Source organism: Metopolophium dirhodum, chromosome 5, assembly GCF_019925205.1.
Source record: "Metopolophium dirhodum isolate CAU chromosome 5, ASM1992520v1, whole genome shotgun sequence".
In the NCBI taxonomy this organism is placed as follows: domain Eukaryota; kingdom Metazoa; phylum Arthropoda; class Insecta; order Hemiptera; family Aphididae; genus Metopolophium; species Metopolophium dirhodum.
In genome coordinates, this window is record NC_083564.1 from 26537762 (window position 1) to 26681940 (window position 144179).

Below are 144179 nucleotides of genomic sequence, written 5' to 3' on the forward strand. Positions count from 1 at the left end.
GGCAGAATTTTTAAATATTATTAATAGATTACTGGTAATGATTTTTTGGGTAAATTAATTTCATAAATCGTTATAGGATATTCTAATTTGTAGATAAATCGTTTTCTAAAATTAGTTTCTATGAAAACTATTAATATAAAGTGTTATAAATAAATTTCTGAGAAAATTAATTCAACTAGGTACAAAAACTCAAAAATCAATTTAAATTAATTTTGGAAACGATTTCCAAAATTAGTTCAAGCATTGGTTTCTTAAAAAAAATTATATGGATCACTGATATTGATTGCATTATCCCCAAACATTTTCTTTGCGATAATCCAATCAATGACAGCTTTAAAAATTATATAAACTTATTAATATAAACACGAACGGTTTAAAATGAAATAAATTCGCATCGCAAGCACCGATATTAAAAAAAAAACCTTTTATTTATCTAATCCAATAGCCAATAGGTAGCGGAAATGACCGTTATTACTTATTATTATTTACTATCTAGGTAATTCGATTGTAGTCTAAGTAACGTTAAGGCAGATAATTAATTATAAATATATAAAAAGAAAAAAATTAACATTAAGAGTATATTATATATAAATGTTTTTTTCTAACGTTATATTAAAAATCCGACCAAAGTAGGTAGTTCGAAGGAAACTTTCTCAGTGTTACGAATACTATAAAAAAAAAAATGAAAAAAAATATACAATATACATCAGCACTATGTATATGGCGATCGCAGAACATAATATACAAGTAGACACTTACACACACACACATACACATAGTACAATAGAATACAATAGAATACAATAGAATACAATCGACAGTGGCTTGTCGTTTTGTTTTAATAATATTGTATGGTCAAACAATATAATATAGTTCGCGGTGCACAATTTTTGTATTCTAGTAGATAGGATAGAAAAGCCCGACTCCAGTTCATTTCTTCTTTCTCTTAATCGTGCCCGTGTCACCTTCGGTTCCGGCTGCCGTCGTTTTGTTGTTCCGGTCGCTGTTTTGCGGGTGTACTACTCGTGGTATGTTCATCCTTTTGGGTTGCTTCTGCTGGAGCTGTTGCTGTAGGTGCTGTGGATGCTGGTGCTGCGAGTTCTGCTGCACCGAACTGGCTTTGATGACAATCCTAGGCTCGACGGGTTTTTTGACGGTTAACGTCATGGCCGTTGCCGCCTGTACCGCAGGACAAACCTTGTTTGGTACGCAGGGCACCACCAAGGATTTGTGTTCCTCGGGTATGGTGTCCTGTTGCGGTTGCCTGTTGAACGGCCCAGCGACGGTCATGGCGTCCGCCTTATCCTTCTTCCTGCCCAGCGTCGACGACACCCTGGGGGGAGGCGGTGGAGGTATTTTTCCTGACCCCTCGGGTATTCCCGCCAACGGTGGAGGCAATGACAGTCTACGCTCGTTAACGGGACCGCATTGCGCCGGAAAGTCCGGCAATACTTTCGGGTATTTGATCCGGCGGACACCACCACCGCCATCCGAACAGCAGTCTACACCGCCGTTGCCACCATTCATCGCATACTCCTTGGATGTAACATTTATATCTTCGTAATGCGAGCTCGATTCGAAGCTGGCGTTTTTTGACGAAGCCACAGCCAACGTCTTTGGCTTACACACCTGTGAAACGAAATCGGTCAGGAAAAGAAAAGATTGACATTTCAACTTAATTTTAAATTAAGTTAATAAATTTAATTATAATTAAACAGTCAATTATACACACAGTTTGCAGTGTGATACTAACTTGGGTGTAAAAAGGTTCTTTTGGGATGTCTCGCGCTGGTTCCGATTTTGAGTATCCATGAGTGACCTTAATGCCGGGTCTCTTCTCTTTCACAGCGGGTTTCAATTGAATGCTAGTGGAACTCTTGTGTAACGTGTCTTGCGAAGACATCAATAAGTCATCACAATCGTTGAGTGCGTCGCTTCTGGTTAAAGTTTTTTTGTTAATCGAACCCAACGATAGCGATGGTTTTATTTCTACTCTTTCTAAGTGACCCATCGCGTCCATCGATTTCGTCAGCTCTATGGGCGTTTGCTTTAACACACTTATCGTCCGGGCGGCCGGCGTTGCGTCAATACCGACAGAAACCTAAGAAGACAAATACATTTATTAAATTGTTATATAGAAGAAAAAAAAATGAAATACTATGTGATACATTACTTTATTTCTAGTCTTTTCAGCTGCTTTATGAGCGTCGGGTACTTCAGATTTTTCGGCCATCACCGACGGGTCTTCAGCACACACTAACTGCCTTTTTTTATCTTCCCTCCGCTGTCTCCGCAAAATCCTAGGGGAATACCGTTGTATGATCTCCGTGTTAATCCACTCCTTGACCCGGGTGTGTGGGTCCATAGTTATCGTGCTACTACTTCTTTGTCTCGATATTTCCGCCCACTTCCCTAACCGTTTACCACCGATGGCTTCGGGTTTTACGCTGGCCAACGCGACTGAATCGTACGCTTGGTTCTTGTTAAACTTATGCACGTTTGCTATTTCTGGTTCCTCTGCAGTCGTTTTCATGTACACGTCGTTCTGCTCGTCGTCATCGTCGTCAAACGTCCGGCTCGTGTTCGCACCGTTGCATCTAAACCGGTTGTTGAACAAACGTTCGCGAACTCTCAACTTATCCCTCTGATAGTAAATTCCGCCGAATGCGCAGATGTTGACCAACAGAAAAAGTATCCCGATGATAATTATCAGAGACACGACAAAAGAGGACGACGCTTCTACGGTTTCCTGGACCGTCTTATCGGATGGTTCAGCCGAAGGCTCTTCGCCAGGGTTGGGTTCTTCTGGGAACTCATCGGGCTTTGGCATTGGGTCTTCTGGCATCAATGTGGGTAAGCTGAATATTGGTTCACGATCAATCCACGGTGGTTGGGACTCTTTCGGTATCACAGGCAACGAAGAGTACGACGGCTTAGACTGTTCTGCGTCTTTTTGCCGTTCGTCTTCAATCCTTTGTGGAAGATCTACGTTCCAAAATTTACACTTACTTGTTCTATAATTCACTCTTTGCCTGTTCGTCAAATCTGAAATCGTTGAAATATAACAATCATATTATTAGAATCGATTAATTGAATCATCTTAATATTATATAACGTATTGACTGACTTAGTTCCAAGTAAGCACGATTTGCAGTATTGTATTTCGGCCATCGTACATTATTCATTTTCCATTCATTTTGGTATGATTTTTTTGAAAAATTTGGGTCTCTAAGTACATATTAATTTGTAATTTATTTTTTTTTCGATTTTGTCTCTTTTTAATTAAGGAATTATAATAAAAATATAGAGATCAATTATTTTTACCCTGTTTTAGCAAAATTACTCCAATGAGTCATTATCATTTCTGATAATCTTTTTTCCTTTGGGTCATATTGAGTTTTAAGATGAATTGTATTACCACCCAATGGTACACCCAAAGCATACGGTAAATCTTCGCCGTTTATACTTTTTTTTACCTATAATATAATAAATAGATAATATTGTAAATAATATAACAACATAATCGTTAAATAGTCTGTCGTATATCGTTTTAAATGGATTTTACCACGTCGTATTCGCTAAAAGTACTTCTATGAGTAAAAACGTAGAAGTACGTGTTTTCGTTGACCTCTGACTGGATTTCGGCAAGTTGTGTTAAAGGTGCTAAAACCATGGCATCACTTAGAATATCCAACAAGACATCACGATTTTCCAGAGCTCCCGATGAAGACCACGTTCGATTACGGTCGGTGTATTGTGCTAAAGTGGCCGTAAGAGTGAAATCTGGAAAAAGCTTTGGAAAACAATTACCATTATACATATATAACATAAATATATTTAAATACATGGAGAATAAAATAATTTAATTACTTACCTCGAACTTAGCTTTCATGTAATCCAACAATACTTTGTTTTGTTCGTTTTCTAACATACCATGCGCTAGTGACACGCTATCCAGCAAGTGGTAACTTTCGTATTCCGTGACGCCGGCTAGGATTTTATAACTGAAAATTACATTTGTTAAAAAATCATGTTTGTGTATGTTTTTTATTATTATTATGATTTGGTCGTTCGTTGTAGTAAAATATATACTTTTTCATTAAGTTCTTGTGTTCTTTCAATAACGGCAGTGGTTCGTTGGTAATCATCACGCCATCGACCATCGGACCGAACACGGTGACGAACGGCGGTAAGTACATCTTGGTTGACACCAGATCCGTAAATCGTTTCCTTCGCAAGCATTCGAAAAATTTCTCGTTGCCACCTGGCTCGCAGTTCAACGACTGGCCAACTTGTATAGTGTTCATGATCGGATTTTTCACCCACGCCCAATCAGACAAAGCTGAACCACTCATCAGTATAGCTCTTTGGAATAAATCTGGCAGGATTCACACAAAAATGGAACTCGTTTATAACAATTAAATATATATATAATATATTTTATTACTGTAATACTGTTTTCAAACATATTTAGATTACAACGCGATAGCATTATAGCAATATAGCATTAATTTTATTATGAGATCAATGGTGTTTTTTTAGTATGTGTAAACTAGCATCATGTTTAAATAACTCTATTACTATTACATACAGCGAACACGCGTTGTTTTTAAAAAATATATTCGTTATTTCGTTCAGTGTATAAGTGAGTGTTACTCACTATTGTTATTGACCGGTGGCGCCATCATTAGAAAATTCGCGCAAGCTGCTCCGGTACCGTGTCCCATCACCGTAACCGCATTTGGGTTACCGCCAAACGCTTGTATGTTATTCTTGATCCACTCTAAGGCAGCCATTTGATCTAACAGGCCGAAATTACTAGCAGGAATGTCTCCACCGTTGGACTTTAAAAAACCTACACGAATATATTCGACAAAAATACTATAATATTTACAGTTACAATATTATTATATAATACCTACACGTTAGTACGTTATATGAGTAATATCGATCTGGTCCTATTCAACACCGACAATAGCGAACAAGCAAATCTACTTCAGGGACCAGATATAATATGCCATACAGGTGTGTAGATACAAATACTATATATACCTATTACCTTTACTCTTTAGTAGGTATATAATACAACATAACATAATATTATATTTAAATTTCTTATTTTCGTTAGAATCTATTTATGTTGACTTCACTTTTGGATACTTTGCAAAGCATTTTTACTAATTATTTTCTGTTCAAAGATAATTCATATGTTTCTATAGTATTTTATCTACTTCAAGACAAGTAAAAAATACTTAACATTAAAATGAATTATCCTTTATTTCTCTAATCATGGTTTACATTTTAAACCAACAAAAGTTACTGTCGATTTAAGGATTTCAAGAAGGAATTAAGCATAGGTACATGGGCTGACATAGAAATTGTAGGATATAGATTTTCCCGTTGTACAATCACGGTGGTGAAAAATTTGGGCTGTAGTCTTAAGTAAAGAATATAAAGGTAAGACTTCTGAAATACCTAGGTAAATGGCTAGGAAACATACTTTGGAATTCCATTTTTAAATCCAGAAGAAGTAGGTAACTGCGTTGCAATGGATTTTATAAGTGAGATGCCACAGAAATTTTCCGATTTTGGTACTTATATTTGTGACGATATTATTTTCCCTCCACGTATTTTTATGTATTAGAAAAAAATAATAATTAGTTAATAAGCGTTATATATAATAATATATTCGTATATTTTTATGCTACTCATTTATGGCCCAATCTCCGGGTACACTTTAAAAATATAGATTTCATTTGTGGCCCAATGTCCGGGTAGTCAAATGTAAGCAAATATTTTATACAAAACAGGTAGATAAAATGTGGCCCAATTACCGACCGTCCATGTTATCGTGTGATTATTTTACTCGGAAGAATCAAGAATGCGTGCCTAAACGTAATCGTAAACATTTCATCGCCTTACTTTGGCAATGGGTAAGGATCTTTAGCATAATACCTGCTGCTATCGGCCGCACAAACGTACGCGATGTCAGGTATATTATATTATACACATGAGAGAGCAGGACTCACCTAAAACGCCCACGCGGTAGTTAATTGTAATAAAAATAACTTTTCCGTAGCTAGCTAGCACGGAACCGTCGTACGGGTTGCCAGAGTTCCACTCAAACGATTCACCATGAATGAACATTATCACAGCGTACTTGCTCTTCTTGGTGTTGGCTTTGTAACCGTTTCCCGCTTCATCGTTCATTTCGTTTTTTGGATCTATAAAAAAAAATATTATGTACATTTTATATTTAATATATTACATGTATAATATTTTTGTTCAGCTGGCTGCAGGTTATTAATTGATCGTTCTGTATATATAATATATAGGTACAGATTATATATGTATATATTATTGTCTATATAGTATGATGATTGATGACCCTCGTTTACCTCAGTAAACGGTCATAGGTAATATTGCAATAATAATAGAGTAGTGAGTACAGACTATCTTCACACTCTTAACATTGGAATAGATCGAGTAATCAATCAGAAACACCAATCACGCATGCAAAATATCATCGGGAGAAAATGTATATAAAATTATGTTTAGGTATACTTAAAATGAAAATAAATAATATTGTGTAAGTACTGCAATATTTGTAATTTAGGTATATACATAATTGTTATTATTTTGAAATTTCACTTATCCCAGCAGGTACATATGGATTTTTCAATAATTATAATTCAAAAGATTCACGGATCGCCGGTATAATTACACTTAATTATTGCGTAAATGGATATTATAACTCGCTAACGATAGTATATCGTATACTATATATACCTGATAATCACAATCGACTTATAGTTACGTAATTTGTGTTATGTTTTTAATCATGTACCGCTATTAACTCGAATCGCGAGAATATTATTTTTATAGGTTACTCGAATGCATGATTGACGCTGTCTCAGTGTTATTTTGTTTACCGACGTGGTAGAGTAAACATTAGCTTTTCGTTCCGATTGAGCTTTAAATAATTTGTTATATGCGTGGGGAATACACCACTACCACCACTAACCAACGAGTGTAATGGCAAACTTACAGATGTGTAGTTTTTCCTTACTCTATTTATCTCACTAGATTTAAAAAAAAAAAAATGTTTACTTGTTATTGTTACCTGTAGATTATGACAAGTGTATAAATCCATACAATTTGTGAGATCATGATCAGATTCATCATTCATGGACCCATCACGTTAATAAGCTTATAACCCGTAACAATATAAATAATAATTCAAGAGTTCGCAACAATAGTGCATGACTGTAAGTGATTAAAAACTTGGCTGGAGTTTGAAGAAGGATAAATTAATATAATGGCGGCTTTATACTTTATGATTATTGATCATCTAACTAAGGAAAAATAAATAACATAATATATGAATTAGGTACGGGTCACTGTAAATTACTTCAGGTTTTTAATTTTTTATGTAAATTGCTGTCTAAATATATTTTATACATACGTAAATGGTTAATTACGTCGAGGGATATTATTGAAAAAACAAAATTTTTCTTTCATTTTTTAGATTTAAGATTGGCAATATTAGTGTATTAATATTTAAATGTTTAAAAATATAGGTTAACAGCTCTGAAAAGGTGTAGTATATGATAGTATTTTTATATTTAAAAAGTTACGAATAAAATAATTTATGCATTGATCTGTAAAACGATAGATATGTGGGTAGCAAGTGGATTGTAAGACACAACTTTTGACTGATTATAATAATAAAATTAACGACAATTTCCAGTAAGGGACGTACAGGAAACGGAACTATACGTAGACACGTAGGTACCGATTTACGAGTAATATTTTGATACTATTTATTATTATTATTAATTTTTTTTTCGCCGAACGACAAAACACGTCATATATGTGATGTCGGTTTACGTTTGACAACGCAGCAGCTGTTTCGGTCCACGATTACCATCTGGGACAGTCTAAAAAGTTATAAAAAATACTTGCATACGATATTCGGTACCTATATAGTATATACCAACATATTACATACATTTATACGATTACACCGGTATAATAATATATATTAATATATTATCTGTAATTGTATTATAATAAAATATGTATAATAACTTATACGTATGAACAATAGTCTTATTGTGTCCGCCTATAGTTCGAAATCCTGAACACACTCGTCACATAAATGCACAATATTTCAGATTAACCTGTTTCACTGTAATATTAAACAACTGAGTAAAATGGATTCTTATCCTATCATTTGTTATGTTATTCGTAAGGAGTGGTGGCGTGATCATTTTTTATCTGCAGTTACGCCAGGGGCATTCAATCTTTTTCATCCCGCTGCTCCTTTGTGAGTTCACAATATTTTTACGGCTCCCAAATTATTATGAAAAAATGAAACAATACGAATTCAATATTGTAGCCAATATGGGTGATTTTAACAGTGACTTTAGTACTAGAAATACAACTTCAAATAGTCGGGTAATGTGTTTCATTATCGTTTTCATAATCACTTTAATGAATATAAATAATAATTATATTAATTATACTTGACCTACATTAATTTTGGTTTCCGGTACTTTGACGCAGCTCTCTTCAACAACTCTCTCAACACCCCTGGGAGCCGTGACGTACAGTTTGAATACCTCTGAGTTACGCAATTTAATTCTTATGATTATTGACTACCCTCCCACTTACCCAGTACCGATTAATAGAAAATCATACAATATTAGTTAGCTGTTATAATTTCAAAGTCAATTGTTTTATATCAGACACTGACCTGCCAAGTACCAACCACTACCCATCCTTTTTTTAATTTATATAACTGCGTAAATGTAACCCCGTTCACGCCACTGCTATTCGTTAGTAATGCGGTGACAGCGCATGCGTGAACTACGTACAACATCTCTCATAGGTGTCTTATTAGATTTTAATTGGAAATCGAGTTATGAGTATTCCAAGATGTAGGTATAAACAACTAACAAATTTAAAATACTCATAACTCACTTTAAAATTAAAATATAATAAAAAGCCTATGAGATGCCCTAGATAATATTCTTGCCTTTAAACTTTATACGAGGTCATTTCTCTCTAATTTTAGAATTATTATGATTATAATCATTATTGTGAACGTACAATTTGCGATGTTGCGCCAGGGTCAGAGAGAGAAAACAAATAGTGTGCCGACATCCTCTTAATGCGAAGAGACTAAAAGGAAAACACCACGTTAACCACTTTAAAAAGATATACTAAAAATATGCAATAACTGCAATACGATAATTTTTGATCAATTAGTATACTGCTGTTATTGTAAGGTAAATATTACAATACATGCCACACTTTCACTGCATTCGAGGATAAGAACTTGTCCAAATTGTCAGTTGTTCTTGTATTCTCCGGATCATTCACCACAACACCCCCTCTCCACACCGTAAGTGCAATATATATTTAAATCTTCACTCACCCTTACCTTTACAGTCGCAATGGCCGCGTTAAGTTATGTATTAAAAATAATTATATACAATATTGAAAATATATACCGAAATAGTAATAGGGTGTTTGCGGACGTGTATTCATTCTCGCTTTGGACCCGGGCCAACACGTCCACGCCAGGCAATTACCGGGTTCTTTTTATTACATTTTTACACATAAGACATAGGATTTATATGTGTGTGCTGTGACGCCGTGTTAACACACACACACACATATATATATATTACTGGACTAGCATCAGTATAGCCGCCTGTACATAATTTTCTTTCTCTGTCTATACTCTATAGACGGTGTATACACCGTCGCGTGTCTATCTCTGTCACCTATGCGCCGATGTGAAGACGACACGACGTACGGAAAGGAGGACCGGAACGACACGAAGAGAAGAACTTTTTTTTATGCGATTATTCGGATTTATATTTAAGATACCACGTGCGCTTTGGTGAGGTCGTTTACCGGTGTCGTTATGAGCTAAGTACGCACGTGACGACTACGACGACGGCATTCAATTCCGTGCAGTGCCAAAGGGTATCGCTCTTTTCTTTACACACCGAGAAACGAACACGCGTCTTTCCATTTCAAACTACATTATAATGCCCGTATTCGTTTAGAAGACGACATCATTTAAATATTATTATTGTGTCTATTGTAAACGTATTGTATTATAGGTGTATAGAATTTACGACGTGGCCTATTATTACTGCTTTTCAGAATCCCTTGTCCGTGAACTATACTCGGCCGATACGCCATCTCGTTAAACCAATATTTACATAATCTCAGACCTCACTATATACGACATTAATACGAACTGTAGTAGGTCATATTATATGTTGGCGATAAAAATATTTTAAAACGAAAGTGAATACTAAAACTATAATTTACATTTCGCAATTACATGCCAAAAATCTTATAATATGGTTTGACAGTAAACACTCGAAAAAAAATATATATTTGAAAACAACATTTTTTCACTACATGAAAAATGTATACAAATTCTAAACCAAATTCCGATTCTTGGCATATTTTACGATTACTCTCTCGCATTAAACGAATTATATATTATTATTTACTACCTACACGGATATTAAATGATGAGTTACACATAATTATTTGTTAACGGCTTTGTTTATTATCGTTCTTGTCTGTTGTAATCCAATTGTAGGGAAATTAATTACGTACAATAAACTTAAAATTGAACCCCCTCCAAGTATAATATTATTTTCAGAATCAAAATCCGTTTGAGGATATAATATTATATACATAAGATTATATAGAGATATATACAGCTGGATATTTTTTTCGTGGAAGGAGGTCCCAAATATGTGTATTATACTTTTAGACAATACTGAATTTACGTTATGACATCTAGTTAAATGTATGACGAAAACAAAATGTATTACAGCCATTTATGATTAATAAATATAGTGTTAAACATTATTTTTAAATATTGAAAATATGTTTGGATAGAGGCGGAGGCCTTGAATAGGCCATACACATTATTATTTATTAATTATTACAAATTAAAGTTATTAAATACCGTTGCTATCTTAACTATCTTACCCGACTCTTTGAAAACCGAAAATGTTAAAATAGAATTTCGACAATTGGTACAGTGTACGACAAATATTCAATTAACTTGTTCAAGACATTTGAATGACATCCAAACATTATGTCTTGCATTGCGCCACGTAGTTTTAGAAGAACACGCTGTTTATTTTACGTCAAAAACATATTTAACAAAAATATGCTACAAAGATTTTTTTCACCGGAAGCAAAGACCCAGGATGACATACTGCTATTCTATATTTCTATCTGGTATAAATCATGTACGACTAAAAATACGCTGACCGATCCACGGTCGTTATGTGTACAATAGCGATGATATGTTTTCATCTTATACCAAATGACCTCATTTTATAATTATTATATACTTAACATATTATATACACATATCTTGGATTTTTAGAATAAATTGATTAACCGTTTAAGGCAGTACACATAAATAATATAACTGTACCTACACTATGGTATAACACCTATCACCTAAGTATAAATTATTCTTATTTATATATTTCCTAAAACTGTAATACTTTTTGGGATAATGAGAGTTTGCTGTAATAAAAAAGTCATCCTGTATACTTGAGAGTCTCAAACAGAAACGTATTATGAGTTTTGACACTCTTGGTATAAAGCTTAGATGGCAATCCTATAATTCAAATTCTTAACTATGATCAATAAACCACATTACCACAACAAAACTGAAAATAAGATTTAAGAATAACTCTTAGGTATATAGGTAGGAACACAGATATTTGAATTTAATTTAAGAACAAAAGTTAAATTTTTAAAATGATTAAAACGTAAAATAAGTACTTAATAACTAGTAATAAATTACGTTCATAAATTTAAATATATAACTTTGATTTTAGAGCACTACATCAGTAGTAGCTACTGTACACTATAACTAACACGAGTAAGCCATAATTAATTATCATAGGTTATATAAAATGATTTTATATTTTTCGGCATTCATGATGACGAATGAGTAATGACAAAGGTAGATGCTCGTAAGTTATGGAGTATAGGGACAGTAATGACGATGTCGCTTATATTGCTAAATCCTTTGAAAAATTGCAACCTCACCTTCCTCCATCCCTCTAAGACCTAAGTACAACTATGCTCTCGAGGTATTTAAGATTTTAATACTTAATATTATTACTATATTATGATAGTCGAAACTTTAGATAACGATTTTCAATAAATTAACTTTTGTCGGATTTGTTTCGAGTGTAAAGTGATATCACTACCGTTAAAGTAGTACATAATATTAAAATGTTTGATATTTTTAACGTATAAGTGAAATATTTGTATTCGACGTGTATAATGTATAGCTATAGTTATTTTTAACGCGTCGTTACTTCGCGTTTAAGCGTTTCGGTATTGAAAATGTCACTTACGAGGCATACACTGCACTTGCGCCTTGTTACCATATTCTCCTCAAAAGTAATCAGAAACCGGAAGCAAACATCGTGTGGTGAGATTCCATCAGCCCCAAAAACAACGCAACTTGTCAGTGTTATTTTATCATGGTTTTATAAATATACATACGCGTATAGCGTGTGCAATAGTGTGCTTACACACGTTATGCTCGACGTTTTCATGTTTCACTCCAAAATAATTAAAAATTGAGTTGGAGTTAACGAGATCAAAATTTATTTAAAGTGTATTTTAAGATATTAACCGATTTACCGATTAATGATTTTTAACCCAAATCTACTCAATTTCAACATGCCAAGCTTGAAACATAAATTAAAAATTAGGCAAAGCTAATCGAACCGTAAAAAATATAATTAGCGTGAAGAGTCCTTTGAAGCATGGTAATTTTGAACTTTATGTATACAAAATAAATATTCTCATTTATAAGCAAATGATTATTTTTTGAACAAATCTAATTATTAAAATGTTTATTGGATTTGAAACAAATATTTTACGTATACAAATATTGTCCTAATCATATACATCCTAATCTGCTCAGTGCTCAGCGAATAAATAGGTATACGGCGTTACTCATAATGTTATTATTAAAGATTATTTTACTATTAAGACGAAAAATCAAATGAAAAATACTATATTCTTCTAGAAAACACGTACACTATATATTGTTATCATTGCTGCTGTTCATAAAAATCGAATATTACGCCAATTGCCAATGTTATACATTTATACTTCATGTTAAAATTTATTGAAACTATAAACTATAAAAGTAAAAAAAATATGTTTAATTTCAAAATTAGAGAATATTAGCTTATACATAAATTATAAAAAGTAAGAACCGACAATAGCCAATAGGTTTGCTCGTGTATCATAAAACATATTATAAGCATTGATGTTACGCATGTGATTTATCACATTTACGGTTGACTTCTGAAAAGAAAGATACGATAGAATGATTAAATCAAAATTGACCTTTAATGCTGAATATTTATTAATTTTCTTGAAGATGATCATATTATGATATAATATTTTAACAAAAGAATGAAATGCCATTATTTTGTTTCAAAATTATTGATGAATTGCATTAAACAATACCCGCATAAAAAATTAATTTAAAACATTTAAATTTTTAGATATACATTGATAGTATTCTGATGATAGTGTGGCGTGTATATTAGTATAGAACACTAGATTTTAGCGAATCTAATGTTTTCGTTATTATTCTATTTAATTTATTTTATATTTATATTGCCCACCTAGTCGTTTCATGTAACAAATTCTACTTGTATAGTTGAACGTGTTTTAATATATTATTTAATTTTATAATATTATACAGTTGAATTTTGTAATGTAACCCATCTATTGTTATATAGTATCTGTGATACAGTATATCTGTATACAATTATTAAAATATTCAATGGTTAAATGAAAAATGAACTCATCACTTTAATCCTATATTATAGAAATGAAAACAATTTAAAATCACGTTCGCGAATCACGGCTATGCTTTTACGTTTAAGTCGTAAACACCCCAACTGAACGCCGGACAGGCTGAAACCGATTATCTAAACTGTTGACGACTTACCGTGCGGGGCGTATATGTTCAGGTACAGACAGTCCTCGCTCTGGTTGCCCAGGTAAGACGTCAGCCGCTTCAGGTAGTTCTGCCGGACGGCCGACAGCCGCTTGTTGGCCACCAGAAGATCGGGCGGCCGCTGCGGGCACACCGGTTTCAGATACTCGGCCCGTAGCGGCCGGCAGTGGCTCCTGTCGAACGACCCGTCGTCCGCCTTCGGGCACCACGTAGGTGACTCGCCAGGTGGCATGAACCTCTCTTGGGACGCGGCGTACGGCACGCCCAAGTACACTTCGACCCTGTCCAGCCGCTGCTCGGCCCCTCCGCCGACAGTGGTGATGAGGCCTTTGAGCGGTCCCTGCCGGTCCAGCCACACCGTCTCGGTGTAGCCGAGCACTTCAGGACGGACGCCGCCGGCGACCATCACCACGGCCGCGGCCGCGGTCACCACGACCAGGGCCAGCGTCGCCGTTCCGCCGCCGCCCATGACGGCCGCCGCCGCATCGAACCCGATGGCTGCGCGATGAACCGCGACCGCCGTTCTGTATACCGGCACCGATTTGTATTACGCTGTCGCGCGGGTCTTTCGCACACGCACACGCATTACGATGATATATAATAATATTACACACAGTCGCGAACGCAGCACACGCACACGGACACTATAGCGCACGTGCTTACGCGTAGTCACACACTGACACGCGCGCGGCCGCGGCGTACACACGGCCGCCGAGCTATTTAAAATATGTTCCACCCGCCGGCTGCGGCCGCCGCGTTCGGGCGCTCGCGGGCCTGCCAACGTAAATACTCGGGATGTGTTTCTTATAATAATATAAATAAATAGACCGACGGTTTTCGTGTGTGGCGATCAACAACGGTATAATATAGTTATCGTGTCACAGCGGATCATCGGTCCGGCGCCGATCGTGTCACCGGTGGAAAATTCTGAGTGGAAATTCGATCAGCCAGTATTGTATACTTTAGGTACGCCATCGATTTTCTTCATATTGTGTCCGGCCGACGCGCGACCGTCGTTCTTGATAAATAATATTTTATTATTAGCAAAAACGCCCAGTTGTCGTGCACATTTTAATTGATATGATTTCCGAGTATAAATACCCGTTCATATACTATCGGGAACGGCGTGTTACAATAATATAAAAAAAAATTTACGTTGGGCACTTTTACGGTGCGTTGGAAATTTTAATTAAACCCCATCCCGAGACTATTCACCATTCACGTTGTTATAATATTTGTGCGACTTAAATATTATCAATGCCAATAATATTCACACGATATTGGCTTTGGGCAGATTCCTACATTATCACAAATACTTACTAAGGTCGATGTGTAAATCGTTTACTTTTCCGGTATGGATTTGCTTACACTGTTGCTCCGTGCTTTGGTGCATTATCAAGTATGCTACCAAATACCAATATAATATATTATATCTACTACTTACTCGAGTATAATCCACCCAGGCTTGAATAAATTATAGGTTTTCATAAATACATTAAACGCCATTCAACTGTTACGTCCACGAATTATTACTATCAAAAAGTTGCCTACTTCCTAGGTTTCATCTTATTTTTAATTCTAATCATTATATTATATAGAGAATAAATGATAAATCTCTATAATATAATATTATGATCATTATTTATGATATATTATTATAATATTATATAATATCATATAGATCAGGGCTATATAGTAGGATTTATAGTCGAAGTATATTAAAGGTTACGATATCGTAACCATATGGTTATACAGAACGTAGATGGTAGATGTAATCACTTATTATAAATAATGTAAACGAGATTTATCTAGTTCATCGCAGTCACAGTAATACATCACTCGCGCCATACCTGCATTATTTCCCGTATAACAGGTACGCATAATAATATAATATTACATCGATTCGTTTGTTGCGATTATTTTTTCGAAAAGTCTATGGTCCACGTTTTGAAGACTCTCCCCCCCCCCAAAAAAAAAAAAGTAGGTACCCCGTACCCGCACATATACAAACATTGACAGGAAACGCGCACGTTTTTAATTATAAGTCTGTGCGCGCATTCCGGCGGAAGGAATATAATGGTCACACACACACGTGGTGCGTCTGAAATTCGCAAAGTCGTCCGGTATTAGGCCCATTAAGAGCATTCGTTACCAGCTTCCGAGTGTATACGTTCGTTCGCCACGACGACGACGTTGCCGCCGCCGCTACCAAGGCCTACACACGTTCTAAATTTAAACCACCACACAACAACCGGAGGCGGCGACTACAACTGCAACCGTACGGTTACGACGACGGGCCAATGCCAAATGTCAAACCCGACGGAATCGACGACCACCTAACCCTTTTCGGCAAACCTAAGTGGGTCTTTCGGGGGGAGGGGGGGAGGGGTGGCATTCGTCGAGATCATATTATAATTGTATACCTACCTAATGATATTATATTATTTTCTTGCCGTAAATGAATAAATAAATAAATATATTATTATATACTATCGTACGCGTAACTGCGTAAGTAAACTATGATATTATTATGTGTAAAGACGTAGCAATAATAATCCGCTGAGCTCAGTGACGGACGACGGGGGATGGGTGGTAGTAAATGGGTGGACCCACCCCTTCTTGGCCTCTTTAAATACGTAAATATATGTAACTCTAATAGTCGTCATCATTGCCATCAAAACATAAAACATTAATAATAAATGAAAACCATTATAAAGTGTATAAAACATTAAACGAATTGTCATGTGCCCATCAATGGACGAAGAAAAAATCGAGATGAGTATGTATTGCAGTATGAAAGTATGTGTAAAATATTTTCACCCATCACTCTTGGGACTTGTCGAGAACTGCCCCTGGTTGGCTAGGCTGCATCGATATCAACAATTTGTATTAATAAAAACACCACGCTAAACATAATGTTTCGTAACTATTGTATTATAGCTGTATTGTACATTAAATGTTTGTACACCGTTTATAAACTATACATTTTTTAGTGGGATTTTCAATGATGGAACGGGCAAAATCACGCTTACGATAGAAGTTCACTACTGGCGATTAAGCGATAAATAAAAACTATACAGATACGTTCTGTGCAGAAAATCAATGGGTCTTAGTATAAATATAGTCTTAGTAATATTACTATATTAATAAGTAAATTATATATTATATTGTTGTATGCAGTATTGACCACCATAGTTCTCATTATAGTAAGATATTAATTTATGAGATGTATACCTATTTATATAGTTTTATTATTGTTACTATTTTTTTTAGTTCTTAATTATGTAATCCAAACTGTATTCATTATTTTCATTTTTCTATTCATATGGCATAGTATTATTAGTAAATAAATATTATAATTATTCGTAAAATTCGTACCTTATACTCACACAATATACCTTACTATAAGTTAGTTTATCAATTATCTGCAGTCGATAAACGAGCTATTTTCATTTAATATACGTAATATATTGCATGTGTGTGTTTACAATAATTATGAATTGATGTTATTTATATAAACTAATTAATTTATACATGGAGTGGATCCAAAAATAAAAAAAGGGGTAACAGTTAGACAAAAAATGTGCACCTGTATAGACTAAATAAGTCATATAAAATATATAAAATAAATAATAAATACTCATATAGTTTTAAAAATTATAATAAAATATAAATCATAAATTATAATATGCCTAGCTATATAGGTACATCATAATTTATATTATAATATAAACTTATTATAAAATATTGTAGGTATGGTACACAGTTAAAGACTTAACTACATCTTATTATAATAAACAAAAGAAGTATATCCTAAAATATAGCTAAGGGGTTGATTAATCAATATATTTTAATGTATGTTTAAAAAATATGTTCTCGTACAATCGCCAAAGTTTTGACCGAAATTTGAAGTTTGTTTCCGTGGTAATAAATATTATAGTAAGTAAACAAGTATATTAATTTAAGCCCAGTGTATTTGATGAATCCTAAGTTAGATTTATCTTAAGGCTGGCAGTGACATGTTCGAAATGTCATTATCTTCTATATTTTATGACTATTATGGCGTTTTACATTTTTTTTTTTTAGCGAATATTAAACTGCCTTATATGAAAATGTGGCTGTATGCACAATACGTACTTATTGTTTTCAATAAAAATATATTATTTTTTTTTTTTTTTATTTATTTAAGTAATTTACAATCTATACAACGTTATGTACAATGAGCAAATAGGATATTTAATATAGTATAAGTAGCAGAATTTGACATTTTTGGGCAGGCACTCAGCAGCCCCACCCGACCGAGTACATTTTAGATGTCGTGGTTTTTTTTTTTTAATTTTTTTTTTTAGTAGGTGTCTAGGCCATTGTCTTTTGAGTCTTCTAATTACATTGCCAGGAAGTGAGGTGGAAGAAAGTTTCTTTATTAATGGATTACTGTGAGAGTTTAAGTTGGAGTGAAATTTAGAGTAATGGGCTTTTGCTAATTGATTGAGTGTAGGAATTGTTAGGTCTTTGTGAAGATTATTGTTTGTGAAATACCAAGGAGAAGATGTTATTAATCGTAGGCAGATAGATTGATAAGCTTGAAGCGTGTTGGTGTTAGAGGGCTTTGCAGAGCCCCATAACTGGATACCATATGTCCAAGCTGGTTGAATTATTGATTTGTATATAGTAAGTTTATTGGAAAGGGAAAGTTTAGATTTTAAGAGTGGTCTGAGGATATGAAGTCTAGAGTTAACAGTTTTACGTTTAAATTTTATGTGTGGGCTCCAGGTTAAGCGTTTGTCGAGAGTTAGCCCAAGGTATTTAACTTCGTTTGCTTTAGGAATATATTATTATACTTAAATATAACTGTATTGAATTCTAGTTTTATACATTTCAAAATCTGTATTAATTATGCAATATCACTGTTTTGATAATATTAGCTGTACAAATCTAAATATGTTATACTGATACATATTTTTGGTGGAAAATGAAAAATTATATTTAATAGGGCATTCTTGCATTAGGTACCTATATAGAGTTAATTATAAACTACCCATGCACAGTTATATTTCAAAATTAATAAATGTCTATGTGTTTGAATTACCAGAACATAATTCATATATGCTAGAGTTTTCGGATGTGCCCGTGGCAATAGAACTGTTATAGTTAAAATTATACAATAAACATTTGGTAAACTGTATATTCAATTGATTAGCAAACGAATTGTTGAAACGCCAAATACTTTTTTACGTAGCCATTATTGATATAATCATTGTCTACATACATATAGTGAGTTGCAGATAATTAACAGTTTAGACAGTTTAGTTGAAACATATTATATATACTTACAAGAAATTCAAAATGTTACATGGTTAAGTTGTCTACTGTTTAGTAGACTTCCTATTGGTACCTATTGTATAAACTATAAACGTATTAAACGATTACTATTCTGTAGATGTCCAAGAGAGTGTAGAGTATATACCTTAATCAAAACATTATATCTATATAAGTACGATACGCCCCGCAATGATGTGCAGTAGCCCAATAACATAAATAATAATAATTACGAAATGCACTCGTCGGATACGCGATAGGCCTAGATGATATTATGTTAAATTACGCGTGTGGATTCTATATTTACTCGTCGTAGACAGAGTATTTTTTATACATAAGTACGTATTTATATACTTAAAACAGACGAGATTACACACTCAGTCACTCAGACACACACACACACACACACACAAATTACAGTCAAGGTCTAGACGCATTCCTATATGGATCGGTAAGTCGGCACACGCGCAAACGCCTATTATATATTATGTTTATATATAATATTATAGAATGCGTCTGAGTTGTACGACCCGATATATAACTATACATAATTACATATTTTATTGTTCGTTGCCGATGGAGAGCATCTATAAAGCTTGCTCTATAGTATATATGACCGACGCCAGCGATTGTAGTAGCAGTGAGTTCTAAATAAACCCTCAACCCCTACGTCAAACGCAAGACTTGCAATTCGGTTGTGAACAAAAAAAAAAAAAAGTAAAACGATAATTCACTATGCCTATACATTTTATTGACCACGAACTCTCAGTAGTCTCACTTCTGCTGCAGATAGACGACTAACGGAATATTGTAAGTATCAATTTTTATTTTGAATATAAAAATGTATATACACTATATTATTATTAGTTATCGATATTAATTTAAAACTATAAAATGTGATAATAACATAATAATATAATATAGGTACTTTTCTCAAATAAGTTAACAACAAAACCAGTGATTAAATTAAATTAAAATAATACACTAAGAAGACAGTCACCCCTCCGTATAATATAATGTCCTATACAAAATAGATCTAGCAATTGTCTACTCGACAAAACTTTCATTAGCATATTGCGACTACCATCTGCAAGCATCAATACTCTTATAACACTAACAGGTTTTTTAAAATACGAGTCGAGCGGGTTCAAACTTGTTCACCCACTTTTCCTTTACCATAGAGTACCTATTAATCTATGTAAATGTAACATGAAAAATTGTAAATTAATCCCATTACAATCAGTATTTATTGAATATATCTTGTCGTACTCACAGCACCTACTATGGTTTGGGCCTTGTGACCTGTAGACTGTAGAATAATATAAATAATGAAACAAAAAAATATATTATAGTATAATACTATTGTGTCCTAATATTAATTAGTCCAAAACGTCCACGGCAGACGACGTCTGTACACGTAATGTTCTACATCATATTATAATTTTTACATATTACACGAGTTTACCGTAACATTTTTTTATTATGTCCGATCCCTTTTCGGCGATCATTATGGTCGCGGCGTTCGTGTTTACCGAAACGACTTTGGGCATTATCGAGCTGTCAATCACCCGGAGACCGCGCACGCCCTTCACGTTTAGCGTGGTGTCAACTACCGACCGGTGATCGCTGGCAGGGCCCATCCGGCACGTGCCGACCGGGTGATAGAGGGATGTGCCGACGTTGAGGATTGCGCACACCCAATAGTCCCTGGTTCCCCAGGCGTGAGCCACGCAGTCTGGAAACGCGACCGGTTCCAGAACTAGTCCCGCGTCCACCATCGGTTTGGTTTTTGACAGTTCCACAACGAAATCGATTCCACGCAGCAGCGTCTCGATCTCGTCATCGTGTGACAAGTAATTGGTGTAGATTTTCGGGCGTGCCATCGGGTCACCCGACCGCAGAACCACACGCCCGGTGCTCCGGCCGTCGACGTTGATCGGTATCGCTAACACAGAGTCACTTAGAATGTTCAGATCATCGTACAGCCTTGCTACTCGATCTGAGTACCCAAACATATTCGAAATCCTGCTCCGTTTGTTCGGCGTGTTTCTGGTGCTGTTGTACGCGAATCTGAGGTAGACGACCTGTATGTCAGCGCGTCCCTTTGCCGCGGTGTCGACGAAGCTCACAAGGTTTGTCAGGCCCATCGTTCCTACACCTGCAGACACCAAGTCCAACGTGGCCCGGACCAGGTCGGTGCTCTCGCGAGATATGTCAGCCCGGGATCGGTTCTTCCGGTCGCTGAACACAAGTCCAGCGAACGAAACGTGGTCCTGGTAGTTGTAGCCTACCGGCAAGTCACTGATTACGTGGATTCCATGTTGGCGCAAGTGTTCCGCGGGCCCCACGCCCGACACCATGAGGATCTGAGGGCTCATAATCACGCCCGCGGAAAGTATCACTTCCCGAGATGCGTACACGCGCTTCGCTCGCCCCGACGGTGTGACGTACTCCACGCCCACCGCCCTGGTGCAGTTTCTACCACCGGGTGCCGAGATTCGCTGCATCATAACCTGGGTCACCCTAACATTTTTCGCCACGAACAGATTTTGCCGTCCACTGGCTGGTAACAGGAACGCCTTCAGCGTGCTGCACCGAAGACCGTCGCGTACCGTGAAGTCCATCGGGCCGTACCCAACTGCCGGGGGTGCGAACCGGTTTATGTCGTCCAACTCTGCCAACCGGAGCAGCCGGTTGCCGTTGGTGACTGCCGAGTACGCTGGGTCGATGGAAACCAGTGGACTGACCGTGAGCGGGCCGCCACGGCCGTGTGGCACCGCGTCCCGCCGACCACCACTTCCCGTGAAATTCTCCGACTTGATGAAGTACGGCAGCACGTCGCCGAAACCCCAGCCCGTATTGCCCAGCCGCTCCCATTCATCAAAGTCATGCTTGGTGCCCCGCAAGTACATCATGGCGTTCATGGACGATGACCCACCCAGCATCAGGCCCCTGGACACCTGGCACCGGCCGCGTTCCAAGCCCCCGAACAGGTGCGGTTCGGGTTCGGTGATGAACGTCCAGTCGACGTCGCTCGTCAACAAATCGCTGAACCTGAGCGGCGTTTCCGTGTTGGCTGGTGGGTCACCACCCGCCTCAAGCAGCAGCACATTCCATTCGGGTATCTCGCTGAGGCGGGCCGCGACCGTTGCGCCTGCACTACCGCCGCCCACCACTATGAAGTCGAACGTCACGTTACCGGCATCCCTGAACAACGTCGGACCGTAGTCGTGCGGATACATCAACGACGAAACTCCGTTCCAACGCCGCTGCTGCAGCGGACTCTAAAAACAATAACGCTATTACGATACGTCTCAAATCTATAGTCCAGGAAAAAACCAGAGCAGGAAATCTGAATTTTATAGACACTTTCAGTGAAAGTTATGAAAGTCACCTATGGTTGGAAGACTGCCCAGTTCCACGCTTCCACCCTAGACCGCTTTATGTCAATAAAATATTAAAATCTGCTTTTTCCAAATAACTAGGTTTTTTGATTAGATGAGAAATATACTTACGGCTATTGGATACCAGAAAAGCCATAAATTGCCTACCTTTAACTCCTTAATTACGGCTGGTACTCAACGCCTTAATATATTCTATATTAAAGATAAGAAGTAATTTCTTATAAAAAAAAAGGTCTAAATATTTATTTTAGTGTGGGAAAAATATGTGATTTACTTCAATAATTACACCTGAAATATCAAAGTATTGGTGACTTGGTGACTTATGTTTAACGACGTCCGCTATTGTACAAACACAGTTTATGTAATTTGTATGTGTCGCTGTAATAGTTTTATTAACCTTACTGCATAAAGATATTTATATTGCTCACTAGTTAGGTCATGTCTAAACTATAACTCGACCCCTTTGGTCTCCGTACCAAATAGGTCATATAAAAATCCTAGAGGCTATTCAAAATAGATATTTTGGATTTGTTTTTTATAATTGTATATGTTATCTATAAAGAACCACATTTATCATATTATACACCACATTTATACCATTTATATTTAGGCTCGTTAGAAATGCACAGAGGGAAAAAAATCCGGCTTATCAGATTAACTCAATTATTTTTAAACTGGTGTACAATTTGACATAGGCTGTGGATCTTACCTACTAACACAATACAATTATATCCTAATAAACTTGAAGTAGGTATATGGATAATAGATAATATGTAATAAATAATAATAATGATTGTTGAACTATTGATTGCTTTATAGGTGCTTGAAATAAAAACAATTTACCGACATTAATACATTATGTGAACGTAAATAAATGAAGTCTTTAAAATTATTGAGGCGTGTGGTATAATGGTATTAATGTATAATATAATAAACTTAGGTACCTGTCAGTTACAACTTACAAACGTACAATAATTGTACCTACAATACTGCAATAATACAACAGATGGGGGGACGGAGTGGCCGAGCGGACTAAGGCGTCGGTTGTGACGCACGCCGACGCAGGTTCAAACCTCGGTTCACGGGCGGCATTTTTTTTCGGGCAAGTCACGGTGTCCGGAGATAAGTGCCGCCATCCCCCACTCGGGCATGGCAGATACCCACGGGAGCCCACTAAAAAATCTGCCAGAACTACACACACGTGTTACACCTACAGTTCCCTCCCCTACAAACAAAAACAAACAGCTAATGGCCATAGTTGCCGGGCTTCACGATCAATAATCGATCTTTTTTTGTTATTAATTATAAAATAAAATGTTTAATACCAATATGCGTAAATGCAATGTAATAGAGTAAAATATATAATACATTAGTACATAAATATTATTAAAGCTAAATATCTGAGTCAAAAATTTATAATTTTAAATTCTGAGCGAAGCGATTTTACAATGATGCATGTTTTAGATTCTTAGCGGAGCGATGAACGTATTGATTTTACAATGTGTGTTTTTTTATTATTTTTATTATATGTGTCTATGTAGACGATAAGTAGTTGAAATAATGCTTCGATTTTCAACTTCAGTATCTTGTTCGACGGGAAAGTGAATCTAGTTGGTGCCTTAGGACGGTCAAAATTTCCCAGTAGTTTCCAAAAGCGCCAGGAAAAACAAAAAAAAATAAGGAAAGACGGGAATTTTTACGCAAAATCGATTTTGGTTTTTGGTGTAATTCTAAAACAAATGACACATACAATTTTCACTAAATGTTTATATTAGTATTTGCTATATAGTATACACCATATAATTTTCAAAATATTTTTACTTGTTTTGAGCTGTTTACGGACATTTGCAGTTTCGAATTTCTTAGTTTTTTTTCAATTGATGTCAATAACATTTTATTTGTTTGGTTAAAAAGCTTGACAATTTCACACAAGACTCTTAATATATTGTAACTATAGCAGTTAAAAAATATTAAAAATACATAGTCACAATTTTTTTATGAGCATTTAAAGTTCAAATTTTGACTGTAGTTATAAACATATAAAATGTTAAACGTTTATAGCTAAGGATTAAAAATGAAAATAAGGTTCCGCGTAAATAGGTAAATAAATATAAGTCAAAGTAATATATTATTAATACCTTTCAAAATATCGGGAATGACAAAAAAAAAACACGAATATTGGTTAAAATTATTGTAATATTATATTAATAAAATAATTGTTTGGTAACATTAGTTATATTAAGATATAACAGTATCGAAAAATATTTTACCTAAAAAAAGAAAATAATATTGAAACTGCTATAATTTCATATAATAATAATAGGCATAATAACGGACATTTATTATTTATTTAATATTTGTACTCACCAAACACAGCATAGTGATAACTGTCCAATAAACAAACATTGTTCCTCGATGTCTTTCAGTTTACCTATGTGATGTGTTCGTGTATAATGAACAAATATATAGTCGACTGAATACGATTGAACCGAGAACACGTAAATAATACGACTAATACCTACCTATTTTATATAATACGAGTAATACGACTGCAGGACGGTGTAACTCCAGTGTAAGTATAAATTAGAGCTAAACACAGGTGAACCGAAATAATAAACAACATTAAAACGTGTGGAAGGTACAGAAGTATGTATTATACTGTTTACAAAATATTATAAGAGAGGTACACCACCGCGGAAGTTTAAAATTTTCGATGCATCATTTCGATTGGTGAATTGCCGGTGATACGAGTATTATAGATTATGATATAATATAATACTATATTAGAATGTTTTATTATTACATCAGAAATATAATATGCTATTGTCTGGGTGCTGCAAATTTGACGTTATTATAATATACTTATTACATATACATATATACATTATTTAAACAATTATTTTACTGTGGTATCCGCCATTATCTAATACCATTGATTAAATATTACTAAATATATAATATATTTTTACAACATACCAAACCACTATTTGTTTATCAGTGAATTAGGTTTGTTAAAAAAACGTATTTCATCAACATATTTCTATTAATATCCTTTAACATTTTTTTGAAAAAACAACAAAAATAATATTATCATCATTTAGTTTAATTTAATACTCAACACATGTTCTCAAAAGTATACTTTGACAAAACATAAATAAGGTTTTAGTGTTTTACAATAATAATATACATACTTAAAATTATGTGTATAATATATATATTATAGACACATTAATACATTATAACTTTATATATTATATGTATATATATATATTACTATATTAGGTACTTTAAAAGTTTAACCATTCAATGAGTCATAAAGTTAATAAAATGCGGAAACAGGTCGATTCAGCAACATAATAATTGACGAGAACAGGATTAATATCACGTGAAGCCATAAATTATCTTTACTACAGAGTGGAGACTAAAGTATAATAATTTTTTATAGACAGGTTTTGGCCCCCTGAGATCGACTCCTTTTAAACCCAAACTCGGAAAGATATAAGCAGTTTGGTACATACCTAACATATTTTGACGCTTTGAAAGTTTGAAAAACTTATATGTACTTATATGTACTATTGTATTATACATGTATTCTATAAGTTGGTAAATTATTTTGTACCTTTATGTAATATGTATAAATGTATAATAGTACATAACTATATAAGTATTAACTATTAATCCAAATTATATATAATCTAATTCGGCAATAACCATTTTAAATTACCAAGTGAGTTTCAGTATATAATAGTTTATTTTTGGACTTTAATCACTTTTTTTGTTTGGTAGAATTTTATGTCCTGTTCTATATATATTTTACTATGCAATTAACGATTGTTTGTCTTTTATTTAACTTTCTTTTTATCGCCATTGCTTAATCTATAGGTACTTGAAAATCTTACCGGTAGTGTCAATGCGTAGTGCGTACCCTAATTTTCAAAAATAAAATAATAAATACAATTTAATTATTTAAAAAGCGTGTTATTCCTAATCTATACCACAAATCCTATGTTTATATAAATATATAATTAAGTAAGTATAGTACGTTTTAGTTTGTTTTGGTATCAAACTTAACACCGTATAATAATTAGTATGATAATCTATCCAGTGCCTCAACTATGTTTCGTGTAACCCGGTGCGAACAATATTATTAGGGGGAATCCACACAAACTTTATCTTAACAAATAGGTAGTTATTTTTATAATTAGTAGGTATAATTTTTTTGATAATATTTTGCATTTTTGCAATGTTTGTTTTGGTGTACAAATACAAATCTTAACATGGAAATATATACTTGCCTCTTATTCTTTAGTTCCTTATCTATTATCATCAATTCGCATTATATTAGATATACTTATAAACTGTATAGAAATACATGAATTACTAAAAAAAGTTCATTAATAAAGTTCTTCATTTTTAACAAAGTAAATGTAATAATATTAGGAACATAATTATTAAAATATACCATGTTCATTGTTCATATTATTATCTTCACGTATATATTTACAATGATTTGTGATTTTTTAAAAAAAATGTTTGTATTACTTTTCTTGTAGAAGAACTACTCTAATCATAAACGTTGAGGATTTTTTTGGTAAAAAATTATATCTAGTTTGTAGTGTAATAAATTTTCAAGTACTTTTTAAAATAATCGGGAAAAATAAAAAAAGTGAATTTTTAATATTATTATTTATTATTGAAATAATTCTTTGCTAACCATGGCTTCGACCATGTTATGGTCTATGCTGAGAATCGTTTTTTTTTTATCGTACACAATGATTTATCATTGAATTTAATTTTAACAAATCCATTACAGTTTGACCTACTCAAATACGAGGTACACTCGACACCTGCAACAGTATAGTGGAGCGATTACTTGACGGCTTCAAACAAAATTGTATTATTTAAAGTATGTGGTGACTGGCAATTCACGGCTCAATTCTGAAGTTCACGTGACTCAATTTTGGTTCGCTATCCACGGATTGAAGACGACTAATATAGTTGTATTGTATTAATTGCACTGTACTTATATTGAATTATTTAAAAATGTGTTAATCGGCAAATATTATTACACTACTATTGTTATCGTTATTCTATATTGGAAATTGGAAATTCGTATAAATATTAATAAATAAATAAATAGGGAACAGGGTACCCGATATACCGGCAGCAAAAAAATAAATTCAATTTAATGTACTACTCTCCATCTCTCGGGTAATCGGGTATACCACTTTCGGAGATTGATAAAAATAATAGTGTAAGATTCTTGAACAATAATGTTTAAAATAATATATTTTATGTAGGCACTATAACATACCTATCAACTTTATTTTTATTTTTTTAGGATTGTTGTATTCAAAACAACCTGCACTACTGCTGACTTATTCATGCGAAACAGACGTGTAATCGTAGTTCGGTGGACCGAAGTAAAAATTATCTTTGTCTAATGTGTTATACAGTACTGGCACATAACATATATAAGTTATATTATATGGATCATCATCATCATCATTATTATTACCTGTACTATATACAAATTATTATGTCAGAACGATTTGATCGGCTCTTCGAAATTGATGTTATTATTATAATATATATTACATCATTTCTGTGATATTATAACAGTTACTATACAATTTTTATATATAATTCCTACCTCATTCCAAACGAAAGCGTAAAAAATGGCATACACTATACAAACATAATATAAGTAATACATAAACCTATCAAATAAAATATAATATAAAATTAGCTCATGTAACTATTATTGACTTATAAAACCATTATTAATACATTGACATCTTGATAAATTATAATTTATGTAAAGCTATGTATATTATTATTTCAATAGTATGTCGTGGACGCACGGATTCTACCAAACTTACTATTAGAGACTTGCTTTTGTTATAAGAATTGCAATAATAATCACAATTTAAATTATACACATCTCAAACGATATTTTAAAATTATACACATTGATATCTAAAAGTCAAGGATTTATTGTAGGAATTGTTTACTTTGACAGACATTTTGGAAGATTTTTGCGTTTCTACAATGAACAACATTAAAATTATTGTCGGTATCATTAAAATAATGACTGGCTTGGATATTCATATACACAAAAACAAATATGAATAAGCCATTGTTATGGCCTTCAGTCCAGGAAAAGGAGTATAGGGGATACCGTATATAAGAGAACCCAAAACACACAATTTCAGATGTTCCATAGCCACTGATCTCCAAGGTCCAAGCACATTCGTGCCTATTAAACCGTATATTTTTGTTCTTGGACATTTTTACATAATTTACCTAATATTGAACTTATGTTTAATAAAATATATTATGATTCAACTCTACTATTTATAGATAGTCCAGTGTTATACCTCCACTTTCTGTCAACATTGTACCACAGAACAATGATTGTGCCTATGTACGACAATTGCGATCGATCGGAACGTAACAATAATTATCGGTATAAATATTATATTAGAAGGTAGATACTAAGTTATGTACCCCCTTAGCTGTATTTTGATAAATATTTTGTATCAATATATAACATATTTTTTTAAATTGTGCATGTATTTCAGAAAACACTAACGATTTAAAATTTTTTCAGAAGTGAAAACTTCTTTAACGGCGCTGTGCACTAAATCAGTTTTTTTTTGTGATGGGTAAAAAATGTTAAACTCGCGTCAGACGAATGCGTGTATTTAGACCATTATGCGAAAGAATAATAAACATACTTCTAGAAGTCTGATTTCAATTTAGAAAACTAATTTGAATTCAATAACTTCTTTTCTATGTTGTGTAGGAAAAACTTTTTCATTTTTTTAACTCGTTGAACCTTTAAAGTACAAGTTCATTTTGAGAAATTAAGTAAATTAATTTGCAACTGTACTACAAAAACTTTACAAAATATCGAAAATCTATTTCCTACAAAACATAGAAAAGAAGTTATTGAATTCAAATTAGTTTTCAAAATTGAAATCGGACTTCTAGAAGTATGTTAATTTTTCTTTCGCTTTTGGCATTTTTCGCTCTCATGTAAGTAGAAAAATAGAAATACGGGTTTTATTTTATTTTCATATGTTGGACTTGTTGATATTCATTACCATAGTAGAAGTTTTATCTAGTAGTGACTTGTTATTGTTAGTGTTTAGTGTTCGTTTTGTTTAATTACCTTCAATTTTACTAACTAAAATAAATGATTGGCGTAAAGTTGATTTAAAAAAAAAATATAAAATAATTAATTATAGCGCAATAAATGAATATTGTATTTTACTAAAAAAATGATAGTACTTTTATAATGATAATTAAGGCAATTCGTGCAAAATTATTACCTAACCATTCCAAAATATCAAAAATGCACGGCGTTAATATTCAAGTTTTCACTTCTGCCGGCACCCCCGGAGTGCAACCCGTCGTTTTTTTTTATTGCTATAATGTATTAAGTTTTTACGTTTTTGAGAGATAACAAACATTTTAATTTCATTAATTATATTTTCATTCCATTTCCGAAGCAGAATATTATTCGGAGTATTTAAAAAAAATATAAAAATAAAATAAAATAAAATTTCAGATAAGTAGTTTATTACTTTATTAGTTATAACTCGACCAAAATTCGATTTGTATAAGTACATCGATATACTCAAAAATATATATTCTGCTTTGGAAAAAGGAATTAAAATTACATGTTGTCAATAAAGTTTAAACAAAGTAAAAATAAATAAAAATAATAGTGATAAAGTAGTAAAAATATATGTTTATTATATATAAAAGTATATCTTTTTAGAAAAATGTTGTTTTTTAACTACTTACTATTAAGTATTAGGTAAATTAATATTTTCAAAAACGTTTAAATTTTTTTTAAATAATGAGTGTTAAATATGGATCACCCGGTATCTAGCATAATGTAACTATATTAAGAGGTATAATAACACTTACCTATAACCTGCATTCTTAAAATTATTGTAACCTTGTAGATATTCCATAAAAATAAAAAAAACACAACGAATGAAAGTGCTTATTATAATATTATACTATTATGTTCTAGAATCTAGATGAATCGGCCAAGATTTGTATGGTGTTTTTGTAATTGTATACAATTTGTTATCTACGCCGTTGTTCCATATTTGTTTGTGGTAGGTAGCAAAAGCCGGCAGCTGTATGACATTATAATTTATAACACGAGTATCATATTATATAATATTATTTTTATTTATTACTATACAATAGTATTTTATTATTTTCATCATTTTGCATATTATATTATTTTATTTTTAATTGTATTGTTTAAATTTATACCTTGTTATTATATACCTAGTTATGTAGGTATTTAAAACTGTTATTGGCCATAAAATATTTTGGAAATTGTATCATGTTCAGACATTTTTTTATTTAATTTTTGGTGGACATTAAGGTGCCTTTACGGTTATTCATTTTTTAAGAACAAGATAGTGTTGAATTAGTGTTGAATAAATATTCCTGTTCTACCGTATTTTTTGTTGTTATTGTTTTTCTGATTATTAAGAAAAATACGGGTTAATATATAGATTAATATGTAGATATTATCTACATCGCGGTCTAATCGATCTCTGTACCAAATTTCGTCGCAATCGAATGAACGGTTTAGGAATGCATAAAGGTCAGACAGAAAACATTCATTTTTATATATATAGATAAATATAATTTTTATTATTACAAATTTTTAGAAAAATTTACTGTACTGTAATATAGAACAATATTATAATTTATAATAGTGATTTATTTAATTCTAATTATATATTTATGTATATTAGATTATAAATGTATTATTGACGTTTGTGTTCATTGTATTCCAATAAAAATAATGTTATGTGCAATTGAATAAAATAAATATTATTAGGCCCAGAAAATGACCGACCGCAATAAATTGGTACCTATATGAAACGGTCATTTTAAGCGCAACTGGTAAACTCCCGTATTTTCATATGCCATACGCCCATACCTATCGCTTAATCATTTTAGGAATTAATTTCATCAGTCATGAAATATATAACAAATATGGAATTCATAAATCGCATCATATTAAATAACCGAATACTCGAATAACATTACACTAAATACATTGCAGGCAACTATGAATTGTACTCAACATCGAAATAATTGAAATCAATTTAATGTTATTTATAAAATATAAGCAAACCACACAGGGTCTTACTAAACAAAAGCTCCGTCCCGTGTTAGTGGCGTTTTCCGAGTAAAACAAAATTATTAAACAAAAAATGATCGTCACTATAACATCGCAAAATATAATATTATTAACAGGTATTTGTTAATATACATATAATACGTTTTACATTTAAGGATCAGGCGTTACGTTGTTCTAAAGGGTGTAATATCCGAAGGGTGAAGGACGTGGAGACGAAATAATAAGGACCGGAAACTACTATAATACACGTAGTAGGTATGTACATTGTACGCGCGGAGGCGGCTACTCAAAGTGGAAATGATGACGTTTCATACCTCCTACCACGCCGACCTTAATCGTTTTTTGACGGGTCGTCAAAGGAACTTTCGGGTCGACTCTGCCGTCGTCATTGTTGTGGTCGTTACTGTCGTCGTATCATTAGTACATTTGATATTATTATATATAATATATGTATAGCGCATTATTCGGACGCACGTGCCAGAACAATGGTTTTGGTTAAAAAGGTTTGTTTCGGACGGTATTACACAACGTATATTATTAAATTATTGTCTGCAAATCCTTTGCGGCACTCGTCTTTAAAATCGCTTCGGGGTGGTGGTGAAATTCACCGAAAAAGGCGTGACAGAGGTGATTTTAACAAACAAACAACCCGACGCCACAATGTATATTTTATACATGCTATTAATCAAAACGATGTCCAGTTAAATATAATATCAATACGAGGTTAGAGCTTCGTTAAATATAATTACCTGACATAATATGTTCGGAATATTTTATACTACTATAGACTATAATAGTTCTATTGATTAATTTGGTGTACCAGCGTATTTATTGAAAGAATCAATAAATATAATATTTTTTACTCTCTATAATTTGTTATATGTTTTGAACATTTATATATACTAAAATATTTAATTATATTTATATTTTTATTGTTTTCATATTTTTTTCTCAAGCCATTATTTTTAACATGTTTACACGTTTTGATCTTCATTTTTTTTATGTATTTTTTTTTATTTATTAATTAACCCGCGGAAATTTAGGCCATTTGGTGTTTTTTTACTGTGTGGGAGGGTACTGTAGGTTTTAAACACGTTTACACAGTTTGACAGATTTTTTAGTGGCGGATGGCGACACTTCTCTCCGGACACCGTGATTTGCCCGAAGAAAAATGCCGCCGCGGCCGAGGTTTTGAACCGGCCACTCCGTCCCCCTTTTATGTATTATATTATATAGCTATTATTTATTGTTGTACTTTTTCAGTACCTACAGCTATATGATAAAATTTTTAAATCGCAGACAAATCTAAAGAATACAAGAATTATATCTTAAGCTATCACATTTCGAAATCATGCCCATTAAAATTATTAATATAATGGTATATAGTAGGTTAAGCAATAATAGTATTATAAATGTATAAATAACAAAAAATATTTAAGCATAATATAATATTAACTACTAAAAAACTTACTTTACTTTACTAAATAAATAAATACCTTGATATTTATTAAAATTTAAACTGCCTTTAAAACTCAACATCTTCTACACCATATACGTCTATGTTATTGTAGTTGTGTAACACGAATCGTACCTACTAAATTTTCTTGTTATGCTTTCTATGGTATAGGTACAAAAATAATTTTTTTTGTCACTACTTACTTCATAGTGTGTGAAACAATTTTCAAATTTACAAAATAAATATTATTTATTCCAAATTCCTTTTATAATAAACGCTGTGCCCAAATAAAGATAATATTTTAAATGTAATTGAATGTACTCCACTAAAAATGTACAGTTTAAAAAGTGTGTGTACTGTAATACTATTATGTATATGGACAAAGCTGGACTTTGAATTTTTGACATATATTATACTTTATAGCAAAGTTATAAAAATTAGTATTTGGTAGCTTTGAACTTTTTTATTTTATCTTTAATCCTGGTGAGCATAAAACAAGTTGAATTTTTTTATTTTATCAGTAGGTATATCATTAGTTTTCAGTTTTATAAGGTTATAATATTTTATGCTTACGTTACCCCAGCACCACCACATACGATTTTCATAATTTGTTTTTGCTAATATTTAGTATGCCGATTTTTCAATTTTGTACGCATTTAGTTTTCACCTCACTAACAAAAGACTGAGGAGGCGCTGGAGAAACGCCCCCCCCTCCCCCACACACACACAGAGCAAGAATCGATGGCATTAGGGGGGTGATTTTTCGGTCTAATCGTGTATGCCCGTTTCCGAAATTCGTACGACTCCCCGTCCAAGTACAAATAGCGTCCAAACATTTGTAAAAATCGTATGTGAGGGTGCTGGGCCGCTGGGGTAACGTACTCAGTTAACGAGAAGAATGATCTATGATTAAAAAATGACTAATAATTAATAGGATTTTTTTGAATCAAAGATAATTCTTCTCGTTAATACCTTTCCCACACTATCGGTAGACTTTGTCACTGCGTCAAATGACCACTAAATACAAATTTTAAAATGTTTTTTGCATTTATTTCCTTTGGAAAAAACGAGATATATTTTAATCAGCTGTATTGTAGTATCCTTTTTCAAATTAATTTTTGGTGCGTAACTATATAGTCACTACAGAAATATAAGATGCAGCGGACTTGCTATATTTTACTATACATACATTTTACAAAAACAAAGTGACTTGCTCAGTTTTTAAAAATATTAGAATAAAAACAACGTATTACTATGATATTATTATATAGTGTATTATATTGTTATCTATTTACACGTTGAGCGTTTACTAATGTTTCGTAAACATTACAATAGCAAATTTTAGTACTTTAATATAATATGTGTTTTGTTTATTTTTTGGTGTGAAACTGTAGAAGCTGACTAGAAAATAAATAAATTATAAAGTGTCTAAGTAATGACCGACACAAGGTGGTTCATCGGTACGTTTCTGACGGATGGTTCGAAAAAAATTATTTTTATGTATCCCGCGATGTCTTCTGTGACGGAAAGTATACAGGCCAATATACCGTAGTATCTGGTCGGTGACTTGAACGCAGCGTGTTTCATCAGAGCGTCCTTGGCGTTTGTTCCGATAGCGGTCAAGTCGTTTCTAAACTCCGCTGTATCGCATAGATCTTATAACAGAACACAAAACCGTACATAAACAAATCCAAACTTCTGCACCAATATTATCAAATTGATCATTTTATAAATGATTACACCACTTACCGGGTCGACACAGGACGAGGGTAAGCACTAAATTATATTCGACCGAATCGAGTCTCATAGCCCGGTGACTGGCGATTAACGTGGCGACTATATGCTCGATGCTTGAGTTAGATCTATATGTGGACCAAACAAAAAATCAAAAACAAATTCTTAAAATTATTGCAACGTCAACGACAATGTTATATCTATTAATATATTAAATATTATGGAGCTCACCCAGATAAAAGTGTTATGAGGTTCGTTGGCCAAAACGCCGCCATTAGCACGAACGATTGATGCCACGTCTTATTGAGTATTTCATTTTGGACAGCGTTTGGTAATATAGCCATAGATTCGTTGAATCTACACTGCCTGAGACTCGTTAAAAATATTTGGGCGCCAATTTCGTATACGTATTCACCTAAACCAAGTGAAACAGAACGGTATTATAGGAACTCGCGCGTGGAATGTAACTTATTGTCAATAGCTTTGCCACACGTGGGTGGATGACCTATTTAACGATTGCAATCGCAGTATATAAGGGGAAATTAAACTGACTCAACTTTAGAGAGATGGGCAAAAAATCTATAACATTTCCACACAGATAAGAATTTTTTAACTCGTTGATCATGGAGTTGGTTTAATAAACGGAATCATTAACTTATAAATCTTACTTCTTGTCTTCCAGTTTCTTGTCTCAACGGTGTTGATTTCAGTTATTTTAGGCAACTTGGACTTTCTCGGACCTCGTTCGTCTTGAACGGCTAAGGAAAAAGAGAACCATGAGATCGGACAGTTAAAAAATAACAAAGCCAATAAAAATAACTAACAAATTAGAAAAGTTCTGCGTCAGTTGAATATAATACCGTCATTATGCGTCAATATAATATATCATCATGTGTATACCTATAGATATTATCTATAAACGAAATATTTACCAGAAACATTCATGTTGACCCTCATACACTTTTGAAGTCTACAAAACGGGCACCAATTTCTTCTCGCCTTGTCCACAATACATTGACCCGTGCCGGCTAAACGCGTGCAAAAGTGATTAATATTATGAATAAAAAAAAATCGTCTAACATGCCTACACCGTGTGCATATTATTATAATATACGCTTTTAGATACCTAACCATTAACGTACCAATACACGTATATACGATCCTCCGCCTGACACTCCGCTTGAAGAAACAAGAGCAACCATCGCAGCAGTAAACGCCGTAGTGTTTTCCAAACGACTTATCACCACACACCCGGCAGTACACCGGGATCGGTAGTGTTCGTCCTACGATAATTTAAAATAAAAAAATTAAAAATATGAACAAATAATAACAATTGCGGTAAAACAGTGTGTATGATATTGTAGACTTATTTTAAAATAACTGTAATTAAATAGTTTTGAAAAAACAAACATTTAAACTGTACCTACATATTTTTTTGGCTTATATCTTAACCAATTATTAAATTGAGTATAGCTTATATAGATGTTCAGTTACTATAACCATTGGCGCAAGCAGAGGGGGGCTTGGGGTGACTTAGTCCCCCAAATTGTTGTCAAGTCCATCCAAATCAAATGTTGATACTTAGTACTAAATATTAGTTTTAATAAAAAAATAAATAAATATATTATCCATATTACATTGGATATTATTACTATGAACGTAAAATGGTTTTTTAGGTTTTTGTATTCTTAAAGTGATAAGAACTCTCTCCCCCGGCACAAGCTATGATTTTTTGGGGGGCTACAATATTGCATTCCATTATTAATTTATGTATAACTTTGTTTTGTTTTGTATTGTTTCAATAAAGTTCTTATTATTATTAGTAGTACTAAATATGAATAATTTTTAGAAAATATCATTGAGGGGGTTAATATCTCAAAAAAAAATTGTACTGTTAGCGCCTATGACTATAACTAAAACCTATACTCTGTCCAGGAAGAGAACACGCCGCGGCCAAACGAAAATCGGTTTTTCTACACATCCTCATGCAACGGCTATAGTGGAACCGGTTTCGATGGAAGAGTGTCACTTAGGGATATCGGAGTGTTCTCTCTCTAGACAGAGCATGGGTATTAGGTACAATTAACATCCGTCAGCAGATATCATAAAAATCTGAGTGTAATATATAAAATCAAATAATTAATAAACCGCTATAACATAAATATTTAAATGTCGTGCTCATAACTCGTATCATAATATAATGTGAATCAATTTTTTTTGTTTTATGAAACTCTAGTTATTACAACTTACAAATTATACTACGGGATGTCTTAGTCTAAAAAATATCGCTGTATGACACTATGACATAAAAATTTACAATTCTTGTTAACGATAGACTTCACTAAGCCACTAAGGTGATCATGGCCAACGCGTTTTAAATTAATCCTATTTAATATAATTTCTTAAAATTCATACAAATATAGTTATATACCTATGCATAATTTAGGATGTAAAAATTAATGAAAAATACACAATAATGAAATCTAGGTATTTATTTCCGTGTATATTTCCATTTCAGGTATATCGTGTATAAATATGACGCATTGTGACATTGTGTACTACCTAAATACCATTGATTATAAACAGTGATGGATCCAGGGGGAAGTAGCAAAGGGGGCATCCCCCCTCCCCAATCACTGTAGTTGACTTATCTTTTACACCGTGTTTGGCCAATTTTGTAGTCTTTTTGTACTTTTGCACAAAAAAAAATTTAAGCACTGGGATCCGCCACCGATTTATACTAGTATTTATAATCAATGATTTTACTATAATCGCACGGTTAAAGTTTAAAAACTTAAGGTTCATAAACTATTAATTAAATATAATATATTAGTGAACAATGCTACAGTACTTTTATACTTTTAGATTTAATGTGCGACGAGTCTTGAAAGAAATGCGCCACGTTAACTTAATAAGTAATAACTGATAGGTGATAGACATCGATAGACAAACACGTACGCGTACCCATTTAATTGATTTCACGGACACGTCAACTAATCCCAATACGCAAACATCGATGTATAAACATTATGGTTTTCAGCATATATTATATATATATATATATATAAATAATATAATATGATTATGTTATGAAATACCTGACAAAAATGTGTTTCTTCGTTATTGTTTGGACACGCATGCGTTATTGTGCAAACAGTGCATATATCACTATAATATTATATTATACAGCGCTCTCGGGACAACGACATCCGCAGATAATCGATTTTCGTTATCTTCTCCCCGTGCGTTTTCATAAAACATATTATTTTTTGTCGTACCCATAACGGCCTTAACGCGTCATACACATATACGAACCGTATAAGTCGCACAACAATATTATACACAATACGCATTATTGCACACGCAGCATTGTCGTTATAAATTATAATGATCTATAATACGCGCACTGCCGCAGTTATGTTATTGCCGTTAAGAACAACAGAAATGAATTATGTCCTCTACTGGCACACTCGGACACTCGTGACACTCTTAAGCCGCGACTGTGGGTTTTAAATAATTGCAATAATAACGTGTACATAATAATGAAATGACGTATAGTATAGTCAGTATAGGCATATTGTGTATATGTATATATGAGACTGCAGTAAAGTACGGGCGAATATGCGCGTTTTTGTCGTGTCTACTATAGGTAATATTATATTATTATATATACGAGTACCCCGCTACAAATACTACGATATTCGGCAACCAATAACCGTATTACGATATGTATAAATACTAACGCAAACCCGTCGTACATGCGGCAGCCGATCAATCGATTATAACATAAATACACTACTATACCTATAGGGGCGATAAATCGAATAATATTATATAACAGCCCAGCCTCTCGCCTCTCGGAAAATCGACCACGTGCTTAAGTAGTTAAATGTAATAATATAGGTATATGACCAAACACCGCAGAGCTCGACGGTATAAGCATATATTATATTATTATCCTACACCTTCGTAACAGATGGTATATATATATATATTATAAATGTATAATTTAAGTGCGTATTATTGAATTCCGAGGGGTCGACGTCGGAGGAAGGACCGACTGCGAACTACCAACGTATATTATAACACATATTGTTATCTGTACTCACCCATGTACGTGTCTTATATAATATTATATTATAGAAAACGCTCTTGTGCGTGTACAGTGGAATTGCGTTTATTATGGTGCGCATGCAGACACTGCAATGATATCGATGTTGGTTTTACACAAATCTGTACGCAGTTAATGATTGGTTATTTTATTTTCCGATTGTGCGATAAAATCATATAATAGTTATATTGTGCTGACAGCCGGTGGTCGTTCTGCGCGGGTTAGAGTATGTCTGCGGCGGACTCGGTACCTACGAGCGGACTGCGACGGAAGAGTTTTGCGTTTTTGTGTGTACCTGCGCCAAAGGGCAAAACGAAAAACATTACAATGGGAAAACATACACACACGTCAAACAGTAAGGTGGCATGATATTATATTATTGTTATCGTGACATATATGCGGGGGAGGGGAGGGGGTTGGCGGGAAGTGAAGAAAATCGCTGCTGTTATTCGAAATCGGTAATGGGCGGATAATTGTGCGAGTGTAAATAATAATGATATACGTACAAACGGCAGCAAACGGGTGAACCGTCGGGTGGGTGCGTTTGGGAGGGGTGCCCTTACACGTTCTCGGTATTATTATTTATTCAAAAGCCATTCAAAAGTCCCTTCGAGGACGTGCGCGCGTGCCCGCCACTGCTAGTGCATGCACTTATGTCCGCCACGACCGTTTTCGCGCACGTATAGATATAATATAACAATAATAATATTCTGCATTTTAGCAGCCAGGTGACGCCGGTTGACCATTGATCCCTCGCCCGCGTCCATTAAAGTAATGTTTGCTTTTGCCACCTGTCAACCAGATATCATAAATCCCGACGTCTGAATGTATCCATTAAAAGGAAAAAAAACTTGAAAACCTAAAGGGTCACGTCATCGGTCATTATTATTTTATTATCATTATTATATTGTTATTATTGAGAATAAACGATTCATTTTTTTTTATTTCTCATATTATAATATGGCAGTTATATTCCTGAAGCAGTAGGTCGGACGTAGGTATGTACAATTATTCGAGTTTTATTTCCCTTTCTTCTAGATTTATTTTTATTATCAATTGTCCTTTTTGAACGTCTAAACAAATAATTAAAATACACAATATCCCGGTAGTCGAATCGTTCGTGGTGTATTGGACGTCCGCAACATTTGCAAAATTTATCATATTCCGTAGTACTCGATGATCCTTACTGTCGTAGATGGTAACACTGACCGTTCAGACCCTTGGGATCTTCTTTTAACTATTTCCACAGATTTCTATGTTTGTATTAGGCCGTAGCTGTGTCCGTATTTAAGAAAGCACTTTGTACAAAACTTACAATCACCGAAATACCCAAAAACAATGCAATAAAATATAAAATACCGAAAAACCCACAACTTCTATAAAATGTGCAGATCATATCACACACTGTGATTAAATGGTCTAGTCCGGTTCACGGACTGTGTAAAGGGTTCTAGGGCACTTTGTACGGCCGAGCACTAAAAGTGCGAAACGCGGACACTTTGTATGACGGCGACGGTGGTGACCAAAGCTCGGACGAAGACTATATTATTATAATATCAGTGCTGCGGAAGCAACGGCGACCGTAGGCGTTCGAACTCGACCGGTGGGATAAGACCACGAAAAAAGGAGAGAATCTGCGGACAGCACCGCAACGCGCCGCTATCCTGATACTGTCCGTGGTATTCACCCTAGCCTGGCATAATGGCATCCCTTTGGCGCCGTGTCTGCCGCATCTGATGGCCTCACCGTGGAGTCGCGCACCACCGAAGAATCCTGAAACGTTTCGTTTCCGTGGATCCAGCGCTGCTGACGTCCGTGTTCCTAGCCACCATAATATAATATTATAGTCGTCCGTCATTCACCCGACGTGTGCTCTGCGGTTTCCGTCGTCACCGCCACGAGTCGTCTTCGTGCGACTCTGCAGCAGTCGTCAGTGGTACCGTCGGGACGGCGTCGTTGTCCACGCTGGTACCGCTGGCCTTCGTCGTCGTGTCGTCGTCGCTCTCGGACCGAAGCAGCCAGGCGCCCGCCACGCCAACAGAGGGTCTCGCGTGTCGGCGACCTCGAACGCGTGACGTCCGCGATCCTGTAGCGCCACCATCGGTGGCCGGAGAACGTGTGTTAGCGACTTACCACCGATCACCCCAAAAGTGCACAATCACGTTCCTACCTCGAACCCACATCGCTTCACCTTGCGTCTGCTGCCCTCGACCTGCGATTGCGTCCGCGGACGCTTTCTCATCGTTAGGGCCTAATCCGCCCGCGTGAAATTACTGCGTGGGTTGCTGGTTTAACTCCCGGATCAAGCTCGCCGTCCAGAACCTCAAACATGATCCTCGCCTCTCCTGAGCCCTCAGTCGGCATTACGTCGTCAACAACGACCTCGAAGTCACCGCTGTTCATTAAGGTCCTCCTCCTCCTCCTCCCCGCACTGCAGCAAAACCTTTCCGTTTACGGATGCGTCTCCGGGCTGTACGTGCGGCACGGAAGATAACGTTATGGACATCAGGTGAACCGACGATGTCGACCATCCGTCTATCTTTGTCCATATCATCGGTGCCGGTGTCTAGTTGAAGATGGTCTCTGTAGCCAAATTCCATGGCTACGATATCCTGAAACACCGACTAGACGGTCGTCTCGATTTGGCTTTCGCTGGAATCCGACACCACTGCAGTGATTAGGTCTTCCAGCACTTCCTCGATGATAGTGTCGATGTTTTGGGAATCATAGAAATTTGACATGATTGTGAGTCTTATAGTACGTACTACGTGTGACGTATAATAATAAATTGTGAGTGAACAACATATATTCAGATTTCGTTTTACGCTGTTGTCGAGCAAATCAATTATCACCCAGACGACGGGTATAACGCGCGTAGCAGCAAGTACTAATCGGCCAGCATGATTATTATGATTTTGGGGCTGTCTATTTTACTAAAGACCAACAACCGATTTTTTTTCTTAAAAGCAGATTTACAAATTGGCTTTTTTAATCTATATAAAGTATAAAAAAAATACCGACACCGCACGTGTGCCGCTCACAATTGCGTGATTCACGCCGCGGTTTACTGAAACAAACTCGACGAAAAAAAAATCATAATAATAATTATGTAATATAAAATAAATGTAAATAATAAATAAAATGTATAATATCGTGTACGATATGAGTAGATAGTTTAATTTATTATTGAGACATCCGAATTACTGTGAGCGCTTGGAAATACGATTTCTTACAATAATTCACCTAAACGGTATTATTTATTTATTAGATATTATGAACACTATCAAAGATGAGTATAAGGTTCGAATTTAAATGCACTAAAAACTATCAAAAAATGCAAAGATAATCACAGGTGCGTGAAGTTAGCCGAAAAATTCGAGCACTGATTTCTACTATAATACCATTATTATTTAGTGCTCAATTAGTGCTATTCAACCATAGCGTTTTCGAAATTAGTGCTATACCTAGTAAAAAGTTACGAAGGGGCTTACCTTTCTCCACAAACTTCACGTAGTGGGTTCAACATCAGCGCCAAAATCCCAAAATAGGAATTCAACTGCGCAACCGATAGGGAACAATGGTTCAACTTTTGACATTTTTAACATCTTTATCTCGACTATAAACTAACAATAATACAAAAACTAAATACCAAACTTACCGAGCACGCACAATAAATAAACAGTATACTGGAAATGAATGCGGTCGTGATTTATCTCCAACTGCAGACCATTATTAGTAAGTTGTTAATTTTTTTGAGTAAAAATACCACATCATAATATAATCGCCGACGATGGGTAAAAACGTTATCGCTTTAATATTATAATATAGAACACGATTGACATTAGGTACGGATGAAAAATCCTTAAAACCATTAGAGGAGAATATATTATGAAAACAATATTTTGCTTAATATAATATTTTTAATTTCCTATTTTACACTAAAAGCTCGTACTTATACAGTATAATATACTATATTGTCTAATTGTCTATATCAGAGGTTCAGAAACTGGTACAGGATTGAAATCATACTATAGTATTTTACCAATTAATCATTTAAATAGTTTTGTTAGCATTTTATTTCGTTAGTGGTACGCGTCTGATCATTGTAATATATAGGTAGGTTTAACATATGTATGGGGTATCAACACAAAAACAAAAGTTTGAGAACCTCTGATCTATATTACCTGTACAAATTAGATGCGTTTGATCGTAGGTCGTGTAAAATTCGTGTAAAACAATTTTTAAATACTCGCTGTCAAAAACTAGCTAATGGTCTAGAGGAAATCTTATCTTCGTGTAAATTACTAACAAGGATTGTTTTGAACGATTTAAAACAATGAAACTATCTATATGGCGTTTGAATGTGCGTAATATTATACAGAATGTGAAACAAACAATTTGACTCATTAAATGTGTAGCTCGTAATTATAGTCTAGCTATTTCACCTAATTTAAAACATAATATATTTTCGTCATTGTAAAAGACTGGAGAATGTTATGCACATGTATTAATAAATAAACGTTTAGGAAATCGAATAAAAAGTCATTGACACCAGAACGAAATATAAATCAACAAATCGTACAAAATCAGTAACTGTTTTGAATATACAATATCAACGAATGAATATAATAGGGAAAACATGAGTGATCCTATACAATACTATTTATGTTTGACTGTAAATTGCTTAGAAAAATAAATTTATATTTTTTGACTATAGCATAGGTACCCACGCATAAAAATGTATTCATTTTTTTTTTGTTTATCAAAATGTTAATTGCAATAAAATGCAATTTATTGCCTAAGATATATTACACGAAGTCCGTAATTTATTCAGTGCATTTAATTTTCATATAGCGAGTAAGGATTTAAATTATTAGTTGAACTTTCAACCGATTAATCTAATAACTATAGGTATAATAAACTATCTACATATCAATGAAATTATTTATGTTTAGGCAAAGTTTAGCGGACTCGTATTGAGAATTGGCCCCGAGATTGCTCTCGTAACTCGTTATACGATACATGTAGGTACAGCTAATAATATATAAATTCATAATATTTAGGTCAAGCGTAGGTACATATATGAATTACTATCGGAATGTGTTATTATTACCTTATACATTTGCAGGAACGGGTGACTCAAGCCTGCCGCGTTTTCGGCCTCTTTAAAACCGTTCGTAATGTTTACACCGAGATTATAATAATATTATTATTATTGTATTTTACAGAGTGCGCGTGGCTATTAGTAATCTGTATAGTTCCATAATACAGTATAATATACCTACCGACTGATCTTAACATTTCAAACATACGCTTATTGCCTCTGCGCATTATTGTAATATAGTACATAACTATATTTTTTTTAATCCAATCGGTACTTTCGTCGAATTACTATTTTTCTCTCTAGCTATTAAAAACTATCGCTATAATAGGTAAATCGTACCTAATCATTTTTCGTTTTTAAGGCTTTCAGGCGTAAATACATATTTTAGTATTACGCATTAGTATTTTACCATTAGATCTGTTTTGGTTATCGTCGCCTCGAAAACAATTAAATGTTTAATAATTATTACAAAATATTTTACGCTGCAAATCCAATAGTTGATAATATTATATTATAGTACCTGAATTAAAAAATAACAAAAATAATAATATTATGTGGTTTGATTGGATTAAGGAACTCGTGTGTTATCGATAATCTGCAGATTTGTTTCTTAAAGAACATTATAGACATAGCCATATTGGCGTAACTAGGCCTTTCAATCCTATGGGAGGGAGGGAGGGGGTGTGTGGTGTTTAAAATTATTTCTCACTGAATCACCTTTTTTTCTCATTTTTGCTTTATTAACAATATATTTTTAAAGACTGCTTAAATAAACTAATCAATTATGCAGTTATTTGTATACAAATTAATGATAAAATCTAAGTAACATATAACTATATAATAGGTATAGGTAATGTACCTACCTATTATAATATGGCTATATATAATGTATAATGAATAGGTATAACAATTTACCTATATGATCAACAGATGTTAGGCTCGAATATATCTCTTGAACTGGTTTAAAACTCTTTACGATTCAACCTCATTGAGGGCATGTCTTTCTTTCAATATGTAAAATAGACATATCTGTGCAGACTAATATACTTGTTTCATACTAGATACCTAAGCCATGTATTTTTCTCGCACAACAGGTAGTACCAATATGTTATTGTAATTAGTACACTATTCAGTCAACAAACAATATGGTAAATATCCCATTTTTAATGTTTGAGGGATTTATCTCCTTAAGTCTTTTGTAGTTATGTCAATGCTTATAGAACCCGCTCATTACTAAAGTGATCATTGATTAAATTAATGAGAAATCGTCCAATTTTAACTCGTTCCGGGGTTGTTTCGCTTGGTTTGTTAGTATAGCAAATAAACGCGCAATATTTTAATAAAAACGTATATTTGTGCATTACGTTGTTATACATCTGAAAAATGTTTTTTTTTTTATTTATGGTTTTGATATAAATGATATAATAGTTCATTATTAAATACAAACATTTTTTCATCGTGTTATTAGAGTAGACTTTATACATCGAGTCTGATAGATAATTACTATATGTTTAGTAAGACATATTATATATAATATACATTATGTTGGGGACTATATTATTTATTATAAACGATAGATACGCTCTAACCGTCATCATGCTCGTTGTATTTGTTGCTACAACAATAACATTAAGATGATAGCCATTTAATTGTATACAATAATTAAGTAGTAAATATAATATATTACCTAGCATATTTATAAAATAATTTTTTTTTTACATTTCATTAAGTATATTATACTATATACAATAAATATACTTACACATAATATAAATTAATAGTAAATCTAAAAAGCTAATATATACATAATGGAAAATCAAAATTTAGCTTAAAAGAATAGGTATTATCTAGGTCTCCCGGTAATAAAATATTATGTACAATTTTCAACAGATAAATAAATAGAATTTTGTGAGTATTAAGCAGTGTCGAGCGAAAACTGTAGGTACAGAAAATATAAACGAATCAGTAAATCGGTGAATTTTAATGCTTCCAACATATATTATATACATATAAAAGACTAGACAAATTAAAAAACAGTTAGTCGTTAAAAAGTTCTTTGCTCGTAAATACCTTTTAAATTGTAAATGGACGTTTTCTCAAAACTATAACGCCCGGCTGTGATCGCGCTAAAATGTAAACACAATAGAAATACACGACGTGATAAGCAATAACTATAGTTTTAAAAAAACTTTTAGGGAGATAGCGATACAATATTGAATTGCGTGTTCCGAAAATGAGCGCGTTTACGATAAATTGACATTATCGTTATATATGCTTTTACATACATACAACTGCCTACGTATATTATAATATTATATCAATTTTGTTAGTACTATTGAAATCGAACTTTGTTAACTATATTATATATTATTATAATATATAATATGATAATATTATGATATATAGGATATATACTATATAATTATGTACAAAATCCAATAACGGCGGCTGTTTCAGACTTCAATCTATATACAAGTCGGATTCTAGGACGCCATCAGTTTGTTGTTGATGTGTCCGTTCAACAGGTGTTGGTAGTTGTGTGCCGGCACCGGAGCCTGAGGGAGCGGAAAACTGAACCCGCCCAGCTGGGGATGATGATGGCCGCCCGCCGTGCCGGGAAAGAGGAAGTGTTCCGCAGCCACCGCAGCCGCAGCCGCAGCAGCCGCTGGATCGTAATTGTGTTCGTGTTTGATTTCCACAGTTGCGTGATGTTTGTTCACTAAAAACAAAAAAACAATTTGTGTTAATTCATCTGTTATTAGATGGTCACGTGACTGATATATTAAACTTTTTCATATGACATAGGTAAGTTAGATATAAACTCTTGAATACTTACAAAAAACATGAAATACACACACACACACACATGACAAAATAGATAGGTATCATCACAGTTGTAATAGTTTTTCATCAGTATGCGCATCTCCTTCACCTCCGGCCCATGTCGTAGTTCTTCACTTCTGATTAGTTGATTTTTTTCTATGTTATATATATATATGTATACGATTGACAGCCAATAAGAGGTGGAGAACTACGATATAGGTGAAGTAAGAGCGGAGGATACGTATCAAAAAACTGTGGTGATACCTATCTATTTTGTCATGGTGTCTGACGCGAGTGCACTCCTCTTGGTGTACAATGCGCACAAGAATTTTTTATCTTACAAAAATTATATCTATATATAAAACTGCAACCTCTCTATCACGAGACTACACCACCCGCCCGAGACTTGTCCGGATAATCCGTCTAGTAGTATAATGTCTATAATAGTCTATGCATTAAAGTTATAAAATGTTTTTCAAACTATGGCTGAAAATGATAAGCGAAATCTGCTTTTTCTAATCAGACACGAGAAATTCGTCATTCGAGTGGTCCGTAATCAATACAACATAAAAAATAGATCACATTATCTATAGGTACTTAAAGTTGATGCGGTAAATTAAATTTATTATTATTATAAATATATTGATATGGCGTATTCACGAGGCCATGATATGAACGAAACGACTTCTATTGAATTTAAATCATAGAGTTGAATCAAAATCTACGAGTAATCCACGTACGGCGGATCCGAATCTGAATTCAATGGTTTCAATGCAAAATATATTTGGTTTTATAACATAATATTATTTATTTCCATGATTCGGACACGGGGTGAACAAAATAATAAATATTTTTATTTCTCCGACTAGGTATTATAGTGTTAGATACTTAGATCTATAAAACCGTTTTCAGATGTATAATAATATGTTATGTATTATAGTTAAGTACAATCGACTATCGAGTATTAACGCCGTTTATAGTGTAGGTATTATAGTTTTATCTCATTTCATTATCATATTATATATTATACAACTTTAAAGTTTTAATTATCTACAACCTCTTATTTTTATCACCGCTGAACATTATTTTAATGACGAGACGTCTCTTGATATATTTTGTAAACTACTATAATTTCCTTCGTTGGTTTTTTTTAGCTTCAGGTCAATCGATCATTATTTTTTTTATCACCCGGTTACTCGCCTCGAATTGACTATAGTGACTACACTCAACTGCTTAATATATTCTCAGCCACAAGTCTCATGACTTTTGTTTTCGTATCTTTACGTTTCCTTTCTGTGTCTTTAAAATTTTAAATGCTCCTAAAAATTCTGGTACCATAATAGTATTGTCGAACTGAACACGTTGTTTACACCAACCTAATAAATCTATGGCCGCGGAAGTGGATTGTCTATGGTTCTCTACATTTGACGAACCGTTAGAAGAAGAGGACGACGACGAAGGCTGCTTCTTAGGTTTCCTCTTCCTTGTCTGGATACCGTCCTTCCTCATCGTCAGCGGCCTGTTGACGCTATGCAGTTTGTAGTACAGACCGCACGCGTTGCACACGGGTTCGCCGTCGTTGTTTCTCCTCCACAAGGTGGTCATTCGGGTGCCGCAATTCGTACATGACAGACCGAGGCGTCTGTTGGATGCCTATGGACAAAATAAATTTACACAAACTATACAATAATTGAATAATGTAATGCGTTATAAATTTAAGCACAACATACGAACGATTGAAACGAATCCAAAAAGTGAAGTATACCTTATTTTTATTTTAAAGTTTAAAACCACTAAAAATGGGGGTAAATTGTTTTCATCCTCCATATCCCCCCCTGCCAAAAAAAAAGTGAGCTACCTGTATTTAGACATCTGACATAGACACCTGACATATGAAATAAGTACTCATATATATTATAGTAAAAAAACATTTAATTAGTTAATCGAGACTCCGAATTACTTCAATACATAAATGATAATTATAAAAATATCATTAGAAATTCTTAAAACTAAAAATTAAACGATTTTATTTATGATTTCATAAAGAAATCATTATAATTATAAAACCTCTCATTATCGCACGCGTGATAATAATTCAATCAGGGATAAAAACCTAGGCAAAACGAAATGCACACATTCTTGAGTAATGATTCAATAAAAACATGTATTTAACGGTGTTGAACGCATGCACACATTCTACGTCTACGAATTTCCTTTTATTAACTGCCACTGCGTATTATTATTACCTTTGTGTGGCTTCAACTCATTTTCGCAACAAAAAATACTGAATTGAGCACTTATATTTTAGCAACCTATGATGAAAAACCTAAAAAGTAAACTCATTTACACAGTAACCTGAGTTTCTACACTATTAACTGACCTACGACTAACGATTCAACACTCTACACAGTCACCAACGTGATGTTCATTGTGAAACTGCAGTGCCTATCAAAAGTACATCAAATCCAAAATGATATAATCTAAACAATAGATTAAACGATTATTTTAATTTATTTTAAAATATACTTATATTTCTATCAAATATTCGATAATTTGTGCTGATATCTGTGACTGATAATTAATTTGCATTAGAAAGGTTAACATTTAAAATTACAACCTATAGTCTCGATACCTCAAATCTCAAAGGGAATAAAAATAAAATCGAGTTATCGAGATTTGAGGTATCAAGACCTATACCCATATTATAATTTATATATGTGTTTTCGTTGTGCGCAAACAAGTTGTCAATTTTCAGGTAAAAAATGTTGAATGTGCGAATATTTTGAATTTGAATGTTATATAATAAGATACCTAAAGAAATGTATACATGCATTTTCGTAATTCGGAACAAAGGATGTTAAATATTATAATTTATAATATATCACGAAATGACGGTCCTCGCATATTATCAAATAGTGCATTGACCAATATATGACTTATTAATATGACAAAAACTTTCAATACCTACACTAGAACTGCTTGGACCTTAATTTATATACCATATGATAAATCATACATGTGGTGCAGCAGTGAAATATTATTTTTATATGGGGGAGGGGGGGGGGGGTTGATAACCTAACGAATCTATCTTTGCTTTATGATTTTAGAATTGTTTTCTCTAGAACAGTGGTTCCCAACTTATGTGCAGTGGATGATGGTCGGAGGGTATGAGCCAATAAGGGACAGCAAATTTTAATTTATGCCAATTGGCATCAATATCGAGATTTTTATAAGATTTATAAACGTCTATATTCCTGATTAGATCGGGTAATTTTTCACCAATAATAACCTCCCTTATATTCGTTACACACAATAAGTGTATGTTTGTATATATACTGTAAACAGTGTATTTCAATGCACTCTACTATAATAGAGGTATCTAAACTCACGGTCTCGAAGGCGACCAATCTCTTGGCCGGCTTGACAAGCGGTCTGTTCATGCCGTTCATTTTGTGGTACAGGCCGCATGCGTTGCACAGATAGTGTCCGGTGCCATCGCGGCGCCACAGTGGCGTGGAGATCGCACCGCAGTTGACACACTCCCGGCCGTCTCCGAACTGCAAATCCATTCCGGCGTCTGAAACATGATAATAGCAGACGTCGTAATCTTTGATTCACCACCACCTGTATCGCATTATATTATTTGTCGTGGGTTTTTAATAACTATTACAGTTCACGTAAGAATTTTGCATTTCGACGAGATACGAACCAGGTAAGCCTATATTATAATATACCTACTCTTCTTCTTCATCTTATTATTATTATTATTATATAGATATAGGTACAGTCTGCGCGAATTCCGTGTAAATACCTTTACAGAAAGTTAATAATTAAAAGCAGACGCGACCGAACGTGTGACGTGAAAACAAATAATAATAATAATAATAGTATAAAAAAAATAATAATGTATAAATGTATTAAATAAAAAAAAAAGAGTATATACAAAAGTGTGCGTGCATGAGTGTGTTTTAAAAACCTTATGGCGCCAAACATAAATTACCATACGAGCGTGAAGGGGGAAGGGGCGAGCAACCGGTTAATGCACTCGGGACTAATTGATCGTGTTTGGTCCCTCGGGTTGAGTAATTTGTCATGTTCCGATCGGATCGGAGGTCGGTGGGGTTTTTTAAAATATTTTTTTTTATTTGTATTCCATAATATTATATTATATACACCTACAATAATAACGCCACCGCCGTCTTCGACGCGCCAACACACGACGACGACGACGACAATGAATATGAAGAAGAAACCGGTCATCGGGTCGTCGTCGTCGTCGCCAGCAAAACGGTAGTCGATCGGTAATCGTGACCAGACCAGTGATCCGACTTGTGTGAACACAGACTCACGCTCAAACATACGCAAATGCATATCCCTTATATACATACAGGCCACCTATTACCTATATAAAACCCACTATACCTACCCGAGTATAATGCGGTGACATATTTTAATTTACCGTCTTATAGATTAGTTTTTTTCATAAATATTTAACGTCCGGTGATCAATAATCATATAATGCGTGATTTTACCTACATATTTGGTATACTTAAGTACCTATAGTACGTTGACGATTCTTAAGACAAACTAAATTATACTATTGTTATATTTACGATGAACATTCTCTACTTTTTAAAAATCACTAAAAATATTTATTGCGTACTTACGAATTGAAATATCGACTTATTTCAGGAAACGTTGTCGTCGTCGTCGATTCCCGATGAACGATAATTCCGACGAATTTTGTTTAAAAATATTAGCAATCGTTAAGGAATTATTAAAAAAAATACAGAGACGAATATCAATTACGAAGAGACGTAAATAACCTATGTCCCTATACAATCGTTAAATGACACTACAGAAACAAACACCATTTACTATATTATATTTTTAAATGTCTAATAGTTTTAGTTTTGAATCGGGACTATTTGTATAATGTTTATTCAAGAGTGCTAGATAATCTGAAAAAATATTAGAGATAAAGAAAAATAACTTATTGTAAATGTGATTATATATCATAAACATGATAATTCGTAAAAAGTTAACGTTATTCAAATACTTTATCATTAAACTCATAATTAAAATGTCGAGAATCCGATTTTAAATAGTCCACTCCACAATACGTGCACTACATACTACACACAATTGTACATAAAATAGATCGTATAGTTAAGTTCTCCAATCGTTCTTATTTGCACTCTAATTTGTTTTTGAGCCAATGTTAAAGTTAATCAAAATTACTCCAGATATTGTCATTATTATTATTAACAATTATTTTGACAAACTTAATAAATTGTTACACTCAAGCATATAGATAATATAAGAATATAAATAATAAAATTATTTTGATTAAAGTTAATTATAAAAATGAAACAAAAATGTGTGTAATATATTAAAACAAAAATAAATATGTATATTAATATATCACGATTTATAATTATGGAATTGTGTAGCTAAACAGATTAATAAATAATACAATTTAATAAAATGCATTATTTACGATACTATTATATTAAGCTAGTAATATTTTACAACGATTAGAAATGTATATGTACCTACTACCTACATATCAAAATAGAAATATACAATGCACTGTGTACAAAATTGTTAATAACAGTAAGTACTAAGAGTCTAAGTATATACTTCAACGAGTATTATCTTACCTTAACAAATACTGATAATATTATATCGATATTAACGTTAATTTACTAATGATAGTTTTAAATAAAATACATACCTAACTTAGGTACATGTAAAACGACAAAAACATGATGCGCAGAGAACGCTGACAAAATGTACAAAATATATCAATTTGACGAACAGATTATGTTAAAATATGAATATGTTACGGTAAATTACATTAAAACGGAAAATAACTTTATTCGCCAGTTCCTACCTATAACGTCATTGGCCAAAAACATAGGTATAGTTATCGTTATAAACCAGACTTTTTTTCCAATTAACATTAATTAAATAAATATCCTGTATCTGATTAATCTCGTTATCACTATCAACGCTTCCAATTTCATTCGGTTACTAACGTGATTCACTAAAAACTTACGATAGTTCCCACATTTATATGCAAATAAGGTTAATGACCGACGAATAACGTTATATTCCGAGTCGACGTCATTAACCGAAACACAATATACCTACTGTTATTACTCATATTTATATAATTTGAATAATAAGAGTCGAATATTATCGGCTTATCGCGAAGGGTATGTACAATAGCAATCACCTGGTAAAAAGAACTCGATAAATACAAATTAGTTGTACAGTATTTTTTACTTATATTACAAGATATTAAACATTGACGCGAATCTACTGAGATATACTTCATTACTCCAAGTTTATAATAATAAGTAGCAACCAATAATCGATTAAAACATGCAAATTTAAATTATTAGTGTGCGCATATTTCCGCTGTATTTGATCGTGCAGTATTAATGGCAATATTATTATTTAAACGAAACGAAAAATAAAAGGCAGTTTATTACTATTGCTATAGAACAGAATACGTTTTTACTAGACATATTGGCATAACTGTCTATAGACGAGTAGTTAACCTACAGTAAGAGTAAAACGACGTTATACAGTTAAGATTATATAATAAATTATGTGTTTATACGTCTTGATGTTGAGTTTCAAGTTTTGTGTGAACGCATTACCTGTCCATATCATTAAAAAATTAAAACGATAAAAAAACCTATTTTATAAAATAAAATAAAACCTCGCGTCTTTACTTTCAACAATTATTATTACTACCATCTACAAGAATATCCGAATACTTCGATTAAAACTAAATCGACATTTGATGAAGCATTATGCATAAATTAAATTTATTTGATTAAAAACACGTTTACATACGTGTATTATAGTAATTACTATACAGTCTAAGACGCTAAGTTTGTTTTGCTATTATGAGTTTGCGTTTCCGAGAGCAATTACAATTTGAATTCTTGTCACGATTGAGAATATGACATTTATGTGTGTTGTACAATTACATTGGATATATTTTTATTTACAATTAGCCTATAATAATTTTCGTACATAATGGGAAGGTATCTACGCTAAAATATTTTTAGTGCATCATTTATATATAATAAATATATATTATAATTATTAACACTATTAATATTATGGTATATTACAGTGACTGCATGGAATATAGTGCATATATATTGTGTATCTACATAATGTTTACTGAAATATATAAACAGGACAGTGCATGGAGTGGTATAATGATACCTACTTATATAACAATAAAACAATTTAAGTTATCTAAGTAAAAATAATGTGTAGGTATATAAAAGCATAATAAACCTACAGGCTACGGTGATCGATGAGAATCATCGAGATGTCCATTTCACTTTTTAAGATTGATTATGAAATCGTTATCTTATAATTATGTCTTACTTTTAATCATAATAATTAATAACCCGGTAATATAATATATGACCAACTGTTTTTCATTTTATCATCAATATTTTATAATAAATTGTTTTATAAACATTAACAGTTACTTGCAAAAGGCAGTTAGATTTTAATCGAAAGTACCTATTTATTATTTCCATATTCACGTACCACGTTTACACCTAAATAGTAAATATAAAATACTATTAACACATATCTATGTAATTTATAAGAAATATAGTGTTATCATTACTCAAACAATGAAGTTTGAATTATATTATTAATGATAAAATTTCTTATTTAGTGTAAGAACAAAAAAAACTATAGACAGTTTAATAGTGTTTTTATTTAATTAATCAACGTATTGAAAATTAATTATATAATAATAATTCTTCGATCGCTAGAAATTTACGAAAGTAAAAAATGCGTTTGAAAATTATTTGATATTTTGACTTTTCCATTAAATCCCAAGTCTTATAAGTTATGAGTCATAAGTCATAACTATCGGGTTTACACATAAAATAATTAATCATATAATACTATCTTAATTTTAAATTGTAGTTAAATAAGTTTGTACGATAAGGTTTTGATAGAAAATTAAATTATTAAAATATAAAAATTAGCAGAACGAAAATTGTATTGTTTGATAAAATTATTATCAAATACAGATATATAATATTTTAATTGATTAAAATAAACTGTGGATGACACATTTTCAAGAAAGTTTCGGTAAAACTGTTTTCATGACCAACAAAATATGTAATAATACGAACAATATTATATTTTGATATTATTATTACCTGCACACATATCGACGTGGTTACTATATGCAAAATTATCTGTATAAAAATATGTGTATTTTATGTTTAGACATTATAGTTGTATCAAAAATAGCAAAGTATGTAACTATGGATAAAATAGAATTTTTGTCATAATATAGGATAAAGAATAGTTTTATGAAAAAAATTAAAATAATGTTTCGTACAATCGTACAGATGAAAAAGCACGAGTTGGTAACAATAAATTAAAAATTCTGTACTATTGTCAATCGTTACCAAGATTGTATGGTAGAGGGTGTTTAAGTGTTAACTGACAACCACGATCCTATAATATATTATTATACATTTATATATATATATATTATGTATTATGATTAAACCATAAGTTCAATATTATTATTGAATTATTGAATGTTATTTTATTCAAACCATCATTTGAAATGTTCGAATTCAAACTAAAATTACTCTCGAACTTCGAGAAAATTCGTGGGTTTGAGAAGAGTACCGCCCGCCCATCTGGCCTTCTCTGATTATAATAATTAGTATATCGACCAACGCTGGCCGAAAAAATTAATAATTATTATGAGCATCAAAATATCAACAATCGAACGTTATCATGTGATGATTTCATATAATATTCCTTTATAATATGTACCGTAGTGATGAGCCTGGAACGCGGCGGCCGTGGGGTTTGGCCACATGATGGCTGCGGCGGCGGCGGCATTCTGATAGAACGGCGGGGTGGCCGACGACGGTGACGACTGCACCGGGACGACGTTCGAGTGGCCACCGTTGTTGGTGGCCGGCGAACCGGCGGCGGCGGAGACGTGGTGACTGCTGCTCTGCACCCGGGCCGGCGTGCTCTGCCACGTGTGCGTGGTGGCGCCCTGTACTGCGGTGCCGACCGTGGACGGAGTCGGCGGTGGCAGCGGCGGCGGCGGTGGTGCGCCGTACTGGTGGTGCGCAAGACCGAACATATTTGGCTTGGACGACGGCACGTACACTATTCGATCGTGATGGTAATGACCACGGTAACCGTTTTCTGTAACCACAAAAGCCAATACACGCGTTCAATAATAAAAGTACATAATATTATAAAGGTAGGTAAATACATTTTGCAATGCGCCAAGCATTATATTATATTATGTTCTTAGAATGACACTTTTTAAGAATGACAAACATTTTAATAAATTTCGCTTTTTGAAAAAAACTTTGATTATAATATATTATAAATAGTATTAGTTAACCATAACGTAATACATTTATAGACTATATATATAGTTGTTATCGACGTGTACAATGAAAAATTATTCATCAAAACAAATTGTTTTCATTTTAAAATTAAGAAAAAAAGAATTTAATTCATTGTGTTCATTGTAAATCACCGAGTAATTATAAATTTTTAAATGAGATTAAGTGAATAATTTATGTTACCAAATAGTTGTTGAGAAAACCAATGAAACTGTGTTGATAAGATCAATTTTTATTAATGAAATAAAAAGCTCGACGCAGCGGCTAAATGTCCAATGCGATATTGATCGAGAAAAAATAACCAATAGGTACTGTCAGTAACCTGCGTACTACTAATGATTTATGGAAAATGAGTAATCGATAAAAAAAATTTACAATCATTGTGAACGTCCGATCGTTGAATAAGAAATATCGGAAACCGGACGTGTTTCGCGGGTTCTTTAGGTTAGGTCATCTAGTTGCGCTGACTCGTCACCTTTTTACACATTTTATGCAATGTAAGAATCTGTTGGTTTGTTTCAAAGGTAGTTCAAGAACTCGGAAACCCAGAAACTCAGAAACCCCAAAACACAGTATGTACTTAAAAACTAAAAAGAATTGTCTGTGTAATAAAAAAAATAATGGATTTCTTCAAAAATACATTGTTTCATATTCTTATGACAAAGAATACGTCATGAATGTCATATAGAGTTTAGAGTTTTATATAATGAGTAAAAGAAATACGATGGTTAACATCATTATTAAAATTTAAAATTATAAAAATTACAATATGTCTGTTAATTGATTGTGAGTGACAATTTGTGACCATAAAAATTAATCTGAATCTAATCATTTTTTTTTCAATATACACATTTTACAGAATAGTTTATTTCACTATTTTAGGTAAAATAACATTCACCAAAATAAAAACTTAATTCAAATTTTAATATTTTATTCCTTCTCCCTTTTGAGTTCAAAACTATTTGATCCGGTCTAAGATTATGGATAGGTAGCATAGAAAAAAAATAACCAGATGATGAGTGATAGAGTTTGTACGGCCATAATATATTATAATATATAACAGATATTATACCTATGGAGCAATTAACAAATTGCATTAAAATATTTATCAGTAAAAATATGCATTATTTATTCACAGTTATTTATAACACTTGCTATTACATATATTAAAATTTCAAAAAATAATAACTTGTTTTATTTCCACCTTTTTTTACCAAAAATTACTTTAAACATGAATTATTAATCATTTTTATTATTTTGTTCAGTTATTTGATAATTATATGTATATATTACGAGACACGAGTCACGAATTGGGATCGAAATATTAATTATCAATTTGGTAAACTGAATTCCTAATTATAATCTATAATTTAATCTTTGTTTTTACAATAAAGTGTAATTTATAGAAACCATTAGAATATTAGATGTTAATCTACGACTTCATTTTTGCTTTTTAAATTTTTAATATTGAAAATTATAATATCAATTATTATAAATGCTAAAGTTTAGCAGCTAAACAGTAAATATAATAATATAATATAGTGTACTATCCTGTTAATCTATTCAATTTTAATTGAATATTTACCATAAATACCGTAAATATGTATATCAAGACAATCTTATTGTAAATATAATATAATACTATAAATACTGGCTGTATACGTATAGTTTGACAAATAATATGTAGGTACCATCGATTAGATAACAGTATAATAATATTATAGTTACTAAATCGTTGTGAGTATTGAAATCGAAAACGAATATAGGAACGACTTAACACGAACAGCTGTTACAGCTAACAGCCTAGGATATCACCATACAATTAATAATAAATGAATAATAAGTTATAATCTACGATATTATATTGGTATTTCAAACACGAGAAAACAAATGGAAAATTTATCTCCAACATAGTCAAGTAAACCAACATTTAAATTCTAAAATAGTTGTATTTCTCTCTTACCTTCTGTGCGCGTAGTTATATTATAATGTAAATAAAAAAACAGCTTTAGTAACGTAGAGCACCAAACTTTTAAAACGTAAATACTTAAACAATTAATTATTATGAAGGAAACTTAAAAAAGTAAAAAGAAACATATGCCATCCGCGTTTATAAATTAGTTAAAAATAAAATTCAATAATTTATGAGCTAGTTTTCTACGTGCAGTCCGAGAGTGCAATAAAAACGTTTTCAAACCGTCGCGACGACAGCTAATCGCGTGCGTAATCGCACACAGCGGACTAATGATAATTGTCGCGTTTCGTCGCGATCTGAGATTGCCTTTAAAAATTAAAAATACAACAATATGTCAATTGTATAATATAATATTATATTGTTTGATAAAAGACGGGGAAACGAGACGGACCAACCAAACGCCGCTGTCTCACGTGATATTTTAATATAAATACATATTACATTTTTATATTATTATTGTGTATGTGTTAAGGTCTCATGTACACACACAGACCATATAATATTATATACATCAATCGAAATTATTTATTATAACGCCCTATAAGTGTGTGTGTGTGTGTGTGTGTGTGTGTGTGTGTGTGTGTGTGTTTTTATTGTTGCGAGAGCGGGGCTCGCGGCGGAACGACGTGTCAAAGGTCAAGGCGTAAAAATCGAATCGATAACGCAACACAACGTTTTCTTAATCGGTCTTATCGGTACTTTTTGATTTTTATAATGTGTGTTTTAATCGTATACAAGAACAGTACATTTCACTTATGGCACATACAAACCGAATGCCAACGAGCATATAAACGCATACAAATAACGATAATATAACAACACAATTTTCCGATGATATCAGGATAGCCGATAAGTATTGACACGGTTCCACCAGGCCCTCCCACCAGTCTCACATCACACGTCCCACCACTACGAGACTTTCGGCGAAAGTCCATTTTTTTTATCATTGTATTTTATCGAGAATTTTCAATTTGAATACCAACCGTTCATTAAACTGTGTGCAGGTGATATATTATTATGTATCTCAGATAGACATTGAAAAAATTTGATAGGCACTTAAATATCAGGAAAATGATAATCACAAAATGTTCTAGGGCCCACAATACAACAATGACGGGGTATCTATTCTAAAAAATATCTAACATTTTTAGTATATTGATTTTGTTGTCGATATATATATTGTTTAGGTGTTACTATAGGGATGAGTTGATGGCTAGCAAAATGTTTGATGAGGTACCTAATAGTGTTTAACATTCAAGCGTGGCGAGGCAATATATTATTATCGCCTTCTTATTTTAAAAGATACCAAACATGTATAGCCCTATATGGGCTTTTAAAAACGTTTGGCCCTGAGCTCAAATGCGTCTTTATCCAGGTATGGTGATGTGAGTGACATTGGAAATACTCATGAAAATAGCATACCCTTAGGGTCTAAATCCTTAGCAAGGTTCTAAGGGCATGGACCAGTTGCGCCTAAAACAAAATTTGTATTTTAGGGTCAGTATACAAATTTCGCTGCTTTGATTTTAGGTCAGTATACATACTAATTGCGCTGCTTAATTTTAGGTCAGTATACCAAATATTAACAGCAAATTGTTGCTAATTCTTTAAAAAGAAAAGCAATAGATCAAATAACAACATGACCACTGAAATTAATTCGAAACGAGTGCTGATTGCAGTTGATTTAACGTTGAATCATGTGAATTCTATAAGACGAAGCGTTTATGGAATAAAGGAATATGGAGTGTTTAAAGTATACTAGGTGTAATATAGAATAATATTATAATAGTAATTTATTAAATTGTTATCATATATGTATGTGTATTATTAGGTATAGATTTATAATGTACTAATTGTATTATTAATATTGACGTTCATTATAATTTTTTATATTGACTGAAAAAATCTATTTATTAATACACATTTTTACAAAGGTATATATGCTGTAATATCAATTATAGTATCATAAACCCTGAAAACAACTGAGTAAAATTTGTCAATCGACCCAGGAAATGTCGAGCGGAATTGGTATATCGACTCAGAAAAGACCGAGCGCAATAATTGGTATAATAAAAGGTCATTTTAAGCGCAATTGGTAAACTCCCGGTTCTAAAGCCGCCTGCCGATAGAGTTGTATAATGTATTCGATTGAGTTATTTCATTACTATTTATCATTTGAATTATTTTTCCACCACGTTCGGATGGCCAATCAAACTGTGACTAAATTATGAACTTAAAAATATCTGCGATAATTTTCATATAAGTAGGGAGTGTCCGAGTGTATATCATTCCAGTTTATATATATATATATTTAACTATTATCTTTTAACAAAATTGATTTAATGCATTATGAGTGATAAAAAAAAGTTAATTAATATTGATACGTTGTAACCTCTCAGATAAAAACAAATACTGGTATTAAATAAAAAATGTCCACCGTTGCAGAGTATGTTTATTATCATGAATAACTGTTCCGACTGTGTAAATAATAAATCGAATCGTCGAGACGATGACGAAAAATATGTTAGCGACGCGAATGCGAGGGTAGACCGGTTGGATGTTTCCGGTGTAGGTACCACAGTATATAATGGTCGGGCGTAGACAAACTGGCAATTAAGGGACGGGGAAATTATGTACGTAAAAAAACAACGTTCGACCCGACGTAACTGATACTATATAATACAAGGTTATTAAAAATTATTCATCTGATGCTTGGCACCTGGCCTGATCACCTGATCTTACCCCATGTGGTTACTTATTTTGGGGACAAGTTAGAGATACAGTACCCCAGATACGTACCAGCGTACAAGTGTACCAGTGTACCACCACTATCATCGACCATAGATTAGCTAAACGATTAGTGGGGTCAATTACAGCGGATATGCTGGAACACATGTGGAATGAATTTGGTTATCGATGAGATGATAATAGTATAATCTTGATAAGTCATATAGAACATATTATAATAGTTCTACCACAAGCGAAATCAAAAATATTATTCCTTTATTAATTAATGTACCTATCATCACTATAAACCTAAAAAAGTAAAATATTTAACCACTCGAGAAACCGGTTGAATCATTTTGAATAACCCTGAGTGTATAATATTATTGCTTCGTGTGTGTCGCATGAATCGGTCGTCTTCCACGCCGACTTAATAGGTGCAGGGCCTGATACAATAACGACTCTTGCGGGGTCGATGCAAGGGGTGGGTGTCAATAGCCAGGGTTCGTCGGTGGTGAAATACCAGGGTGAGGGTATATACACTATACCATTGGTACTTACGCGTGTCACTGGAGACGACACCTGCGTTGGCGCCGATTGTGCTCGTCGACGAACATTGGAACATGACTTCATCGCCCGATCACGGGTTATTGTACCGCGAACCGTGGACCGCGAGTGTCGCGCGGGCCGCCGTGAATTCTTCGCCTGGTTAACACGAACACATAAAAATATATGCTATTATAATAAAGGTTGAATATTGTTGTTGTTTACGAAATATATCTAAGCCGGGCACGACGCATCGTGTGAAAACGCGTTACGTTTAAGTGGTGCGTGTATGCAAAATACCACCTATCTATATGTAATGATATTAGGTAATATTTGTTATTATTGTGATAATGCGTAGCGTTCGGACAGGACTGGCTGGTCGGCTGCGCGTTATTACCTATACCTGCTAAATGTTGTATCAATACACAAGAGACTATACAAGAGTGAGGGTAAAAAAGTCGTTCCGGCACATTGTCGCGGTGCACGTTATATGAGATAACCAACAAATAACAATAAACGATTAGGCATATGCATGTACAATGTTGTGTTGAATGGTCATATGGAACTATAACTACCGGTGGAAAACCGACGACACACCGCCTTCCGGTCCAAAGGCGTACGCGATGTAATAGACACGAGTGATCGACTTTTCCTCCAAAATAAACCTCTCCGTTTACCGCCGGCGCAATAATATATTATATATTTCCGCGGTTACTCTCAATAATTATTAGGTTTATTTTCCATCGTGCTTGAATGCACTCTTATATCACGGACTTCAGTGGGTATTGTAAAATCGGTAGAAGATCAAACCATATGGCAACACTTTATCTTAACTATTGTCAGATGCCGCATGTATTGCGACGCAATCTTTCCTCTCTTTTCTATTAATGTTGAAAAGCCATGATTGTGAACATATTGTTATCTACGTGATCTTTAATATAATATTTAAATTCTTACAATTAAGGGGTTACCAAAACATAAAAACTCAAATTTGTGGTGACGGAAAATGGAAATACATATTATCATACCGGTAATAAACGGAATAGGGTCGATTTTGGCGGAAAACGGTGACGCCTTTTATTGGCTTCAGAGTGTCTTCCGAAAACCCACTATCCGAGGACGGACCTCAGCCAAACGTCGTCGGTGCCGATACCTTACAATTTTAGAATATATATTATAGACTATAATATACTACTATTATATTATAGTTATTCCTTATGCAGTTATGCGTTATCATTGAATTTAAATCCGTGTCATGTAAAACTACTTTTGGAGGGAAAAAAATAATTTGATCGCGACCATGATTACGCAGATTATACACCAATAACCGCAAGGAGATTCTAAATTTGACTATTAACTATACTTACGTGTTGTTTACGCGGACGTAACGATATAATATTATTATAACGTCGTGTAATTGCGTCGTCCGTTGTAATATTTCGGTAGGAATGTACTAACTCGTAAAAACAACACTCATATATTATTATATGTACATAAATAATACTATTATATTACATTATAGTATACCAACATAATATATCATTATTATTATTATTATATATATAATATGGAGGCGCGCGCGTGCGTGTATGTGTGTGTGAGATAAGCTTTTAACGAAGGGTTACGTCATGGCGACAAGGTATATAATCGACAGAGATAAGTGTATAGGCACCTATAGTGCTGTGAAATATGCTGGTGCACACTATTATAGGTTCGGACAATAATTAATGTCAGTGTGATAAGAAGGCTGTTTTCGTGTACATGGATATAGATAAGGTAATTCGGTGTGGGACTGTGGGCATTGTGTTTCAAAGAATAATTAACTTCAGTATACTACGCGGGCTGGTAGGCAGCCAGGCAGACATATACATAGTATATAGGTACATACTTATATGTACAATATATACGTATACATAGGTAAGCGTCGTTATCCGGGTGCCTAGGTTTTTATATTATATATATTATACATACCTACAATAGGTACTCGCAGTGCTGCAGGCGATAACGCTATAGTACAACTATAGTATAACGCTAGCACAACCCATCATCATATTATTATTATGAAAATACCTATACGATATAATATTGTACTATCGTTGCCTATCGTGAACTTGGACAATAATGGTCAGCTCCGTGACCCGATAAAAGAGGATTTCTACTACTGAAATTTATTATACGCCTCACGCTGCACGACAAAAGCTGACCTCGCCCTGTAACTTTGAATCGTGCTCTACGAATCCAAAACTATGGCATGAGTGGTTTGTACCACCCCCGAGTCGGCGGCGGCGACGATCGATACAATATTATATTAAAATATATTCGACCGGGTCGATGAAAAAATACAACGACGACGACGACGACGACGACGAAAATAATAATAATAATATCGCGTATTTACTAGCAGCCTATACCCTACTAAAAGTTGGATACAATCAGCTAACAATACTATTATTAATAACAGCTTTACAGCCTTTTAGTATACCTGTAACGTACATGTTTCGAGTGTATATTTTGGCTCTAATTGTCGTGTTGCGATACTGCGGATGTCCTCGAAGCATCAGCCGGTCGAACGATTGCGAGTTAACGACGTTTTAAGTTTTAACCGATTGCCGATAAAAAAAATTCCAGTAATGTTTATAATTTTATATTTCAAACGAACGGAAAACTAAGAGAAATAAACGAGTATTACAATAATATATTATATTATATTATATCGTACACGTACACGAAACGTTTTGTACAGCCTTCGGAGGTTTTAATCGTTCTTTGACGAACGCATATACGAATGAACCGATGCAGTGCGCGGTGGTTTGGGCACGTTAATCTAATCGCTTAATAGGTTACAGAATAATCAGATAGATGTTTCTAATCTAACAGTTTGCTGATGAATAATAAAAACCTAAGGAAAAAACTCGTTAAACTGTTATTCCTCGTCGTCGGCGTGCACACACGTTGCACAGAAACTGTTTTCGTATATTATTACACGATTGTAATAACTACTAATAACGAAACCATCAAATAATAATGTTATATATTTAATATCCACAATACATAGTAACGACCAATGGGTAATGTGGGTTTGACCTTTGCGTCTGGTCCGTTGCGGATTATTGTGGACCGGCCCAAACGGTCCAAACGGATGACTGATAAAATATATGAACGCAACGGACAAAATTCGTCCGGCACTATATATTATTATGGTGTGTGTGTGTGTGTGTGTGTGTGCATTGTAAAAAATATAATAATATAATATAATACCAATCTTACGGGTATAAAAAATTCGTAATTAAAATACAGGTTTATTAAGATTATTTCAACAATTTGTTTTAAATTCGCTTTTCGTATTTATTGGATCGATCGAATGCGTTTTGGCAAAGTGACAGGTCATTGGTGATTTTTCTGGGAATTGGGTTGTGTTTAACCGTTGTTAATTAACATTTTTTTTTGAAATAATTTAAATTTTTATTCGGTTTTGTAGGATGAGCATAATATTTTTTAACCAAACAACACACATTATGATTTTGTTTATATATAATTATTAATTATACACAGTACCTATGAACCGTGAGGTCCAAAGTAACAATGTTCGACGCGCTACCTATTATAATATTATGATATGTTTAAACTAATGATATTTGATCGTACGATTAACTGAAATCAGTAATCGGCCGGTACAATGGGTAAAATAGATTAATCTATTTGATTAAGTACCTATTACCTATTCGATATCGAGTATTTGTACGAAAATTCTATGCATCATGAACCTACTAACTATGTAAGACCAATGTGGTTTTGTATTATTAGTTTTTATTTCTATCAGTTATTACTAATATTATATTAACGAAAAAAGATATCTTATCAGTAATATAATATTGTCACGTACTCCGTTGATTACAGCGAGCGCCTATCATATTTGAAAATTTAAATTAAAGCACTTTCTTGTGCTCACCCAATTCTCTCCCTACAAATTATAATACTAAGTGTAATACTAATGATTATCATAAGTAATTATAAAGCAACAAGCATAATCTATGAAATGAGAATATGTCACACATATATTATAACTATTCGAAATTGATCATCGTTTATTATTAGGATCACCGATATCTAAAATATGTGAAAATTAAGATTAAGATAATAGAAGATAGAACTGTTTTTCTAAGAAATGATAAATCGAAATTATAATTAGTGTCTTAGTGTCGAGTAATAAACTCCGTATCGGTATAATTCACCGCGATATAATTTAAATAATCTGTAATTATATTTGTATTATCAGCGTAGAGATGAATTAAAATAGGTACCTACTTTTGAGAATTCGTTTGTTTAGGTTCGGTTTTATACCACGGTATGAATCGATTCGCTACGGTTACGATATGCGTTAACCCGAAATACAGGGATTTTTCAGTTCGACCGGACGGTGGGCACATTATTTTTAAGACGACCTTTCATAGATTCTGATCGGGATAAATAAATTGCTCGTATAATCTCGACAACTATGTATAGGATTGGCTTTATTCCCATAACATTATCACCTATAGCTCGTACTATTATATAATGTTATATTATACTATTATGTCTACACAATTAATATGCAACACGACAACAACATTCTGAAATCAATCTAATTGATATTATTATTGTCTAATAAGTAATATTTATAAAACAACCCGTGGACAATTTATTGGACATAATATACATTATTATTATTATTATGACGATTAAATACTCTGAGACATTATGTAATAATAATAATTTATGTTCACAGAATTATACGGCTCAACAATTGGACACGCATTAACCCTGGTTGTTGTGTATTTTATTTATTTACAATTTTTTTTTTCTATCAAATAACGAAACCAACTTGACTCGATACTCTTAAACTGGACACTATTTCAAACGTTACATATTAGGTACCTGTTACCTGTATGAAATCGTTTGTATTGAATTTGCATAATATTATATTTGCCGTCATACGTTATGCTTTTGTTAGATGTCCAAAAAAACATATTACGTACATGCGCTCGGTGCACGTAAAAACGGTTTAAAACTGAAAAATCGTATATAATATATATATATATATTTATACCTAGGTTTATATGTTTATAAACGACAAGGATAATATGTATGTGTAGGAGGTACCCCAATAACATTTTAAAGTATGTAATTGTGTACTCGTGGCCTATTGGTATATGTTCTGGGTACTAAATATGTATGTAGATGTGTGTGCGTGTTTGTATGTAAATATGTATAAGTATGTTTAATAATGTGCATATGATATGGACTATATTATTGTTGTCTTGTAGCGCCGACCCAATAAATAAAAACCCGTCAGTGATTTAAAAAAGGGCGAACGTGTGTCTTGGGCGTAATGATATTTTATGGTTTTGAGACAAACGCAATAAATATCGGAGTCTATTTAGGTTAGTAAATAGTAATAGATTAAAATGTGCAGAGATTTATGTTTTCGTCACAATATGTTATACAAACATACAATGTCTTCGGTTTTTTTTCTTCAAAAAACACATACAAATTGTAATTACGAATTACAATCACAGATTACCATTGTGAAAAAACGTAAGAAGCTCACGTGTTTGATAATTTGTTAATAAATTCAGTATAGTGATGAATTACTTTTAAATTTACAGAAATTAGAAATTAAATAACACGATTTTATCCCGCACAAATGAACGATCGGCGTGCAGCTCACACATATTAAATATTAATATATATTATTATAAAATCTAAACAGTAAACAGGGTTATTAAAAATTACGATAAACTATATCAGGTACTTACTATATTGTAAAATAGTATACTTATATCCATAGACATAATATACATTATATTATATCTATACTTATATCCGTTAGGTGTAATATTGTTAATTTATATTTCCGATTCAAAAGATCAATAAATAAATCATTGAAGAATATTTTATGTGTGTGTAAAATGAATTAATTAAATCCGTATTATTAATTTCATACTGATCTGACTGGGTCTATACACTCTACCGACCGCTTATACAGTAATTAATAAATAGTAAATAGGTAGGTAATACGTATAATATACATTATACATATATAGTTGATTAATAATAACATATGAAATATTACTTGAAAATATTTTCGAGTTATTATACAAAACAAGTAACTATATACTTTAATCTTAATTTAAAAACACAATTTGTGTAATGCGTTCTTAAGGTAACTTTGTTTTTTAACAGTATATTATTACAGTCCTATGCATTTAGTACTTACACCTATTGATCCCAAAATAAATATTAATTATTAAACACGCATAAGTAATGAAAAAAAGATTATTTTGTTATCTATACTTATTATTAAATACTTGATAATTTGAAATCAATTTGAAATTAAATTGAAACATTATTTGTTGATTGATATTTAAATTGAATCTCATATTATATTTTAAATAAATAATATTGTATACATATAGTTCAATGGTAAGTTAATAAGTAGGTATACTTTTACAATTTTCTAACCTTCATTATGACGTTATTACACATTGTAATTTTTCAATAAAAATATGATACTATCGTAGTATTTTATCAGATCAGGACGAGACGACAAGTGTTTTGATAATCGATTAAAAGCCAAATCATTGTACAATTGATACTTATACCTATATTATAAGGCACAGAAAAAAATATGTGATCATTACCACTATGCTTAATATAAGTTATACATTTTTATTATCTATAACCATTGTTTTTATCACGTTATCATGAGTATATAATTTGTAACGTGATCCGGGTATTGATAATGATTGTGTAGATTGAACCGTTTGCTGTCTACGGGATTTGTCGAAATGATTATAAAATGTGACATTATAAACGACTACAACAGTAATGACCTAAAATAACTTACCAAGGCCATAAGAAAGGTGCTGGGTATAAAATAAACGTGTAATATATGTGTCTACGAGATATATGGTTTATACCTATGTATATCAATAATCAATACAAATCATACATAATATTTCAATCTGACAATCAGTTATTTGACGTAGGTATACAAATTTAAAAAAGTACCGAAAATGGATTGAAGTATCTTTAATCCACGTGTATTACACATACCGTACATTCCTATATGTAATATATTATTATTGTATTGTACATTGCAATTTCAAACGAACCGACAATACTTCTGAGTTCTGGCAATAGTGAGGAAAAAAACACGTTTTCAAACAAAAATAACCATTTGCAAATCTATTACAGACAGGTGACGCGTATTTTATTATTTTAATACACATAATATCACCTCGATGCTGTTATTTAAAAGCATACCATAAATCTATAGAAAATTTATACTGTACAGGACAAGTCTTAAGTACCTACATAGACATCATCGACGTATTAATATTCAGCTCGAATCGAAAATTCAAGCACCTATGTCGTGTTTATATACAAAAGGATAAGCTCGTCTTCTGTTTTTAAAACTTAACTATATACTATGCAAGTATGTGTGTGTGTGTGTGTCATTAACAGATTAACCTCATACACACACAATACGGCGTATAAATAATAAACTAACATTGATATTATTAATGCACGGGCCAAGATGATTGTGTTAGGATTTATAAATTACACATATATTTTTTAATCTCATTCGTGTGACCGCGCAAACCGGTCCCATCAGTAGCGTATATAGTGTTATTTAAATCGTTGTGACTGATTTAAAAGTTATTTGAATAACATTTTTTTTTAACAATCCGTCAACAACCAGGAAATCTAACCTAATACGATTTTAACGATATGAATGTATTGGGTATAATTATTAACACATAGTTTCTTGAATGAAACATTAATGATTAGAGTACCTACCAATGCACATACTTACTTGTTTTGTTATTTACTTCATATTAAAATATGATCAGATCGTAAATAAATGTTCAGTAAAAAATGTTTTAAATGTAATAATTGTACAACATCAATGGAATATTATAGTATGTAGACACTAAAAACCAATGATTCAATCAAATATGATATTTCTAGTTCTCAGTTGAATTATCTAAAATCTAAATCACCAGAATGAATATATATATATGATATATATATTTTATAATATGGTAATAAGTAATGACTAATAACCAACAGTTAAATTGTTCTCACAATATCGATGTTGAAGAATCGAATATGTTATAATAGTTCGAAATATTATAACCGTATGGAACTAATTTAATATAATTTTTTCTGTCTAAAACAGTTTCATATAAGTCTCCTGTTTAATTATTTTAATTAAAATAAGTTTTACAATGATAGGTTACTTACTCGGTGTAAGTATGTTTAGTCTTTAACCAACAACTAAACGGTTTTTTTCAAACCAACTTCTTATTATTTAAATTATAAACTAAACAATTATCATGCCCGGATCATAATATATCCAATTTTTAAAAATAAATAATTTTTCTTTAAAAAAAATATATTAGCTTTAAAATAATATAAAATAAATCCATACTTATTAGTTATTAAAGTTTTATATAATATCCACGGAATCAATTTGAAACTGATGGATCTGGACGATTGTCTTTATTAAAATATTTTAATACATCGGTTACGCGGTCAGTTTTTACCACAATTTAAGTTGTTTGTCAAATTAGCTTATCTTATATCATATATCAATGGATAACAAATTAGATAATATTCCTAAAGACAGGAAAACATATAAAATGAAATATTTAAATTTAATTCACCGGAACTAGTTAGTATTTACTATATAGTAAGTATTTATCTTTTCGACCTAAAAGGTTAGACGAACACTATCTTTATCGGTTCATTGTAAAATAGCAAAATAGCACACTATTTTTAGTACCAAATAACAGAATAGATAAAAAAGATACTGTACAATTATTATGCTAACACGTTTAAGTCTTTTATTAGTCGTCCCTCACCATTGTTGGTCTTGTGCATAGTTTTATGATATACCATACAGCCGGCCCCATTTTCGGCCAAAATGTACCCTTTCCTTTTCGGCCAGCACCTACAGTTTTCTTTAAAATTTACAATTATAACAACTGAACTTTACAATTTTTATATTTAATTAAATGCGATTGTATCCAAAAAAGTAATTTTTTTAACATTATTACCTACAACTGTAAAAAAACTGAAAAAATAAAACAATTGGCAATAAACTGTAATAACATATTATTATTACAATTGATTATATTATATATTTATATTAGTATTTATAATCAATGTTAATACTTACATTAATCGAATAGAAATTAATATAGTCATATAATACATATAGGTAATAAGAATAGGTATATAATAATAATTATGATAGTAAAATATAACCAACTATGAACGAAATTAAACTTACATTGAAGAGTAAAGGTAATAAAAATAATAGTAACATTTTTCGAACAAAAATTAATTGTTTGTTTATTTGACTAAGTTAATAATATGTTAAACCATTTTATTGCCAATTGTTTTATTTTATTATTTTTTCACTCAATTGTAGGTAAGAATGTTTATCAAAAAATCACATTTTTGGATTCAATCATATTTAATTAAATATAAAAATTGTTAAGTTCAGTTGTTATAATTGTAAAAGGAACTTTATGTTTTGGCCGAAAAGTGACACTGGCCGAAAAGGGAATGGTAAGTTTTGGCCGAAAAGAGAAGGGTACATTTTGGCCGAAAACGGTGACGCCCACCTATACAATATACATATAGTGGTCAAAACGTACCTATATTATGATTTTTAACGTTTTCATTTAAATATTTTAAATTATAATATATATCAAAATTATTACCTAATAGAACTAAAGGGGGCAAGTGTTTAGTACTTGATAATTTTAAGTACAGAAAATTAAAAGTACATAATAGTAAAAATGTTGTAAAGATTTAAAAAAAAAACTTTGAATCTTTTAGATTTTTAAATTTTTTTTAAATTAATATCTTAAATTTTGGAATTTATGAACTGTAGATAAATTATTTTTTGAATAAATATAAATGGGTAATAAATGATAGATTATATATCATTATAAAGTGTGCAGTTTAACCTATTAAATGTAACCAATATTAATTTACCAAAATGTAGTGGTTTTTGGAGTCAACGGTTATAATTTATGTTTCCAAAAAGCGCTTTTATCAAATTAAATTAATTTTAGTAAAGTAAAATACAAAATTCGTTGGTATGAAAAAATGCAATGTTACCTGCAGCTCTATACTAATGTGGTCCGCGAATACCTAACGCATGATGTATGAAAAAATGTAATTATTTTTAAAATCGACCAAATTAGGTTGGTCGATAATAGTTTTTTAATCTTATATTATGTGTTGTTCAAACGAGTGATTTGCGTACTGTGACGTAACATTGTATGTCTTATGACTTATAGTTATGAATGTGAAGTTTATAAGCGTGTAACATATTATACTATACATTATCTAATATAGGTTGGTACAATAAAATATTATTATTTCAATGTGTATTTATCGTGAGAATATAGAAAACATGATTTTTAGTTAGTACTTACAACATAATTATAATAATTAAGAAAAAAATCAAACAACTTTTATTGGGTCGTTAATTATGATCTTTGTTTTTTCGTCTTTATTTTTTATAGTTGCTAAACACACATACAAGGTAACTTATTCTACCTATCTGTTTTTACTAATATATGCGCTATCTCGTAATACCTCACAGGATCTGGACAATCCAGTGTGCCGTCTTGAGGAATGTTAATTTTTAACGGTCACTCCCGGTAGAAAAGTCAATCTGGGGCCGTGTGACAAAAACATGCTCATTCGTCTGATCTGACACAGGAAACTCGTTTCGGTCAAAAAAAATAAACTCAAAGGCACAATAATTATGTAATATACATGTACGTTATTTGCATAGTTTTATTATCCACAGCTTCCGATCAATAATATTACTAATTCGATATCAGTGAAAATCATCGGCCTTCTGCAGCAGTTAGAATAAGAGATCAGCGGGGCCGCGATAACTATAGACCATGATGCACATAACACATGTTATGACCATAACAGTATGATGGGTATACACTTGAAGAGTTGTGGAGTTTTTCGGTCGTATAGGGTAGGAATTGGATTTTTTTTTAAATGTTAACTGCTACCTGCAGGTATTTGTTACGTATACCGAGATTTATAAGACTTAATGCTTACAATATGGCGATCACCGAAACCGAAGAAAATCGTCTACGTCCGTCAATCTGAGCGCAATTTTTTGTGTGAAAATGAGATTTTTGTTAACTTTTGGTGTGAAAAAAATTTAAGTAGACAGGGCAACTAGACAAGAATAACAACTAGGTAGTATTTTTAATTTACCGCATTCCAGAATTTTTTTTTTACACTACATAGTTTTGCACAAAATATATATAGAAAAAAACATAAATGCGGAAAATAGATAAGTTATAGGTACTTTATCTTCTCGAAGAATAAATAAAAATAAGACTAAAAATAAAATACTAATGCACGTATAGTAATCGTGTCCTAAGTACCTACCGTAACCTTATGAAATGTGTATCGTGTAATCAGAATAAAATTACAGAATTGATAGGATGTTATAAACCGTCATAAGCCATAACAATAATATAGCCGTAAAGCGTGTAGGCACATATTATTAGCGTAAGATGTTAGTTTGATATTAGCACAGGTAAGTCAAAAAATATCATAGGAAGGTATATCACAAAATTATATAAAAGAAACGATATTCTATGATATGTTTTCCACTTTTAAGTGTTAAGTAATATGGGATATAATATATTAGGTAAAATTAATTTTGCTGCAAAATTTTAAATTTGAGGATAATACAAAATCCGGGTAATTCAGATATTCTTATGTAGTATGTACCTACTTAATATAATAGTATATATAAATATTATATAATTGTATTAATAGTCAAATTATTTAATTACTTTAAAGTTGTATTACTTCTAGTTTAGAATCAAAATATTATAATATCAATATTATCATTTAACAGCTAGTCAGAGCACTGAACTGTATACATTTTTATTTGTTTTATATTTCTAATTAAACAATACATTTTATATGAATTATGGACGTATGCAATTTTTGGATTATATAACATTTTGACATAAATTATAACTAATAAAGTCAACAATCCGATAAAAATGTTTATTACTATTGAGTATTGTTACGTTGTATGATAACTATTAAAACGGCGTCTATCTCAGGTACGGTGTATCAGTAAGACAGATTTATACCAAGCTAGGGAATATGAGAGGATTTTGATGTTAATAATTTTTGAAAAGACACTTAGTTATACCGAGTACGATTTATCGTACATTGAAATAAAATAATATTATGTTTATCTACTTTACCGATGACATGGATAACAACACATCGAACAATCGATGGAGTGAGAATAGTTCGGTAGGTTTTTTTTTTAATGACTTCTAAAGAATTTAAAACAATAGGAATTATTATAATAATGTAAAGTACCTATATATACTGTATACAATATACCGAGAAAAAATTGTAATAATTTCAAATTTTAAAGCAATACTATGATTCGCAAAATCGCACAAACGAGAGAGACTTAACTGTAATAATATCATATCGTTTATCTGCACAATCAATAAACTGTTAGACGTCAAAATACATATTTATGTAGAATAATTATTTCGGGCATCATGATCGGAAAATAATTAAAATACTTAAAATAACTGTAGAATAATTGCACTGCACGTTAAAACTATATCAGTAGTATAAAAAGGCTTATATCGTATTGTTATAAACAATTAGTTGTATAAAAGCAACTTATATATACTAATCATAATAATTAATAACATAAGAGTATAATATATTACTTGGTAAACACTGTGGCAGTATGATCAAAATACAACTCGAGGTATATTGTGCGCGTCGTTGCTGAGGGGGAGGCGTCGTCGTCGAGGCAAGTTGGCGCAAAAAGTACGTCGTCATAGCTTTCAAGTTTCGACGTTGATTCGAGAAAAAGGGCGTGTGCATGGTAAAAGTCAATGGGAAAATTACGTTGCCATGGAACCGATGGATTTTCCCGACCAATTATTAGGGTGGACGCGCAGTTCCGCCCTCGTCGCGTGCGCGTCCGCCGTTCGAATTGCCAACCTATACTTCAGTTGTATTATATATAGGGGTAATAATTGTAGAATATATAGTACTGTGGTGTGGCATAAAAAAAGAGTCCCGCGAGGGTTCGAATTTTTTCGATTCCACCCCCCTACCCGCCAATCAACGTCACAGTCCGTCTACCCCTACACAGACCGTCACCCCTTGTGTAAACAACCGCCTACCTGCTATAAGTATGCCTCCGATAATCATAATATTATATAGTAAAAAGGACTTCCGTGTTTTACGTCTCAACACCCGACTGTTTTTTTTTTTTTTTTACTGCTATTATACTTATACCCACCTAAATATATTATATAGCCACCCGCGACGGTCATTGCGCGTTGCACTCGACAGAGATGAATTTATATAGCTGATGCTTATCTCGCCGGGTTGACAGTTTGAACACGGACGGTACGGAATTGTATATTATTATTATTATTGTATATGTACAAATTAATTACGATTACGACACGTCTGTTATAATATTACAAAGTACGAATGCGCACGTATCACCCCGTCCGTTAAAATAAATAATAATATCCAAAATATTAATAATATTAATATTAGAATATGCGGCTTGCGATATTTATTGGTTACCTAGTTGATTAGAAAATTAAAATGAATAAATATCAAATAATCATATTATAATATACTATAATATTTCTATATAGTTTAAAACAATTTTGAAAGAAAACTACTAAACAATAGTATTATTTTCTGTATATTATGTAGACAAAAAAATCATGAGTTTCATGATACTTTTTGGCATCGGAAAAATTTTAATAAAATATAATGTTATGTAGAATGTAGATAAATGAAAATATGCAATCCACTGCTAACGAAAATATTCAATGTTTTTCGTAATCATTTTTCTGCAAGATAAAACTTGATAGTTTTCATAAATTATTTTATTATATATACTCAATCAAGGTTCTTGATATTATGCAAAATAATTATTTTCACAAAGATACTATACGCAATGTAGGTATCCATTCTACATAAGGATAAGATTCGCTTGTGGTTTTTTAACCACTCTGTATAATTGTTAATTATTGTTTTCACTCAATACCTCTACTATTTTATAATATGTAGTGACGTTTTTATACGGAATTCGTATTTACCATTAGAGTTAAACAGTCCAATGTTTGCCTCAACAAAATCATAAACTCTCACATGTCACGTAAAAGTGTAGAACTAAACAATAAGTAGAGAAATCTTAAATCTTATCAACCTGCTGCAAGTCACAAATAATTCTTGATATCTTGGTACGTCAGATTTAAAATTAAATCAACTCTTACTGATTATAATAAAAACAAATTTAGTAAGGATTTCTGACCAGTCAAATCATAACGGGAACAATGAAAATCTCGACTACTATCTTACACAATACCTAAAGACTTACTCACACATCAATATAATATAATAAATACTACCTAACTGTGTACCTATTGTCAGTTATTGCAATGACGTTAAAACTATTTAATTCTTTGGTGGACAATTATTGTGTAAGACTCTAAAACGAACTAATATACCCTTCTTAAGTATTGAAAAACAGGTATTTTATCATCGGGTTAAAAGTACAGACTACAGATTATAATATTATCATTATTATTTATTATTACCAACGGACTACAAGTATACCAGAACTATTGGAAATAATATCGATAGTAATACGCACCACATGGAATATTTCGTAACCGTATCAAAAACTACTGTCGAATTCCAAAATAATTTGACAAGGCTTATTAAAGTAGGTGAAAATAACGATGATAACATATTCAAACATCAAAGGTTAAATATTACCTATCACTATTTTCTCTTTTTGTATATTTTTCACCTGTACAATATTTTAACTGGCAATAAATTATTGTTATTACTTATCAAAACAAATTAATAAAAAAAACTTATTATAATATAATTTCTGAGAAATAAATAACAAATTTATTAACTAAGAACTAATACAGTTTATATAAATTATATACTTTAATTTATAAGTAACCACTAATCATCATGTTAAACAAACCACGTGTTCTATAATATTGTTCTAAAGTTTTTAAAAAATTTGTTAGTAAAATATAAATTTGTTAATATCGATGAACTTCTGAACTGGTGGTTTACCAGCTATGGACGCCTAGGTATATTGAATTATAGCTGGCACTGCAATAGTTTTTAGATAATTATTTGTTACCTATTAAATTAGTTGCTTTAAGTAACAATATTGTATTGACGAGATTTAAGAAATAGTGTAAAATATAAATTATCGAATAGAAAAGCATATAATAACGTATATTTTATGGATAGGGTCCTGCCGTATATAGGTACGCTAAAAGACAAAATTAAAGCGCTAGCTTATAATAACCGTATTATAAATATCAAACTGGAGTAAAATATTCCTCATAAAAAAATAAACGTATAACAACGTGGACAAAAATTAGCCAGCCATAATATAAAAATATATTTTTATAAAATCTTAGAGTACTCGAACTGAAATACTTACAAATTTTGGCGATTCGGTTTATATTCTCTCTCGTGCGTTGTGTGTACGTGAGTATTTACGACCAACAAACAACAGTACGACACGGACGGCAAGACCACTAAATCGATACACGAGCGTTAAAATTCGGATTGTAATTTGTGTGCATATAATATAAAAAACGAAACCAGCGATAATAATATTAGACTCGCGTACGTAAAATGAATAGTCGAGCGCGCTGCGGATCAACTGATGTCTGATGGTGGTGAAACCGTTCGCTGGCTATCGGTTTGAAGAAGTCTTAAGAGGCGGAGTCTATGCCGTCCGGCTGTCGCCATGTACGATGGATTTTACATTAATTTTCTTTTCGTTGTCTCTTTTCTCTCACCCCTTCTCCCCTCTCCGTCGCCGCGCACGCGACCTACACCGAATCGTACGTCCAGATATTTTTCAATATTTTATTATTATTATTAATATCATCGTAAACCGGGTCCATTAACCGGCCGATCTCGAGCTGTGCCCAAGAGCGAGGAGGATTAGTGTAGAATTTTGGCTGGACGAGAACAAAAAAAACGTATTGCACGAAATCACAATCCATCAGTGTTCATATTCAGCGGACAGACAGTGCGCATATTATTTACTTTTTAAATATGGTATACACATAATTGAAATACCAGTTTTCATTTTTATGTTGCGTTAGTTATATTTTATTATTTTGTATTTTATCCGGGTACATTCGTGGAAATTAGAAATATATAATATTATATAGGAGAACATCATACGAAGGTACTGTATGCGGTCAAACAATATTATTTAAATTGGGGTTTATGAAACCAAGACGCTAAGAAGTCAAAACATGTTAATTGTACCTCTATTGAGAAACTTTCGAGATTAAAACCGGAATTAACTGAATTCGTATAAATTGACATTTTCCATAAATAATCCATAAATTGACAACTGCTCGTCGGATGCACAATTGAAACTACTCAAATGTGATCAATAAAAAGTTTAAATAAATAAATCTTTGACGATTATCATAAGCTGTTACAACACATTGTAATACTAATAGTAATTTAAATATTGTTTAGGACTTTAAGACCATTATCCACGCTGTTACTTGTATAACATGGTTTTAATTAAATGTCAATATAAATACCAACCTTTTAACATGACATTATTACTAGTATACAGACATAAAGTTCACTACACAGTACACGGTATGTTTAATCTTGATAAATCTAAGATAATAAATTTTAAATTTCAATTTATTATTATGAGCCTATGTTAAACGATTCTTTTAAATTAATATTAAAATCACCCAATCACAATACAATTATAATTCGGCTACGAGTCTATTGTAAAAAATATTGTAAAATACAGTTCATAATTTCATAAATAATCTTCAATGAAACCCCATTAAGAGTCTCTAGAGTTTTTTTTAATTTTTAAATAATTCGACTTAATTCTATGTTGAATATGATTGTATGCGTATTTCGCTTACATTGAAACCAAGCTTTATAATATACTATAATTGTATGATTATCAATATTTTCGGAGTTTGTCGTTTGCGCATCATTAGTACCACAGGTAAGAAATTTGGTAGGTCGTTTGCGCATCGCAAATTTTAACAATAGAAAGGTTTTACACAAAAAAGTTGGTAAAATATATGCCCACTATATGTAATGTATTGGATTTCGTTTCTAATATAGTTTTGACTAGAACATAAAAAAGATATGATGAATTTCAAGTAAATGAAAAAATAAGTATATAACAATCACATATCCTGATATTAATTTCCAAATTATTACAACTTAAAATCACGAAATCAATATGATATCTATAAAATAGTTGAATGTATACTTAAAAGTATACTTTATAAATATTAAATTAAATGATTGTTAAGTAGTAGGTATCTGAGCCACATTTGTATTCTTTACTTATTTAATGTAAAAATATAATAATAATATTTCATTTTTTTTTATATAAATTATACTTTTTATTGTATAAAATATAAACATTCACCCTCTAAATAACTCTCCAAAAAGTAAACAATGGATTCACTCTTGTGATTATTTGAATTTTTCGTTTCTCTGCAGGTCATTCACTTATCATGCCGGTATTACTTTCAGTATGGGCACTGTGTTACAATATATTTTAAAACACTTAATATTAAAACTAGCTGGGTGTTATCAATGGATAACTTCCCATTCCTATTATTCGCCGTTAATTTTATATTCTTTCCTTTATCAAATCTAATTATTGTACAAATAACTGTATAGATTGTAGATGTAGGTATTTTAAATAATAAATAAATAAAAAAAAAATATTAAAACTTATTAATTATTATTGTTTTATTTCTAATTTATATAAGTTACGTTTATTTATTCCCCTAAAAGTTTCTACAAATAATATACCTAATTGGAATCGTAAAGTTACCTAACTTAAAATACTTTTAATTCTATTGTTCTGATAGTAATAACGTTACATTGTTCGTTATAAAATGTTACAACATTATTTTTTATTTAAACATGTAACGTTAAAAATATGTTATTCGACGTCTTTAGGAAACATACATTTTTTAAACAATATTTACTGATTAAGTTAGATTATAAATATTTATCGATACCATTTGATGTAAGTATATAGTGAATTCCATCATGCATATTTTTTTGTTTAGAGACCCTGAAATGTAATCTATTATCTTTCTTTTTGTGTGCTTATGTGTGTTAAGCATTTTATGAATTCAGTTAGTTGAATAACTATTTGCATTAAATTGTTTTTCTATATTTTGTGGTTCTAAATTATCTATCTATGCTAGTTGAACATGATTCATATATTTTAGCTTATCCAAACATTACATTATGCTAGGTACGTATGCTGTTTATGTTTTATTGAATATAGGTACATATCATCCATCTACGTTTTATATTGTATACAATTTCGTATGCGTGATGACAATTTGATAATTTAATTGTAATCGTTAATACATTCTGAAATTATGCCAATAGAGGCGTGTACAAGGGGTGTGTGGACCTTGGGGTCAGATCCATCATCGACTCTATGGTCTTTTATTTGTTTTTAGAGACGTTTTATGGAATGTTGTTTTTTTTTTAAAATAAAAGTTTGAAAATATAATATCGTGGTTTATGAAAATAAAAATAAAACAATATTTATTTTACTATAATACATATTTCATACATTATAATATAGCTATAGACAGTGATAATATACAAATTTTATATAGGTAGTACAACTTTTCTCTATACATAGTATTGTAATGATATGCTCACACACCCTTATAATAAACTTAAAATTTTACAGAATAATAAACAGTATTATAAACAGTATTAGTCAGTATTATATAGCTATTATACACTGGAATACAAGATATTATAGACAATGGGTTTAATTGCCGATCTTTCTATCACTTATTATGAGGACGTTATACCTATGATTTTTGATGGTATAAACTATAAAAATGTTATCGCAAAACAGCATTAAACAGTGGTTTTAGAATGAAAAACTTATTATAAAATTGTATACACCTCATCGGCGATTTTGAATTATTATTTATTAAAAAAGTTATTTTAAAATGTATAAAAAAAGGTTTGTTTCCGAAGTGTTGTTCTCTATAAAAATAGGATTAAGTTAATTTACTCCAAGACCACTTTTTAATACGACTTTATTATTTTTAGTGCATATTTATAATATGTGGGTAAGTTAAAATGCCTATTTTTTTTAGACATAGCTAATTAGGATTTTTTCTACTAATCTCTATTCTCTTCCTTCTCTTGATTGATGACCAGAAGACGTTTACGTTTAGGTATCAAAAATGTAATTTGTTTTACATAGTTTAATTGAAACGTTTCATTGATTTGTATATTATGATATGACTTTTGTTTAATTCTTTATATTAACGTCATATGTCCGATCTAAGTAATTCAATTATCTAAAATATTGAAATACAAATAGTTTCAGAATTTATTTTATTAGTTTTGTTTGCAGTTGAAAAATACATTTGTGCTCCCTATACATACAAATAATACATAAATAGCACTTGTACGTGTTCGCTAACGATGTTGTCATCATCAGTGCTAAACAAAGAACGAGGCCTCTGATAATATAATAACAATGTTGTTGATATAGGTACGTACCTATTCGATATATTTTATGACATTTTTCGCTATTTTACACATTATGCAGAGCGAATAGTATACATATTGTTTAGTCTATACTATGTACTTTGTATAGTTTAAAATCGTATAGTCGGTATGAATATAAAGTTTAACTATTTATAGTTTGGGACTATAATAACTAAGGCATGGATTAAATACAAATTGAATTTTGTTTCTACATTTTCTAAAACTTTTATTTTTAAACACAAAATTAGTTTCATTCACCAAAGAATTGAAAAGTGAAACTTGTATATTACATTTTTCATATTTTTTTTTGATTTGTAGAGAATTGTTTGGTATTTTAGTGCATTTTTCGTATGTTTTATAAAAATAAATAATATTTAATAAAAACTTAGCTTAAATTCCTTAAAAAAAATTTAAATATAATTTATTTGCTAATATTTCTATTATTATTATTATCAATTGACGTGTAACGAAGTTTCTCAAGATACAAAACAATACTTGCCGATAACCGTCGAAGTTTTTTATCTGAAAATATCGAAGTTTTTTATCTGAAAATATTAAACAGCATCTGATTGTCCAGTGCTATAATGAAACACAAAATATGACGAAACTAAATTTTATATTATATTGTATTAATTTACATTTTATTTTAAACGGATTTTTAATTTATCACGGAATTTAATTAAGCTTTGTAATAATTACAAATAATTACACTACATTAGGTAAATCGTATTTTTCTTTTTTTTTTTAGAGAATTTAAAATTTAAATATATAAATATCTAATATTAAAAAAAAATCAAATAGTTTCAAATTCAATTATTTAAAAAAAGAGATAGCAAAGTTATTAGCTGTAACCTTGTGTTATAGGTAGATAATAATATGTGATAATAATAATGTGATGTGTATATAGGTCAGGTTAGGTAAAGTACATGTTAACTGTAGGCGTTCGTTCAGCATAAACATTAGTGGGGGCGCGTTTGCTAATTATTCCACCGGATAGGTGTAACCAAAGTTTTTATAGACTTAGGTATATAGCCCTCGAGTAACAGTAAGTTATGAGCTTTGGATGAAAATATAATACACATTTTGATGTCCAAGCGACCGCCATCCTATAATAGTGATGAATATCGCTTGATTATTTTTCGTGTCAAACAAACACAAATACATATGGGTGCTCACTACTCGTGCATATTTTATCTTAACTAGGTCATGTAAAAACAATAAAAAACAAATACCTACATAGTTTGCTGAAAGAGTGTTACGGAGAAAAAAACCTATAAACAATAACTATAATGCCGTTAATTAATTAAATAAAAGTGAAAGTAAAATATATAGTGTGGATTAATATTCAATTTGAAACGAATAAAATGTATTCTTTGTTATGGTTATTTCGATCATAAACGATGAAAAAAAAATTATCTTAAAATGATATACCCTCCTTTAATTTTTTGTCAGTTTTCGATTTTAATAATGTCCATTGCAGTGAACATTTATACATATTTAGACGTGTCACGTGACAAACCAGCCATAGCCGATATTCCGACGACTTTCGATGAAATGTGTAATACCTATAAAAACCTTTACCTTTAGGTATAAAATTATTTTTGATCTGATAATAGTCCTCAGATTAGGAATCAAAATTATATTATATCTATTTAAGATGTTTCAGATGAAAAAAATTATGATAATTTAACGAAAAAAATGAAAACTTTATTAAATATATTTAATAGTTATATTAATCAATCTCTCAGAATATATAATAATCTTTGATATAGGTATATTATAACTTATAAGCATTACAAATGTATGAAGTAGGGTCATTGGACCCTCCCCCTTCTATCATACCGTCGAGTCCTGTATACTTATTCTATACATTTTATTACAGATTATATAAATAACAAAATAAAAAGTATTACAATTCAAAGCATAATATTACATTGTTCTAATATTTATACCACACGCACCATTATTGCAATGTGATTCAATATAAACTTTACAGTTTTATTCACAAAATAGCCAATGGATCTACTATGAAGTAGGTAAAGTAATACATTTGTAACTATACATATTTTTTACGTGGTCAGTATAAGTTTAATAAATTGTTTAAAAAGTAAAAATCCAAACATCCTAGGTATCAATAGTGTCCTCATTTAAAGAAAGGGATACTCACCCCGGTGTTTCCCCAGTGCGTCCCGAAATTACCTTTATTTAATGCCCCAAGTACATCCAATTTCGTTCCTACAAAAATAAGATCATATTTTTGACGTAGCCCGAACGGGTCCAAGCATATTTAAGTTACCCTGGGTGCACCACGTGGAAGTGAAATGACTTAAGTACCTACATCACAAAAATATTTGGTTATTATTATTTATTTTATTAGGTATTTAGGCTTTGGTACACTCGTTTTTACACATTTTAAGTTTGGGCGAGTTCACTCATTTTTATTTTATTTCAGTATCTATAATTTAATTATACGTCTTTTGAACATTTTGAAAATTAAAAACACGCGTAACTACTTATCTAATAGGCACTACTTCACCCATCAGTTCACTACTCGAGCTAGCGTAAATTAGTCGAAGTGGTGCTCGGTTATTCTCAAAGTTAAAATAAAATGCTGTTATCCAACCCCTGCAGTGGTTGATGTAAAAATTACTCACCTATTTGTACCTACATTTGTACTATTATAGTCGATCGGTGGCTCTCTTGTTTAAAAGGTTTGACTGCGGACTATGGACACACTCGGGCTTTTCAATATAATTTGTCGATTTAAGACTACTAAGGACGCACTATCGGGCTATGGAAAAGTACACGGATTATCGCGAACCCAATTTACCAATCCCATGAAAGGGTAAAAATTAAAAACAGGAGGCAGTCGGGGCATTCCCATTTACGCATCCCTTCACTATTATTTTCTTAACCTATTCTTAGGCTTTTTTTCGTCCCACAATATAAATTAATTATTTATGATGTAGGCATATTGTATTGAAGACATTTATATTTATATTGGTCTAGCCCGTTCAGGGTTGACACTAGAATTCATCTGTTTGTTGATGTTTCAAATACATAATTGCGGGATGTACTTGGTGGAAACTAGACTTCTCCCATTCAATTATTATTTAACATCATAATACCATATTATATTTTATAAGGCACCTAAAACAATATGATTTTTTTTAATCATTTTTATAATAATTTATCAATATTATAAATTATAATTATTAGTTTGTAAAACGGAGTGAAAGTATTAACTTTAATTATTACTTTAATATTGTTTTTTTACACCTAGAACCAATGTCCTTTATCTAGTTCTTGTAATTCTATATACCAGTGGTTCCCAAGGGAGGCACGATGTAATATTGTATTCCCTTATTCTTAAAATAATTTTTTGGTTAGGTTTATTTTCCACTTTTAACTATTTTAAGAGCTATTTTGAATTAACTAGAAGTCACCCAGATAGTTTCTGCTGACCTTTTTTTCACTGGGCTTTCTTTAAAAATGTTATATAATTAAAAATGTATTTATTGGCAATTGTTTAAGGTCAGTGAGACAATTTTAATAATTATCGAATTAACCGTGTCGATAACATATTATCATCTATAGATATCCAATTATCATATAATATCGCATTACACATGCATATGCCATAAGATGTGATATGTACAAATGATCAATTTATTATTACATCCATAAATATATATGTATAATATAATACATAAATTATCAAGACATAGATAGCTTTTTCTGATCCAAGGTCGTTCACAAACCTTCCCTTCCAAAAAAACGTAAGTATTAATAATGCGCAGTGTGAGCTGCAAATTAAATAATATCCAACTTAAGTTTCCATTATACTATACAATAAGTTATTATATTATAAATGTACAACATAATACTATATTATAATATGTCATTGTTGTATATTAATATATGACTACCAAGTAGGTAACTATAGTCCATATTAAGAGGATGCTATACCTATTATATGTAGTCTCCGTCTCCGTTTTGTGTAGTCAGCTTTAACCATAGAGTGAATTGACCTATTATCAAACTTAAAGGTAAGAACATTTTCTGTGCATAAACGTAGTATTTATTTCGAGCTTTCAATTTTTGAACGAAAAATGTGCATTGTTTATTTGTAATATTTCACATACTCATATATAATGCATAAAAATTAAAATATTGAAAAATCCCGATTGGGCACTAAAACGTCTGTCACCATGTACTACAGGTGGAACCATAATGGCAAAATATCTTATTATTGATAACTGATATTTTATGATCAAACGGTCCATCATAAAATATAAGCTTTGTGGTTTCATTTGTTTACCGTTGCGAACGCTGACCACTGGCGGTGTAATAATAAAATAAATACTATAATAATATTATGACGTCGCCGTCACCGTCTTTCAATTTTTTTTCGCCTCCTATTGTCTTGTCCGTCGACCGAAACAGGTTCCGAAGACCATTCTAGTCGACAGGAAATAATGATCGTGGAAAAAAGAAGGAAGAATAAAGTTTAATAATTGTAAGGCGGAGTCTGCGATGGACCAATTGGCGACGATAGGATGTTTTTTTTATTTTCGCTCTCTCGTAGTGTATTATTAGTTGTTGTTAGTTTTATTATTCGTTTATTATTTTCCTTAATTTGTTTAAATGAAAAAACGTCCACTATATTATTGCAATCAAATCGAACGAAAATAATTGCCGTATCATAAATGTCACCAACGAAGTGAATATATGTACACAAATCGGTACCTGCAATATGCTATACATTTTTTTAGATCTATACAATTTACATAAATCAATGAAATTTCAAAAACGTTGATGGCCTTAGACTTTAATACATTATCTTAAACATAAAATGTTACAACATTCGATATAATTTTATATGCTAAAATACGTAAAAGTACTATATACCTACCTATATACGGCTATACAGTAGGTGTATATACTATTTTTAATTTGTAGAAAAGTTGACAACATTGTATTTATAAGTTATTTATATAATTCTTTTTGTTTTTTTTTTTTGTTCTACTGATGATTTAATTTTTACTAAAAATATTGTTAATTAAAGATAATTATAGTTATATTATTCTACTGACAATTAATTAGTTTTATATCATAATAAGAATAAAATTCAGTTAGGTATAACTTATAAGCATTAATGAATTGCTATTTGCTATACAACTTTACACAACGGTGGTGGTGTACTTAAATAATTATACATTAATAAGTACTGTATTTTTTTTTTTTATCATAGGATCTATACATTAGTGATTAGTGGTACAATAATTATTGTTTATAGGGGGACGGAGTGACCGAGCGGACTAAGGCGTCGGCCGCGGGCGGCATTTTTCTTCGGGCAAGTCACTGTGTCCGGAGAGAAGTGCCGCCCGGGCATGGCAAATACTTACGGGTGCCCAATAAAAAATCTGCCAAACCAAAAACACACGTGTTTTCTAAGACTACAATTTCCTCCCCTACAAAAACAAAAACAAAAAAAAAAACAGCTAATGGCCATAGTTGCAGGACCTTACGATCAATAACCCTCCCATAAAGTAAAAAACCACCCAAAGGCCTAAGTTGCCGCGGGTTAATTAATAAAAAAAAATTAATTAATTAATAATTGTATAGGTGTTAAACCGAATAATAGAAGGAAATGTTCATTTGTTGAAGAACCGACCAAGCATATAACTTCGGCATACTGTAGCATTATGAAATTACATTTTGAAATTCATATAATAATATGTGACAAATAAGAATATAAATATTAAAAATAATTAATTAAAACAGATTAATGCATAACCAGTTCATACGTGTATAATAATATTAACACAATCAAACTATAAGTACACATTATTGTAAAAAAATGTTCAATGTATATCTTGTAAGATACGAGGAGTATTGACAATAAATTGTTTTGGACTTTAATTTCTCGATCAATTTATTTATATACAATTTAATTTAGAAACTGAGAATATGTACCTTACTATAATCTGTTTTAAAATTTGTTATGAATTCTATACATTTAAAATAATATAATAATATAATATTTGATGACGTAAAAATTCGTTATTTTATCAATTATTATTAATCAAGAAGATAGGTTGTATTTTGTAAGCAAATTATAATCTCTTTATAGGTACATTATACTTTATAATGTATAATAGTACGTATTTAATTTTGTATTAAATATTAATAGCAAATAAATTGCAAAGTCGATAACCTGCATTCATTATTATTTTGTATTTATTATCAAAAGTTTTATTTTAATATTTTTTATATAACCGATTCATTAAAATGGACGATGAAAAATTGTATTGTTTGTAAAAATGTAGTCGCTTTTTTATACTTTTATCAGTTTGCAATTATTATTATATACGAGGCATGTTATAGGTACCTATTAATAATCCTGTTATAACCTATATTACATTATATTTATTACCCTATAATATAATACTAAAATTTTAACTTAGTGTAACAACAGCATATCAATATGAGTATAAGTACTAAAGTACTGAATAGTCCAATTATATGTTGTTATTACATATTACTAAATACCTACTTACTTCACTCATCTTTTGGAAATATGAAGCAAGTATAAATGTTCCTAACAGAACATGTCAATGATTATAATAATATTAAACACATAAAAAAAATCATTGCCTATATTATAGTGTATTAGGAATTAGAATCTATGCTAGTAATTGGTTTGTAATTTAATACTTAGTTTTCAAATGAATTCAAAATATATAATTTGTTTTTTAATTAACAATAAAAATATTTCATAATATCCTTTATAGTAGCAGAACAACGTCTATTTGTGATTAAATAATAAGAACTACAAATAGTATTTTATATTTTTATCAAAACTCTACAATTTTAAGGAAAGTATCTACTTATGAATCAATATTATACTAAAGCAATTTAATAATCATACAAACAAAAATTGATCATCGAAACTATTATTTATCTAAAAATATGCCCACGCTAGTATTTTGAATTATAAATAACAATAATATTTTGTTTTAATACATTTTATTTATAACAATGTATCATATTAATAATTGCTTATTTTTAAATAAATAATTATTCGATTGCAATTATTACAGTCTTTCTTGGTGTAATCGGCGAATAATAACGCTTTGGAAACGGTTATTTTATTGAAAAGCGCAGGAAAAATATTATGCAGCTGTCAGATAAATATTATACATCGATAAATAATTATATAATAATTATTATGTAATGGATGCATATACATTCTACATTATAAATTATTTAAAATACGTACGTTTTCAAATGCCATTGAGAATATAGCCATTGATGTGCTTATGGTTTAACATTTATGAATTAAATATTTTCTTTCCGGTGAATCATACAAATAATTTGTTGATTTTCAAATGCCTGTATAAAAATATTATTACAGTTGAATGCGATGATATAAAAATATATAAATTACTGACGCTGTAATAGTACTTATATGAGATATTACCTATGCATAAATGATGTCAAATATATTATATAGGATTGAATATAAAATCAGTGTCTACATTATTGTAACTGCTATAGTCACTAACGTATAGTCGTCGAGAAGAGATCATCACATACAAATGCATATATATGTATATAGGTAATTCTAGTATAAGCATAAATTACTGTTTTTTTTTTTTTTATTTTTAACGACATAATTGGTCATAATCATTATTATCTAACAGATTATCCTGTTTTGGTGTTTGTTGGTACTCCCATCACACTGTAATAACAATATAACCATCACAAGTGGTTGCGGGTTCAAGTGCTGCAGTGGGATCAACCCCATAGGACAGTAAGTATGCCTAATATTATTATACTGTACATAAACATAATAATATAGTTTACGGTTTAGCTTCTGGGTATTGTCCTAGGCCATGTGCGCGGTATACGCATCGTGCTGTATAATATACGCATATGGGACACACACAAGAGTACATCACGCATCACAATAATCCCTGATCAGTTATTAAATACACCCTGCTCCGTTCTCAGTGATCCAAAAATGTTATTTACACGTGTTAACACGGAGCACGCAACCCCCCCCACCCCCCCCCCCCAACACACACACACACAGACCGACAGAGTGACGTTCTGTAATGACGTCCGTGTGCACACTGGCACAGCGGGTCGAGATTTTCACGGAGGTTCCACTAAAAGCGCAGTATATTATAATATGTAGCATTGCTAAACTAGTTTACAACACTACACACGACTACAACACGAGTATGTATAATATTATATATATAATAATATGTACGCTTTAACCACATAACGACACACCGCCGCGGCGGCGCATATATAATATGCATATTATGTGTATTGAATAACGAAAGGACAGATGTCGATATGGACTGAGAGATTTATCGCGGGCATTAAAATTTCCAGGACAAATTTGAATAAAAAAAATAAAGAGTAAAATAAAAGTAGAAGAAAAAAATTATGGCGAGTGGTTTTTAAGTGGAGTCGGAGTGTTTTGTACTTTGTAGAACGGCCGCTCTCCGATCAATAACATCGTGGATGTGTGAGTGTGTGTTGCGTATTATATTTAATTTTATAAGGGTACTTGTCATATTGTTGTATAAATATATAATATATATATTACATTATAATGATTAATGATTTCCACGGTTTTCGTGAAAAAATTATTAGCTGTAAAGTAAATCTCGATACGCGTTTATTTAAATTTTTACAAAAAAATTCAACACATCCATCAAATACACTGCAGTGATCGGTACAATAAAAACTGTGATACTACTTTCCACTTGGAAATTAAAATATTATGTATAGTTGCTCTCTGCAGACATGCCTATAGTCTATACGTATACAGTGTTATATATAGTAGTATTAGTATACTAAGACCTCGGCGACAAAGCACTTTTCAAGCCCGCCCAACAGGAATTCGTGTGATGCTTGTGTGGGGGACATCGGACATTGCTACTGAAATAATCTTAGATGGCTCGTCTACAAATGGTCTGTCTAGACAACGAGTAAATTACACATTTAATGCATCCACCCTAAAAATACTGGAGTGTAGATTTTCGATACTATCGATACCAGAAAAAAAATTGGATTATCGATATTTTAATCTAGTTTTCATAAAATATAATACAATTATTAGTGAGTCGTGCATTGTACATTAAATATGGTAGATTTAAGGGAGGACATTTCTAACTGTTAAAATGATGTTCCGATGTTCGTTAGGTCCTTATTAAATCATATAATAATAATGGACGTCTGGAGTAAAGAAATAATTTTCCACAGATTTTCCACGTGATATTTTAAATTAACAGTCTACTATTTATCATTAAATAAGACAATTATTTAAGATTTAATTCTTATCGAATTTACTCATTATACTTATTGTATCTACTGTATAGATTGTAAATAATTTTTCAATAAAAAAAAACAGATTTAATTCTAAGATAGAAACTAAAATGTAATGAATAATTTAGAACCCTGAATTAAATACCCAAGTATTTTTCACATTACGTATAGGATTGTATCAACATCTTATATTGCACAATGACAAGTACCTACTTAGATGCAGTATGATTGAAGTTACTACTGCATATTAAAGTAGTGGCACTATGTTTTCAAAATGCAATGAAATATTGTAATTGTTATCAGAAAAATAAACGATACCTACTAAATTAAAAATATTTACTACAATTATAAAATTATAATATATGTCTATATGGACATATGGTCATATGAAAACCAATACGCGGGTAATAAATTTGTATTTGACTATGATTAGCAGTCCTTATGTAGAGCTCTATGTATTATTTAAATTGTAAAATCGAGATCAAAATCTTTTTAGTATGTTTATAAATTAGTTTGTAATATTGCACTATACTATTATATTCTAATAAGACTATTACTGTTCGTATATTTGAAATAAATAAATACGTACAGTTAAGTAAAACAATGTGTTACAATTGTTACCAACAATACCTAGGTACTAAAGACTATTCACAATGATTATATTTTTTATTCAGCAAAAAAATAAAACAATAATTAGGTAATTGTTTTCTTATAATAAACCTAAAATAACCTAGAATAACCTAAAAAATATGTGAGTTATAACAATTTATTATTATTATAAAATTTCCATTCATTTTTATAGAAATCTGTCAGTTGTGGGCTTACCACGCAAACTGAAAAAGTCATAAAAGATCCATCGATCATATAGACACCATATTCGATCTTTTAAAATTTTAAATAGACATATTTTACGGTACCTAATACCTATCTATATCGTAAATGTATAAATAAAATACCATACACATTATACGTTATACGTATTAAACAATTTATGTATTTTAAGCCCAACCATTTCCGTGAACCTAAAAGGAAATTGTTTTTAAAAGGGGACATATATAATTATAGAGACATAGAGAATACAATAATAGTATAATAATATACTCAATATTAGTTATGTCAGGATAAATGTGGGAAATGGATAAATTATATTTTTGAAAAAATATTTTCATGTAATCATGCCTCACACGTTTATGGCGGAGTGTCATTATATAATATGCAAAATATTTATTATAATGCAGCGGTTCTCAAACTTTTTTTTTCGCGTACCACTTAAGTATAATATTATCATTTATCAATTAGTCGCGTACCACTGATGATTAAAAATAGAACAGTACAAACTTTACATAGTTAAATACATTTATTTTAAATAAAAATGCAGTAAAATATTACAGTATAATTTTTATTTATTTATTAATACAAATTTATTAGAATTTTAAAATTAAGACATGAATTAAATAACAAATTTTCAATGAAAACCATGGATTTGTAGATTTGATATTAGCGATGAAATATCTGGTTCAGTGTTCAACTTCTGGTTCAACGGCCGAAGAGAAAATGTTTAGTACTGATATAAAATAAACAGAATTTATCTACGTACGTACGCGGTACATAATATCAACGATTATATACAGATTTCACGGGAAATATTACGTCAATAAATAAGATATCGGATATCTTATTTGGGTATTGTCGTATTTCCCGTGAAATCTGAGTATTAAAAAAACTCACACAACATTGTAAAACCATGGCTACGCTAAGAATCTAATGTTTATTTTTAATCTTCCGTTCTACCGCCATGCGGCCTTACGCGTACCACCATATTATGTAGTCTTTCGCGTACCACTAGTGGTACGCGTACCACAGTTTGAGAACCGCTGTTATAATGTATATAAGTAGTACGCATCTTCATAATAATTATGTTCGTATCAGTAGCGTGTAGCAGTTCGAATGGAAAATCGAAAACTGGGGAGGAGGAGAAGTTGTCACGTAGTGCAATATGTGCGCGCACTACCTATACGCAGTGCAATTCCGTAGAAATAAACCAAAAACCCGGTCCACCGCGGACAAAGCCGTGATAGGTATATTTATTGCTATTATCGGGCATGGGTATAAGTGTTTGTACTGTTCGCGACGGATCAGTCTGTCGTTTGGAGTGTCGCGTTTATACGCCTATAATATGACATTATGATATAGGCCTACACGACGGTATACTGTAAAGTGTATGCATATATAGGTATACAATAATACGTATACAGCCACTGGGATATATTTTATGCGCGTGGAGAAAATATGTGCGACCGAAACGCGAGGAGGTCTCTTTTTATTATTTGTATTTACTTTATACTTTTTTTTTTTTTTTTGTTTAATGGATTCAAAGACTGTCTCGTTTGTTTATATATATTATATGTGTGTGTGTGTGTAATAATATAATATAATAATACCAAAGCGGCGGTGGCGGCGGCGCAATCCTCACGGCCCGTTGTTTTAATAACCATGTCCATTAGCTCGGTACAAGGCAATGTGCTTATAGTCTGGCGCCTCCGGCCGGGCCTGCTGATACATTAAATCGAACCCGGTAAAAGGAAAAAAAAAACACCGCACGCACGCACGGTATACACACTGGTTATATAGCGTATAAACACGCGCGCGAGAGATATTATTATTATTATTATTATTATCAAACACATTTACACAACGTATATATACACACACGCGTATTATACGTTTATATCGAAAACCAATTTGGCTACACGTACCTGCCTACCTACACCGAGACGGCGACGACGACGACGTCCGCAACCCGAAACGACATCGCATTAATGTCTCCGAATATGCATTTACCTTGTATATAATACTGTTATGTCCGTTGAGGTGAGGTCGAATTGGATCATAATACATAATACATTCTGTGCGTCCTTTTTTTCGTACATAAAATTGGTAATTGATACTTACCGTGACTGGTAAACGGTCGCAGCCGGAAAGTGTTCATTAGATTCGGTGTCGTCCTCTCTCTGCGCTTTCTTCGTTGCCGAATGGAGAACAACATGACTATATGTACCTACCTAGTAGTGGCTAGGTTCTATTATGAATATAAAAATATTTTCGTGTTTTTATTCTACTTACATTGTTCTCGCTTTTATTCTGTCACGTCGAGTATTATGATTTTTTTCAATGGCAACAAAATTGAATGGTACTTTAGTGAAAAATATATTTACATTGATTTATTTTGGGCGCGTATACAGAGGGGGGTTCAAACCCTTCCCATCAAAAAATTAATAGTTGAGTAATTTATTTATATCTATCATATATGAACCCCCCCCCCCCTTGAAAACTACAATGACCCCCCCGAAATTATTTTTTGTGTACGTGCCTGATTTATTTATTTAGGTATGATACGAGTAGTATAACTGCATATTGTATATACGTTTGCGAGTGTTTCAACGATCATAATAACATTTAAACGCCTTCTTCTATTTGTTTGTCGGTTGACGATTGATCATATTTTCTAAAAATTATAAAATACATAAAACATGATTGTGTAATCACTAATCATACAAATAATGTGAATATTCGATTTATTTAAATTTTTGCTAATTTTTAGGCTTTTTTTTCATAATGAGTTCGTACCTATAATGGCTAATACCATCAGCACAAACACCAGTTATACATTGTACTATTCTGTAAATACTAAATTTTGCAACTAAATATGGTAAAACTAATAGAGGATATCGGCGCACTATTTGTTTACTCTGTGCATGGTCCACGCCGTGCAATATAGACATAGGGTATAATATATTATTATTTTTAATTTTTATATCTATTTAAATTTACAAAACAATTTTTATTATCTAAGTCCAATATTAAGTCGAAAAATAATAAAATAAAAAAACAATAACTATCTGAAATCCAAAAAATATTATCATCCATAGTTTTTGTAACAAGTCATAAAAGATCATAAAAAGAATTTACGTGAATGCGTTTTGTTTATGTTGCGCGTAGGTTTAAGAGAGACAACAAATATTGCGCTCACATCCTCTTTTAATAAACATTTTGTTAAAAATACGAGTAATTTAAACATAGGTAAGCATCATTTAAGTATCGTATATTATTTATTATTATTTATTTACTACTTTTATGTTCGTATACATATAATTAATGGAACAGTCAAATCCTGTTTTTGTATATAGGTATACATATATATATATATATATATATATAGTGACGACTATATAGTGTTTCCGTACGTACCAGCTTATACAGGTACACACACACACACACACACACACACATATTATATTATATCTATTATAATAATATTATTATTGCACGTAGGTACATTAAGTTGACATCGCGATCGGTTCGACTTGTGGTTAGAAAACTAGAATTTACGTGAGTACCAAATGCATTAATATCATTAATAATACAGCGGTAGAAAATTTCATTATTTATGGATCTATATAATATTACATCATAGGCACTTTATGATGTATGTATATTGTATATGAATTATCGTCACGGTCCCGGGGACACCTCGCCGTGACCTACAGGTAAAGGCGGGTAATCTCGAAAATTAATGACAACAATTTCGTCTTGGCAAAATACTGTAATTTTGGATTGATATAGCCAGTGGGGGGGGGGGGGGATTATCAACATGTTAGTACGTGAACTTCGTTTGTATAATGTATAAGCAATTAGGGTGCTTACTGATTATAGCACCACTATACAATGTACACATATGAAATTAAGGAAATGTGGATACAAAGATGGTATGGGGTGATATATGTGGTAACCTACGCTAAAATACTATACCTATAACCTAGTGACTACCTATACGTATTATAGTAACGATATGCACTTAACCACAACGACAAACAACCGAATTCTGGCGGATACGCGTTCCGGCCACTGATTCGGTCCTATTGGGCACGCGTTTATCAATTCATATACATCATAATAAGCTATGTATATTGTAGTGTTGAACGACTATAAATTATTATGATAATATCATAATATGTAAGATGGTTTGGTGTATACGGTATACCACAACTGGCCGATATGATCGATTTATGCGTACTGCAATTTTCAACGACCCGATCGGTTGCACTATATTATATTATATAATACTTATATACTATATTTACGGCGTTGGATAGTCCCCTGTAAATTAATGATTTATCATCAAATGATTTTCTTATTTATCGTATAGATACTTAAATTATTCACCAAATGTTTATATTAGCATTTTTTTTATATAATATGGTATATAATATAATATAATTTTCAAAATATGTTAATGCTTTTTGAGTCATTCATAGACATTTTTAATTTTCAATTATTTTTCTATAAATATCAATAACACATTTTTCACTGGGTCAAAAAACTTAAAGATGTAATACCCGGTTCCTCATATGTTGTTATAGTAAAATTTCAAAAGTACCTATTAAAAAAACAGAATATGCACAACTTTTTTTTAGAAGCATTTAAAGTTCAAATTTTGGCAAAATTTATCTACTTGAAACTTTTAAAATATATAAGTATTTTATTATATTTTATACACAAAATTACATTTTAAAATGCAATGAACCAATGAGGAGGCTGAAGGAATTACCTATATAGTAAAAATAAAAAAATCATGTGAGGAACAAACATTTATTATTTGTAAAAGAGCCAGTCAACATTTCCCCTCGTCTATTGTGTCACTACCATTGTATGGTATAAGACCTGAAATGAAGCCACTGTAAATAGTGCTGCAGGCAGAAATTTGACTTCGATTATAGAGAGTTTTCATCTCTATATAATATATATAATATAGTCATCTACCTAGTATATTTACCATTTTTATATCCAGAACTTGAGGTGGAAATTTATAGGATTAGGTAAGATAGCAAATACACTACAAATAGTTTTTTTTTCGACAGACCCAAACATATCAAAATGCGTTTACCGATAAATGTTGTACGGCTGTACAGTGCGCCTATAAGACTTTATAGATTTTTCCATTCACGCACGTACTGACAGCTAGAAACATACCTATCGATGGCGTAACTAAGATTTTTCTAAGGGAAGTGTTAATTATAATTTATAAATATTAAACAATTTACCTACGTACACTCGATGACGTTGATTTCAATTAAATATTTATATATTATGTCTGTTATGAATTATGATCAATAGATAATAATAGATAATAATAAATCATTGAATCATTAATCAAATGTATATTCCTTTAGAGTTTAATTCGTGTAATAATTTGATATGACAAGGCTGAAGCGGGATGACATATAACCCACAAACATCCCTTTGAGCTTCGGATACGCCACAGATACATAATATTTCGATTATAATGGATGGGTGTGCGTTATGTTTACCTGTGGCGACTACTTCAGACCGCGGTAAAAAGGTATTATCGACGGCATTATATAATATTATTATCATTACAGGGTATATGGGCACTGCCGTAACTCGGACGAGGATTGTTCTATACTACAGTACCTACCGCGGTATAGGCGGTATGGCTATTACTTACCTACGTATAATAAAATATATTATTATGCTGCACGCGTTGTCGTCGTTTGTACATCACTATACAGCGCGAGTGTCTCGCTGTATTCGTGTATATTCGCAAATAACTGTTAATTTTCCAAAAATACGTACAATTTTATTGAAATGTTAATTAGGATAGCGTACGCAAATTTTCATTGTGAGATTAATAACTGAAGTCAGTATATGGTCGTTTGAAATTTGATAGTTATCATAACTTTGTATTCGATTATAGTGTATAGTACGTATAAAAAATGTGAGTGTGAATTAATAATAATTACATTTCTTATAATATTTACATTTAAATTTTTTTGAAAAATTAAACCCACGCTTTTTTTCATTTTGTTTTCCAATAAGCAGTAGTGTTAAACTAAATAAACGACTGAACAGAAAATTTGCTTGCGACGAATACGCGACGAGACGCGCCCTGTGTATACAACACGCGGATCGACGACACCGCGGACGCCACTTGTACGAATGCGAGAAACGTGCTACCGAGCGTGTAAAATAGGCATAATAATATTAATGCTAATGCCTCGGTCAGACGGGTGTGGGCACTATTGTTTACTTTATGTACGTCTTATTACTACTACTTGCTTACATATTATTATTATTATTATTAAAATTGTTTTTTATACACAAAAACATAGGTACTCGTTACATTTGTACTGGAATGACCGACGACCGGCACACGTCACCGAGATCAGTTTGAAATTACCGGTAGATGGTAGTTGTAGTACATTGTACGTGCACACATTAAAATATTATCTATAGGCACTTACTAATTAGTTATTATACCCTATTATTACGGATTGCTTCATCTGCAGTATGATACGGTATAATTTAAATCTTTTTCGACCGTCCATATTTACTATACGAACATTATGTTTTACAATGCTCATCTTCCATTCCGGAGACATTGCGAGAATATAAAACCATTGATTAATATAGTAGGTATATAAAGCTTTACAATAAATTACAATAATAATTATCAATTGATAATAATCAATTTTAATTTATTGATTAACTACTAAAAAATATGAATGACTTACTAGCCAATCATGATGTAGACCTCAATGGCTCGATAGTCGATTGAAAACAGTTGAGTATTTTGGGAAATTCCGCATTAGTGAATTTCTGTGATTTTTCAATAATTCCTTTACCTATTACTTATTATAATAAAGTTATTACTTATTCGTAGTATATAGCCAGTAGGTAAAGGTACAACCTGCAATGGTTATTGGAATATAATTTTCATTTTGCGCCACTATTTTACTAATACTTTTTTGACATCTACAATCGTCAGTCACCTATTTATTCGCAACAATCGTAATTAATAAAATAAACTATGAATTATGGAATGGTTATTGAATTAACGTTGTATTGCAATTACCTATTTATTATTTGTGAAGGCAGATGTTAAAACGCAACGTCAGGACTTTAGGAGTTAATGAGTATAGCCCGTGTAGCCCAACTCAAAGTGAACCAAACTAACTAACTTAAATTTGGCACAATTTCAATTACAATTATGCTTCTGAAATAAGTATCTATGTTTAATCTTTAATTTGTTTTAAACATTCAATATTTCTTATTTTGCTTTCTTTTGTTTGCAACTATCATGATATCATCATATAATTTATTCTAAGCTATACACTTAAAAAATGTAAAAAATTGTTGCAGCAACCATGTTCAATTATATTAAATATGACAACACAAACCTACCACGAAATAGTAACCACTGCTTGCGGAAACACTAGAGAATGAAGATAATATAACATACCATTATTGATCACAATAATGCGGAAATGGATGAATCAAGATGGATTGATAATTTATGTCAACGAAGAAAATTATTATAATAATGATAAATAAATAAAATAATTTTGATTATGTTAATAATAATGAGTTGTACACTAGTACCTACAATTCATCAAATGTAATTTAAATACGTATCTTATTTAATGAAATCTTACGAAAACAAAACTAATAAAATCGTACTATTCGCCACTCCTTCCGACTCAATAAACATAATTAGAAATATAAAAATATAAAAAACATGGAAGCTCCGTTTCCATGTGCACCTTCCCACTCCCTCACAAAAAATAAAAAAAATGAATGCGACAAATGTATTAGTTTTAAATTGTAATAAATATATCTATGTGTTTTCTTAAAGTAGGTATTGTTAGTTTATTTTCTGCATTGTAATATTATATTGAAAATAATCAAATTATAAATATGAAGTACAAAAATGTAAAAAGGCATAAGTAGTATATAAGTATAAATATGATCTTCAACTTAGATGGTAAGTAAGATCTACTTCGTACTTTTTTGAGGTCAAAAGTGGAAATTCACCAGTATTTACTTAACAAATTAATCGGAAAATCTAAAAGAGAATAGAGAAAACAGGAATTTTTACGAAAAACCAATTTTTAACAAAATCAAATTTGTGTATTTGTTGCAATCCAAAAATTAATATTTGTGAAGTTGAATTTTTCACAAAATATTCATATTAACATTTACTATAGACAAGATATAATTATCAAAATATCTAGGCTCTTTTTCTACTATTTACCTAGTTAAAAAATTTAAATTGTCTTCCTTTTTATTTTTTTTTTCAATTTATCTACCTACCTATTTGTGATGAAATGTTTATATGTTTATTTGTGAGTAAAACACTTTGAACATTTAATACAAGGTTCTATTTAAAAGTTGTTCTTGCAAAAAATAAAAAACATAGTAAATACACTGTCACAAATCACAATTTTTTTTTATAAGAATTTCACAAACATTTGTAAATTATTTTGTAGTTTAAAATTCATAAGTTTTTTAATTTTATCACCTACGGTTTGATACAAAATCCCTCTTATGTTTATTTACTGGAAATTAAAAACAAAGTTTTGCGTAACTTCACAACAATTATTAATGAGTGATTGAAGTTAATAATTTGTTGGTATTTTGTTATTATTCAAAAAGATTGATCGTAGAAACTTAAAACATTCGCCTCAAAATTTAGATTATATTCAACCACACTCGTGAACTAGAATATTTAATACTTATCATAATTTACAATTTAAGATTACTTCATCATACTTCATAATGAATACCTATATTGTATTAAATGGTCTGACAGTATATACAGTATATAATGGTCTACAAATAATTACAATTTTAAATTAAAAATTAAATCAGTTACAAAATTCTTAAATAATGTTTAGTTATTAGTTATGTAAATTAGGTGTTTCTTGTGCATTAATTAAACATTTTGCAACTGATTTAATTTTTAACTGTACTGTCAGACCCTTTAAAATTTATATTTTATACTAAATCATACACTTTAAATTTCTCTACATTTTAATTTTTAGACTTACAATTAGTACTTAAAGGAAACACCTAATTGTATATCGTTAATTCTAAAATCAGGCAATATATGAAACTAATCATGTATCTATATAGGGTATATGGTATATAGTATAAAGTATAATATACTATAGTAGGGTATAGGCTATAATAAATTATTTATTGTAAAAAATAATAATTGGACAATATTTACTAAAAATAGTAAATATTTGTTTAAAGAAATAATATACCATTTATATTGCAACAGTTAAAACATAACAGAAGATAATATTGACTATATTAAAGTACTACCTACATAGTACTCGGTACTTAAGTAGAAAACATAATACAATTTTTTTGATAAACCATAAATTACTAATCATCAATGAACATATTATTATTCCACAACTCATTAGAAGTAAATTACTTTAACATTTAAAATTATAGTTTTAGTATAAAAATTAAATGCAAAAAAAAAATTGAAAACAACACAATGAAATTATATTTACAAAAAAAAACTTAAATTTACAATAATAAATATATTTTTAATGGTCCCTACTGTAAATATTTCACAGTTTTCAAATCGAGTTTTGTTGATGTTGAAATATTATTTTTCGTAATCTATAGTTAAGTTATTATTTATAAAATTATTTAATTTTATTAATACATTTATAACTAACTATATATTGTTCATTTAAAGATAACTTATTCTAAGCATATGAACTAGTTAAAGGAATACACATAGGTAAATATATTAAATAAAACAAACAATTAGCTATATTTTTTTCCTCATAAATTCGTGTAAGGTATTATAAAATATAATTATCATCCATTATCACTTTACAGTGCATGATCACATTGTGTGTTATAAGTATTATAACATACTATGTTTGTATAACATTTTATAGATCACTACTATATAAATTTGTAAATCAACAAATATTCTATACGGTAAAACTAAATTGAACAAAATTACATTGTATGTTCACAAAAGTATTGCATTGATTTCAAATATAAATTGTATACTGATTGGTGTTTAATCGTCTCTTACATTTTGATTTCCGGTAGATGTGATCACAGTGGTCAGCATGTCTCTAGATCCCAATTGTTCCATCGATTGCCCATTACTAATACAATTAAAATAAAAAATCTCAGTTATAAAACAAAACTAATTAGAATATTTAAAATATGAAATGTTTTATTCTATACATGTGTAGTACTTACTGCTTTGAAAAATTAATTTACTTTAAGTCTACTTTATTATAGTTTTATTTTAAGAATACACTTGCAGTAGGATAAATGATATGGATGATAAAAATGAATTTTTAATATAGGTACATTTGCAGCAGAATGTGGAAATACAGTGCAATTTTACAACACAATCCATCAAATATACATAGCTGATACGATGTAAGTATATAGTTTTGGGCACTTGTCTCATTCATATACATATATTCCTCGCTTATCTAGATGCTAAATTAGGTACCTATAGTTACTAAATTTGATAAATCGATTTTTTTGAGCATTTGAGGTATAGTTCCTTATTTCAGTCAAAATATATTTTGCATACAACTTACAATATTTCAAGTTTGATAAGTAAAATCAAACTTGTGTAGTGAATGTCTTAAAAATATTTAAATTTATTTACTTAGGCAGATGACGATTAAGGTTTGTTGGCGGTGGGGGCAATGAAGGGATGTGAATTTGAGAACCATGAGGCAGGAAGTGTTCTTGTGATGTCATCACAGCTGTATCGTAAGCAAGATGTCCGTGTTGATGTTTGTTATCCGAAGAATTAGTAAACAAGTGAGGAAGTAGGAGTTTTGTTGTTACTTCTCCTACAACATAAAAGTCATATTATTATTATTATTATCATTATTGCATACAGATGGAAAATAATTCATATTAATAATAATTTCCGAAAGTTTAATAAATGCTTAACTACTTTTTATCAAACTAATATTTTAAAGTTAAGTAACTATTTACTATTGTAAATATTGGAAATTTGGAATATAAAACAAAATATAAATAATATAAAAAGCGCCTTGCAAAAATTTAAACGCAACTTATTCTACAAACACACAAAATAATGAATAATTTCTCTGAGTAATATCTAACCGTAATTCTCGTGGTTATATTATTCATGTATATTATAATTTTTTTAACTAGAAAATGTTATGTTTATTTTATAGAATTTATTATTTAATTAAAGCTTTATAAAATAATATAATATTTTATATGCAAAACAAATTAGGTATTTAATAATATTTTAAATTAATAATATTAATGATTTCAGCTTTCTAAACGAATGCTTTGTATAATAATTTATTTTAGATGATAAATTATAATTAATCTGATCATAATATTATTACTGAGTTTTTAACTTTACTATACCTAATAGAATAACCTTACATTTATTAAACAATTATTTTTGCGATTTAAAGTTGGTAATTTTTAATTGTAATACATTTATGCATTTTTAATATTATTTAATTATTTATTTAAAACTTTACAGTACAACAAATAATAATAACTAAATATTTTCATTGTTAAGTCGAAAATGATGGACAATTCTATTTAAACTAAGTCAAATAATCGAACCGTATAAAATTATTCTAATTCGTACTACGTAGCTTATAAAGTAAAGTTCCTCAGATTGAGTGAAATTGATTTATATTAATTATTATGCTAGTTAGTTTTTTTTTGAACAAACGTGTTTGAACATATTATAACGTTTATAAATAATAATATAATAATGTATCAAACAATGCTTGTCCACTACTGCTCATAAAACATTCGATTAAGCACGAATAAATATTAAGCATACACTTAAACTATATGCCCCTTGCAAGTGCCTTTTCATAATTTATTTTATTTTATTTTCACCGTCCATTAGCTATTATTATTGAGTTGTATAATGAACTGAAAACTCAATGATTATGAAAAAACACAATGTTTTTAAACTATGTATGACAAACTCTGCGACGATTATGCAACAGGCATTTGTACAGCCATATTTACGGCAATACTTAATCATTCAAGGTAAAAAGTAAATCGATTTTAAACTTTAGTGTTCAGTGAAAGACGCATAGAACGTGCAGTGCACGTTGGATACTATACAATGTGTCAAAACTCGGCTCACTGTTATTATTATATAGTTGATTTTTTTATGTCACCGTGTTTACCGCCGCCACGAGATCGTTAAAACATTTTTCCTTATCAGTTGTACACCTCCAACTCTTTATGCACTTCACCTCTTATTCCCTTGTGCAAACACTGCAATATTGACATACTCGCTGATAAGGCCGTAAATCCCATGCGCGCGGGTCGTGCCACTCACTACCACCGAGCCTCCCCCAAATGCACACAACATATTTTTCACCGAAAAAAATAAAACAAAAGCCGTTACGACACAAATAGGTACCAATATAATGTAATATTATAATATTGTATAGTGGGTACATTGTACATCGGGTCGATTTAATATTATTATTATACCTTTCTCTTTAGACGACGAGTTTTGGGCGAAACCACCGATGGACGGGTTCTTCGGTTTCCTCTTTCTCGTTTGTATGCCGTCTTTCTTCATCGTCAACGGCCTATTGACCTGAAATCACCCATGAGACAATGTTTATTTTCAAACCCTAGTTAGTCATCTGGGTTTCCTAGTTAATATTGACACAAACCGCACACAACAGCCATCCGGTACACGTATAATATGGCGTGGGTACACCGTACACGGTTGTGCGTGTGCGTGTGAGCGTGTGTGCTGTGTGCGCGCGCGTCTATGACGGAGGAAAAGGTTTCGCTCTCTGCGGATATTTACACACCGGGTGACGCTATATTATGAGCCAAAATAGGAGCCACTGACGAATTAAAAGTAATTATTGTTCGAAATACGAGCGAAGAGTTTACTGGTTTGGCTGTTTTAGCCCGCGAGAAAATGTTTGAAACGTTTTATACTTTTATTACTGCACCGCTGCGCAGGAACAGTAGGCGGTACACACCCGGTCTGGTCCGAGAATATTCTTTTCGTTTTTTTTTTCCTCTTATACTACATAAATGTTTATTGTTTACGACGGACGAAAGTAAAAGCCGGTTAGGAAAGACCGATACACGACGGCGGGACGACAATATTATTTAGAAAATACGAAAGAGCAAACAGATAATAGCCGTGTGGTATAGTATATTATATATTGGGTCCGTGGGAACTGGGAATCGAGAATAGTGCCATGTATATTAATGTATAGTATATGATAATATACCGATCGCGGAAATTTAAATAATATCTACGAGTTGTTAAACAATAACCGAGAATCGAGATAAGTAAAACAAACCTTTGGATACGTTTTCTAAAACGTTTGTAAATCGTATTAGGAGGACACGTTCAAACCCTCAACGATTGACAAATAACTAATAACCTAATCGTATAGGTATATAATAATATTTTATTATACATATCGACACTCGTCGAGATAATTTATGTTTGCGCGTGAAAATGAAATTAGGTAGACAATACGCGGGTTTGGATCCAAAAGGTTCTATGTGTAAATTTGAAAATTTTCAGAAAAGCCAATTTAAATGTGTATAAATATTTTTCAGCTTATAATTATTTGATTTGGACGTATAATGTATAAGTTATCAAAACTTTTCAAATTAAATCAGAATTTGTATATTATTTCGACAGTTAATTGAGAAGAAATTTGGTAATCAAAAAATAATAAAATATTTACATAGAACCTAACACACGCACACACACACCAATAGAATGAAAAAACAGCTCTGACTCTGGCTACGACTTAGCGAGCGAACAAACTCATAACTAAAGACCAGATTTATATGATTTTACATATCGTTACTGGGTCTATGCAGTCTTATGAGAGTAAAAATGTGGACGATTCGTTCAATTCTGAATGCGTGGAAAAAAGTTTTCTTTGCATATTTGAGAATATTTAACCCATTTAGCATATTTTGGAATATTTTGTAAATTGTGAGAAAAAATTTGTATTTATTTTTAATTTTAATATTACGGTGGGTACCCAGAAAATAAATGTTTAAACATAAAAAAAAAAATTTTTAAATATTTACATATTATCATTTCCAACTCTTACTAAAGTGCAATAGTATTCCATTAGAATACGCAACTTTTAATACCTAATTAATACCTCATTATTAAAACAATGTTGGAAGAAAAAATTTCAAAATGCATTTTAAAGCAAATAATGACGTTTATTGATTATTTTTGCATATTTTTGCATAGTTTTTAAATTTTTAAGAGAATAGGTTTCTTAGAGAATATTAGCATCATATTTTAGGTATTTTAAGAGAATATAAATCCGGTCTTTACAGTCATAACATATATTATATTTTAATATATACTACCAATTACGATTATTAATGTCGACTAATGTGTAAAATATGACGACGCGTACACGTCGAAATGTCGAATAGGTATCGACGTCGTATAATAATAAAGAACAATAATATAATATATACACATCAATACATATCGTACTCACGACGATCGTTTATGAACAATAGCTTACGTTGTGCAATTTGAAATAGAGACCGCAAGCGTTACACACTGGTTCTCCGTTGTTGTTTCGTCTCCACAGAGTCGTCGTATTTGTCGAGCAGTTGGCACAGGCCACTCCGGACCGTTTGTTCCCCGTTTGCTGGACAAAAAAATATCAGACCATTATAATATTATTATAGAGGACGCAGTGACCATGATACAAATTATTATTATTGATGTTACCGTCGCGTAATTTTATTATTTAATATTATATGAATATTATTAAATGTATATCATATTATATATATACGCGGGTGACATATCGATATAGTGAGTTAAACATATTATGTGGAGCAAGATGACACGGGTAAAGAATTATACTATAAGAAACAATATTGTATATTTGCATGAAACGAACGTTTTTTAAAGAAATAAAATTCAGTTATTGGTAATATAATATATTGCAGGGACTAATGGCCCCTTGGACCACTTAACTCTTAATCCGGTCCTGGTGAGTACATAATATTATTATTGTTACGACCGCGATCTCTGTATAGCCGCAGTCGGCTGCAAACGATCGGAACATTTTTTTTTAAGGGTACGCGCTGTGTATTAATAACATTTTATAATAATATACCGTTGTTGGTTTATTACTCATTGTTAAGTGGTCGTTATTGTTGCCGACGTTTTCCCCGACAATGATCCATAGACAATGATAATAACAATATGTAGTATACTGCGATGAGTATGAATAGATGATAATACGTGCTCGGGGAGATTCAATCGGTCAATACCGTTCGAACGATTATCGACAATCGACATTTTATGGGACATCGGACGATTTGACTTTTCGATAACCGTATAATGTAAGTATATTGTTTTCTTTCAATTACAGTATCAAACTACTATAATTTATGTCATTAGTATAATCACCCAATTACTGAAGAAAAAACAAATTAACCGATGATCATTTTTTTCCTCCAAACGTTTGATGTATGCCCAAAAATATCACTATTTATTATAACTACACCATGATTATTAAAACTGTATAAGCCACAAGGCGAAAAAGTGTTAACTATTTGATTTGAATGGTCTCTGATTTAGGCAAGTATAGAAAATCAAGACATCCAGTGTGCCTGTACGTTTTATAATATGTCAATATGTCCTTCGACTAAACTAATTTCAAATTCTTAGAACTACATATAAACATGAATTAAGTATCGGTCTGAGGATCGTTATACCCACGGGTAAATTATCCGATTAAAAATTTGACTTTTAAACCCGATTAGCGTTTTATCTGTCCGTCTCCTATTCGGCGGTACGTTTATTTTATGTATAGTCCTAAATCGTCCAATCGTAACGGTACAGTATACACATATCATTATACATGGCCCGACTATTAATCAACTAATGGCTCACAGTATAAACTATATTATGGTATAATATTCTTGTATATAGTCCACCGGTTACAAGTATATAAATTATACAATAATATACCACATAACGTCATAATATACCGGCATAATAATAATAATAATAATACATTAATATTATAATACGCGTGTAGTCGTAATCGGTTTGTCGTGTCGCATCGTACCTGGGTGGTTTTCTTCTGCGCAGACCTGACCGGCGGCCGATTCACTCCGTTGATCCTGTTGTACAAGCCGCACGCGTTGCACAGATGGTGGCCCGTGCCGTCCCTCCGCCACAGGGGCGTCACGTTGGCCGCGCAATTCACGCATTCCTTCATGTCCACGTTCAGGATACCGTCTGCGAAAACCAAAACAAACGGCAATCGTCAATGCGTGTTTCATATTGAACTCTAGTGTCGGCAGTGTCACAACTATGCACAACACTTTGGGAGCCCCAGGGAAAAAGTGCGACGAATGATATTATATCGTACGATTATTATCTCAAATCAACATAATATTAAGCCGCATAATGTAAACTTTGAATTATTGTTTATTTCCAAATGTGTAAATGTATAATATAATACCCATTTGACGGGGCCCATTAACCCACCCCCTCGCCACCATGTGATTTAAGTTATTTAATAACGTTATATATACCGACTGAATCGCGCAACCAGAGGGGGGGGGCTAAGCCCCCTGACTAAGATATAGCCCCCCCCCAAAAAAAATATCCCTCATTGATTTAGATATAAGCCCTCCTATGGGTTATTTTAAATAAATAGTTTTATTAGGCGGACTGTAGCCCCGCAGAATTTTAACCCTAGTTGCGCCTATGCAACTGATTGATCGTTAATGCTCTCAATAATATTATCGAAATCGTCGCAGGGTAAACCACCACTTGCGTGTACGCACTCTGATCGTAGTGTTCGTCGATCCACGACGGTCCGGGGTTGCCGGTCTGGAAAATGGCATACTGCTGAGTCACCTGGATGCTTCCGTCCGGCGGTCCAAGTCCGACTTCCTGAATTTGCAGCGCATTGGCTGCTGCCATAGTCTCGTTTGCCGCCGTCGTGAAATCAGCCACTTGTTGCTCGTGGGGTCCCCAGAAGTCCGGTTGTCCCTCACCACCACCTCCACCGCCACCGTTGACGTCGTCTTGATATTCGGGCTGCTGCTGTTGTTGTTGCTGCAACAGGGTCTGTTGAACGTAACCACCCTTCTGGTGACCGGCTTTTACACCGTAATCTCCACCACCGCCGTGACTTTCCTTCTCATATATGTTGAATATGTCGGTCACTGGTTGTTCACTTTCGTACGTTTGATACGTCTGATACGAGTTCTGTTGCTGGTAATTCTGCTGTTGTTGTTGTTGTTGCTGCTGCTGCTGTTGTTGCTGCTGCTGTTGTTGTTGTTGTTGTTGTTGTTGTTGTTGTTGTTGCTGCTGCTGCTGCTGCTGCTGTTGATAGACGTCTGTAACCGATTCCAAAGTCACGTAACTGGAATTTGGATCCATTTTACTCTGCTGCTGCTGCTGTTGCTGATGATGTTCGTACTTGATCAGGGGTTGTTCAAAACCACCTCCACCAACACCACTGCCGTCCTCAGGCGACTGTCCTCGGTACTCCAAATATCTGATACGCTGATATCTCTGATTATGGTTGGGAAATTCAGTGGTGGCGACGTACCCGTGGAACGTGGCCAACTTTTCCATCGGTACTTGTAGATTCACTTCGGTACCGTCTACGTTCCTCCGGAGTCGGATGGCTTCAGCGGGTGGACTATGGTCTTTTTGGTATTCGGCCGGCGACGCGGCCTCCTCGGGAGTGTGTGCAGCGGACGTGCCGTTTTCGTTGAACCCGTCCATAAGCACCTCCGTCGGTACGCATTCCGTATTATCAGGAGTACAGTTTCTAGATAACCTAATAGACGGCGAAACAAAATAAATCATTATAAATATGTATAATGTACGTAATCGACATACCAATTGCATACATACAGCATATATATATATACCTATACTATATACTATATACATAATATATGCAGGTAATACTGCTGAGTTATAACAAAATCGACTAAACAACAGTAAAACGACGGAATTCCATAATAATTACTATATAATATGTAACACATGTTTTACAATAATAATATTATACAATCATTGTATCGTACGGCCACTACACTTACCCGTCATGTCCAAAGTCTCTCTGTTGTTGCACTTTCAACTGCGACATGGCGTCTGCTGCATTGCTCTCATTCCTGGTCTGTCCTTCGATGTTAGGCACGGTGGTAATATGACCCGACGTCGTAATAGTCCTGATATGAGCTGGGGCGGGTCTTATCACCCCTCTGGAAGTCCCGTCGCCCTCCATGCCCTTTGACATTAATTTATTAAATTTCAATACATGTTATTATTATATACCCGTGATGCGTTTATTATTATTTATTATGACCATAAATTATAACATAATAATGTAATGCATTAATGTATATAATAGTATATAATATGTATATGTGTATCACTTTTGAAGTCGTACGACATTGTGCCCAGGACGTTAGAGAGGAACAAACAACGGTCATTATCGCGTCTGTGGGTCAAACTCGAAAGAAGTGAGAGTGAAGCCGACGTCGACCGCGGCGTCCGGACGGCCCAGACCGATCAAACACGATATTTTTTACGTCATTGACAACAAAAACGTGCGCACATAATAATATTATGTTATTATTTATATAAAAAAAAATATAATATTTATATTCCCTACACAAACTCTAAATAGACGACTGAAATATTACTACACGTTATGCGAGCGAGCGCGCTGCACACACACATGTGTACTATGACACACGACACATACACACACACATGTGTACTTATGACACACGACACATACACACACACACACGGCACACACGAACGCAAACGGACTATCGGACTACATATCGGGTTTAGGGACACTACCAGGCCGAGCGACTAGCGTGAGACTGGTATTTTGACTGTGTGCCGCCACGTCGAGTGCATCTTTTTATCTCGAAACCCGATGAGATAAAACGGGTGCCCCGATATCTTTGTCGCCCGTTCGTTCGATAACATAATAATATTATATACACAATATATTCGGAATAGCCGTTGTCTAATCTTACCCCAACTTTCCTGTCAGAGATATCCCGGTTCGCGTGATAAAGACTACTGCAGCGACACGAAAAGAATAAATAATTTACCTGGGCGCCTATCGTGCCCGACAGTAGCGTTTCGACGACATGATCGTTCGGTGCGCCATTATCGAGCGGAACGTCCGGGAAACAACAACAACAACAACAACAAAAACGACAAAATCATATACACCCAAATCGCCGTGGCGAAGAGTTCTACGAAGATACTCGAGTGTGCAGTTATTTACCGCGTTACTGGTAACGATTTACAACCGGAACCAGGACGTCACGACGAGCGGTGGCGCTTATGCGGTGCGCGTCGGACGGAGGTACATTGTATAGTGGTGTTTGGTCGTCGCGCGTTTTGTGCAATCGAAACCGATTTGTCGGCAAGAAAATTGAATAGAACAAAATACAATAATTATGCCCGAACAAGTATATCATCGTAATATTATGCGCAATGACTTGGCGACGATTTCTGTTATCTATCTCCGAGGGGATTATATAAGGTACACATTACACACTTAAGTTTCGTGTTTGCTTTGAGGTTTTTTTTTAGCTTTTCAATTGTACATTTGGAGGCTTATAAAAATATGTTTTTTATACACCAGCGGATGAACATTGCGTGGTGTGACTATTTGTTTCGTAATCGCGTTGTACAGGTACTTCGAATCTATATTAATTTCGTTTTAAGTGCCACTGCAGCGTTAAGCGTCTTTGAATAACTATATAGATGATTCAACACCGAATATAACACAACCGAAAGACTGCAAAGAACAACTACACTACATAGGTTAGAGATTTAATTTGAAGAAAAAAAACTGTTAGTTATTCCAATAGATATAGCCACATAGGTACCTAACCACAATTTTTAAGAAACTCGAACTATACAACATTTAATTTTAACGGTAATAAATTGAACATTTATAAATATAAAACTATATAATAGGTTTAGGTTTCACGAAAACAATTTTATCACAATAGTTTCCTATATTCGCAATTTCAGTATAATATGTTTTCTTCACTTGTCGTTTTTTCATACTTATCGGAGTTTTTTTTTTATTAAAAATGATATAAAGTACATTTAGTTTTTATAAATAGCATAATGCTTAAATTAAAAATATATTTTTCTTAAAATTCTCATGTATCATGATTAAAACGTAATGTCCACGTGACTATCTAAATGGCGTTTAAAGTTTAGGACAGGACTACAGGAGTGGTGGTTCAAAAGTATTTTATCTTTGAACATTTTATCTACTCCACCCCTCTCTATCTGTCTTAACATTAACATATATATAATATAATAAGATAACTACGTGGTCAACATTCAGTTATGAAATACCTACATTTAAAATATATATATATAAATTTGTTAAGAATTATAATTTATCTCTTTATATAAGAACATCTGAAATGAATATACCATTTTATACTACAAACAGCAATAAAAATTCGAATTTGTGAAAACCAATTTTTAAACTATACTTATAGGAAAACGATAATTTACCAAAAACAAGTAAACTCGGATATATATTAAAAATCATTTAAATAATATACATCAGGTTCAATTAAATAGTCCGTATTTTATTTAAATAATTAACCTAAATTATGAATAAAATAAAATTTACTATTTAAATTAATTTGTAATTATATTTTACCAGAATATAATTTATTTATTTTTATTACAATGTATTTAAACATTAATTATGATAGCAATTTACAGTGGTCTGACTAAGTTTGTGTCAAACATTAAAAACGCTGAAACCGTTTTTGATTAGGTAGCTTTAATATTACACTCCTAAGTTATAGTTTAGTCCTGGAAATAAACGTTCAAACTACATATTTTCACGTTGGTTCTTATAATACAACACATTGTCGGATGATTTTCCAACACTTAAATCTTGCGGAGTCGATGTAAAACGTTAAAAGCGTTAAAAGTTATATTATAATTGTATTGCAACCCCACGGGCGCTAATTAATATTAATCATTTTCTACTAATGAAAATTAACTGCACGTTATATATTCCGACGAATGTCTTAGTTATAGCTTATAGCTCAGATTAATGAACTACTCGTGCTTATGTTACCTGGCAACATTATGATTTCGTATAATCAAACATCACCGTGACTAATATTATTTCAACGAGTTCAACGCGAGATCGATGATTAATTTCGAAGGATCTTGCGTTTCGCAAATAAAGCATTAATTAACAATAATAATAACCAATACAAGTAATAAGACGCGGGATGTATTTTTGTCGTACGCTGAAGCACAAATTATGAATACGTTCGAAATATTATATATTATACCTAGGTACACGACGGGTTTTTCACGACGACATGACGCGGCGTCATCGAAGTCCATCGAAAAAAAATAAGTCGATAGAAATGTCGTTGTTTTATTGGAATAATAATAATAATAACAATAAAAAAATTACTTGTAACAAAATATCGTTAATGAGATTCGACTTACCTGTGTTGGAGTACACAGTGTTGGGTTCACGGCACGAGTTTATCGCGACAATATTGTATTCGTGAAATTTATCTTTGGTTTTTTTTTTTTATATTTTTATCGAACCTGCGATGTGGAACTCTCCGTTAAAACCGATCTGACACTTGACAGGTACACTCGTGAAAGATAATTGTCTTGTACAGAACTTCTCGCGCTGTGCGTTTGGCTCCACCTACGGCGGCGGCGTCCCACTACTGTCGCGCGTGTAACGAGACAAAAAAAAAAAAAAAAAAACAATTCGTACGCGCGCCGTTACAAATCGTAACCATAGGTAAGATCATAACAATATTTTATAATTTATCGTCATTCTCTATACGAGAACCAATATTAATCGTACAAATCGTACAAACCGTGCGCTTGCATGTGTGCACACTTTATACGCACTATGTGACATTATGTCAGTGGAAATACACATTAGCTGTCCGCGTGTGTATTATACCTGTGCGTACATTGTACATATTATTATTATTACTATGTTACACTATGGCGGCACAAATTACTTTTTTGAAGTGGGCGCACAGTATTATTAAGCATGGTCACTTTTCAAAAACGGTTTTTCTCTTATTAATAATATTATGTATGGATGATTTATATTACGCTCTAGTCACGTACTGCTCCAACCGGCTAGCAATGAGCGCGCGTTCGGGTAAATAATAATCATTGATCTTCGCTCTGCATTGTACAATATTACAAGTATAATGATGTTCAGACACGAAGTCTACGAAATAATACGAAGAAGAAGACGCCGATATCCAGATTGGTACATATATTATTATAAAGTATTCGCTTCGCTATTGTCTCCCCGGACGCGACAGACGAGCCGCCCAGCTGATTGACAAAAAAGATCACTAGGATTAATTCGACCGTTAATCGTGCCCGAGGACAACAATGGAGCGACTATGTGTGGGTATTTCGGTGGTTCAGCATAATAATATATCATATCCGTAGCGCGTACGTTTATGTATAGTATAATATCATATCCTTAGCTTTGTCCAAACCCTGTTAACCCACAGTCCGTACGGAAATTATTATTTTATATGGGGTGATATAATATAATATTATAATATTAGGTATACCTATATCCGTACGTTCCAATACAGTGTACATGGTGCGACGTAACTGCGTAAGTATGGGATCATATTGGGATCGTATCATTATTATTGTAATATAGGTAGTTAATCTTTACACTAAAAATCAGTCTACTGGTTCCGAAACCAAAACGCACAACGCAGTTGTATTACCCAATAAAATGATTAGTGAATGTAATAATAGTCTCGTGCTGAGAGAAGTCCACTCCGTGCGGTCATTTTTCGGCGTGGGTACATATAATATGTATATTGTATTCTTCACCTCTATAAATTGGTCTTTGGTTGCATGCATAGTGATTGTGATAATATTATTACTGACTATAATAACTAATAAGTATATACTAGTAGATCAGGAGCTTCTTCATTGGCGGAGGAGGCAGTTACCCCCCCCCCCCCTCCCATACTTTGTAGCTTATTGTATATAGTTAATTTTTCTGCAGTAACTGAACTGTTGATTATTGCATTAATATTGTTGAAATATAAAAATTGTGCACCTGCCTATATTAATGATGAATGCATATTATACATACTAATTAGTAATTACTAATTACTAATAAGAATAATTACATTTTAACACATTTATATTATTTATATTATTATAAATATAGGTATGCTTTGTTGACTAAAGGCGACTTCATACTGCACCTTTATAACACGAACCATGATTTCCGGAAAAAAATCATTTTGAAATGTATAGATATTTTTTAATGTGATGAAGCGATTTAATTATTCATGTATTATTCTTATTTATTCATAGACTAAATGGTAAGTGATAACTGGTTTAACATATACCTTGAGTAGGGTTTAAACCTACTCTGGTATACGGAATATAAGATTAAAATATCAAAAATAGGTAACAGTTGTTACATCCTAACCTTAAAATTTGAGCACAGGTTAGACTGATGTTCGATTTTTTTTTTCTTATCTTAAATTATCTATACAAATAAAAATACATTTTTTATTCCAGAAAAGTAGTGATTTAAGTAGTGGTAAAAGGGGTAGAATATGAATTATTTATAATCACAGATAAGATAATAAACCAGTCTGATAACTCAAGATAATAGGTGAAGCTAAATCCACCAATTGATTTGCGAATCAAGGATTTTATCGTAGGGCATTCTGGACGTTTTGCGTTATTGCTTATTATCAACAAAAAATATTTTTTATGAATCAGAATTTATAATAGGTATATTATATTTATTTATATTATGACGCATACGTTTGTAAAATTACAATTATCAATTATTGATCTATGTCTTATTGTCTTACAGTAATTAACATAAAGATGGCGGAAAATTATGGCTTCATTAATTTCAATAGTATAAGGAATACAGCTGCAGTTAGCAATCTAGTTTATATCTATATATCTGTGTTTATAATAGATTCACAAATTTTATATTATCTAATGTTATAACATACATAATAATTATTTAAATTAATTCAATACATTCATTAGTTATGTTCTAATTCTAATGTTAAATTAATTTTTTTAATACTCAGTGTTCGTTTATTATACTAACATTTATTTAAGTTAAAATTATGCGGATGAGTCTTTTTAGCATTTAGTCTATGTCAGTATTGTTAAGTATTTGAGTAAAACAATTCAAGTACCTACTAACTACTTATATTAATACCAAATACAATTTTAAATACTTTTTTCCTTGAGTATAAAGTGATGGTATTTAAAATATCTACTTAATGTTTGCATGTAGATACCTACTGAATATTTTAAATTTTAAATGGTATTTAAAATGAAGTAATAAAATTATTTGTTGTTTTTATTACAGTTTAGATGTACCTAAATCATATTGAGTTGGCACCTCCATAAAAATTGGCCAAAGGACGATGTCAACACTAGTTATTACAACTCATGATCTGCTGTTAATATAATATTACCCACATAAAATAATAATATTATAATATTATGTAAATAATTAGATAGTGGAGACAGATTGCAGGAACAATACCATGTCAGTTTATATTTTCCCAAATCCTCTATTCAATCTGATAATATGTTGTTATAACATGACATAATATGTGCTAAGTGTATGTAATACAATATAAAATAGATGCCTCCCAAATATCTATATATTTTTAAGTGATGATCAATTAATATAAGTCAATAAAACCAAACAAGTCTCTGGGTAGGTACCTATAATATTGTACTATAATACAATTTCTATTTTTAAAAATATTTTTTATTCTAGGTTCAGTAAACGTTTACGTATGAAATTATACATCGAAAATATCATACGATATAATATCTGACGAAAAATGAATGGGAACAAATCAAGTTTTATTATTAATTTTTCAAATCACCCAAGATTATATAGGTACCTTTACGACTATATCTAAATATGATTAGTTAACACAGTTGGTATATCACAATTGTATTGCTTTAAATAAATATAAAAAAGCGGGTAAGCGGATGTCGCTCTGCTGTACAGTTGGTTACAAGTGGGACAATGTATAATGGATTGTATTAAACTTATGAATTCAATGATATAATATCATTGTATAAGAAAAACGATTCTGAGCGGAGACGGTTTATCAGTCTGTATTTTTTTTAATTTTTATTATTTATTATAGTCTTTAAGTAGAATTAATATTATAATATTATAATTTGTTATTCGTTGCTACGGTGATAGACAAACGTTAGAAATTAAAATCCCATTTTAAGCGGTTTTTCGTAATTTGTCAGTAGTTTTTCCCGTGGCATTAAATAACTATTGAGAAAATCGAAAAATGACCTCTCTAAAGTACCATATTGATCCAATTTGCTAAAAGATAAGGTACTATATGTTGAAATCGAAGCACTCCATCTGGTAGAAATTTTACATACAGAATAGAAAAAAATAAAATAAATAAATAAACACCACTATAAAACGCTGTAACTCTATAACACCACTGTAACTCCGCTCAGAATCTAAAAGATATATTAATTACAATATTTTATTATAATATTATGAAATATTAAATAATATTAAAAACATTATCCAGTGTTTACCAGAGGCGTATTTGAGGTACACAACATTGGCATTCCTCCCATCCATGATAGCGTTTTTTTTTAAACGATCGTGCATGTGGTACCTATATATAAATACTAAATATACAACTTATTTAAACTTTTTAAAAGTCATAATTAGAAATGTAGAATGTATTCCTAAACGTGAAACATTTTTAACTGTCTTTAAACGGAAATTGCGCAGTTATAATAATTGGCATTACAAATTTAAAGCAATATTATAAAATGAAATAATGACATTAAAACATTCCCCCCCCCTGAAATTTGTACTCAAATATGTCACCTGCCGGTGATCATATTATTATATTAAAGAATATCGAAGCAGAAATGTTTTTGTCAAAATGTATAAAATAGAAAAATATTAACTAATATTATATTATGATTACATATCATTATAACATGCGACATACAAAAGCAGACGAGTGCGAGAGGAAGTAACCGCCATTGATTACTTGTATTCGTATATAATCATGCCCACCGCATTTACCAAACAAAATCGTAGGACGTTCTACCGAGATATCGGAAACGCGTACAACGCAGTGTTTGGTGCATTCGAATAAAAAAAATGATGAATTATTGATGTTAAAAATACAAATTAATTTGGAATATTATGAGGAAAACAGAAAATAATGCACTATGGCTAATAGTCTCTCGCAGCATGTATATAAAAAATAGTTATGACGAATGCGAATTAGGTGCCAATACTCATACAGGCTAAATACTATCATCATATTATCTTCGTATATCATCGATACGTAATAATGGTATTATAATAATGTATAGTACATACCGAAATAGTAAATACCAATAATCAATATATATATTATGTACCACACATAATAAACAATATTATAACAGTAGGTAACGAAAAACGATATTATACTTAAAACAACATTGGATCGTAATTTAGATAACTATTTACATTACTACACTGTTCAGTGATCAGAAAAGCGTTTATTTGAGTACTTATACCTACCTCCATACGTCACAATACCGTATAAAAAACCGTCTACCGTAGCCCGCAAGCGTACACCTACTGCCAGTGGAACGAGCTTCGGAGGTTTTCGATAAGAATCCGAAAATATTTTAACCATTTAGATCGAAACTAATAATTGACTGTCTGGTGTATGGTATTACGACAACACGACTAATGTCGACCAGCGCCGTCCAGACACAGAGCTAATGACTTACAAATTACAAGTATGCGACATTTTTACTCAAGGACTCAAAAAACCATCAATTTATATATTTTACGGCATGGTCGTGGACGCCGGGCGTACTATTTCATAAATTTTTTCTTGGTGGGAGGGGGCAAAGAGGCTGATATTTTAGAAGAGGTAACTTGGAGTTAAAGAATTAAACTTAAATTTATATGGAACAGTTACTATATTGTCACATAATATATTACGGATAAATATAATATGTGGCAATTATGATATTATACACCCAATATATTATTTTATAATAATAACAAAATAAAATGTTTGAGTTGAATGGTTGTTAACAAATTTTAATAAAATTTGTACAATCAAATGACCAAAAATATTTAAACTTGCATCAGTTATAGGTATCTAGTTAAAAGTTGATTTTCAAGGGGGGGGGGGAGAGTTTAATTTGCGGGAAATGTACATCTGAAGTCACGTGTATGTTTATTTTTTTTAGGCATAATTTTGTGTAGCGTACGAGTTCGAAGAAAATTAAAAACTTATCGTCAAACAATTGACAATTTAGGTATTTGCGACAAACGATTATACCTACTACTTACAACTTACCATGCAAGTATGGAACGCACTCTTGGAATCTGCTGAAGAGGGTATGTGTAGGTGTACCGTCATTGCACTTAGGGTTCGTACGATTTCATGGACGACCGCGATGATGCTGTTCGGAAGTAAGTCCTGCCAACCCTGCCAGACACGGTGAGATCGTGACAATTATTATTTTTATTATTGATCCTTACGACGACCGTTTATCATACGAAATAAATGATTTTGGATAGGTATAGCTATGAAAGTACCGACCACGCCGCAGCCGATGACCGACAATAAAATTCTATTATTCGTCATAGTCGGCTGTGTACACAAGAAAAAGCGATTTCTTTCCTTAATCTTTTTTCATTTCGATTAAACGACCGCCGCCGCACATCTGTTAATCGAGTTGACAACAATATATCGATTGAGACGACGTCATATCAATATATCATACATATTTTATAACCATCCGATTTATTACCAGATTTTTATCGACACTAATTTATTGTGAGTTCTACACATATCATAATATTCAATATTTTTTGGTAAATGATTTGAAAAATTATATTACAGCCACCCGTTATCGAATTAAAGACATGATCCAATTCATTAGTTGAATTTGTTATTTGTTTGCCGATGTGTTTTATCATTTAAAATATTAACAAAATAATTTTACTTAGCATAACAATGACAAGGATCTATAAAAGTAAAAAGTAAAAAAGATTTTGAAATCAAAGCAATAATTTCAGTCACAAGGTCACATAATTAATTAAATATTAAGATTCATTTACATAATATTGTATGTAAATGTTTTATCACTCAAAATATATCGACAAAATATTTACCTTATAATATTAAGGTGATTTAAATGACTTAAAATGCATACAATTTAAATACTATAATTTGTTTTAATTAACCAGTAATTTTTATTTAATTAATTTTACATAGTTCTAAACATTTTTTGGTGTAAAAATAAATCGATTGATCACACATGTTTAAATTAGTATTTACGTTGCTCGGAACTATGACTAAATAATTACAATTTTACAACAACAAATATATCTATTATAATAATAATGATGACAAATATTTCGAAATTAACATGCTATAATTTTCGGATTCAGTAAATATTTTTTTCGATTAAACTATTAACTAATCAAAATATTTCAACAATTTTTCTAATCACAATCTCTAATTGATCATAAACGATGACTTAAAAACAAAAATAATATGTTTCAAGCAACTGATATTAATATTAACAAATTAAGTACATCATATATTATGTACAATAAATTAAAGACTTACAAGTATAAGAATGTACAATACAGTAAATGCTACTTAACAAATCAGTGTTTTATATAAAGAGATTCAACTAGAACAAAAATAAAATAAAATATTGTACTTGTGATTAAATAAAATTACTTATATGAGCTTATTATAAATTTAATTTTCATAAATTTTGTTTCTTGAACATAATATAAATATATAATATGCAGTCTTTGCTTTTTGAAAAAAATATCTCCTAAAATAATGTCTTTGAAAATTTCCTACATTTCAATCAGTAATGTATGTTTTATAAATTATAAAATATTGTATTTAGTTAAATAATGTAAATAATAAGAATATAAATAAAACATAATAATTTTTTCATTTGTTCGTTAATGATAAATAGTTATTATAATAATATTGAAATCACCAAACAAGGTTGATAACACTAAAGAATAGTCAAGGAGAAATATATTAATTTTTAGGAATTAACTGACATGGTTAGAACACTAGGCCTATCTTTGTTGCCAGTGTTTATGTTATTATTGTTGTTGTTGTTGTTATTGTTGTTGTTGGCAGATGCAAGGCTTACTATATGTGGACTGTTGATAGACTCTTGCGATGACTCTGACTTAAGGACGTCATAGTATGCAGGTGTCATATGTGTGGCTGTTTGGTACAAGTTGGTATATGCAAGACCCGAACTAGCACTGCCATGATTCAAAACACTACCAGATGTGCGGTGACAATCACTATAGTTATGTTCAGATGCTAAAAGAAAAAAATGCATTATCAGTATTTGACATTAATTTAAAAGTTAATAATTTACTACTTAGAAATATATAAAGCTATATAAGAATAGCAATAAGTAAAGATAGTACAGCTAATCAAAATTTTCATTAAAAAAATTATGGGGATTAAAGAACTAAAAGTACATAATATGAAATATAAATTATATTTAATAAAAAAATCAAAACTTGAGTACCTGAACTCATGTTAATGTTAACTTGTTTTAATAACATAATATTTTTATAATCATGAACATTATCATCCAACAGTGTACTGTAAAATAACCAGTATAAAAAGAGCCTTTTTAGTACCTACTAGTAGTAGTAGGAGTTGTAATAATAATAACTATCATTATTTATTGAGTTCCTACATATTATATTATGTACTACTGGGAGTGCTGTTTAATAATAAATAGTAAATTTTGTCGCTATCATATTTTATAGTAATTATTGCTTGGTATTATCTGCAGATTAGTAATAACTGTGTAACTTTTAATGACCATAGATTTATAATTAAAATTAAATATTCAATACAAGTTCGTCTTTTATACAATCATAATTCATAACATTAAAATAATGACAGTTAATAAAATATTCGACTTACGTATTTCTTGTTTGATTCTCTTAGGTTCCGGTTCTATTTTGGATCCACCTTTGGGCTTGCGCTTCCGTGTCTGAAAATCAAAATAAAATTTTAAAATATTGTATAGATAAAAAAAAATTATGCAGGTATGTATTTTGTGGTTCGAGCTCCTGAATATAGGATTCAACATAAGATAACGCATAAAAAGTGCGAGATTAATTTGAGTAATAAGTTGTGAAAGTGGGTTTGAACATAGTGTGTATGCCTATTAAAAATAAAAAATAATAATCACCTGGATAGAATCCTTTTTCATTGTAAGTGGTCTCTTCACACCGTGTAACTTAAAGTACAGACCACATGCGTTACACACAGGCTCGCCCACTTGATTTCTGCGCCACAACGACGTGGTGGCCGTTTGACAGTTTGTGCACTGCAATCCTTGACGCCTAGATGCATTTTGCTAAAAAAAAATTTTAAAACATTTTTACCGTTAGCCTTACGCATGAGTAATACAGCAGATTTTTTTTTGCGCTAGTAATTATAATATGGCTTTGTTGGGAGAATTCAAAACATGCAGCACAAAGCGTCTAGCCATCGGGGAACCCAGACCGGAAGAGCCCGGCGCGATTTCTAGTTTTGTTTATGAATGAACACGCAGATTAATAACCCCGCGTATCTGTGTTGTGACAGATTAGAAAACGGTCATAATAACGTCATAATCTATACAAATGTTTTTAAAGACGTGATAATGTAAGCCGGTGAATTTGATTATTAATAGTAGCACGTGTTACGGGTTAGTGAAACTTTATTATGATTAAAAGTGTACATTTCTACGCCACTGGTATTATATACAACGCCGCCGACCGATATCATAATATAATCTCAAAAGATACTAAATAGTAAATACTGTAAACTTATAGTGTTTTAAAATACGTACCATTCTTCGTGTGGTTTTCTCTTCTAATCCGCCGGCTCCGGATGACCTTGCAAAACTGGCAGGCACATGATGATACAGAGGACCCTTATAGAAATCTCCAGAACCGGACGAGCTTGGGCCGGAAGCCACTAGAACAACAAACAAATAAACTATATTACAATTTACTCTTACTCAATTTTCTTTCTTTTTAAACGGTATCAAATTTGAAAGATGACGACCGATCGGGTGGAAGACAGTCACCGGGGTGGCAGTGAGATGTATGACGAACAAAAAAAAAAAAATGAGAATAAAAAATAGTTCACTAAAACGGCTGGTTACCTGGTGTATTTCTACAAGGGCTCTCGTTTCGATAGGGATGGGAGAGAAGCTGACCAGAAACGCTGTTAGAACCACTTACCTGAAGAGCTGTAGGTACACGATCCGGTAATATTACAAGCTATTATAGGTATTTTTGTTTATGTTATGTTTAGGTTATGCCTACGCGTCTATAATTCTTTGTTTTGTTTTTATATTCGAACGCACCAAGGCAGACAACAAATAATAATAGCGAACAAAAGCTCGTACATGCATATCGTAGATAATTTTACGGAGGTGACCGCGCGTCACGCAAGTGTAGGCGCGCGTATAATACGTAAGCATACATTTAAGCATACAATATATATCATAGACTATTATTATTATACGCAGACGTTCTACACAGACGTACACGCGCGCACAAAACCGCAAAGGATTTTCTTTTTGCCATCACTAACCAGCCGTTTGGGTTGTTTTACTAAAGGCCTGTTCATGCCGTTCATCTTGTTGTAAAGTCCACACGCGTTGCACAAGTAATGACCGGTGCCGTCACGCCTCCACAATGGTGTGGAAACCGCTCCGCAATTCACGCACTCGCGACCCCCGCAAAACATTTCCATCTCGTCGACTGTATAATATATTATTATTTATATAATATAAATATAAATGTGCATACACAAACAAAACGCGACACGATGTCGACACGTTTGCAGCAATCGAACGCACCCTCTATTTATTGTATAGGTACTATTGAGAGGGGTGGTGGTGTACGATAAGGGGAGAAGGCGTGCCTATAGTCGTGTCAAGTATACATATTCGCGACGCCTATTACGCGTGGGGTTGTCAGGGAGAGTTTACCCGTTTAACGATGGCAACTCCCACCCCGTATAACAATATACGCACGGACGACGACGCGTTGGAATACAGACAAACGGGACCTTGTTTTTAATTGGTTTATTATTTATCCGGTTCACATAATATCATAATATACGCTGCTGCATTACCTTACGATCGCAACAAACACATTTCGTGTAAGTAGAGAGAACTAGAGATGAATCGGTTTGAAACGAGAAGGCAGATTAATAAAGGTTGTATTTTTGTGTATGAAACGTCTAATCATGTTTTGTTTGTATGGCCTACATAACATAATATACATATTATATCGAACTTAAAAAAAATACGGCATAGAAAAAAAAACACGAAATAACGCGGCGGTTTTGGAGAAACGGTCGTTAACTTGAAATCAACATATCATGTGTTCCGAATAAATATATGCTAATCGATATCCTGGAGTGTCGTCTTCATCACACTTGCAGAGGGTTTTAGCGCCGCAACGGACGCATACATTAGCGAGTGGGTGATTCGATAAATATTTGACGAGGTGGTCCGAAGGCAAATATTAAAAAGGGCAAAAAAAAAGGTCTATTAGAGGATTTAATATTTAAGACCCGATATTATTTTACTGTCCCTCGTCCCATCCCGACCGTGTCATATACACCACCGCCCACCGAGGTCAACATGCCGTGTCAACGTCAACAATCGTCCTGTATAGCTCGTGACACGACCCTTCGCTGGCGGTGAACCGATAAACAGCAATATCGTATCGGTGGATTGATTACAATCGAGAAGGACCGTCAACTACCCGTCACCCGTCGGTCGTCCTGCGGAGTTATCTAAGGGCAACATGTGTATAGACACAAATAGACGGGCGGCGATGGTGTCAATAACTAGGGAAAACAAAAAAAAACTCAAAACGCGCGCCACCGTAAATGACTTGAAAATAATATAACACTAAAATAATAATATATTTTTTTTTTTAGAAATTTCCGTGCATTTTTGAAAAATCAACACCACCATCGGTATTAGCGGAATAAATATTTTTTTGCAAATAACCAAAATTATATACCTAATTTACCTACATTTAATATAAATTAATTTTTGACAGTCTGTTGTACAACACAAGCCGGTCAGGCGAGCCTGAAATGTGCGCACGAATCACTATACGTGACATTAGCCACGTTCGATTAGTACTACAACAATTAAAAATGGCACGCAATTGCGATTAACACACGTAAGAAAAAATAACTAGCTGTGTATATATAATACAACATAATACATATACATTTTTTTTGTGTGCGTTTTAATACGATCGTAACAATTATATAGTACTTACACACTATATTATGTGTTATTTTAGAAGGGCATTTACTGTATAGTGCGGAGGCTATTGATCCTGCTCGGTGCATGTATAATTTTTCGTTTCCAACATGGCCGTTGCTGATAACGAGCTTCCGTTTTCCGCGTGTAATTCGGGCTCTGGTGTATAATGGTTATCGAGGGAGCAACACAATTCGTGATAATACGGAGTGGAAAAAATAAAAAAAAAAATTAACGGAAAACGCGTACATTAAATACGGTGATAACAAAACGGTGACTTAACCTAGTTTTGGTTTTTTTTTTTTTTTCATATTTATTGTCCACTCGTTATTTATTATAATTATATGGATTATCGTATATTGGAGAGAGCGAGTGATCAAATATAAAATTAGTGTACACGACCGACTGTGAGGAAACAGCACCGATCGTCGAATATCTAGAGCACAATATTTACAATACTGGAAACGTTAACGATTTCGTTAGTGACAAACACCACCACAACGGGTACACTTTTAGATTTACAATTCGAAAAAACAATATCATTCCGAGTAAACACTGCAGTATATTATACTGTCGTGTTGCGTATAGTATATAAATGAGACTTAACGACGTCAACATGTATATTATAATATGTATTTGTACACTACAGTTCATTTGATTATAATATGAAAAGATAAATCCTGACGAGTCAATCTTGCATCAATAGGTTAAAAAATAAATACCGTCAACAGGCGATCGGTTTGTTAAGAGCTGGTATTTTTTTAATTTTTTTTTTTCTGTCAACTGGTAAATTTATTAAGAAAATATGAATACAACGGCGTAATTGTAGCGTATATAAATATCAAGTATATCTGTCAGATTCGGAACCGTGCGTGTAGATTTATGTATGGAATCTGTATGCGATCAAATTAAAACATAAATATTTCTTATATAGTTGCACACTTTTAAGTTATATATTATGTATAATAGCACGCACGGCACAAGACGGTCTGCCCGGCCGGGTATTAAAGTAGCGGCGGCGGCGGCGGTGGTGGTTTTGTCGGGTCAGGTTTACCCGACCTCGAGAACACACGTTTTTATCACCAGCCGGCGAACATTAATCAAAGACAAGGGATGCACGATATTTGGACAAGAAGACGGGAAAGACACACACGTCGCATAATATATTGGCACGCACGACATTCACCCCCACGAGGGGATTGTATAATCAATATTTACGAGTATTTACAAACTATTATAATATTAATATATATATAGTGTTGTATTGATATTAAAAAAAAAAAAGGCAAACGGCAAACGGCGAGTTCGCGAACACGTGTTGATACGACCACCATCGCCGTACACGATAATAACATGTAAGCACGGGGTTTCGTGTGTGTGTGTGGTGCGTGTGAGAGCACCAGACGGCAGCAGACCAGTGTCCCTTAAATGGGCGTTTAATTAATGGCAAACAGATATTATTATTGTATCGTGGCGTGCGATGTAAACCGAGACGGTTCCCTCTTCGGTCCTCGGAGGACGCACACATTGTTTTTGTATTATTATTAAAATATGTGTACACACGACGGGCAAGCCCGCAAAGGGTTCCGGTCGCTTTGGGTGGGCAGTTTAGCGCGCGCGCCCCGAGAAAAAAAACACCTACCCTATTAATCGGTCACCACGCCACGGGGATTCGACGACAAACTATTCTATACGACTATTATTATTGGTTTTTTCCATAATATGTTGGGTCGTAACCGACCCGGGTCTAGACCGCGCGGCACACGCGTAGTATGGTATACATCTTTTGGTATATACCGCGATACGCACACGCCACACGCATTCGTACACATGCGCACACGTCATAAATATATATATATATTTAATTAAGGTTTTGCAAGTCCAGGCAGACATATTTTAACAACAATCGATAATTCTGCGCCAGCGGATGATAAATTCAAAAATACGACTCGTCTGATAAATATACAACATATTGTATTAATTTTCCCCAATGATTTCCTGTAAACGTTTTAAATTATTTTGTGCGGACCGGGACGTGGTATCGATCGTCACTTACAAATGTCCATAAAAATATACCTTCTAATATTATATTGTACTTACGGGCTGACAGTGAAGCGGCGGCCGAGAATGCGTTTGATCGGCTCCTGCCCGACTGGTTGATCGGCATCGGAGCGTAGTTTATGGTGCCGTCGGTGTTCGAGTAACCGTGCGATCCGGCCACTGCGGCGGCCGCCCACTGGAGCGACGAGGTGTCCGCCGGGCCACCGTTGTTGACGGCCGTGGTGGTCAGGTGATAGGGGGTCACGCCGGACGTGGCAATCGGGTGGTACGACGAGGGGGCTGACCGGGACGAACCGGAGGCCGTGTACGCGGATGTTGACGACGTGCCGAAACGCTGAGTGAAAGCTGGCAGGCCACCACCGTTGTGATTGGACTGCTGCTGTTTGCTTGTCGAAGTCGGAGAATATCCTCCAGTACCGTCTTCGGACACTACTGCAGCAGGGAAAAAATGGTTCATGTTACAGCGAATTTCAAACAGCCGAATTATAAGGTGGTAAGTACAGGAGGTAGGTTAGACATAAATGTAACAACTGTCGTTGGCTTACCTGTAGACCACATTTGATTGCCGGCCACGGACGTGATGATGTTGTTGGTCTGCTGTTGGTTGAGCTCAGGCGAGGACGTGAAGTAATGTGGCATGGAAGCCGAATACTGTAGGCCACCGCCGTTACTCCTCTGGTACATGGTCGAGCTGTGCGGAGAATAAAGTATGAAGATCATAAAGCTGCATTGTACGATTAGTTTTATCGAGCCCGAAGGAGTGTGTCCAACGGTCGAAGGGTTCACGACTTATATAATATATATATTACATGCATAATATAATATGTATATAAGACGAGAAAGACTGTGAGAGCCAGAGAAGGGGGGGGGAGAGAGAGAGAGAAGGAATGTTTGTGTATGAGAGAGAAATTGATTGAAATACCAGAGGCACAACTGATCACTGTCCGACGCAAACTGGCCAACAACCAACAAGACAGCCGACTCGATGGTACGTGTCTCACTATTCTGCGATTGCGACCTTGGGGCCGTGGCCTATGTTTTCACCGGGCGACACGTTCAGCCTTGGCGCCGAGCATCATAATACGTTATTACAGACTTGTCGGGCGGTAATAGAAGGGGCAAGGGGGGAGGGGAGGAAGGGGCACGCAGTTTTCTATGACATTAGGTACTTTGTTGTAACGTCGTATTATTTAACACCCGATGTGGTAACACAGTAAATCGACGGGGGAGAGGAAAATGTCAATTCTGCTTAAAACGCGGAGGGCGTACCCCACCGAGGAACACTCGAATAATATTCAATTTTATTGCAATGCTCAACATAATTTTCCCACGTCTCGCGTCGTGGGCGGAACGTTTTGGACGGTCTGCGCCCGCTTTTGCGACGTAAAATAACTAATAAGGTATAGGTCCACGGGCGAAATGGAACCCACGTCGACGATATATAACCAGGTACTGCATTACTTTAAACCATACCCAATAATCTATTATAGGCGTAATTTTTTGTTCCGTTGACATGCCGAGTAGGTGTAGCAGTTCTAAGTCAACGTTTTAAAACGACTGCGGTACGAAATATCGACTAAACGTATATAATAATATAAAGGTAGGTAGGTATACAGAAATACAAAACAATGTAATTGCATCTCGAACGACGACACTCGCTGCAGAGAACAATGTTTTCTTAGACTCGTGTTCGTGTTGTACGTTTAAAAACCTTAAATATTTTATTTAATGTACACGAAAATATTGTATTATATTCTAATGCAGTAATGTTGGTATATCATACACTTCACACTTGTGCATGGTAGTTATGTGACAAAATAGAGTAATGCAAGTTAACGTAAATAATGATATTATATACACCATAACATTCAAAACCCACGGTCAACCGACCGCGTGTAGAATCTCCCAAACGAACGGGTTACAAATTGCGAACAATTTTGAAACCAAAACAACAAACGTGATCTCTGGCTTCAAACATGCTCAAGAACGGTGTTCGATCGTACGTGATCGTATGTGACAAACGCCGCCGCAGCTCTCGATAAAAACCGTGCACACCGAATTCCCGAGAAAACCAAAAGGAAAGGATTTAACCGTAAATCAGCGCGTCGTGGTAATACAATTATTAATATATTATAACAGTTATTACACGTTGGGTGTACGTTATTAAATGTGTAATAACTATGAAATCAACACGGAAAAACGATACCTCATACTTCATACACTAATCAGTAATCAACGTGTTCGTTCAAGGTAACATATACATACGTCGAGGTACACGCAGGTATCGGCGTCGTGTCGGGTTACGCGATGTAGGATATCTGTACTGTGCGCTAACAGAGTTTTGGCAGCGATTCTAAGTGGTTTATATTTTATTTTTTTTTCACTACTAATCAAAACAAAAACGTCCCTTTGTCGATAGCAACTGATAAATAATAATAAAAAAAAATATGCTCCGGTATTCAATGACACGAGATTACGATAGAACGCGCGTAATAATATTATATATAATATTTCCGAAAAGAACGTGTTTAATAACAATATGTCCTTGTCCTCGAGCGCCGACGCCGCCGCCGTGATCACGTATTATAAACACGACGAATTTGCTGCTGTTCACGGACAGTCTTGTAAAGATAAAAAATATAAATACTGTATTATATATATATATATGTATATAAATAAATAATAATATTTACGTTCGGACTCTACACCAAAAAATACACCGTTGCGTTGTTACGAAACCCGCGTGTTATGACACACATCAATAATAATAATAATAATTAATATTATTGTTTTCGCGGCGAAATCGGAAACCGATCGGAGACGAAAGCGGATTTCAGCAAACTTACTATATCTTTAAATGCGTACCTTACCTGTACGTGTAAGGCCGGAATTGGAGTCCTGGGCCTCGCGCTTTTTCTTCGACCGAGTTCGAAAAAAAAATGGTTTCAACAACTTGTTTTTAGTATGGAAATTATTTCATAGCGTTATTTGAAATGTAACGTTTCTAATAGAGAAATAACGATAAACTAAACAGCATAATAATATGTAATAAGTAAATAAATGTAGCAGTCAAGCAATTTAACAATGGGGCAAATACGATAGGACAAAACAAAGAGGTACATTTTACTAGTTATGACTTTTCTAGTGTAATCCAAAGACTATAATAGTTGTTCTGCTTTTACCGAAAAATTAAAAATGAAGTTTGTTAATTTTGAATCAATTATTATAGCAGTAAAAAATAAATGGATATTTTAAGGACACTTGAAATTAATATATGAAATTTATAAATTTATATTAGGCTAGTTTAGGCAACTATTTTCGCCCTTGGACTCGGAAATCCGAAGTAGACGTGTACCATATTATATCTGACTGTTGAACAATATATTTTTAGCGCGCGATCATTTCGTATACCATAGGGCATAATATTATATCGCGAATTCACGTACCGTAAAAATCTACCGACGAATTACATTGATATAATAATAATAATAATAATAATTGTCCAGTCGGCAAAAAGAAAAACCGTTTTTAATCATAGCTGCGGACGACGGACTCAGCTGCTGCCCGCAAGAGGAATCACACTCGGCAGAGTATACTCATGCTGGCGGGCACCTGCGCGCGAGCAGGACAGCACCACCACCCTCTGTTCGATGATGACGGCGGCGGTCTGCCTATTCGGACCGGACAAAGTTCGCCCATTGTTCGGCGGCCGACGAGGTCATACTCCAAGAACGGACATTATTACTATGTTAGTTTTTAAATCGACGAATGAGTGAGTATGTTGGGTGTATAATATTATTACGATTTCGGTTAAGGTACGGAAAACAGATAAAACAGATATTTATTACTATGGACTATTATCCCGATAAGCGATGACAGCGAAGTTGCGACGACAACGAATGCCTGCAAAATGAAATGCTCTTCCGTTAGGCACGATAACAATTTTACGAACCGAGCGTGTAACCTATAAATCCGTAATCCAAAACGCAGTGCCGAATATTCTGCCCGCGATTCACATTCGAATGCAAGGTAACACAATGTTGCCGTGAAAAATTGACCTCGGAAATTTAGTCCCCGAAAAAAAAAGAATAAATAACCACGGAAAAAGTTACCCCATATGAGTTTTAGCAAAATTATAACAAGGTGGTCATGGGAAAGTCAGCACAATGATTAATGTATAATTATTATGATAGTGTATGGGTATTTCTATCGTAGTATATGATTATTGTTATTAACTTTTCAATCAATACCTATCACCTCGACCATAAAATAGCCAAAAATTGATGAAAATATTTGTATGTAAATTGCGTATAGTAAAATGTATTACCACAGGTACACAAAATTGTTATGTCCCTACAAATAGTGTTAAATTTGGATTCAGTGATAAATTATTGTATACGATAAAAACGATACAGAGCGGAGACGGTCATAGTTGAAACTACGATTCAGGCCAGTCAGGCCTGATCTAATACTGCAGACTGGATATTATATACTATTATACTAACTTAATAAAATTTAAATTTAAAACTTAATTTGTAATTGGATTTTTTTTTCATATTTATCATTTGGGCCTGTCCTAACAACATTTCAAAATAAACTAGACTGAAACAAAAATTGAAAAATTGATAATTTGTTTTATATTTATATACTATTGAAATTGTATTACAAATTTAAAACTGATTGTTTTTTTTTTTAAATCATACATAGACGATAAACGATAGACTGTCTTTGAAATCTCGTGAATATGTGTTAGGTACCGGATATATATAATTTTTATTATAGGGTAATTTTTGCGGGGGGTTTATTTCGGAGGCAATCGGGCTCCTCTTAATTCCAAGACTTCTAAAACCGGATTCACAGCTACGTCGGGTCGTGGTAACTAGATGGTTACAACTTGTAACCATATTGGTTTAAAAGTTGAGCTGTAGTAAATTCTCGGTATATTCGGTTGCAACTTGCTTATGGCGAGATACCAAAAAAGTAATATTATGTCTAATGCGCTTTGATCGACACGACACGGCAAACACGTTCAGTTATCATATCAATATTGGCCCCATATAACATATTAAAAACGTAACACTAAATTGTCTAGTGATAAGTTCTTAATGTGTCCCTATCCATTCTCATATTTTATTTATGTTGAAAACGGGTGTCGAGTTATTTGGGGGGCGTGCGGGATAAACGAAATCAACGTAAAATATTATTAAAAGCGGTACACGGTATACGTAATAATAAATAATTATTTTTCATACGTCATGCGAAGTGTAAAAACGGCAAAGTGTAAACATGCGCCGCAACCGTCAGTTTCCTAGAACGAACAAGACCCGTGGGCGGACACACCGCCGTCACCTCTCTCGGTACCGTACGCGGCGGCGGCGGCGGCGGCGGCGGCGGCGGCGGCGGCGGAATGCCTAGCTAAGCACATCATCGCCGCCGCCGCCGCCGATCCTTTGTGAGGGAAAACATTTCTAATGCATATTATATTTGTATTTATGATGATCGCAATGCCAACCGCACCCCGCACATCGTACGTACACGACGACTATTTTCTCCTCGTTATTAAATTAATTATTACGATTTTTTTTCTTTTTTATGCTAAATTCTATCCTGTCTCCGACACGGAGCTCCTTGTACCGGGTAGGTAATTCAAAATAGACGCTCGATCCACACCACGCGGCACACAACCTCCACACCCCGTTCGGTCATATTTCAATAGAAACGACAGCGGTGGCGGCGGATTGTAAAACGGCCAAAACCGAACACAACGGAATTTTTTTTTTAAGAAATCTTGCTAACGCAGTGTAGTACTAGTGCGCACGCACGCACAAGTTTTGTACACCTAGGCAGAGTCGTAGTGATTATTATTATTATTATTATTATGAATATTGAACGCGGAGAGAAAAAAAATCCACTATTGCACATAATGTGTGATACACACGCCGCCGCGCCGCCGCCGACTCTCCCCTCGCAGAGACGATGAGTCAGCATTTGAATAAAACACTGTTCGTCGGCAGCACGCGCACCGACGGACTGCGGATCAACGTGCAATTAAATAATATTATTGACGTACACATAGGTACGGACTGGGAAAATAATCCCCATTATACAACAGAGATGCTGAAACGGCGATGTGCATAAAGTCCAACTTGTGTTGTTCCACAGTCACAAGTCATGCGTTTTTTAACGTTACGAACCACCAAGTTCCGATGTAGGGTGTTTAGTTTTTAAAAGACAGTACGTATTTTGGCCATTTATTACTCTACAGGAGAAAATTAACCAACGCTAAATTGAACCAGTATAATATTAATATGAATGGACTAACAAGATGACTTATGAACATGTTAATGATGAGTAATGACTATCAAAAGTACACATAATATCGATATAATAATCGACACTGTCTAATTAGTTATTCATCTTTGTTAATTCGTTAAATCGATTGCATAATTAAAATATTTTTACTAATTAAAACTTTTTGATTTCGATAAAAAAAAAACCATTTAATAATATAGAACAGTAAAATCGAAGGCTCAAGTACCTACATCGTATTATTACATAATATCAATTAATATTTTATAAACTTCTTTTTTTTTTTTTAATTGAATATTGTTATTAATTTATTATATAATATTATAAAACAACTAGCCGGGGGAATTTTTATTTTCACGGCGGGGACCGCATGCGCTCATTCCTCGTCCACGTTTCCTAAGTATATCTGGGACGGCACTGGACCAAAAAACACAGATCTGACACACGGTTGTGACTTGCGGCGAAGGGGTCGACGACGGGGCAGTAGTGGCGAAACGCACGTGTGTTCACCTACAGGTGAATTTTCGCGCTAACGCCGAGGAAACACGTCGAAATCGCTTTTTATCTAGGACTACGCGGGTAATAAAATATAAAAGCGAACTTCGGGAGGATGGGTGGGGGGGGGGGCGGTGTCGTGTCCTTGGTCTCGAGCGCAAACACTTAAATCGCGTCCATAAAATTAGATGGAAAAAAAACGGTCGCCAGCATAAATATAACATTTTTTTTTTTTTTTACATTTCGTTTCGAAGTAATAATGAATTTACACGGTCTTTGCACACGTTGCTGCGCTCACAATGGGCAAGCACACGGAGAACGTGTTGGAACAATTACCATTTATTCATTAGGCCGCCGCCGTCGGCCGTACGAATCAACCGCGGGGGACGGGGGCGGTGGCGGCGGCGGCGGCGGCCGCGACAACACAACGACGGTTTTTATTATATTTCATTCCTCTCGACGCTCGTTTTACACTGTACATACTACGACACATACACACGCGCATACAATTACTTATATGTATATGTACATAATAATAATAATAATAATAATATATAACATACATGCGCGTGCATGCATTCACGCACACAAATTCACTTACACGCACACACACGCGCGCGCATTAATCGTAAATAGTTGGGAAAAATTCCGTTCGCCCTCGCGTATTTCATTAAAAATAGAACCGAATTTTATTCGGTCCTCGGTTGTAGTCGAACACAGACCAAACACTACCGCGGAATGATTTTTAATATTATTAATATTATATTTATCAATATTGTATTTCATTACTTATTATTAGTCATCGAGACGCGGAAGAGCGGGTAAAACTATTGGAGCACGCGGTTTTTTGCAATGATAAGAAAATTTATATTTTTTGATAATCCCTCGAATAAAAAACACCAATAATTATTGGTATTGTAATGTACCCACGTGTTCAGGCTACGAACGAAAAATCAACAATTATTTTTTTTTTAAAAAAACCCATAACTCGGTTATCAAAATTATTATTATTATGTGCACTTCTCCACGGCGACGGCGTAGCTACTATAGCTAACTGCAGTCTTGGTGGCCTTGCACCGCCGCTGCAATAACAAGGATTACATTTATACAGACGAGAAAAAGTGGAAATCAATTATAGTGCGCGTTGTATTAATGGCAATTCAACAAAATAATTAATAATAAACAAATATCTTTAAAAACGTAAACATTATAAATAAAATAAAATATTAATTTATGATAATATAAACGCTTAAGTTAAAAAATCAAAACACACGATGTGATCTGTATAAAATAGTTGTTCATTTATAATATTCATGATATTATGTTTAAAAAAAGGTGATGCATTTTTTGTTTATTACTTATCTACTTCTGCGGAATTCAAATTAATTTATAATTTAAAATTTTCTATATTTATATTTTGTTATATATAGTCTCCACATTTTTATGTTGCGTAGCTTACTCTCAAAAATAATGTACGCCCAACAAAGACGGTCGTTGCGAGTTCAATTTGGTAATTTGGTCGGCGGGTTATAATTAAAAAGATGATAAATTTCTGGTAACCGAATAATTATTATAAGAGTATATTTTTTGTAAAATGTCACGTATTTGATTACTATTATTCACTGGCCACAGCAGTAAAGACACACACGTGATTGAATAGAATGACAAGAATTCATTTAAAACAATTAAAATGCTATTCTCTGAAGTACTGCGTAAATATGGGTTTAAAATATTGCATCGACTATAATAGCAGCACAGTGAACGAGAACTGTAAAAATAATATTTACAACTATTTATAGTATTTTTTTCTTATTCGTTTCTCTGTTTTGGTAAAAAGCAAAAAAATTACACAAAAATATTATCATTATAATATAATACCATTCGTTAATAATAATAGTATACCTTAAATGTTGTAAGATGAAATAAAAACTGGAACCATGGTAATTTTATAAATATGTCAAAAACAATTAAACCAAAAACATATAAGTTGGAGACCTTTAAACTATTTGTTCTTGGCCACCAGTCGTTAAAATATAATTTTTGTTTTATTTAGAGGCATTATCGGAGCACGGTTGTCCTCCGATCAGACCTCATAAACGCAAACACGAGAATCTAATTTGTCCACAGATAGCGTGAAAACGAGACGATAAAGAGGTTATTTTATATGCTGGCCTGCAACTAGTAACTAACTACTACTGACTGTTTAACGTTTTTTTAAAAAAAAAATTCAGAGATTTATACTTTATACGGTATAAATATTTATTTTTTTTTTTAATTTGGTCCATGGAAATTAAACAGCTGACGGCAAAAAATTATACGGTCTGAAAAAAAATTGTTGAGAATTTTTATTAAATCCGAACCACTTCGGCGTTTGTCGTCTTAGGTTATGACGCCATCGTTTTGAATATCAAAGACCCGAAGATGATCATTGACCTCGATAAAATGTAATGCCGTTTGCAGAATTGCGACAAAAATCTGTTTGTAAATCGTACTCCTTGGTTTCGCGTTTACCAAGAGCAGAGCGTGCATACTGCATAATAATTGTTTTGCCATAGTAGGTGTTTCGTCGGATTTGCTGATGGTTTTGTTTTTTTTTTTTTATTTTTTTTTCCGAGAACCAGTGAATCACTAATAGTAATATATGTATTTAGGTTTATTTTCTTTCGACCGAGAGAGGCTTAAATGCGACGACATCAACGCAAATTTTGAAAAAAATCTTCTGATGGAGGTAAACGACCGGGTACTGGGTAGATGGGGTAATACAACGTGACTCGTGAGCAATATTTGTCGGGTCGCGCCGCGTATAATTATTTTTACTGTCGACAACTTCACAGGTTTGTTTTTATTTAACAGATTTCTCACACAACCATAATATACTACTACCTGTTTCGCAATATTTTGGGAATAGTGGGCTTAAGAATAATTCTATGTCATACCAACAAGTCCACCACCATAATATTTTATCAAATTTCGATTTGCATAAGTAAAATAATAAAAACTCAGTCATATAGTTTAATAATGTAAAAACGAAATTATGAAAACAATATAATATAGTATATGTATATAATTTGCTAAAATTACACTTAATTGATTTAAAGCATTTAAATACTTTTATCGTATTATTAAACAATTAAAATCTCGAAGAGAAAAATTAATAATATAATATTTAAAATTCTTAGTTCTTACTAGAAACGATTAAACGTGTTCATTGTAATTATTTGGCATATATTTTATAAAATTGAAATACTTTAATAGTATATTAAAATATTATAAGGCAAAAAGAACAACGTATAAGTACTATTGTAGTAGCATAATATTAATAATAAAATCAGATATTATATTTTTTGTTCAAAAATTACGTAAAAACGAAAAAAAACCATTTCAATATTAGGAAGTAGCTATAATTTGAATTTTACAATACTACTGTTGTTTGATCATTAACAATATAGTTTTAATTTTTAGTTTAAGACTACTAATTGAGATCAGTCATTTATTGTATTATTGTAGTTTTTACAGTCGAAGTATTAAAAAAATAATATGATAATCAATGTAATATACATTTAAAATGACGAACTAATTATTTAAGCCCATAATATTTATAAATAATCCAACGTCCAGAGTAGACGTTACAATATATTGCTACAATAGTGATGAAATATAGATTACTTATGCACGTAAAATTACACATGAAACTCAATATTTGACTTCCAATGTTACTACGGTGCGAGAAAGAAAACCAATTATCGAAGCGAACAAACGATATTGGTACTACGTAATGGCCTTCATAAACGCGCACACACACCCTAATGACGTACGATTTAAAATTATAATTTGATTCGTCGTAAACTTTTGTCGGATAACTCCGAAAAGGAATTAATAGTCTTGTCGAACGTTCGTCATCACCGCGCCGGTGCTAAATATAAAACAAATGTCAGGGCATCCCGCAGCAAGAAAGCACAAGAACACTGTTTGCCGTCAACACGAATGGTAGGGGATATAATACACCATTATATTATTACAATGTGGGTCATTGCACCGTAAGTAAGTTTCCGAGTAATAAAAACCAGAAAAACCGATATAGGCGAGTCTTATCGGGTTCGAAAACCCGTGGCCAGCGTATAGTGTTCGGTGTGGAAAACACGCGATAAAATAAAAACGTGTTCGTTCGGCGTGGAAACCGCAAAAGCCGAAAAACATCATCGCGGTCGGAGTTATTAAAACATTTAAAATTATTATTATTACTATAACTAGAGAGATACGACGACGAAGTCGACAGCGGTCCGTCGATTGGAATACGCCGCCGCCGCCGCCACGCCGTCTGCTACCGACAGAAAAGACGGATATACGCGCCAACAATAATATTCGACCCACCGTCATCAATTATAGAAATCGCACGAGACGTGATCGAACGACGATCGCGGCCCGACGCAAAGATAACTGCGTACGATACGGGAGTCATCGCGGCGGCCCACTGCTACTATTGCCGTACTATTATAAACTATAAAATATAATATTTTAAACGAACGGCCGGCCGGCGGAGAGGCCCTTAACCTCGATAACCGATAACAACGATTACGCCACCGGTTACCTGTACACACACACACACATACACGCGCGCGCTGGCCGAAACCTAATTATTATCGATCAGAATTAGATATAATATAATGATATATATTATATATATATAAATAATAATATACGTTAATCGGAGTGTCGGACGTCTGGCAAAATGATTTCACAGCGCGAACACGACGCTCGTTAACAATATTATTATCTTTACGATCGTCGACACGTGGGAGCCGATTATACGAACGTTTGCGTCTGAACCGCGTACGAAACGGAGATAGGTACATGGCGTGTGGAAGGGAGAGTTGGGGAGAGAAACAACAAATAATGTAAAAACGCGAATGGTTCGGCGGCGGGACGTGGACGGGGGTGGTAAAAAGCTCTGGAAATAAAAAATAATTCAAGAGAAACTCACCCAGAGATGTTGGAACTGTTGTGGTGAATGACGTTGGAACTGCTGTGGTAGACGCCGTGATGGTTTTGCGACGACAAGTGTTGCGGGATTTGCTGTTCGGCGGTCGCGGACGACGGCGTATACGAGTGGTCGGCCACGTGCGGCTGCTGGCACACGATGGTGGGCGAACCGCAGCCCTGTTGTTGGTCGTCGTGCAAATGGCCCTGCAACGGTGAAGCGCTACCCGAGTCACTGTGCAGCGAGGCCACGAGATGCGCAAAGGGATTCTCCTGCTGTCCGGGTCCCGCGCCGCCGTCGGACCGGGCCAAGTGCAGGTCAAGCAGTTCACCTTTAGCGGCGGCGGCAGCGGCCACCACTACTTCCTCGTCGTAACCGCCAGCCGAGCTGCCGGGACTGGAGCAGTGTTGCTCCTGTTGCTGCTGGAGCTGCACGGACAATTGCTGCTGGTGGTCCTGGTGGAAGTACTCGTCGGTGTACACTTGCGGCTCCTGCTTGAGCACGATGTGTTCGAACTTGGCATGTTGCTGTTGCTGCTGCTGCTGGTACGCCTGTTGCTGGTACTCGTAAAAATCTTCGTCTTCGTCGCGCTGTTGCAAGTGCTGATGTATCTGTTGCTGACCCGCGATCAATACTTGCGGGAACATAGCGGCCATCAAGTCCCGGCCACTGCCGTACTTGGCCTGTTGATAAGTCTGTGCAACCAACATATTGTCGTAACGGCTGTTCGGCGACGGTCCACTACTGTTACTGTTACTGTTGTTGTTGACACCGGTCGTCGACGTTGTCGTAGTCGTCGCACTGGTGCTTACGTGTAGCTGCGGCGGACTGTCGTGCTGCTGGTGCTGGTGCTGGTGATGGTGTTGATGATGATAGTTCATATCATCGCGGCGTACGTACACGTTGCCGGTCGGCCGTTCGTCTGCCGTCCCGTGAACCGGTTGTTGCTGTAAACGGTCGACGGCGGCGGGCTCCTCCTCCTCCGACCCGAACGACGTCCTACCGACCGGCGCACCATCTACCGCCGGCGACCCGTAGCCGATGCTGGGCGTGCCCGCGCTCCCGCCGCCATTTTCTTCGTCCACCGCCGCGGTCACCACGTCGGTCGCCGCGCCGTCGCAACGCTGTGATGAGGACGACAACGGCGCCGCGGTCGTTGTGGCCGCCGGCGGCGACTCATCGCTCGCCGACTCCTCCGCAGCGGCCACGACCGGCGACGTCACGACGTCACCGCGACGGTTGTTCAGCTCGTCGATGGTGTCCGCCGCCGCCCTGTCTTCCTCGGCGGACGTGTCGAACTCGCCGCCGCCGCAATCGCTCCTTCCGTCACCGACGACGCCAACCACCACATGGTGCTGCAGGTGGTGGTGGAGCTGATGCTGGTCGAGTTGTTCCGACGACGATTCCGCCGCTGCTACGGCCGATAAGCCTAAACGAAAAAATAAATATATATTTTATAGTTCGCTCGTTTTCATAATAACATATTAGGTGTCATGTCAAACAATTCAAGTTTTGTCACGCACGATATATAATATTAACGATTGGACGGGAAACTTAGTGCTGTTTTGTGTACTAAAGTCTAAAACTTTGCAAATTGCATTACGTCGATATCGAAACATTTGGTAAACATAGGTAATACTGTGAGCTGCGACTGACAGCGAGTAGAAAATATTTCATCCGACTGAATAACATCGATCACAGATATTATACAGTTCCAAATCATGCATAGATATTTTGACTTTTGAGGAATATTATAAATGTTATTGTACCATTTGGCGGGCCTAAACACACCGCCGTAAAAATAGAACAACCGCTTTCTTTTCAAGATAATTTTCAAACCATTATTGGAGTTATTATAATGTTACAGACCTTATTCGTTATATTCTATAAACTGCGCTTTCCATTACCGCACAACCATGACCCGATACTGCACAAAATGCATAACCCAATACCGCACAAAAATAGTATGGTGGGTACCTCACAGATTTATTAAAACCAATACAAATTGAAGTATAAAAATATTACACAGAATTAAGTACAAAATACACAATCCAAATTAAAAAATCAAAAATGTGTGTTACATCAAAATAATTTATTAAAAACAGCGCATCTATGTAATAGATAGGGTATAACCATATGCGTCCCGTATTTCGTACTTCTGTCCCGTTGTCCTTACTGGGCTACAGTAAAACCAGATGGCTCGCACTAACGCCTGCTATCGAAAGAGTTTTGCAGTTATATTATGTACAACTAAAAGATCATTTTTAAGCATAAAAAAGTGTTCAACAGATTCAAAGAATTTATTCGAGTGTCCACGATACCGAGTTATGGATTTTTTTGCCATGTGCAAAATACACGACTAACTTGGTGGTAACTTGGGAGTATTTTAATACCTGTGTGCGCAGGGGCGTAATTAAGCGGGAGATGAAGGGGATACTGCAGCGCTGGCGTAAAGTTTTGCGGGGCCCGGGGCAAGTAAAAAATGTGGGGCCCTTACTTCCTATCTTACATTACATCCCCATTCTAAATTAACTATAGATTTAATTCAAAAGGTAATTTTTTCCATCGATTTTAAATCAAACGATTAATGTACATTAGGTATGTAAATTAAATCAAAACAATCAATGATAAATGTATTATCTTATTATTTGCATGTAAAATAAACTTATCATCCTAATCACAATTATAAAATATCAAAATACAAATATTATTAATAATTACTTTTACTAATTAAATTTATAATTGCATAATAGGTAAGTAATAACATTAATTTATAAAGGAAATTTAAAAAAAAACGTGTGTGCTCAACAATTTATAATATTTTAAATACATAATACATTCTTAAAGTAAAATATTGTCAGTTATAAACTTTTAATTTTTCTAGCTTTTTTGGATGCAAAATCATTTATTATATCTTCATATTTTAGTTGTTCTGTATTATAATTAGGGCTATGATTTATATGAAATAAAAAATGATGAAATATGCATTTATTTTATTAAAAATATGCAAAAATATGCTAAACTATACCACATAAATATTATGAAATAAATAGTTTTTCTATACATTTTTGAAAAAAAACTTGAAATTTTCAAATATCCTTCATTAGCCTTAAAAGTTAGATATTTGGAAAATTAAATAAAAGGAAACCTAGCCGTATCACTGTTTATCGAATATTTTACGTTTTTTCAATTTATATGTTTCGTAGAAAGTAGGTAATTATTATAAGTACTAATACATATTATACATATTATGTATAGTATTTATTTTTCTACACCAAATGTGATAAACCGATAATGACGATAAAAACATCGAGCATTTTAGTTTTAACAATAACCTAATATTTTCAACGTATCCAACGAAAATAATCTGGTAGAAATCAACTCAAATTTACTGTACTTGGGTGTTTTGGGTAATATGTTGTTAGTTTGTGTTGAGTAATACTAAGACTCATGATCAAAAATTAACTTTTTTTTTGGTTTCATTCAGGTGGGAGCACTAAATAACGGAGCCTAAAATCACGGAGCCCGGAGCACGCGCCCCGCTCGCCCCGACGCTTGCTCCGGCATTGGGGATAGACCCCCCCTAGAACCTTTATTATATATATATTCCACACAACACTTTACATGAAAAAGTAGTATTTTGTGTGTAAGATAATGCAACCCCCCCCCCCCTTCACCAGGATTAATTCCTAATTATGTCACTATGTGTGCGGTTTTTCATATACGTATTTTGCACATTTGTGCGGGAATGGGCGACGCCCTCTACAAACACCATACCGGCTAATGTGGACCTGACTTCATACTTGAATTACATTCAAAAATGAGAAAAGTACATCCAAACAGGCAGTATAATATATGTGTGTCTTTAAATTTGATAGGGATGAGTGCAATTAAATAATATTATAATAAACTGACTAATATAAAAATTAATATCTGAGCGGTGGTCGGTTATAACAAAATAGTTATAACTTTAAAAAAAAAATGTGTTTATTTTAATTTCTTATTTACAATTTTTGTTCACTGTACTTCACAAAAGAATATTTTGCGGTTAATAACACAACTATCGTGTCAATAAACGGAAACATTTTATAATTAAACATTCATGAAAATTCATTCATATTATAATCATATTGAACATTTTAGACTTCAACGTATACAACATGTACAATATCATATGAAATTTAAAAGAATAACAACAATTATATTATATTTTATGAGACTAAAACATTTATCTCTCATACTTTTATAAAAAAACTTATATTTTTTTATTCAAGTTACGCATTGTTAAAATATAAACGTTGAGGAGTGGTTAATTACAATAAAAAAACATTCAGTTCAGCAACAAAATTAAAAAAAGGTACATTTTTAATACTAAATTATTATACTATAGTAACTTAGTCCTATAGGGACCTACCTACACTTTACAATGGAAACCGGCAAGATCAAATATTAATTCCTAACAATCATTCATTATTTCATATTGGTACTGTTTATCGGTCAATTAATTAAAAATGTACAAATTGTTATTTCAAATAATATAGCCAATTCAACTGATATAAATAAACAAAAAAAACTTAACGTCTCGTTAATTAAAAAAATTACAGTGGGCCTTTAAAAAATATGAATCATGATATTTTTTTTAGAAACTTTTGCATTTATTTAAATATTATTTCCAAACTTTTATCAATAATAAACTATATAATAACACTCATCGCTATTAGTAATTACTAATTATAGTATAACCGCACTCGTCGCTGTTAAAACGTCATTCGTAAGACTTACAACCTTTTTAAATTATATTACACATTATATTATAATGTAAAAAACTTTAAACCGTATAAACAATCATATTGTGTGTATAGTGTATTAGTTCAACAGGAGAGTGTATAAACGTGAAGTGGTGTGTGTTTAAACCTATAGTGTAAGGTGTATAATATTAATATAACCCCCCACCCCCGACCATTTAGACATTTTTGTGTGCGCCACTATTATATGGTCCAATAAGCATTTTAAAATCGTTATAATAATAAACA

At 32.8% G+C, this 144179-nt stretch overlaps 6 protein-coding genes and 1 long non-coding RNA gene across 16 annotated transcripts in view; 1 reads left to right on the plus strand and 6 right to left on the minus strand.

The window, feature by feature from the left end:
* Positions 1–407: 407 nt before the first annotated feature.
* Positions 408–14756, minus strand: LOC132944955 (neuroligin-4, Y-linked-like). Its single transcript, XM_061014526.1, has 11 exons — positions 14051–14756; positions 6030–6224; positions 4661–4855; positions 4093–4378; positions 3875–4004; positions 3566–3793; positions 3325–3476; positions 3128–3228; positions 2174–3045; positions 1754–2101; positions 408–1629 (listed from the first exon to the last, which is right to left on the minus strand). The coding sequence occupies exons 1-11, from the start codon at positions 14526–14528 to the stop codon at positions 931–933; spliced, it is 3684 nt and encodes a 1227-aa protein (XP_060870509.1). The 5' UTR covers positions 14529–14756; the 3' UTR covers positions 408–930.
* A 5850-nt stretch (positions 14757–20606) lies between these two features.
* On the minus strand, positions 20607–25397 carry LOC132944690 (glucose dehydrogenase [FAD, quinone]-like). The gene is made up of 3 exons (XM_061014165.1): positions 25305–25397; positions 25150–25213; positions 20607–22662 (listed from the first exon to the last, which is right to left on the minus strand). The coding sequence occupies exons 2-3, from the start codon at positions 25186–25188 to the stop codon at positions 20830–20832; spliced, it is 1872 nt and encodes a 623-aa protein (XP_060870148.1). The 5' UTR covers positions 25189–25213; positions 25305–25397; the 3' UTR covers positions 20607–20829.
* Positions 25398–34814: 9417 nt separating this feature from the next.
* On the minus strand, positions 34815–41870 carry LOC132945673 (nuclear receptor subfamily 2 group E member 1). Its single transcript, XM_061015437.1, is given in 8 exon segments — positions 34815–35080; positions 35175–35287; positions 35391–35574; positions 35828–35917; positions 36092–36187; positions 36302–36464; positions 36466–36524; positions 41726–41870. Coding segments are annotated over 8 exon segments (1077 nt in total). The 3' UTR covers positions 34815–34853.
* Positions 41871–45708: 3838 nt separating this feature from the next.
* Positions 45709–77727, minus strand: LOC132945053 (GATA-binding factor A-like). Of its 5 annotated transcripts, none has more exons than XM_061014668.1 (6): positions 77484–77727; positions 61904–62047; positions 56048–56434; positions 50587–50774; positions 48574–48850; positions 45709–47093 (listed from the first exon to the last, which is right to left on the minus strand). In XM_061014668.1, the coding sequence occupies exons 2-6, from the start codon at positions 61965–61967 to the stop codon at positions 46858–46860; spliced, it is 1152 nt and encodes a 383-aa protein (XP_060870651.1). In that variant the 5' UTR covers positions 61968–62047; positions 77484–77727; the 3' UTR covers positions 45709–46857. The 5 variants fall into 5 exon arrangements, with proteins under 5 accessions (XP_060870651.1, XP_060870653.1, XP_060870652.1 ...); XM_061014670.1 differs by lacking the exon at positions 77484–77727 and adding an exon at positions 64382–64743; XM_061014669.1 differs by lacking the exon at positions 77484–77727 and adding an exon at positions 64371–64743.
* A 23630-nt stretch (positions 77728–101357) lies between these two features.
* Positions 101358–113538, minus strand: LOC132945976 (box A-binding factor-like). 5 transcript variants are annotated; one of them, XM_061015832.1, is made up of 8 exons: positions 110279–110765; positions 109943–110130; positions 108668–109674; positions 107941–108113; positions 106375–106503; positions 104327–104435; positions 102477–102666; positions 101358–101955 (listed from the first exon to the last, which is right to left on the minus strand). In XM_061015832.1, the coding sequence occupies exons 1-8, from the start codon at positions 110333–110335 to the stop codon at positions 101865–101867; spliced, it is 1944 nt and encodes a 647-aa protein (XP_060871815.1). In that variant the 5' UTR covers positions 110336–110765; the 3' UTR covers positions 101358–101864. The 5 variants fall into 5 exon arrangements, with proteins under 5 accessions (XP_060871815.1, XP_060871819.1, XP_060871818.1 ...); XM_061015836.1 differs by lacking the exon at positions 110279–110765 and adding an exon at positions 111154–111357 and having other exon boundaries at positions 101359–101955; XM_061015835.1 differs by lacking the exon at positions 110279–110765 and adding an exon at positions 110897–111357 and having other exon boundaries at positions 101359–101955.
* Positions 113539–116036: 2498 nt separating this feature from the next.
* Positions 116037–120346, plus strand: LOC132945978 (uncharacterized). Its single transcript, XR_009664623.1, has 3 exons — positions 116037–116649; positions 116713–116838; positions 119193–120346. It is a non-coding gene; the product is annotated as an uncharacterized LOC132945978 (long non-coding RNA).
* A 450-nt stretch (positions 120347–120796) lies between these two features.
* The window catches only part of LOC132945975 (box A-binding factor-like), a 45141-nt gene continuing 21758 nt past the window's right edge, over positions 120797–144179 (minus strand). The window contains exons 2-8 of one of the 2 annotated variants that reach the window (XM_061015830.1): positions 139150–140575; positions 127910–128055; positions 127404–127796; positions 123605–123774; positions 122208–122375; positions 121937–122006; positions 120797–121315 (exon numbers count right to left, since the gene is read on the minus strand). In XM_061015830.1, coding sequence (XP_060871813.1) covers positions 121026–121315; positions 121937–122006; positions 122208–122375; positions 123605–123774; positions 127404–127796; positions 127910–128055; positions 139150–140575 — 2663 coding nt within the window. In that variant the 3' untranslated portion in view covers positions 120797–121025. Of the gene's footprint in view, positions 121316–121936; positions 122007–122207; positions 122376–122852; positions 122981–123604; positions 123775–127403; positions 127797–127909; positions 128056–139149; positions 140576–144179 lie in introns of both variants that reach the window. The other variant, XM_061015831.1, reaches the window with a different exon arrangement.

Excerpts from the sequence above, each read along its gene's own strand:
- LOC132944955 (XM_061014526.1), bottom strand. The coding sequence starts at position 14,528 with ATGGGCGGCGGCGGAACGGCGACGCTGGCCCTGGTCGTGGTGACCGCG. Across the intron at positions 6,225-14,050 it reads GAACATATACGCCCCGCACG|ATCCAAAAAACGAAATGAAC; the intron begins GTAAGTCGTCAA and ends TTTTTTTTATAG. Across the intron at positions 4,856-6,029 it reads CTACCGCGTGGGCGTTTTAG|GTTTTTTAAAGTCCAACGGT; the intron begins GTGAGTCCTGCT and ends ATATTCGTGTAG.
- LOC132944690 (XM_061014165.1), bottom strand. The coding sequence starts at position 25,188 with ATGTTTGTTTATTGGACAGTTATCACTATGCTGTGTTTG. Across the intron at positions 22,663-25,149 it reads TTATCACTATGCTGTGTTTG|AGTCCGCTGCAGCAGCGGCG; the intron begins GTGAGTACAAAT and ends TATTGTTTTTAG.
- LOC132945053 (XM_061014668.1), bottom strand. The coding sequence starts at position 61,967 with ATGTTCCAATGTTCGTCGACGAGCACAATCGGCGCCAACGCAGGTGTC. Across the intron at positions 56,435-61,903 it reads TGTCGTCTCCAGTGACACGC|AAAACGGTTACCGTGGTCAT; the intron begins GTAAGTACCAAT and ends TTGTGGTTACAG. Across the intron at positions 50,775-56,047 it reads GTTCCAGGCTCATCACTACG|ACGCCGGAATGGATTTGCAG; the intron begins GTACATATTATA and ends ATCATGTTTCAG.
- LOC132945976 (XM_061015832.1), bottom strand. The coding sequence starts at position 110,335 with ATGACCGTTGTTTGTTCCTCTCTAACGTCCTGGGCACAATGTCGTACG. Across the intron at positions 110,131-110,278 it reads AATGTCGTACGACTTCAAAA|GGCATGGAGGGCGACGGGAC; the intron begins GTGATACACATA and ends TTAATGTCAAAG. Across the intron at positions 101,956-102,476 it reads CTTAATCGTCATCTGCCTAA|TAATGGGCAATCGATGGAAC; the intron begins GTAAATAAATTT and ends TAATTGTATTAG.